At 38.7% G+C, this 144,179-nt stretch overlaps 3 protein-coding genes and 1 long non-coding RNA gene across 7 annotated transcripts in view; 3 read left to right on the forward strand and 1 right to left on the reverse strand.

Annotated features, from left to right (window-relative positions):
* Positions 1-3,401: 3,401 nt before the first annotated feature.
* LOC131737125 (uncharacterized) lies at positions 3,402-5,088 on the reverse strand. Its single transcript, XR_009328701.1, has 3 exons — positions 4,907-5,088; positions 4,583-4,733; positions 3,402-3,529 (listed from the first exon to the last, which is right to left on the reverse strand). It is a non-coding gene; the product is annotated as an uncharacterized LOC131737125 (long non-coding RNA).
* Positions 5,089-39,433: 34,345 nt separating this feature from the next.
* LOC117402993 (heterogeneous nuclear ribonucleoprotein L-like) lies at positions 39,434-92,180 on the forward strand. 2 transcript variants are annotated; one of them, XM_034004784.2, is made up of 13 exons: positions 39,434-39,887; positions 63,068-63,186; positions 64,790-65,027; positions 65,757-65,842; positions 67,996-68,092; positions 70,902-70,974; positions 76,855-76,926; positions 82,916-83,139; positions 86,733-86,854; positions 87,489-87,690; positions 88,536-88,593; positions 88,726-88,824; positions 90,260-92,180. In XM_034004784.2, the coding sequence occupies exons 1-13, from the start codon at positions 39,666-39,668 to the stop codon at positions 90,313-90,315; spliced, it is 1,668 nt and encodes a 555-aa protein (XP_033860675.1). In that variant the 5' UTR covers positions 39,434-39,665; the 3' UTR covers positions 90,316-92,180. The 2 variants fall into 2 exon arrangements, with proteins under 2 accessions (XP_033860675.1, XP_033860676.1); XM_034004785.3 differs by having other exon boundaries at positions 39,434-39,830.
* A 1,082-nt stretch (positions 92,181-93,262) lies between these two features.
* Positions 93,263-110,301, forward strand: LOC117403171 (protein stum homolog). Its single transcript, XM_034005176.3, has 4 exons — positions 93,263-93,266; positions 94,145-94,321; positions 105,345-105,545; positions 109,669-110,301. Exons 1-4 carry the CDS (start codon positions 93,263-93,265, stop codon positions 109,776-109,778), a joined length of 492 nt encoding a protein of 163 aa, XP_033861067.2. The 3' UTR covers positions 109,779-110,301.
* Positions 110,302-122,731: 12,430 nt separating this feature from the next.
* The window catches only part of LOC117403107 (atlastin-2-like), a 28,418-nt gene continuing 6,970 nt past the window's right edge, over positions 122,732-144,179 (forward strand). For all 3 annotated transcript variants that reach the window (XM_034005073.3, XM_034005072.3, XM_034005074.3), the window contains exons 1-11: positions 122,732-122,837; positions 125,810-126,057; positions 133,055-133,189; positions 133,466-133,570; positions 134,270-134,320; positions 137,872-137,928; positions 138,396-138,488; positions 140,516-140,654; positions 141,241-141,368; positions 141,463-141,519; positions 141,933-142,004. In XM_034005073.3, the coding sequence (XP_033860964.1) occupies positions 122,765-122,837; positions 125,810-126,057; positions 133,055-133,189; positions 133,466-133,570; positions 134,270-134,320; positions 137,872-137,928; positions 138,396-138,488; positions 140,516-140,654; positions 141,241-141,368; positions 141,463-141,519; positions 141,933-142,004 (1,158 nt within the window). In that variant the 5' untranslated portion in view covers positions 122,732-122,764. The remainder of the gene's footprint in view (positions 122,838-125,809; positions 126,058-133,054; positions 133,190-133,465; positions 133,571-134,269; positions 134,321-137,871; positions 137,929-138,395; positions 138,489-140,515; positions 140,655-141,240; positions 141,369-141,462; positions 141,520-141,932; positions 142,005-144,179) is intronic.

The raw sequence follows: 144,179 nt of genomic DNA on the forward strand, positions 1-144,179 counted from the left end.
TTATTAGTATAACAAATACAAGGCCCTATTCAACCTTGTTTAAATATATTCTCAGATTCTTACTAAAAACAACACAACTGGTAATACTGTATTGTATTACATTTTAAACATTTAGGGTAGCCACCAGCTACTAATGGAATAGTACATAAATAAAAGTCCATACAAAAAACTTCAGCATGTTTATTTTGTACCAGCCTTTATTTGCTTGTACAGAATCAACTAACATGATTTTTGGTTTGTTGCTCAGATCCCCCATGGATCTCTTCCTGAATGATGCCTTCAGCCTACATAAAATCGGAACCATGTAGTGTGGTTATGTTCTTCTCCTAGTCGCAGCAAGGCATCTGGTAAATGGGGCTGGTTGAAAGAACAAGAAATAAAAGGGTTCCAGGTTTGTTGAGATATACTGTAGATTGCCAAATACGCAACACTTTTTGTTTTGTTTTCCAAAAATTCTGATTCTGGCTTTAGCTTGTTGGCATCAACAACCGAATCGTATCTGCATCCTCTAGATAACTTCCTGTTCATTATGAAAGAGTTTATTATTATTATTTTTTTTAAACCAAACCTGGATTTTATTTCTACATTTATTTTTTAGTACAACTGTTTTTTAAAAAGTAAACTTGGTTCCTGAGCTTCCAAATTAAATTGTTATAAAGCAGTTGACGTCCTTAAACTGCATTAATTCAGAAGCAAACAATTTACCCCTGATTTGTGACAACAATGTGCAACCGGGTCCTGCTCACGCTGCAAGCTAAGCTCCTGTTTGGTGGGAATTCGCCCGTCTCTGACATCCCTGCTGTGGCTGAACCTTAGACTCTGGGTCACAGAACCTTTCAAAATATGGTTAATGCAGATCAAGGGTCCAGGGCTGGATTTACCTATACGCAAATTACGCTACAGCATAGGGCCCCCAGCAGAACTGGGGCCCTCCTCATGAGGTCGACGTTTGTTTGGGCATTTTATAAAAACTGCATGTGGGCGGGCGGGCGGACAGGCGAGCCCACACACAGGAAGAGAGATGCACAGAAGCTTGCTTTCGGTTATTTTTTTTTCTTTTTTGACGGCTATGCATTTCTTTCTCGATTACATCATACCTCTAGATAAGGGTGTCTGCTAATAAATAAATAATAATAACTATAAATCAAAGCAATATGTAAGCAAGACTGATATAATAAAACACAGCTGTGATTTAAACCAAATTTTACAGTAATCCATGAAGGTTCTTAACATTTCACTCAACACAGGCAAGAGACCCTAAAAACTTCTTCCATGGTACAAGACTTCTTGAATAGGAAGACACAAGCTGGAAGGTTGCTTGCTTTGGTATTTCCAGAATTACATCCAGTACTGTGTATATCTACAAAATGTGATGGAGCGAAGCCAACATGCCAGATTTCAATTACAATAAAAAATGTTTTTTAAAGACATTTTTTTTAGCATTAAATAATTACAGTATATTGCCATAACTAAGTATTGTACTGTACTAGTTTCTGAAACAGTTCAGTTTATTATGATGTGCAAGTTACAATTCAAATCTACTTCAGAGGATATTGCAACACTCATTCACATATTAATCAGTACCAGAAAGGAAAAGGGTTGACCATGCCTCACCTGCACTTGTGGGCAGCACATGCTAGCTGGAAGATAATTGGGCCAGCAGGATAATGTACTGCTTGCAACATGAAGAGGTTCACCTCTATATTGACCTCTAATGCCAATCAATAATATCTGTTTTTACCATATCACACTGGATCATTTTCTTTTTCTATGAGATATATCAATAATTTTCACAATGTACAATCCAGGCAAGGCTGAGCAGCAATAGGTTAAATCCCTTGCATAATGCACACCAGATCACTATAATCTTAGTAGATTGATCACCTTGTACATAATACATAGGGCTAGATTCTCAAAGCTGTTTATCGTCATTGGTGCAATTTCTCCTGAAAGGACGACACACCAACTACAATTCTAAAATAAATTATTTATTTGGTGTTCTTTTTTGTTTTTTTCTTTCATAACAATCTGGAATAAAGAGCTTTGTAAAAATAGCCCATATCCTGTACACAGTATATATCACGCAGGAATGTGTCCATGTTAAGAAATCAAGGTTAACACCACACCGCAGGGGACAGTATCGTAAACAATTCAAACTGCTGATCTTCCCATTTTGATTTCTTAGACTGTGTCGCACATACCTTGTGACTGCGTCTGGCCAGTTCTATATCTCCAAGCAGAATGCTGAATGTTTAGGGTACACTGGTCCCCCTTTCCTTTCAGGGAGCTGCCCAAAAAGTTAGCTGTGTAAAACTCTGGGCTGTGAGGTCCCCACTTTCAGAGCCTTATTATCAGTAGGAAAATGGTAAACTCTACAACAAACACAAAGAAATTGTCAAGCACTGTCGGGAAAACCATGTAGATATGCAGCTAATATTAGATAGAGCTTGTGCAGCAAACGGTTACTTGTGCTACTTATTACTGTGCCTCGAAGGTAAATTCAATCTTTTGTTCATTATTTTCAAATGCTTTATTTACTTGTACATTTATTGTCCGATCATCATACTGCCATCTGTGTAAATGAAAGTTCTTCTCAATATTAACACTATTTCGACAACCTGTTAACTATTATTTGTGGTTTGCATATGTTTTTTTGATAAATTAATTTCATTTGAAGTTAACGCTTACAGAGAGGCTAACGCATGGCAGTAAATGCTCAATGCAGTATGATCTGCAAAAAGTCGAATGGGTGAAGCTGCTAGTTTCAGATGTCTTATTAAATCTATATGACCTTATTTAAATGTTTTCTCTAAGCCACCCCAATAATTACACATTTACTGGCTTGAAGTCAATGTTTTTAACCTTTCATTACACAACAATTCCTGTTTCATCATAAACACCATTAAAAAACTGTAACAATATAAAATTAAACAGGAAATGTCACTGCAAGTCACTGAACTAATCCCTGTTGATTACAGATCATGGCACTGGCATTATGACTGTGCAAAACGCTGAGCACTCCTACACTAATCTGCAAAGGGTTATTGAAATACAAGTTGCTCAGGGCACGCCAAATCTGATTGGGTAAAAAAAAAAGGGGGGGGGGGGGTTATAAACGTTGTCTAGTAACCTTGTCTAATTTGAATCTTAAATTCGTGACAACCATTCCATTATTATATAGACAATCACTGACAGGGTTTGGGGCATAATTGCATTGTTTTCTATTTACAGTAGGTTTCCAAGGCTGCAGAGGACAATGTCAACTTGCCCACATTTAAGTACTTGTATTGTGAACAGAGAAAAACACAAACATTAATTCGCTGGGGTAATATAAAATATTTGCTATATAGTTAACAATCCCTAAAAACTAGCATTAAAGTAAAACAGTATATATAGCCCACCTGATTTCATCTTGCACATTAAAATGATCTGCACAACCCTGCATGAAACCAAGTCAGTTCTCATTTTAAAAATGGCAAGCAGCCAAGACATGCAGAAGGTTGAAGTCCTGGCACTGGCAAGGGCAAACCTGAAAATGAAAGAAATGTTGAGCTTAGCTAGTATCTTCTTTGCTACACTGGCAGGAAGTTTAAAAACCACAACACACTGTCGTACACAGCATCTGAGGGCACCGGGTCTCTCTGTGCCAGTGGGGCCCTGTTAATCTCACAGCAGTCATTATGCCCTGACATGGAATTTATGTTCAGAGTTTTACATATTTCTAACCGTTGTCCAATTGTAAGCACAAGCTATTGAGAGTATATCACTGACATACTTGTTTACTAGTATATAAGTGTATCATCATCTTCAGTAATAAAACATACTTCAGGGTAATTTTTGGCTATACTAAAGTATATGTTTATACCAACAACAAAGAAAAAAAAAAGCGATTTTTTTTTTCACACATTTGTGATGAATTCTGTGCTTGCAGCAAAGCCATAAGAAGCAGGTGCACTATGTGTTGTCTTTCTTTGATTTCCTTTGAACATGTTCAATGTTTTTGTATTTGTGAAATCTTAAAATAAAAATATGTGGGTGCAAATATATATCACTATTGGTGTCACATAAGTATCTGGATAATAACATGTTGTTGCTTTGTAAGTATGAACTGAAGTGGGACCATTCAAACTCATTTCACAACAGCCTTATGCATGGAAATTACTACAGTCTTCAGGCTTGAATCAAATTGGGATCAAAATAACAATGTAGTGCAATGTGCAGACTGGGAAAAAACAGAAAATGGAGGCATTTAATAGTCCCAGTTATCAGTGTTATTCAAAGGGGAGATAGCCCAGGTTTTAAAATCTATTTTATTACCTTATATTTGCATCAGTAACATTATCGCTTGCTCCTTATTCTTGTTTTGAAGATAATTTGCTTTTATTAGATTTGTGTTCTGCTGGTATTATAAATATGTTATAGGTAAAAAAAAAAAAAAAAAGATGGCTGCTGCATTATCTTGGTGCCTAATTCCTATAATGTCAGACCATGCAACCTTTTTATATCTATAAAGCTGTACTTCTGTATCTGCCCTTCTGTAACTTTCTAAAGTAAAAAGAAAAGTAATTATTTTTTTAAGGACCTTGTGCAAAGTTGCTGCTTCTGTTGTTCCTTAGGTGTTGATAAGCAGAAGTCGTGGTCAACCTCAAGCCCTGGCAGTTCCTTCATGTGCTGTCCAATCTGTACTGGCTTCCTAAGGTCAAAGGGTGAAACCTGCACTGGCTTCACCTCTCCTGGAGAAACAAAAAAACAAATGGAACCATGTGCATGGACAGCTGCACAGCTGAACTGCAAACATGAGCGTTCCTGTTTTATCATGTCTCATCTGAAAAGGGGTAATAACAAATGTTTTAAGACACACATAATGAGGCAATGTCATGCAGATATGATGTGTTACATCACCCACTTTTTAGCTCTGGGGCCCTAGTCACAGCATCTGTATCCCAGACTAGGGTGACCAGACATCCAGGTTTTCCATCAAAGGTCCCGGTGTCCCGACATTTTGCTTAAAATCTTTAAAAAGTCTTGGTTTTCAGCCACTTCATGTAGCGCTACACCTTTACTGTTATCGAAATAACATAAACAACCGCTTTTAGTTTATGGCACCTGCAGTGAAAAATGGTACTCAAGAACATTATTTTTATAAAGTGATTAACACAGGCGTACGTACTTATTCCTCAATGCGGCATGTGTTTTCATTTAGTTTATATTCAATATGAATCTACAATTGTGTGTAATACGGTAATTTTGTAGCTGTTCAGTTCTGGCAGGATTTAGCCCAAACAGAGCAGAGAGAGGTTGCAAGAATCCAAATTCAGGTTAAACCACAACGTCAATAAATAGAATCTGATGCAGTGAGTAGAAAGAAAGAAAGAAAGAAAGTGTGTCTCATTGTTCCCGTAATTCGATAGGTGCAAAGATGTTAGGCGACTACGGTTACGTTTTGCATGCTTTCATTTGCAAGCTCTCTGTTTTAGTTTTATCAGTTGCATCTTCTCGTTGTGTAACTGTTACTTCCGGATTTTGTAGGTTTTTTATTTTTATTTTTTAAATGTGCCTTTTTCAGATAATTCCGGCATTTGCCTCTCGAACGCAGGAAGAGCTCGCTGTTGTACAGCACCGGCCCATGCGTCTTGGATCATCCACCCCACCTCGCCTCTGGACTACATCTACACCCCTCCCTCTCCACTCCCCTGCCCACCTCGTCTACCCCGTCCTCCTCAGCTTCAAAGCCTAATGGTCCCTCTTCTGGATCTGAAAATTGGATTGCATGCTCAACAGAAGCATCGCTATCAACATGTGATACATTTGTAATGTGGGCACTGTTTGTGTATGGACCTGTATATTTGTTTCATTTTCAGTAAATGCTTCATTGGTATTACGCCTCTTAATAGCTTTCTGAAAAGTATATTTCTTGGTTCTGAAGATGTGTGAGCCCGTTCCCCTTCTGTTACAGATGATAACGCTGTCTCGTGTGAGCGGCAGACGGAGGGAAGGTTTCCACCAGGGACTGAGGACACGAGGGAATTGCGCTCCACAGTCTCCTCGCTCCTGAATCGCCTACAGTAATACTGGACTGTTTTGTATAGAATAAATTTACAATTATAATACATGTAAATATGAAAATGATGATTATGAAAAATATTTGGAATGATTGAATTGGAGCTGTCACAGGGTATTTCCTCTTCACGTCGCGTGTCTGTCTCAGCACCTGTGATGAATGGCCTGTTAATGTAACATTACTATTTACATTTAGCCAATATGCTGACTGAACTGCAGTGAATCTTATCTGACGTTCCTGGGACACATTCGTGTTTGTCAATCCCAATGCTATCACTATCAATAGCTCCTTCTGTTGGGACAAGCAAATTGGGCATAAACGATGTCATTAATATCATGGGGCAAAGGATGGCCAGATGCTCCGCTCAATTGTTGTTGGCATTGCTTGACAAACTAAAGTATTTGCTCTGTCGAGTAATTCGGTGCACGACCTCCAGCCATTACATCTTTGGTATGAATACCATGAATAATACCGCTTTATATACTTGGGTGACTCAATTTCATATCTGATTACATTTACAGCTTTGATAAATTATTGCTCTGATTAATGGTCTTTGTTTATTAAAGTATGCGGATAAATACGTTTTGTATGTACCATGCAAAACTATTAGGATAATTCAATTGTATTACCTTCATGTTTTACATGATTAAACACATAAATTCTTTGCAATTGACCCAATATAAAAGTATGCAATACGTCTCACACAATATGTCTACTTAAACTAATTAGCCACAAATTATACACACGCTAGTGCAGTAATTCCCCAACTTTTTTTTTACCCGAGGACCACCTTTTCAGCTGCATTAGGCACTGTGGCCCACTATTAGCACTCCTTGGGAAAATGTCAAATTAAAAACATTTTATATGTTTAAACCTGTAACATTATAAATAAACCTAATCTAATCTGTCCTTTATTCATTTGAATAAATATCGTGAATGATGTAAATCACACAGAAAATAACATTTTTGGAAACACTTTAATTTTAGTAAATAAAATAAATTGCAAAAGCTAAACAGACGTTTTTTTTTTTATCAAACCTTTAAATTAGGTACCTTTGTATACTTGAAAATGTTATAAATGCAGTTATTTTTCTTGGTCATCAAAAAAGAAAGTGCATGTCTCTTTTTATTCCCATTCATAAATACCTGTAGAGGAATTACTTTTGAGTAAAACCAGTACAACGTGCACAAAAACATAACTCTTAAATCCTATTTTTTGAATACTGTGTAACTAAAACGTCCAGCCATTACCTCTCACGCTGAACTGTCATGCACGAAAAAGACGAAAAGACGAACGCGCACAATACAGAAGGAACTGCAAGCCTTGCATACGTTACTTTTTTTCACCACTACTCTGTACAACCAAATACAACTTGCACATTTGTTCACGTGGTTGCACATTTTTCATTTAAAGCAAAGGGAATCTTTCAAAGTCGTCTGGCAAATATGTAGCCATTTTATGGGTTAAGTTGAAGCGAAAAATCAGCATACAAAATAAACAGGCTAATGGGAAAACATTCAAAATGTTGCCCAAAAGTGTTGTACACAATTGTGTACACTGGCTTGCCTGGCTACACCCCTGCCAAGACTGAACTGCAACTAGAAAAATTATGCCATTACTTTGAGACGAGTGACATAGTCATCTGATATAACTATGTGGAGTAATGTTGCAAGACAGAAATCAAGAAATCATATTTTAATGTCAAATAGAATATGAATGTGAGGCACCCTATATTATTTTATTCAACTCAGGGCCATAGTTACTGGTACAGCGAGAGGGGTATTGCTGCAGAACAAAGGCTCCCACAGCATAGCTCCCACAGGGTAGTGCTGCATCCGCAACTCATAATAGATGTCATCATTATATGCTACATCCCAATCAGCTATTTCATAACAATAACCTAACCCTAAACCTAAGGTTCGTGGGGTATTATGGTCACATGGTAGAGGTGTTGAGGGTGAATGAAGCACAATGTAAATTACGAGTTGCACACACAGCACTACCCTGTGTGAGATACCTTGTGTGTGTGGGAGCCTTGGGTACGGCTGGTACGGCGATGGCTGTACCACTATTTTGTCCATTTCAAAACCATATACAGTGTACTCCATTTATAAGAATTACTGATATAAGAATCAACCGCATACAGTGATCAAAACCACTGGGACACAATCATTCCTATACTAACCATGCTAAAATACTCTGCTTGTAAGAATCGAGCAATCTGCTTGTAAGAATCATTTCGGGGCAAACTGACTGCATGTAATACGATACTGTATGAAGTGCAATGACGTGTACAGCCAATAAAGTTGTACAACCACAAAATTCTGGAGCTTTGCATCTCAGCTTAGTGAAAAACTGTGAGCTTTGCATCACAACTGAAAGAAAGCAAGCCACAGATGCTTAAATGCAGTGGTAGTCCTGACAGTAAAATACTGTACTGTAATGTCATTTACTTCAAAGGTCATTACATGTAAATCCACATGGCAATTAAACTAGGCACCCTCATGAGACGATCGCTTCTCAAGTGTACTGTAGTAAAATAGGATTCTGCAGCCTTGAGTACACATAATCGTGATCATATAAGCACATAAGAACATAAGAAAGTTTTCAAATGAGAGGAGGCCATTCGGCCCATCTTGCTTGTTTGGTTGTTAGTAGCTTATTGATCCCAGAATCTCATCAAGCAGCTTGAAGGATCCCAGGGTGTCAGCTTCAACAACATTACTGGGGAGTTGGTTCCAGACCCTCACAATTCTCTGTGTAAAAAAGTCCCTTTTATTTTCTGTTCTGAATGCCCCTTTATCTAATCTCTGTGACACCTGGTCCTTGTTTCTTTTTTCAGGTCGAAAAAGTCCCTTGGGTCGACATTGTCAATACCTTTCAGAATTCTGAATGCTTGAATCAGATAACTGCATAGTCTTCTTTGTTCAAGACTGAATATATTCAATTCTTTAAGCCTGTCTGCATAGGACATGACTTTTAAACCCAGAATAATTCTGGTCGCTCGTTTTTGCACTCTTTCTAGAGCAGCAATATCCTTTTTGTAGTGAGGTATCCAGAACTAAATACAATATTCTAGATGAGTTCTTACTAATGCATTGTAAAGTTTTAACATTGCTTCCCTTGATTTAAATTCAACACTTTTCACTATATATCCGAGCATCTTGTTGGCCTTTTTTATAGCTTCACCACATTGTCTAGATGAAGACATTTCTGAGTCAACATAAACTCCAAAGTCTTTTTCATAGATTCCTTTTTCAATTTCAGTATCTCCCATATGATATTTATAATGCACATTTGTATTATCTGTGTGTAGTACCTTACACTTTTCTCTATTAAATGTCATTTGCCATGTGTCTGCCCAGTTCTGAATGCGGTCTAGATCATTTTGAATGACTTTGCTGCTGCAACCGTGTTTGCCACTCCTCCTATTTTTGTGTCTTCTGCAAATTTAACAAGTTTGCTTACTATACCAGAATCTATAGCAGAGGACATGCTGCTTACCCATGAGGACTTGTTTTGATTGTCTGATGTATTGTCCTTTGTGATTGCGCACCATTGACATTTGTAGACTGTATTTAAACTGTTGATGCGTGGAGGCACGCTTTTGCTAATTGTAATCATATTGGTCCACTTTTGAGAGTCAACCGCTTATAAGAATCAAATCATCTGAGACAGATGTGATTCTTATAAATGGAGTGCACTGTATTATTATTATTATTTAATCTGTGTCCCCAATTATTTATTTTTCTCCCAGTTTGGACCCCCATCTCCTCACCTCCACTAATCATTCATGCTTACGGGTGCTGAGGTTGCCTTCATCACTTCCTATTCTGTTCTTATCCAATAGTGCCAGACCTTCAGCGTTGCTAGGCTACTGAACGTCAAATGCAGAGCCGGTAATCTTTTGAGGCAGATAACTTAAAAATACTGTAACTGAATGAAATATGTTTTTTAGCAAATGTTCCATAAGACTGGAAACCCCAGTAATTTCAGACATCCCTAATCAGCCACTGGTTTACGGTTTTCCAAAACGACACTTTGGAAAAACACAGGCAGTAAATAGGTCATACAATGCTTCTTGGTTTAACAAATGGAAGTGGCTTCATTACGATGAAAGCCGTGACTGTGCATTTTGCTTTATATGTGTAAAGGCATATCGAAACAAACTAATTACTTCTAACGCCTGCCTTGATCTGTCTTTGATATCTAAGGGATATGGCAACTGGAAAGATGCTTGTGTTAACTTTAGAAAACACAAACTGTCAAAGTGTCACGCAAATTCTGTTTTCAAGGTTGTGACTGCTCCCAAGTCATTCCGTGATGTTGGTGAATGTCTCAGTCCATTAACAAGATGTTGTTGAAGCTGACACCCTAGGATCTTTCAAGTAGCTGCTTGATGAGATTCTGGGATCAATAAGCTACTAACAACCAAATGAGCAAGATGGGCCAAATGGCCTCCTCTCGTTTGTAAAGTTTCTTATGTTCTTAAGCGTGATCGGTGTCATTGCTTTTTAAAAATACTTCAGAATGTTAAATACTTGGCTCGGCAGGGTTTGGCTTTAGCAGAGACGGGGGTGAATCAGTTTCAAACTTTATGCAGACAATCAAATTAAGAGCTAATGATGACCCTAGGCTTATTATCTGGAATTAACAAAATACATACACATCAGCAGACACATACACATCGGCAGAAATTCAAAATGAGATGCTGCAAGTTTTAGGTTTAAGAGTCCTGCGTGAAATTAGTGAAAAATTACACTCAGCTGAATTTTTCTCCATAATGATTGATGAAACCAGGGATTCTGCCAACAAGGAACAGATTGTATTTTGTGTTAGATGGGTAGATGACCATTATGAAGGTAACGAAGAATTTTGGGGATTATATGAAGTTGGGGGAACCAATTCAAAAACGCTGGTGCGCGTAATCAAAGATGTTCTGATGCATGCTAACCTTAGCATCACAAAAGTTAGGGTGCAGTGTTATGGTGGTGCAGCTGCTATGGCTGGAAAAAAGTCAGGTGTAGCACAGCAGATATCTGATGCAGAGCCACAGTCATTGTTTGTCCTCTTTTATGGACATTCCTTAAACTTAGCATGCTGTGATATTGTTAACAAGTGGAAAGAAATCAAAACTGCTCATGAGGTAACTCGTGAAATAACGAAATTGATTAAAAAACTCTCCCAACAGAGGAACTTGCTTTTAACAACTTAAAAATAAATCTTGCACCTATTGTCCCAGGACTTCTTGTTCTGTGTCCAACAAAGTGGACTGTAAAAGGGAAGTCACTCAAGAGTGTTCTGGATAACTATGACGTACTTCAGAACACATGGATTGCCTAAGAAGACCGAGCTCCAAACCCAGAAACTAAAAGCAGAATATTGGGTGTTTCTTCCCTGATGAAGTCCTTTGATTTCCTATTTGGTGCTGCCCTTGGTGAGCTTTTATTTTGTCACTGTGATAACCTCAGCATAGCTCTGAAATCTTCTGAAATATGTGCATCAGAAGGACATAATTTAGCAAGAATGACTGTAGTAACTTTAAAATCTCTGAGAAGCGAGGTTGAGTTTCAAAAGTTTTGGGAACATGTAATGGGAATAACCAGTAACCTGGATGTGGGCGAACCGCAACTCCCCCAAAAGAGGAAAGCACGATGAAGATTTGAAGAAGGTACTTCTTCAGCAGCATTTCCCAGTTCAGTTGAAGACCACTTTCGTCAAGCCTACATGATTGCATTCGATGTTGTAACATCTTGCATCGAAGACCTTTTTGAGAGCCTGGATATCAAACATGTGCTAAACTGGAACAACTGATCTTATAGACCGTCAGTGGTGAAGAATTCGACGAGGAGTTTCATCACATCACAAAATTGTATGTAGATGATATTGATGCTTCTTCACTGCATGCACAACTGCAAACTTAACCATGAAAAAAGCAGCTTACTCAGAGATGTAATTAACTTCATTAAGAATCTGTCTTGTGCTGAACAGCAGTTTTTCTCAAACATTGCAGTTTTGATTAAATTAGTACTTGTGATACCTGCTACAAATGCAGTCAGTGAACGGTCTTTCAGTGCGTTGAGAATAATTAAACATTATTTCTGTAAAACCATGATCCAGGCCTGTCTGAATCACCTTAGGATTCTTCACATCCACAAGACCATAACAGACAACTTGAACTTAGTGGAAGTTGCCAACGAGTTTGTAGAAGGCTCAGAGCACCACAGATACTGTATGTCTTTGGCAAATTTACTACTGAAGATCTCAAGTAGGCTATGAAAGAATTTGACCATGTACCGTGGACTAGACAAACTAATTGGGCAAGTACCTGATTTGTATTAAAGTTTCAGTTTCTATTTAAATAGTTTTAGAGTGATATTTTATTTGATAAATTTGAGCAGTGCAGTGCTTTGTGATGCTTCCTCTTGAAAGGCGCTATATAAAATAAAGGTTTTTATTTTGACTTGTGATTTCTACTTATTTATATCACTTTCCTTATTGACATTTACAGCGCTTGGGTAATATTCTAAAAAATATTATTGCATATGTACTTTTCAGCATTTTGGCTTTATAATAGAATATAAATGGCACTCTCACTATATAACTACAGAAGTGGGAACAAAATTAAAGTAAAAGAAAATATACAAAAACTTAACGTAAAAATTAATGTAACATAACATTTCCAAAAATCTCAAAAGGGACACAAAACACTGTATTGGGAGACAATCACGTTCCGTTAATAAAGGAGAATAAAGGAGGTTAATAAAGGAGTTAAAATGAAGTACTAGAGGCGCAAAACAATTACATCCCAAAAGTAGACAAATCTAAATCTAAAACAAAATGGCCAAAGTGGTTTAATAGATCAATTAAAAAAATATTCAGCAAAAAAGGCACTTTACAGAGCGTTTAAAAGGGACCAAAAACAAAGTACACAGAAAGAGTACTTGTAACTGCAAACGCAAGTCAAAAAGGAAGTTAGAAAGGCCAAGAGAGAGATAGAAATGAACATTGCTAAGGGGGCTAAAACCAATTCCAAAATGTTTTTCCAATACTATAACAGCAAGAGAGCATTCAAAGAGGAGGTTAAATGTCTAAGAGACACAAATGGCAAAATCATAAACGAAGAAAAAAAAAGCAAATATATTAAATGATTATTTTTCACAAGTTTTTACAAAAGAGGATACGGACAACATGCCCCACATGTCGACCTGTTCCTATCCAGTTTTAAATAACTTTAGCATAACAGAGGCAGAAGTGTTAAGGGACCAGGAGCTCTTAAAATAAACAAATCCCCTGGGCCGGATGAGATCCTCCCAATAGTACTCAAAGAAATGAAAGAAGTTATTTACAAGCCGCTAACCAAGCTCATGCAACAGACTCTTGACACAGGGGTTGTACCGACAGACTGGAAAATTGCAAACGTAATACCGATCCACAAAAAGGGAGACAAAACCGAACCAGGTAACTACAGACCAATAAGCCTGACTTCTATTATATGTAAACTTATGGAAACTATAATAAGATCCAAAATGGAAAATTACCTATATGGTAACAATATCCTGGGAGACAGTCAGCATGGTTTTCGGAAAGGGAGATTTTATCTGGTTCACAGCCACTAAATGCAATTTGAGAAGATATTTTGTTCGGCTAGATGAAATGAAAAAGGGGTCAATCTTCATTCATGTACCTCTGTGCAGGGTTTTAATGTAATTGAGATAAGAGAGTACAGAAAATATAATATTAAATAAACATAAGCTTGCATAGCCTCATATCAGACCTGGACCTTGTAAGGTGCTTCACTGTAAAATTCAATTTAATGAGTATAATATTAATATTGATAAAGTAAGATTGAGAATCCAGTTCTGTAAACCTCCACCTTCCACAAAATCAGTAACACATACTACTCTAATCTAAGTAAAATAAATAAATAAAAAGCTCTTAGATGGCCTACGAGATTGAAGTAGGAATGGTTGGTGAGATTTAAGGGAGTTTATTTGGTGGTCTGTGCCCAGTAATGAACTGACAACACTTCTCTTTCCAGTATGTAGGTCACCCATACTTTCAGCTCCCCAGGGAACCCCTCTTCGCCATCTGCACTTGTCAGAGAAAGTCACGCCACTTGGAAGTGCTTCGGGGCTCCAGATGGCCTGGAAGACAACATGGAGTCATTCCACTGGGAGCCATGTGGAGGCATGTGGAAGAGAGGACTAAACCTACAAAGGTGGAGATGCCTGTGCATGCAAGTGTATGGCATATTATAACTGTGATGAATAGAACCTCAGGGACCTAAGACATTCTTTTCATAACAACATTAAGCACCTAATTATCTTTAGTCTATACTTCATTCTGGTTAAGCCCATTTTTCCCAGCCACAATTGCTATAAGTTCACTTCCTTTGTTAGCAGTCCAAGAGGATCTCTTCAGTTCTCGTTGCCTGTCACAGACAGATCAGCCAAAGTATCTTTACAGAAGGAAGTGCCAGCACCATCTTGTGATAAACTACTTTGGATTAAGTTCTCGTTTGTATTGCTGTTAATTAATAGCTTTGGGCTCAATGGAGCTGGCACTTGATAATACAAAGACACTTTGGCAGATCTAGGCTACATTACATACAGTATGTCTATGGCAAGCAACTAGAACTGAACGGCTTCTAAACTAGATGAAAGCACCTTAACACAGATTATATAAAAAAAGCCAAACAAAACACAGAATTCGAGTAGTAAGAACCAAACAAGGAAAATGTAATTTGAAGTTACTAGCTGTCCTTTTCATTAAAGCACAAGAGAACACTTGGTTAGTACTTACTGTTACTGTCTCCTGTTGAAAAAGTTTCAAAGTAATCTTACAAACCCACCAGTTTCTCATCTGATCACCATGTTGGTCATTTTTCCTCTCATCCACCTTATGTTGAGACAGGCATTTTTTGTCAAAAAATGTTGTACAGCTGGCAAACTAGAGATGTTTTTCAAAGACATTTGTAATGGTGGGGTAGTAAAATTCATTGCTGAAAAATTAAACACAGGACAAAAATTAAAAATCAACATCGAAACTATTTGCAGAAATACAGTATATCAGGAGCCAATAAGTAATTACAATGTTGTAGAGCCACTGGATTGTCTTCATCAAAAAGACCTGTAAACCCCAAACAAGCCACTGAACTAGAAATGGGCACTGACAAGAAGTAGCTGTAGGTGAATTGGCAGCTTACATAACCTCTGTATAGAAGTATATCAGCCTAATTGTGTTTGAAAGGTATCTAATAAAAAGTTACCAATTGTTTATTATTTTAATACTGATAGTAGAAAACCGGCCCGTAGTAAGTAGTAGCATTTTTTTTTGTTCTGCATAAATTGGATGTCTTACGGTATTTCATAAGGTACCATGATTTATGCACAGCTGTGACTAGCAGGAACACAGATGCCTCATACTGTCTGTCTCAAACTAAGTGAATCTGAAAGACAGAAAAGGATTGGAACACTTTGCTTCACCCTTGTGCCATTGTCAATTCATCATCTACCTGCACAGCTCATTTGTTGCAAACAAATCCAATTTCTCTAATGTCACTTCTTCAAACAGCATGCCCAAATTCAGTATAAGTCCAGTAAATGCGCCAAAAATAAAGGACATCTTGCAGGATTATACTGACAAACATCACTAAGCACAAACATGATTTAAAAATAAATACTTAAAAAAACAATGATAGAAAAATGAACTATGGCATGGACAACTCACCAGGAAAATAAGTACCTGTATGAGTTGGCTGGGTCTGCTTTTTTTTTTCATTGCTGTGTTAATCCTGCTTAGATCTGACAAACCATATGGTACCAGTGCACTGCTGTATCTTCTCCAGTCAAATATAGACTTCTTTAAAACTATCAAAAATTACATTTTTAGCCTAATTATGAAAGCACTCGACAATTATGTAGTTGGCTGAAAGTGTCAAATTAGCTTCATGGCTACTCCATTTAAAAAGAAAAAACACACACACACATTCCACAAATGTGAATTCCTATGCATGCTATTTCACTAGCATGCATTAACTCCTACTGTTGCAATCCCCAGAGTCACATCGGCTGCCTTCAGAGGGATTGAGGACTTACTGGAGCTCACATCAGCTTGAATAGGTGGGACTGACCACCTGTAACTGGTGGATCTGTTTTTTTTCTTTTATTGCAAAGTCCTCACATCGTGTTTTTCAAGCCCTCACCCCTTAAAATCATGCCAGAACAAAAACAGAGTAAAAAAAGATACTATTACCTAGCAGAGCTTCCAATCATAACCACCTGAATTCAAATTTCTTCACTGATCTCCAAGAACAACAGGAGCAGTAGGAAGTAAGGGTTTTAGATCCAGTTACATTTCTTAAATGTTTATTCTTTGGGATGAAACATGTTAAACTGTTTAAACTTGAACATATTGGGAATGAACATTTCATAATGAGAAGCCCTTTGTTAGAGTGCTTGTACCTTTTAAAATGTTATACTGTACTACAAAAATAATGTGGATGACACTGGGTACAACGTTTATGTGTATATGGAAAATACTTTAAATAACAGCGAATAAATAACCTTATACTGTAACTGAAGGGATATTTCATATCATCTACATTTTCTATTTCATTTATTACCTCATGTCATTATGTGTGTTCTGTAGGATTCTAGGTTTTTGCATTGTTTGTTATTTGCTGTGCTTATGTACTATTAAACAATTCAAGAAAAAAATATTCTGAAAAAAAAAAACTACTGAAGGCTGACTGTGGGGAAGCATTTATAATCAACTACTGCTGCAAGCAGTAGCAGGATCATGCTTTATGTAGTTTAGTTTTGATAAATCCCAACATTCACAGAACAAAGAAAAAATAGAGACTACCAATTTATAAAAATAAAAAGAGACAAAATGAGTTTCCAAAATATCAATAATTGCACTTCAGAAATCTAGCTGCCTCTCGCAGTCCTTCAGCTAAATTCCTTATTGAAGAGTCGTTGTCTTCGATTTCCTCATTTCAGAGAGCTATGTGAGGCTTTCCATTTTGTTATTTAGTAGCACACCTGAAAAAAAGAGAAAAATTATTATGATATTTTGGCCAATTCAAGCCCCAGTTCCAAATATGGTTGGCTAACCTCTGACCACATGGTCTTGGCAAGATTAAAATACATATTTTTTCTTATCTGCTGTGCAAGCTGTGTTTATTTAAAGTCTGTACACCAAAAATAAATAAATAAATAAATAAATAACCAATAAGATACATAAATAACTTTTGTGACCCCCATCCACCCCCAAATAAATACAAAAGGAATATTTTGACAAGTTTTTCTTGTTTAGAGTCAGCTTTAACAGTGTACAAAGTATTGGTGTACTTATTGTGTAAATAAACTGTCCTAAACTTCAGGTAATCTCTCCCCAACATATGAATCACAGCAAACTTTGAGTACCACTAGAAAGATACCCACCACACTGACTTATTTCTTCATGTTAACCCAGTTCTGCACCACAAGATGCACAATATTGCTTAACAAAAACCACATCAGATGTTTCCCTATTTTACAATACATTCCAATACTTGACAACTTGGGAAAAAAGCACAGAATTATTATTATTAAATCCAACAGCAATAAATAATATCAGTTAAACTTCCTTTTGTACACCATTAATCTTGCATGGCATTTGTTGGTTTTAAAGTGAGCAAAACAAAAATGCAACTACTCGCATTTGTGTCAGAAGAATTTATCTTTATCTCCACATTCAGGATGTGGTTTCTGTGATGCACCTTGACATTTTAATTTCAACACAACAGTTGTCATATATTTCCCATCCTGTATACAAAGGCAATAAAATGAGTAAAGCAGTCAATGTGAAAAGTATCAGTTCAACAATTAGGCTTTCAGAAGGGCCTCTCTTTACATATAGGCTGCCAGTGTTATTCTCAGGTGTGTATCTCATATTAAAAACAGAGTTTCAAATGCGAAGCAGAAACAAATCCTTTCTATCAAACACAGTTACACTTAGATTCAGCCTTCGATATTTACCTTAAGTCTTAGCTGGCTTTAATCCATAACTGAGGATAGTAGAGTGCTATTTACTCAGCCATTAGCACCCTTTTATTGCATTTTATTGACTTGGATGTAATTGTATAATACAGCCACAAGGCCCATTTTTATAATGGGTTTCTGCTCCAGACTAAACAGCATATAATGCTTCCATAAACAATGTATGCATTGTTAAAATACCTCTGCTCATGTGGAGTGCAGGATGCGCTCAATAGTCTGGACGTCTCGAGTTCGAGTCCAGGCTTCCTTTGCTGACGGAGGACGGGAACTTCCAGGGGGCGGCACTCAATTGGCCGCGCGCTGCCCGGAGGGAGGGAGGGTTAGGTTGGCCAGGGTGTCCTCGGCTCGCCTGCGGGCTTACCTGTAAGCTGCCCGAGAGCTGTGTTGTCTTGCGACGCTGTAGCTCTTGGGTGGCTGCATGGTGAGTCCGCAGTGTGAAAAAAAGCGGTCGGCTGACGGCACACGTTTTGGAGGACAGCGCGTGTTCGTCTTCGCCCTCTCGAGTCAGCGCAGGGGTGGTAGCGGTGAGCTGAGCATAATAAAATAATTGACGATTCCAAATTGAGAGAAAATAATAAAAATAATTGGCAACGACTAAATTTTTATATATATAAAAAAATACCTCTGCTGTACTGACTGCAAATTCAATCAACAATTTCAAAGACATGGAGTTACAGTCATATGTTCCATCTATAACACTGGCCTCTCCTTAATAACACTAGTGCAGTGTAAATTATTATTATTTATTTATTAGCAGATGCCCTTATCCAGGGCGACTTACAATTGTTACAAGATATCACATTATTTTTACATACAATTACCCATTTATACAGTTGGGGTTTTACTGGAGCAATCTAGGTAAAGTACCTTGCTCAAGGGTACAGCAGCAGTGTCCCCCACCTGGGATTGAACCCACAACCATCCGGTCAAGAGCCCTAACTGCTACTCCACACTGCTGCCCTTCGTATTAAAGAAACATTATCCTGTTTCAAACCCTAGAAGGTTATTTTTAACCACTCAATGCCGTGTCAAATATCAACACAATAGCTTCTGTTTCCTGTAAAATGTTATGAGTATACAATAAGAACCCTGCTATTTAACTTCAGTTTCCCTTTTTAATTTCTGTTTTATTTTTTAGAGGTATAAAGAGCTGACTATGTCATTTACAACCTTTTACTGCTGCATGTCGATGCAGGAGCAGTATGCTCGCAGTCTAATGTAGTGGTATCCTGGGTTTCAAGGAGGGAGGAAGCTTAAATCTACATCAGGGAACTGTAACCAAATAAGGCTATCAACTGTGTCTGCTTTCTGCTTAAGTAGAGTGCACACAATGCCAAACTATGCTAGGTTGTGCAGTAGTTCAAACAGTTGGATACCAATGAATTATACTTTAGTGGGCCACTTTCAGATGACTGTAGTCTCCAATCATGCCAAGCTGGGAATTATATTGCCATTACGTATAGCCATTCTTTTTTCAGATTTAAATGGTTAAATGTTTGACAATGGTTTTCATTAACTTGGACCATGCAAAGATACATTTCTCTCTGATAAAAGATTTCCTTTTTATTGACAGTGCCTGCAGGCATCAGCTACTAGGACATCAGATAACTGCAACTAAAACAGTATAATGTCCAAGAGATTGATATGAATCTCCACCAATATGCCACTGCCAAAAGAACATTCATTATCAGTCAGTTTTTCAAATATGGAAGTCCACACTAGAATATTGGTAATACTTGGTACAATGCTATTACAAGTTTATTCAAATGCTTCCATGTCCAAGAAGCTTTCAAGAAACTTGAGATATAACAGCTTGCAAGAGATATAATGTCAATAGAGCCTGTACCCCAATTTAAAATCAATGCATTTAATGTGAAGCCAGTATGGAGATTGTGTTGCGAAACACATTTAGGAGCAACGTATTCAACCAGAGTAAATAAAGGACTTGGCCACTTTAAGATCATCATGAGGACATGTAACGTTATTGAGCAAGAATAACGTTATTCCTATCGTGATTCCTTTTTAGTGAGTGGGCTGTTAATGGGTCAAATCAAGGATTTGCATATTGGGTCAAATCAATTGTTTGCATATTGGGTCAAATCAAGGATTTGCATATTTTGCTTGGGAATCTATGTGGTTTAGAATGTACTTTGTCATAGCTTGGATAGCATTAGGCCCATTATTGATGGCAAGCTGATACTCCTTCCCCTCGACACAACAGTGAATTTACTTTTGGAAATCATATTGGCTACATTGCCAATGACAGCTCAAAAGAAGCGGGGATTGGCCAAATATCCTACAACACAATAATAATAATAATAAACAATTTAGTATTTCATGCATGCCCTGTTTAACGGAAGCACTGGCAGTTCACACAGAATTTTAACCCTTGTGTTCTGCATGTGGTTGTTGTAGTCTAGTAGGTTTTAGAGCGATATGTTTTTTTTCAAGAAAGTAGCACCTGTCATTCTCAATATTTCTAGTTCAGGTAATATATTCTGACACATATTATTTTATATATTTTATGTTTCTTACCTTCTTAATCTGTTTTTGTTTGGCTGAGGGTTTAGTTTTGTTTGTGTAATGAATGATATAGAAAAATTTGAAGAACTGTGGTGTGTTAATGACGTATTGTGTAAAACAGATGGAATAAATTAAGCATTAATTAAAAAAAACATCTGAATTGTAGTTGGTAAAAAAGGGTTTTGAATTTTGAAGTAGGAAGCGAGCTGTTAAGACCAATAAAAAACATTTTTGGGGGCATGGGGGGGGTTGTGTTGTAAAAAGAAAAAGTGTGTACTCTGTTTAATCAAATGAAAATAAAGGAAATTGAAAAGTTAAAGTCTCTCTCTCTCTCTCTCTCTCTCTCTCTCTCTCTCTCTCTCTCTCTCTCTCTCTCTCTCTCTCTCTTCAATAGTCTCCTTCAACCACACATATCCCTCACTCTGCTTTTAAAGGTCAAACAATCATGGAATTAACCCAAACAATAAAACAATTAATTATACAATTAGAAGGCCTTCCCCAACATGGCCTCCCGACACAGCCATCTTTACCAAGATGGAGGGCATCTCTCCTAACCCCTCCAGATTCCGGTTAGGAATGTACACTCCATCACAATATATATATATATATATATATATACACTGTAGTAATTATTTGAACCACCATACATTACACCTGAGACTACTATTTAAATGGTTACTCTTCAACTATTTAATTGTAAACAGGTGGTTTTTTATTTGTTTGTTTGTTTGTTTTTTTTACTCCTTTATGCTTTGGAATATTCGTTTATGACAATAGTCCCCATGAAATTATAATAGTTTAAGTGCTAATTATTATTAAAAAATAGAATTAGTTTGAGCATCATAACTGGCTGAACAGTTTCACTTAAAATATAATAACATTTCCCTTACTTAACAAGCAAATTGCAGTGTTCGGACCTGTTGGAATTCTCGTGGAAGTTGTTCTATGCACTAACACTAAAACAGTAATGTCAAAAAATAAAAATATGTGAGTTGCAGAAGTTTAAAAAGCGCCGCCATGAACCCACCTTCTGAGTCATCAAACCCCTTTAGAATATCATTGGTTTCCCCAGTCTTGTCTTTGGTATTTAAATCAGTTTTTATTATACATCCATGGGATTTAATTTCAACTGTCACATTTTCAGATTGTAATTGTCATTTCTCTACAGTTCGTCCTCCGGTCAAACTTCCACACACTTAAGTAAGAAGCAATGTGCAAAAATTGTTAGTACATTACTCGTTATATAGCTCTTAGCAAATACATGCACTGTTAATGATTACAGACAGCTATACTACAGAAACAAAACAAAACCTGCACCAAATGCTTTTTATATGCCAATATATATATATTTTTTTCCTTTTTCTTTTTCTTTTTAGAAAGACACAAGCTTTACTTGTTTTTTATATTTTTAAATCCTGGAAGTTGCTATGTGTTTAAAATTGTAGTATATTTATTCCAGAGTCTGACATCATCACGTGGGTAAGGCTGTGTGATTTGGCGCAGATACCATATTTACCATATTATTAATAAATGATAGAAAATATAGAACCTTAAACAGTTTATTAATTGTGCAGAAACAATTACTCTGTCATAAAAACTAAAAGGTATAACATAAAAAAGGTTTACAAATGTTTTAAAACATTATAGTTGGGACTCTGTCCTGGAATACAGTACACAATATTTTCATTTCAAATTCGGCTTTTTAAAATACAAAATAGTTTATAATAATAATAATAATAATAATAATAATAATAATAATAATAATAATAATAATGAACTTGACCAGTTATTAGATTAATGTGGTGGCAAAAAAGCACTATATTAAATTCGGACTAATATAAATGGCAAGTTGATTCACTGTTGCCTGCTACAAAAACAAAACCTGATTATTAATGTAGGCCACAAAGAAATTCATATTCATCCTTTGAAGTCTTTGAAATGGATGGAATCCCTGGAGGGGTATAGTACAGTACACCATATTAACATTAGTGATGTGCTGGATCATTTTCATGATTAAGCCCAGAGTGAAAATATTGTGGCCCTGTCTTATATTTAAATCTGAAATGCATGCTGCACACAAATTGAGAATCTATCAGTTTTTTACAGTATAGATTTTTTCTGTTCTGAGATACCCGCACACAATTCTAAAATTGTGAGACAGCAGTCTTTTCTGAAGATAAACAAAATGATATATCTATTTTGTTAATGACAAAATTATATTTAAAAAAATATTATAAACTATTTTATCGGGGAACAAACATGTTTTGTTCTTTATAAAAAAAAACATAAGAGAAAGATGACAGGAACCAGTAGACAATTTTTCGCCACTTTTATGACTGCTGAAAAAATTACCGCAGCACAGTCTGATTTAATGAAAAGTTTTGGATGTTAATCAGCTCATTGCTGCATATACCACACTACAAATTGCCCATCTGGGAACTATCTCAGACAATTTAACAGCAAATAGAGAATCACAGTGTGACAACCACAGGAATTCAAAGAGACACCACTGGCTGAGGGGGTGGAGAATGGAATGGAAGACATGATGGTAATTGGAAATGTGCCTGATGATACTCCATAGAAGGAGGTAGAGCTTGTTGAAAACTAGATTGACTTTGCAGAATATGCAGCCATATCAAAAGTACTTGTGGAATCAATTTCAGATGTGGTCCAGGTGAATGTGATTATGGATGTTGAAATGCCCAGAATCCAGAATCAATAGAGAGTGCTTTATGACTGGAATGATATATTTTTGAACATATCCTGATTGTTTTTATATTTTTATTCAAATATCATGGAAATACATTCAGGTGGAAATACAGGATTGTTAATTTGATCATTTCATTAATAAACATCATAGTGATCCCTCCTGCTTTCTGTCCCCACTATATGCACCCATTTCGGTCAAAATGTTGCTGGAGGGAGCATGATCTGGGTACTCACTATAATGCTCATAAGAGAAATGATCTTGCCTGTGGCAAAAGCTCAAGAGTAAAAGTTTCTAACAGAAATACGACCCATGATGTGTCAATAAAACAAGAAGACCTGATCTTAGTTTAAAAGGAAAATGTATTGATCAGGGTCACTGGTCAACCCAGGTCAACCTCTGAGGTTTAATATATATGGATATACTTCAAAGCATTACTCTTATTTATGGTTATGATGTACAGACATACTGGGAAGATGAACATTTTGGGCTCCTGCTGTGGAGACCACCCCAGTTGTAGGTCACTATTACAATTCTACATTCTGTTATTAATATTTCCTCAGCAATGAAACACATTATCCATAGGAATGGTGGCCATTGTTAGTCAGTTCATTAAAAAAATATGAAGTAACTTCAAATTACATATTTTTTATCACTGTTTCCTTACCTCTTCATTCTGAGTTGTTAATCTTTTTGCAGTCAGCTAATGTCAGCACAATAAAAAGAAACTATGAAAGCACAAAATGTGAGTAATTTTAATAAGAACCACCCACAATCATTGCAAACATCATAAAATGACAAGGGGAGTACTTCCCTGAAGTGTTTCAAACAGATTTCTGTAAATATCAGCCTATATTGGGCCCATGTAGACATATTTTTTTAGTTATAGACGTAATGATAGCAAGACTTTTAAGGTATCAAATACTGATACACCCAAGAAATGCATCAGCAAGTGGCAATCAGGAATCAGACTTTTCATCCCGTTCACATCATGGTATTCTTTACAGCAGGCTTTCAGACAACCAATTCATTAGGCCAATTACATTGAATTACACAGTAGTTGATTTAGTTAGCGAGTAGTTCTGACCCATACCGCAGTCCCGTATGTTATCTTTCATTGATTGCATGTGTTTTCATGCATGTGGACACCAATGGTAATTGGTCCCTGGTCTGCTGCTTTTTTCAATCCATATTTGTCTTCAAGGTGAATTGGTTGATCTTCATCCACTTCACTTTTCTTATGATTACACTCGACTGGAATGATACAGAAACAAGAGATGATATACTGACTTCATATTTGCAGGGTTATATAAACACTCTTTGTAATATGTTAGTAGCATTGATTATTATGACTGCCATATTGCATGATAGGGACAGCACTTACACTTTGCCAGCTGGAATATTTTGTTTTTAATCATATTATTTTCGATAAATACCAATTGTAATGATGTGTGTAAAAAGGGCTCAGGTGGAATCTAATACATACATTCATCGGTTACAATATGAAAGAATGGAACTTATTCAAGAAATAAGGGTCCTGTTTTGATGTTCTAAAACCCTGGAAAAAAGGGGGTTGCTTCCTTCAGGTAGGACCCAACCAGAGGCTTACACTTGCATTATACATTGTATGTACTGTAGGGAATGTATGCAGGATCAGGGAGGTTTAGTTCAAACAGGAAGTGGATGGCAAATGCCAACTGCTTTGAATATAGTTACTGTATTGCATGCTGTCTTGCATCACTACAATAGCTCACATATTGAGAACCAATTGAAAACATCAGAATTACTCAATAAAGCCAGCTGAGGTTTTACATTGTGTTCATTTTGCAGCATCAAGCTAATCGACTGCAGTAATACCTGCCGCTGTGTGCCGAAACACTTAATGACAAGAAGCATCAACTTTGTCTTGCACAACTCCTTTATAAAGGATAAGCTAATCATCAAAAGTTGCAAAAACATTAGATGTTTTTCAATGACTGTGACGGGGAGAGAAGAAATCTGAGCTGCAAATCCATCTCTCGACCAGGAAGGGTGCTGAGTAAGGTTGGTGGTACAGCTTCACCAAGATGCGCCGACTCGATGGTAGGACGGAACCAGAAGTTGGCCATCTTGGGGAAAGGGCGTAACTGTATGAGTGCAGAACAACTGTGTTGTGATCAGCTGTGGTGTGTGCAGCAATTGGATAGAGTGTGGCGCCGCACTGATCCCAGGGAGGAGTTTGACAGTACAAAGGAGACGCAGCTATGTGAGTATGGCACCTTACGCTGAAAATGTGAATGCAGCCAGAACGCTGCTGTGTTGTTTTTGTTTTTGTCTGTGTGGCATCCGAGGACTAATCTTGGAGCTGACGCTCATGGAACTAGCATGCACCCCTGGAGCACTTACCCTGCACACAACCACCACTCGTCCCTGCACTAGAGCACCTGCACTGAGGGAGCACTTGTGTTTTGCCTGCACCACGGGACGTGGTTGGATTACTCTGATTTTTTGTTTGTGCTCTTTTGGGACTGCAGCACACTGGTGGACTGTCCCCCAATACGTTTGGATATTCTATTTCTTCCCCACCACACTCACATCCTGACAACAACATAATAACAATGACAATCGGAAAGGCAGATGTTGGGCAGTCAAAAAAAGCCATCAGCTTGGGACTTATTTAATTGCCATTGTCTGCTTTAATCAAGATACATGCTGTGTTTTATATGAATTCCTTGTTGTTACTTTATTATAATTTATTAACATGCACTTGCCTATTGCTTTTCTTTTACTTAGTCAGTTAATTTCATATATTGATGCATGAGCATCATGACAAGTAATACATAGTTATTTATTGATTCATATTGTGTCTTTGGTTATAAGAACACTTCGCTTGCTATACCGAGGGGTGTTCTCTTAGCCAGAGACTACTGTACTATGCATTTACCATAGATGTAACAGGGTTAAGTTTCTTTGCACTTTATTTTGTACTTAAAATGATATTTAGTTTTTTTCATTCCACTTTGATTATTTTATATTGGTATTGTAACGACCCTGGGTCTGCTGTAACCACATTCGGCAATGCTCTGTGACCCAGGGTCAACAGTTTAATGGCAGCAGGTGTTCAGGGACATCAGAGATGGGAAAATCGGCACCAACCAGAAGCTCACTTTGCCGTGTGAGCGGTTGCAACAGTGTTATCACAAAGCAAGAGATGAGATGTTGCAACCATCTGGGGTTCGAGAGCGGTAAGTCGTGTCTGCTTGGGATTGGTGGCTAGAGCACGGGGGGTGTGGCCTGGACAAGGGGATACCAGAGACAGCACTTAGTGGCTGTAGCACATGGCCGAAACAGTGTGCTATGGACTGTCTTTTATTTTATTTTATTTTGTCACAGACTGAGTAGCACTACGCTGCCCAGCTGTATTTGTACCAATGGCTGTAAAGCAGCACGCTTTACCTGTTAAGCGTAGAGTCCTGGCTTAATAAACTGTGCATTCGAGAAATTTCAAAACCTGAGTGTGCCTGCTTCATTTTCCTGCAACGATACAGTATGTTTTGAAAGCATGTGTGAATTTGTGTAAGGAAATTGCAGTGTAATTAATCAATTAGTCCAAATGTATATAGGACGATACTTTAAAAAGCTTGGTTAAGAAGAACAAGGGAGAGCTGGGAGGACGTTCAGGAGAACGAGCAGCTTGTGTGAGCAGGTATGCTGGGCTGGGAAGTAGGAGCGGCGGTAAGGGTTTTGACAAACTGCTGTAACCGTATGGATCTCTTAAGTCTTGTACAGTATGTTAATGTTCTTAATAGTCTTTATTAAAATAAACAAAAGACTTATTTTCCAATGCGGTTCTCTTATATTAACAGGGTTGTTTAAGTACAGTAGCAAGCAGTCAGGTCTAGATAACTTTTACCTGTATCTATACTTAAAGTGGTCCTCCCTAACGTAGTGAGGGTACGAGTTGTGGAACTGATTAGCTGTGAATCCAGTCTCAGACAGGCATAGATTGTGCCTCTGTTCCAGTTTGTTGTGATCAGATATAGTGGAAAGGAAACGCAAAGGATCGGGCTCCACCAATCAGTAATAGCTAAATATCTTGTTATGCTCCACCCAGTCATTCAGCATTAGTAGTAAATGGATCATATTTAGCAAGAGCTCTGCCTATAAATATTCTGGTGTTTTGTTTGTGTTTTGTGATAATGTGGCTTCTCCCAAATAGAATGATTGGTGTTAATTGGGAGCAGCCACGTCACATAAAAGGAGAGCCCAGGGCTCCATTTGGAAGAGGGAGTTTGGTGAGATTTTGTTCTGTGTGTTGCTGTTTGTTTTAAAAGCTCTTAGACTAGTCAGAAATCTGAAAAATAAAGCTCTATAAGAAGGTTCAGGCATTTTTTCTAAATTGGGGGCGCTGAATCCATTTCTGCGGTCTGCCAAGCTGTAACTGTCAAGCTTAACATTTGAAAAGCAGAAAAAGAAAAATGGCTGCCAGAAAAACAGAACTTATAGTATTACCACACGATTTTATCATTATGAAGCCTAATACTTAACAATAAACACTTAATTCTGCATAATTTGAGGTTGCAGAACCTAATTCATTGTCAATATTCAGGGATAGTTATTGGTTTGTGCATCTGAAGTACCATTCTGAAGTACCATTCTTTACATGTGTTTCTTTCTTGTGGTTTGTGAATTAGGAAAGTAAATATTTAAAAAAATGTTTGTAACTACTCAAATAGTCTTCGGCCTAGAACAGCAGAACAGGCGATGGCTGACAAGTCCTATGCCAGAGGAATGAGAGCACACAAGCTGACCCTACAGGCCATGTGGAGAATTGTTATTCCACAGCTGCTCAACTACATTGAGAATGAGAACCACAACCTGAAGAAAGAGATAGAGGACAAATCAGACATCAATGATCTTGAAGACCTGCTCTCCCTGCTTGCCACCAAAGAGTTCAGAGATGTCATGGAAGCCTTTGTAGCATTGTGGTAAAGTGGTTTGCAGTGCACAGGTGTAGAGGTGATGCAGTGCTCAGGAATAACAACCCACCAACAGTTCACAGTAAGACAAAGCTTTAATGATACTTAAATAATAAGACTGGCTATACACAGTAATGTGTAAAGCCCAGTCAAAACCCACAGGGTTCAGTCCCGAAATAATAACACTAAATAACACCCACTTTATACACATACACGATCACCAGTCCAACAGTGAGTGCTCCCAGTGCAAGTGGTGAATTTACACAAGAACAGTGACAACAGTAGTGCAGTGTAGTCCGGGGTTTGGTGCTGGCTTTGTAGAGACAGCTCCCGGTTATATTAGATATCTATAAATGACAAACGTGACAATTTAATAGACAGACAAAACAACACAAAACACTCACGGTTATTTTACAGTTGGTTCTCCTTTACAGATCCTTTCGTAACCATAACAGAGGAACAGATTGCTTCGCCACATCCCCTGATATACCCTCAGTCACGTCCCCTTCGGTAGCGAGTGCAATCGGTCTTCCTCCAATCCGCGATTGCCACATCGCCGACCGCATTAAGGTGATGACTTCTGGTGTTGTGACTCCGCTCCCTTTCTGGATGGCTGACTTCCAACTTTCCCTGGAATGAACTGCCAACCCATCCAGTCCGGGGCACACTGTTCCTGTTATATAGTGCTCTCACAGATCCAGAAGGAGATTTATGACTTGGATTCACTCGCTCTCTGTCACATATCCCACCGCGTGGAACACTCGGCTGAATCTACCTTCCCCATTACACCCCCCTCCCGGGAAAAGTAATCTGCATTTTGGTGATCTTTCCCTGCACGGTGTGTCATGAAATACATGAAGGGTTGCAGCGCCAGATACCACCGAGTTATCTGGGCGTTGCTATCCTTCATCATGCTTAACCATCTGAGCGGGGCGTGGTCTGTGACGGAATGAATGTCCCAGTAGGTAATAGCGTAAGGTCTGAGTGGCCCATTTAATGGCCAGACATTCCTTTTCGATGATGGAGTAGTTACGCTCCTGGGGGAGCATTTTTTTTACTTATGTACAGGATGGTGTTCTATTCCGTCAACCTGATGGGACAAGACTGCCCCAGACCAACATCCGAAGCATCGGTGTGGATGATGAATTCCTTATCAAAATCTGTAACTTGCAACTGTACCACAAGGTGCATGAGTGCACGCTGCAAGTGTAAGAAGTCTCATCTGCAGTGCACAGCAGCTTGCAAATGCAGAGCCACCAGTGACACTTGCAACAATGATTAAGGAACTGTGTACTTGATGTTGCTTGAAAACTGAAGTAAAGACTCAACACAAGTTAAATGTCTTAAATGATTTCATTGTCTTGTTACCTCCAATTGACATGTGTACCAAGACTTTATTTTTTTCCATATAGGATTAGGAATATTTAGTGACAATGCAGTATTGAAGAGAACAGCTGGATTTATTTTTTTTATGAGAAAGGCTTTTTATTACATGTATTCTTCATGTAGGTCAAAGAGTTATGATACTGTAGCTAGAGATATCTTCAAAGGTTTTGTCATTTTTGTTAATGCTTTCTAGCTAACTTTTAACTTTCCATAACTTTTGATTCAGCTTGAAAAAAAAAGTTCTAGATAAAGTACAATAAAGTAGTTCTCAACAAATTACATGGCATTATCGTCTTGGAATAATGGTGTTGACAGCTGCAGCTTGGCAGACAGAAAAAATGAATTCAGCACCCCCAAATCCTTTAGGAAAAACTATCTGACAACTTTTACTCAAAAAATTGTGTTCGATTTTCTGAAAATCGGACTAGTCTATCTGTTCAGTGAAGGTGAATGCCTAGCCTGACAGCAGTTTCTGTTGTGTATATTTGTGTATTTTGTTTAAACCTTTTGTTTTGGCCCTTGTGCTTTTTGATTTCTGTTATTTTTGTTTATTAAAGAGTAGCTCTTGCTCTAATCAGCATTTGGGCCGACGGTTCAATCCAAAGAAGCTTGGATGGAAGCGTCCATAACAAGCTGCTTCCGGGGCATTGATACGCGTATTGTGCACTTGCGTCTGTCACCCAGGTCAACCCTGCTTTATCAAAAGCAGTGTGAAATCACGTAGCCGACCCGCATGACACCGGGTCCTGACCCGGGTAGGTTCCGACCTGGGTAGAGCATGCCAGTGTGAAACATGCTTATGTATCTTTATAATGCATATATGTTTTTTTCAAAGTTATGGCAGGACAACTTATCGACCTCCATAGACTTCACACAAACTGTTTTAAAATGTCTAAAAATGGAATAAAAAATGTGTGACCAAAGGGGATATACTTTACACTTCTATCAGGTTCACTGATAATAAAAAACAATTCCAAATAGACAAAACAACTGCAAAACCGAACAAACATGTAAAACAAGATCTGCAATGAGACCTGAAAAAGAGAATTATTATTATTATTATTATTATTATTATTATTATTATTATTATTATTATTATTATTATTATTGCTTTTATCCAAAGCGACTTACAGAAATTAAACAAAATATAAAAATGATACAAATAATATATTTTAAAAAATGTTTCTTATAAGAAGGAAAAATAAAATAGAAAAGAAATGGCACATGAAACGACATAGCAGACATATAAAGCAAATAAATAATTCTAAACATTTTAAATACACAACTAACTAACTAATAAAACAACACAACACAAAACAACACAGAAACACCCCAGAACAGCCTCAAAACAGCCAGGGTCCTTTCCCGATGTCCTTACATGATTGCTGCACACGGTGCCGCTCACACCAGCATGGAAGATGAACTCGTAGCAATCCTTAACCGGAGGAAGCAGAAACAGGTGTGTGATGGACACAGTTGAAAACAACAAAGTCCACTGATGCGCTATGATGCGCAGAGAACACTTGCAATGATGTTGTTATTGTTTGAATGAGACTAAAAGAAATAAAACAAAACAAAACAAAACTAACAAAACAAACCAATACAAAAACCCTATTTTTGTCACCTGTTATTACAGCCCCCAAACAGCCAGTGTCCTTTGCCAATGTTCTTACACGATTGCCACACACGCTGAATTATACAAAAGTACTACCAGTTTAACTAGTCCAAAACAGTTACAATAATACTGTATGCCACACACATAAATATGTGTGTGTATTTGTAAATTTCTTGCTCTTACATGGTAACTATTATATGGAAAATATATTTGTCATGGTGTTACCATGTAATTACATTGTGTAATAACCATATAATAACAGTACCTTATATTGCTTTACATTCCTATGAATGCCCTGATTGTCATCTTTATAACTATAGTGAAATTATCAATGGGAAAGAGTCACTTGCATACTTGAATTGCTATAATGGTTGTAAAATCTAATATGACAATACTTATCTGAATACTTCTTTGCATGCTATGTCAGGTTTTCACAGTTATTATGATGAATTATGCACATATTTATACAATGTTATGTATCCTTTATGAAGCGTATATAGTGTAAGAAAATACTGTAAAGTGTAACCTACATTAAAGACTTCATATCAATAAAGGTCTTGTTTACCTGTTTCGAATTGCAACACATCTCTAATTATAGGGTATTACTTCTGCATTACACTTTTAGACATATACTGGCCCTTTACATAACTTGAGTGAACAGTTTAAACGCATCTGTTCACATGCACAGCTATGACTTGCACACTGTACTTCTGGTTTCCTGCACCTCAATAACACTTTGTGAGCAGCCTCTCATCGCAGTCTCAAGCAGGCAATATCAATGTTTAAATCAGTTGTTTTGCTTCCTGTAAGGTTTGACAAGCAACCTTAAAAATCTCCCAACACACTCAATTGAGCAGTATTGTCCAAAAGGCTGCATGGGCATGCAGCATGCAGAGGACTCAAGTGAATTTACCAGAACTTTATGCTTTTTAATACAGTCTCAAAAAACAGTTCAACTATGGTGAAGCACAGGCAAACATAGCATATAAACCTTAAGCTGTGTTTTCTAGGATGAATTTCAGCAGGCCTCAGCGTACAACCAGGTGAGGGGCGATTGGACAGGGTTGTTTCTAGAAATGTTTCCATGGTCTGTGACACTGAGTATTGCATATATCTAGAGAACCTTGTCCAGTTGTGATTAAACTTGTCAAGGACCATCTTCAGGACAAATAATTGAGTGTATCATAACTTGGGTTATGTCATACTTGCAGTTTAGCATACTGTTTATTAAAAACACGATTTTCCAGTTGTACTGAAACTAGCTAAGAACCTTCTTTGGTCAAGGTATTGAGTGTATCATGTTTTGTTTTTTTTTGTTTTTTTTGTAAGGGGCTTTGAAATTCTGTAACAGATAACTGCTTCTATAGGTTTATAAATGCTTTTATCTGATAAAAAACAACCTTCAGAAAAAAAAATGTCCTTTTCAAGTTTCAGCATGACTTAGGCGGTTACTTAAGAACAGCAACTTCAAGTCAGAATAACCACTTCTTCTTTTAATGGTCAGGGGCCAGGGATGGTGAAAATTACACATCAGATTTGGTAAAGATTCTTTTTTGTATGCAACGTTTATGTTAATCATCTTTAAGGATAAGATAACTTTATTTCACTATCACATTATAAATTCACTCACTTTATTCTATTACAGTACGTTTCTTTTTAGTACCACTGCAAATTATAATAATAGGATACTGCTACTACTATTGATGCAACTGAAACCATGCATATAGAGAAAGGATCTGGGTCTTCTCATAAAACAAGAAAAGGAAATGAAAGCATTACCAATAAACTAAATGGTGAAACAGTCATTTTATTATGACAGTCACAAGCTAAGACTACATATTAAAAAAAGAGTACTGTATATCACAGGTTCCCAAACACAGTCCCGTGTGGGCGCAATTACATTCTATATATTTTTTTCTATTAATCGCGAAAAGCAGGCGACGGCAGCAGCTGTAACTGTAGAACATAAGAAGAACATAAGAAAGTTTACAAACGAGAGGAGGCCATTCGGCCCATCTTGTTCGTTTGGTTGTTAGTAGCTTATTGATCCCAGAATCTCATCAAGCAGCTTCTTGTCAGCTTCAACAACATTACTGGGGAGTTGGTTCCAGGCTCCAACAATTCTCTGTGTAAAAAAGTGGCTTCTATTTTCTGTTCTGAATGATCCTTTATCTAATCTCCATTTGTGACCCCTGGTCCTTATTTCTTTTTTCAGGTCGAAAAAGTCCCTTGGGTCGACATTGTCAAAAATAAACTGTAGCAAGTCAGTATTTGTCAATCAAAGAAAAAATTCACAAATCAGAGCTAACAGATTGCCTAATTGTCGGCGGGATGTATAGTGAGAGCTCTGATAATAGGGTAGTGTTAAGGTCATGTATATATATATATATATATATAAATAATGTAATAACTGTACACTGCAATAAAAGCGTTTCAAATCATTTAATACCTTTGTGTACATCAACTTACACAATATATAATGATTAGTTTTATTATTATTCAACACAAATAATTATTTAAAATGTATATCATATTTTATATTTACAAAATTAACAAGTAATAAAAAATATTCATAATTAATAAAATACCATTAGTTCTATGATTAATAAAATATTATTAAATAATATGTTTATATTATTCAAAAGATAAAAATAGTCATCTGCTTACAAATTACTTTTAGCATTAAAATTATTCAGAATAAAATAAAGTCCCTGTTTTCCATCTAAATTATAAAGTTATTCGAGGGTCTTCTGTTGAATCAACTTTATTGACAAAATGGCTCTCAGTCCACATCAGAGATATGTGCTCTTTATCAGCCAGGCACCCGGCAAACTATGAGCAGTTTTGCTTAGGGGGGTTTGTGGCACACAAGACAAAGCATCCATTCTCTGCAATTGCACTGGATCAGACACATGAACAAGTCAATGCCCTAGTGAAAGCAGATGGAGGCGCAGTAGGACTGACTTTGGATGATTGCAGGATCAGAGATATCCCGGCTTATCCAAGAATTTGAGGGCACCGACAGCAGCAAAGAATCCACAAAACACCATGAACAAGTACCGAGTGTACAGGTATCCTGTGCAAAGGAGGTTATAGCTCTGGTCAGTGTCTTCAAAGAAATGGGGAACCCTTTCAAAGAGGATAGTGGTGATCTTCTCACATTGGGCACCAAAGACATCATGGACACTGATATAGTGCAAACAGTCAAAGATGTGATCAAAGTGGGCCAGGCACAATATGACCTCTTTGTCAAGGAGAGATTTGTGGAGAAATCCAAACAAATTACAGAACCAATGCACAAAAACAAGTTCCCACTGTTTTCCCAAAAAATAACTCCTCCAACAGAAAACGCAGGTAGCAGCTCTGAAGGATGCCTGTGCTTTATTCTCACGGCTGTACATTGCATGCCAGTCCCGGGATGGAAAATCAACCTTCACCCCCATCACTGTCTAAGCTAGGTGAAATGCGATCCAGCACAAAAGCAGATCTTCTTGTGTCACTAAAGGCTCTTCCCCATGCTCCAGAAGGCACCCCACAAGTGAATGCAGCTGTATTGGATGGTGTTGTAGTAGTTCAAATGCTGTCACCAGGCACATCAAAGACATTCCAGGATTACATAGATACTGTATTCATGCCATACATCATAAGACAGCTGCAGTCAGTGGACAGGTTGGACATTGTTTGGGATGTGTATAAACCGGACAGTCTGAAGGCAACTATGCGAGAGAAAAAGAGGTACAGGCATGAGAAGAAGGGTGGTTCCCTCTTCACATGTGCCAGGAAATTGGCAAAGCTTTCTGCGTGTGAATGAAAACAAAACAGAACTGTTCAATCTTCTAGCAGAACAAGTTGGCTTGATTCATGTGGATGGCAAAGAAGTGTACAGTACTCTTGGTGAAGTAGTACTGAGTTCACCCGTTAGGGAGGACAAAAGTACCATAGAGCCATGTATGCACGAAGAAGCAGACACATGCATAATGTTGCATGTGTCAGATGCAGAACACCATGGACATCAACGGATCATGGTCAGGACAGCAGACACAGATGCGATTGCAATCATAATGGCTCACATACAACACATTCCACACATATACATTATGGATATTCTTCAGTGTAAGCAAACACTTCAGATACACTGCTGCATTAGGTTCATGGAAAGCAAAGGCACTGCCAATGTTTCATGCATTTAACTGGGTGTGACACCGTCTTGTTCTTTGCTGGAAAAGTCAAGAAGACAGAATGGGACACATGGAATGCCTTTCCCAATGTGACAGATGCATTTCTGACATTAGCTGTAGCCCCACCACACATTCCAGACAATGTTATTGTTCTCATAGAGAAAATTGTTGTATTTATGTATGATAGAACCAGTTGACTGAGTAAGGTCAATGAGGCTAAGCAGCAGCTATTTTCAAGAAGGTCACGGGCCTTGGACAACATCCCCTCAACACAGGCAGCTCTGAAACAGCACACCATGCGTGCAGCCTACCAGGCAGGACATGCATGGGGACAGGCACTACAAAGGGATCCCAAAATACCCAGTCCTGCAGGCTGGGGTTGGCAGAAGAGTGACGGTTCTGGATGGAAACCAATGTGGACAACCCTTCGTCAGGCTCATGACGCATGCTATCTGATACACTGTAGCTGTAAGAAGGCATGCAGAGGCCAGTGCAAATGCTACAGGACCTGCCTCAAATGTGCTGCTTTCTGTAACTGTTCAGGAAACTGCTTCCATGATTAGTTAAATGGAGATGTCTTGCTTGACAGTACGATTGTGTTCATTTTGTTCTTCCAGGTTACTGTTGAATATGATAATAGAAAATATGGTAATAAGTGAATATTTTGTTGCGTACTGTAAACATGTCTTTTGTAACAGATATGGGTTTTAAATGTATTATATTTTTGTTATAACCTGTTTGAACAACAATGTATGATCAATTGGGTAAATAGTTTTTGTGCAGTTGCAGTTTTCAGCTATGTACTACACACAAAAATGAAAGTTTCAAATGATTCCAATTAGAAAGATCTGAGGGAGTGGTTCCATATGTTTAGAGCATATTAATGATTATTCATACCAAGTTTCATGCTTCTAACCCAAAGTGCAAGGTTTTGGCAATATCTCTGGTTAACCGCACCACTAAATGGCGAAAAAAGTAACTTATGCAAGGCTCTCGTTTCCTTCTGTATTGTGCACATTAGTCTTTTCGTCTTTTTTGTGCATAACAGTTCAGCGTGAGAGGTAACGGCTGGACGTTTTCGTTACAGTGTTCAGAAATTTGGATTTAAGAGTTATGATTTGTGCACGTTGTACTGGTTTTACTCCAAAGTGATTCCTGTTCAGGTATTTATGAATGGGAATAATAAGAGACATGCACTTCTTTCTTGTTTGATGACCAAGAAAAATAACTGCATTTCTAAAATGTTCAGTTATACAAAAGGTACCTAATTTAAAGGTTTGATAAAAACTTCTGTTTTGTTTTTGCAATTTATTTTATTTACTAAAATTATAGTGTTTCAAAAATTATTTTCACTCAGTACATATTCTGTGTGATTTCCATCTTTCACAACATGTATTCAAATGAATAAAGGACAGTTTAGATTAAGTTTATTTATAATGTTAACAATATACAATGTTATTAATTTGACATTTTCCCAAGGAGTGCTAATGTGGGCCACAGTGCATAATGCAGCTGAACAGGTGGGCCTCAGGTAAAAAAGTTTGGGAACCCATGCTGTATATGACACTGGTTAATTTAAAGCAAACTCTAAAGTTACTAAATAAAGTGAAGATGTATGTACCACTTAAAAATGCAATTAACCTAGTAAGCTGGGATATACTAATAACACCTGCCAAAGAATAATCACATGAGTAATTACAATTGCATTCTTAAACATTTCATAAATTGCAAATCATCATGTATATTTACTGTGTTCATACAACCCCCAATTATTGTGAAGTTGCAGCACTGAAGAGAGAACATGTAAAAATAAGTAACGTTACCTTTTTTTGGAATGCTGTCAGTGTTTGGGGTGTGTTGCTTGATTAGAATCTGTAATGCACAATAAATTCGAAGTACCTTACTGGGTTAATAACACTGTGTAACAATTATTATTTTTTTTTGTTCCTGGGTAGCAAGTGTTATTTCCTAATTGCTTATGCCTCAAAAGTATAGAAAATGGCTATTATTCCCCACAAACTTTGCTTTTGTGACCAGGACAGCGATATTTTGAAATTTACCTATTTTCCAGAACACTCCAGATAGATTCAGTGCTGAGTAAACTTGGAGTAACTTCTAGAACTTTCCAGTAATATAAATAGTAGTATAAATACAGGGGCCTTAAGCCCACCAGTTCAGTTTAGTTCCAGCTGCCTAAGTGGATACATATCTGCATTTTTCTGAGATGGCATCAAGGTCATAGGAGACTTCAAAATGGTGGCATTCCTGATGGGTCTCCAAGCCGGTTTTACCAAGTTTCCCTGCTATCTTTGCCTTTGGGACAGCAGGGACACCAAGGCGCACTACCACAGGCGGGACTGGCCACAGCGGACTGAGTTCTCTGTGGGGAGGAACAACGTCAAGTGGGAGCCACTGGTGGACCCCCGGAAGGTGCTGATGCCACCACTGCACATCAAATTGGGCCTTATGAAACAATTTGTCAGAGCTCTAGATAAGGAGTCGGCAGCCTTCAAGTACCTTCAAGACTTCTTCCCTAAGCTGTCTGAGGCAAAGGTCAAAGCCGGGGCTTCCTGGGCAATCACAAGGCCGAAAACTATGTGGAGCTGGTTGGGTGAAGAACTACGGCACAATGGGCTGTAGGATGTCCCTCAAAGTCCATATCCTTGATGCTCATCTTGATAAATTCAAGGAGAACATGGGAGCGTACTCGGAGGAGCAAGGCGAGCGCTTCCACCAGGATATACTGGACTTTTAACGCCGCTACCAAGGACAGTATAACGAGAACATGATGGGAGACTACATTTGGGGGCTGATTCGTGAAAGTGATTTACAGTATAATTGTAAATCTCGATAAACTACTCACTTCTAAATCTTCTGTAGTCATTTTTGTATTACTTTAGTATAAATACATGTTAATTTTGATTCATATGTTGTTTTTTCTGACGAAAAGACACAAATTCGCCTGTTTTCTCATTGGAAATAGGTAAATTTCAAAATATCACTGTCCTGGTCACAAAAGCAAAGTTTGTGGGGAATAATAGCCATTTTCTATACTTTTGAGGCATAAGCAATTAGGAAATAACACTTACTACCCAGGAACAAAAATTGTGTTACATAGTGTAATTAATCTCTCTGACACTGTTTAAAATGAGAAAGGAAAACAAAACGAGCAAAATAATGATAACTATGAGAAAAATATTCTGAAATTGACCACTTTTGTTTTATTTACTTGTATATTTAGAAATAAAAAAATAAATAAAAACCTGCAAAAGTTTTTATATATATATATTTCACAGCAAGCAAAGGAATAACGATTCGTCTGTGTTATTGAATAATGTCCTCAAGGTCTGTCTTAGGGCTGGATAAATAACTTGTTTTTATAAAACAGAATAACAGTGCTACCTGCATAACATTTTACTTAGGTAAAGGGTACACACCCTAGGACCTACTGTAAACGTATACGTGCCATCGACAAGAGCTTAGAAAAGACAAGTAATCACTTTATTAAAATGGCTACATTCTAGCACTGGGTGAAAACAACCCGTGGCGATGCCAAGCAAGAATCATTTTTGGGTAGATGGGCAGCAGTATACGTAACGGTAAACGCCTCACTTCAGCACGAAGCAGATATCAGTTTCTACTTCAAGTGAATCGGGGGTGCTCTTTATACAGTTATATATTATGTAAATAATTGTTTATCGTAGCAGTTCTACACTTCTGTGTTTTTTTTTTATTGAGCATTGCTTCCTTAAAACACCCACAAACTACCCCACAACCCGCCCACTCAACGTTGACTACTACGTGACAATACAATTAGCTTATTTCACACAGTAAGCATCCGATTACCCACCCTTTATTTTACCTGCTACGAACGGCGATTGCCAATTAGAATTCAGAGTGTAACCGCAGACAAGACAGAACCTCCAATGAGCATGGCAGAGGCGGGGCTTACCTGTCCTTACAGTAATGTGAACGAAATAGTCCAGAGTCGATGACAGATACTTGGGAAGGTTTCGGCGGCGCTTGAGAGACAGTTGCTGTGCAGACTGTATGAACGAAGCAAAAACAGGCTGATTGAAGTAAGCTGTGTAGCCCACACCTAGTAACTTTAAATGCAACGCATATTGATTTAACACGCAGTGGATACCGCTCTGTTTGCTTTGCTGTTCGCTGTTAAATTGGCAGAAGAATGTCTCTGGTAGAGGAATACGACGAAGGGGAGTATGAGCGAGCTGCCAAGCGACTCAAGACTGTAGAGGCAGAGGTGGAGGAGGGAGAGGAATTGGAAGAGGGAGAGGACTCGGATTCAGCATCTCCTGGCTTGCTGCTTGGTGACGATGATGATACACCCGTGGTAGGTGGAGCAGAAAAAAGGGCCCAGTGGTCTTCATCACAATATGGATCAAGAAGGGTAAGAAAAGACAAAATAAAACCTACCACCTATTGTTGTTGACGACATTGTAAGAATATAATTTCAAAAATTGCATAGGATAGATAAGTGGATAATACATTGTATACAACTTTTGTAATACAGCTGCGATACCGATGCAGTTAATGTTGACAGCATTCACAGCAACCTTGGTGTCACCATCATCGCCTTGGTTGTTAGTCTTGTTTCTGATTATATTATTTATACTGTAATAACTGTGCATGACCTCTTTTAGTTTCAGTAATCTCATTTTAAAATTCCGTTGAATTTATCCCTGATTAAGGCTGTTATAATATAATGTTCTCCTGCGGATCTGCATGTGTTCAGCTTGAGTAACGTATTGCTTTAGCTGGTGGTGTTAGGCATACCCTGTGCACATAATCGTGGTGTTTATATATCAGTATTTTAACATAAAGAAGCTGAGGAAATGTAATATAATTGTTCCAGGTATCTGAGCACTCGTGCACTTGCGGTGTGCTTCGTCCAACCCTTCTCTGCTTTGTTCTTGTTGTCACAACACAGCAATTATTTATAGAATTAACCCTTTAAATACTTGGATTCGCCGCAGAGGCACAAAGAGGCAAGTCTAATTCGATTCAAAGTGGTGTGCGGTACGGTATTTGTTTATTTTTTTCTTTCTTTCCTTTGGTAAATAGAAGTGGGTTCGTATTCACATTGGCAGTCACCATCGCAGATCAGACTTTCAACCTTTTCTGCTTCCCTAAGATTCCCCTTCATCTGCTGCATTTAACGCGTCTGCATTATATATTTTGGGGAAAACAAAGAACATTACAAACTGTATAACAATCAGGTTTCAATTGACACACACACACACACACAGTAGAAGCTCATTTATCGCACCCCGTTCATCCGCGGCTCCTGACTAGTTTTATCTCTGAAATACAGTACATTTTTGCCAATGCAGACTAAATGCCCGCGATGCGCGCGCGCGACACACACACACACACACACACACACACACACACACACACACACACACACACACACACACACACACACACACACAAAGAAAGACTCATGTGTCAATCTAACCTGTGGAGATTAGTTCTCTAGAGGCAGTTACTTAGTGAAGCCCAGCAAACATATTTATTTTGTCTCACTGGAACAAAAGACGATGATGGACTTTGTCAATGTTAAAAAAGAACGACTTGCAGCAGTGAATTGTTTAAAAACGTCATTACAGGAAAAAAAAAAAACAACAACATTTCTTTTGTTAGGTATTTTTTTCAAATATAACAGTCCAAAGCACCTTTGACCATTGTTCCATAGTCTAATTTCTGTGTTCTTGTGCATATTTTAGCCTTTTAGTCTTGTTCCCCTTTCTTAACAGAGGTATTCTTACTGCAACACATCCTTTAAGTCCTAATTTCAAGAGTGACCTTCATACTGTTGATTTGATGGACAATGACACCTGTGCCTTCTGCCAGCTCTGTTGTCAATTCAACTCTTGTCTTCTTTCTATTCTTAAGAATAGTATCTTCAAGTATTGCTCATCCTTGTTAGACAGCTTTTTGGGTCTTCCAGTCCTGGGTGTGTCAATTACAGATGATGTTTCTCTGTACTTGTTGATTATGCTTCGGATACCACACCTTGAAAATCAAGTGATACAAGCTATTTTACTCAATGTTTTTCCTTCTTTATGTAAGTCAAGGTTGTTATAATAGTAGAAAACACTAGTGGAGGCTTTGAGTAAATTGTTGATGCTCATAATGCAAAAGGCAACATATCTAAGACTTTTGCACAGCAGTATATATATATATATATATATATATATATATATATATATATATATATATATATATATATATATATATATATATACACACATACATCTACAGTATTAGACAGTTGCAAATGCAGAGATTAGCAATGTGAAAGTTATTTGCTCATACTTTAGTTAGATCTTTTTACAGCAAATACCAAGTAGCTTTGATAATCCAGATTACAGGGCTCCTTTGAGTACAAAGCAACTATCTCAGCCCATAAAAGCTTAAGTACTGAAATGTTCACACTGTGTGGGTTATTTCCAATGTTTTTTAAAGTTAAGTTAAAATTCTGAAACTAAAATGGCAAATCACATTTCTGCTTATTTAATTAATAATTACCAAGTTTTGAAAATAACTGTTATAAATTACTCACATCCTAACATTTAAAATGCCTTTCTCCTGGCTGCAAAAAAAGGAGTCCATTTTAGTGTTGTATCATAAACCTTGGATTATTTAATGTATTGTATAAGAATCTAGTGCAAGGTGCTTGGGTGTTCACACTTCTGTAAACCTCAAACACGCAAGAGATGAAGACAACCCCTCAAAACGCTGTAGTCTCGGGTTAGTTTGATTTGACTGGTGTGAAGCTTTAAAATGTACATGTTATAAAAAGCAGCTTGCTAGCATAAGGATATACTGTACAGTAGGTTAAGGTATAGAACATTCTTGGTAGGGTACTGGTTGTCCTTGTGTCAGTGGTAGGCTGAGATTAGCTTTTCTGTTCTCTGTGAACCCCTGCGTTCTGTGCTTTTCTGTTCTCTATGAACCCCTGCGTTCTGTGCTTTTCTGTTCTCTATGAACCCCTGCGTTCTGTGCTTTTCTGTTCTCTATGAACCCCTGCGTTCTGTGCTTTTCTGTTCTCTATGAATCCCTGCGTTCTGTGCTTTTCTGTTCTCTATGAACCCCTGCGTTCTGTGCTTTTCTGTTCTCTATGAACCCCTGCGTTCTGTGCTTTTCTGTTCTCTATGAACCCCTGCGTTCTGTGCTTTTCTGTTCTCTATGAACCCCTGCGTTCTGTGCTTTTCTGTTCTCTATGAACCCCTGCGTTCTGTGCTTTTCTGTTCTCTATGAACCCCTGCGTTCTGTGCTTTTCTGTTCTCTATGAATCCCTGCGTTCTGTGCTTTTCTGTTCTCTATGAACCCCTGCGTTCTGTGCTTTTCTGTTCTCTATGAACCCCTGCGTTCTGTGCTTTTCTGTTCTCTATGAACCCCTGCGTTCTGCGCTTTTCTGTTCTCTATGAACCCCTGCGTTCTGTGCTTTTCTGTTCTCTATGAATCCCTGCGTTCTGTGCTTTTCTGTTCTCTATGAACCCCTGCGTTCTGTGCTTTTCTGTTCTCTATGAACCCCTGCGTTCTGTGCTTTTCTGTTCTCTATGAATCCCTGCGTTCTGTGCTTTTCTGTTCTCTATGAACCCCTGCATTCTGTGCTTTTCTGTTCTCTATGAATCCCTGCGTTCTGTGCTTTTCTGTTCTCTATGAACCCCTGCGTTCTGTGCTTTTTGCAGTAAAACCCTGTTTTAAGTGCAGCTCTCTTTTATGTCAAATTTACATTTGGCTCCAGTTACGAGGAAGCATTGAAAGTATTACCTGGATTAGCATCCCAAAGTCCTACATTATTTTCAGGGTTGCATACATTTTCTATGGGAGATCAGCTTTCTCTAATCACAGAGAAAACACTTTGATTCCTCAGCCGGAAGCACTGGCTGCCTGCTCACAGATAAACACTGTACCTTTATCTCAGTGCCATTCCATCCAGCTTTACATAAATGAAAGCACAATCATTATTATAATAGGCAACTGATTGCTTATCATTTAAAAACCCATTTAGCATATGTTTAATTACTCCAGGAAAGGTAATACCGCTGTGAGAGAACACATTTCATTATTTTCTGTGGCGTCATTAACAAACTGTGTGGATCTGTTAATGCTAGAGATGATTTCCTTTATTGGTGGGCGTTACTGTGTATAATAAAATCAGACCCTCAGAACAGCTTCCGTTCTTATCACCCCACTTTGACATCAGCAGGTGACAAAGCCACACTGACAATGACCTTTGAAAACCTAAAGTGTTCTGCAGTACTAACCTGTGAGTGCTCTCCAGAAAACAGCTTGCTAAACCACCTTAACAGCTCTTTGTTTTTTTTAAAAAGTACGTTTTTCTGCAGCGCTCCTTATACAGTAGTCTTACTAATCCGAATCGGTTGGTAGCGGACAGTAGTGATTTGTTCGTAACCAGTACTATACTAAAAATGCAATTTCTAGGATTTTAATCTAATATCAGGAATAACCATTTGAAAAAAAAAACTGTATAGACTGCTGTAAATACTTTACACTCATCAAAGAATGACAATATTGCATTTTTTTTTTCGAGCATGCATTTCATTATTTGGAATTATTGGTCAGTTTGCACCGCCAGTGTTCGGATTTGTGACGGTCTGCTGTACTATGTAGTTATTTTTTGGCAGCTCACCGTACTGTAGCTGAAATCAGTAAAGGTTTTATATTAGTTCAAGCTGTACAGTATGACAGCCTTCAAAGCGACACCTCCTGCACTGTGCATAATTGGTTTTGTTTTTTTGCATTACAATTAGTAATGATAAATTAACCATAAGCCTCCAATCAAAATCTATCAGACAGATGGGGTCCCCTGTAGTTCACCTAATAAAGGCACTGTGACATGCAGGGTTTCACTTCTTTGTCTTCTAGTGCACGTACATGACCTGTTTTATGACCGCTTTTACAACTGTCAGAGAAGAGACACATAATATAATCACATGGAAGATCAAAGTTTTCATCACACGAATGAAATACGTTTTTCAAACAATTATTTTCTAATCTAACCAGGGCGTGCGCAAGAATACAAATTTGACCGCTATGGGGGTGGGGGGTACATTAAACAATCTATCTATCTGTCTATAATATATATATATATATATATATATATATATATATATATATATATATATATATAATGTATGTGTGTGTGTTTGTCTGTGTGTTGATAGGGTTATATAAATAAATAGCATTACACTCACTCTCCATTTCAATGAAAGTCCATACGCTGTGGAGGTTTTTAACACTGAAACATCTTTCTGCAGTTGCAATTGTAACAGGTAGCGTGGCCAAAAGCACCAATAGGTTGAATACATCAGGATACAGACGTCCCAGGTCGTGTTCTTTACAGACCTTCATGAGTTATGGCAAAGACGTCGCATTGTCCGATTCCTGAGCGTTAAAAAATAGGCTCAATGTGGTGTACAAATAAATCGTACTGCATTTCAGGAACTGCATTGAAATTCTTGATGCAGCTTCACAAGTGCTTTCCCTTTAGTATATTAACAGTTTTCAGGTTTTCAGTTTTCAAGGACACGGCTTGGAGTATTTCTGTACTTTTCTCATTAAATTGTATATCGATCTCACTTACTGCAGCATCAAGCCAGGGAAAAAAAAAAAACTATCGACTTTATATTTCTCTTGCAAAGGTTCAAAAACGTAGGATTCTGGCTGCGCGAGTCCCATAAAAATGTTCGAGGGTTTTTGTCGGGCGCCTTTTCCAGAATGTTGTCATTTGCAGATTCAGTTCATTAGCACGATTTTCAGCTTTTAAAAAGTACTCATAGAACTAACTTTTCGGCCGTTCTAAGGCTGCGCAAAATTTACTGCACTGGCTAAATCAATGTTCTCCCTCTGCAAAAAAAGAGTGCTAGCATAAAACAGCATAAATTACACTACAGTGGTTAGATACATTCGGGTTGGAATGTACTGTTATAATTACTGTTTTAAAATGTCACATTGCTTAAATATATATTTATATGGAAATAAATGATTAGGCAATGTTATACATGAAAATCAATGGATTACTTTTTCTAACATATTTTCACCGTATGCAAATGTTGCTAGTTCGGCAAAAACATTAGATTTAGAGGCTGGTTTTGACAAATCTGCCTTAGATGAAAGCGAGACGCTACTACCTTTATTTCATTTTATTCGTGATTATCTGTGTAAGCATGTTATTGTAAACGTTGTTACATATTTCTTCTTTCGACAGTCACAGAATTGTGGTGCTAATTTAGCAGTGTATGTTCATGGTTTATATTTGATACAAATTATGTTCAATACAATTATTTTGTACCGCTATCTGTTTAGCAATAGTCAGAGTATGTAGCTGTGAAATGTTTACTGGGATATCGGAAGCTGGCAGCAGAGCAATTTGGTTAGCGTTAAAGCCTTTATCCTTTTAACACACACACACACACACACACACACACACACACACACACACACACACACACACACACACACACACACACACACAAGTTTCAGTGAAAACGACGAAAGTAACGTTACACACTTTTTACTATAAAATAAGACTTAGGATGTTGCCACATTAATATGGCTGGATAGTCAACTAGCTTTACACTAATGAGAGGGAAGCAATCTTAAGTGTAAATTAGCTCAAGCAAACAGCAGAAAATACTTACTTATATATATATAGCTCTGGAAAAAATTAAGAGACCACTGCAAAATTATCAGTTTCTCTAGTTTTACTATTTATAGGTATGTGTTTGGGTAAAATTAACATTTTTGTTTTATTCTATAAACTACTGAAAACATTTCTTCCAAATTCCAAATAAAAATATTGTCATTTAGAGCATTTATTTGCAGAAAATGACAACTGGTCAAAATAACAAAAAAGATGCAGTGTTGTCAGACCTCGAATAATGCAAAGAAAATAAGTTCATATTCATTTTTAAACAACACAATACTAATGTTTTAACTTAGGAAGAGTTCAGAAATCAATATTTGGGGGAATAACCCTGATTTTCAAGCACAGCTTTCATGCGTCTTGGCATGCTCTCCACCAGTCTTTCACATTGATGTTGGGTGACTTTATGCCACTCCTGGCGCAAAAATTCAAGCAGCTTGGCTTTGTTTGATGGCTTGTGACCATCCATCTTCCTCTTGATCACATTCCAGAGGTTTTCAATGGGGTTCAGGTCTGGAGATTGGGCTGGCCATGACAGGGTCTTGATCTGGTGGTCCTCCATCCACACCTTGATTGACCTGGCTGTGTGGCATGGAGCATTGTCCTGCTGGAAAAACCAATCCTCAGAGTTGGGGAACATTGTCAGAGCAGAAGGAAGCAAGTTTTCTTCCAGGACAACCTTGTACTTTAGTCTAATAAATTATATTATTAGAAGAACGCCTGCAGTCTTTGATTGTCTTTAACTGCAAGCGTGGCGTACCCTGTCGAAGCTGATTTGAATACCTTTGTACTGTTATTGGTGCTTTGATTGTGGGTTTTGAGAAAAGAGGGAAATATATTTCAAGCATGCCATCTATATTGTAAGCATGCAGTAGGGGAGCTTGATATACAAAAAGCTAATTGTGCTTTCATCTTGCCTTCCGTAATTAATACAATCAGTCAATCTTTTTCTGAGCTGCACTTAATGGTTGAGTAACAAAGTCATTTTTATTGATTTATAGTATGTACATTGTTTGAGGAGTGAAACTCTTGCCATTTTATCCAGTTGTAGTTGATTTTTTGATCATATCCCACAAATAACACCAAACTGGAACAACTGGGTATCAGAAACCATAGAAATAAAAAGTAAGGTAAAAAAATACCATTGCTAAAACTGCTGTGGTAACCGGGAACAAAGGGTTAAACATTCAGCCAACTCATTGTCTTAATATATAGCAAGGTGCTCCAAATGCAGACAGTGCTACTCTGTAGAACATAGCAGCATTTTAAATATAAAATGTTCACACAGTTACGTTTTTACTGCAGAAACTGTATTGACCTTGACTTCCATTTATGTAGTGCTCGAAAGTGTGCATAGTTTCTGAAGCACGCTACCATATTAGAGTTAGTAACTTGATTTCATCACTGTGCCCGGAGTGCTGTCATTTTGTGTTTTTTTTCCCTTGCCTTTGGTTTTCACTGCAGCACTTGTCTGTCAATGTGGTATTCCACAGCAGACATGTCATCCTCTGTCAGGCAGTCTGAAGCAGCCCAGTCACAAAATCCATTATTGGAAAAACTTTAATATTCTTTCTGTACAACAATATTGCCTGTTATTGAAAGTTCAGAGTGAAGTCAGCCCTAACTAATGCAGGAGTAAAACCTGTTATTCAGCACCCTAACTCAACAAGCACTTGACCTGTATATTGTGTATAGTCAGTACAGTATATTGTTAGATCCTGAATTTGTTGGCAGGAACGTGCATTTTTATTTTTCATATAATACTTTTAAAAAAACAGGTTCATACTTATTAGTACTGTAGCTGAAAATAATGCACTGAATACAATTACAGCAGCAATTTCAAGGTAACTATAACCCTGCATCCTATTGGTGTCAGGAATCACCTTTACATGCAGTATAAGGTGTTGCATCCTTTAATGTTTAGCATGTTGTAAATTTGCATTGGCCAACAAATCAAGTGAGCACTATGAACAGTAAGATAGACTGCAATTAGTGGTACAGTATTACAGATATTACTGATAACTTAATTAGCATTATAACTGAAAATAGTAATACAGTGTAGTTATGCAACACAGCCTGTTTTGGTTATAGCTAATTAATCAATAACACAAGGTTAGTTCCACAATTTCATTGTTACTGGCACGACTGAAGAAATATATTCAATTCTGACACACAAAGGACATTGTCTACACTGCAATATAGTCTGTTCCGACTACAATGTTCTATGACATGATCCCAGTTTAAATACTGAAACAGTCTGTTAATTCTACAGTATTAACCTCTATATAAGGTCAGTGTCTATGTCACAGTCAGTCTGTTTTTCTTGTTCTGATGTAATACTGTAGTGTACCATTTTTAAAATAGCTTTCACACAATTAAGAAAGCTGTTTCCGTTTAGAACATATATAGTATCCTCTTGAGCTGTAACAAAACTATAACCTAATGCTGCTTGAGCGTGGGTTCTTAGATCAACTAGTCAACAAAGTCAGTTTACTGCAAAAACAGATTCCACGCAAATTAAGACTGAACACGGTCAATAGATGCCAATAACTAAACATATACTTGTATAGAACTGAATGTGTGACATTGCAGCTTTAGTTTAATACACCTCCAGTTCTGCAGTGCAAAAGGAGCTTTTTGAAAAGAACAGCACTCCCCAGTAAGGGAGTTGACAGTCACTTCGCAGTGCTTGGCATGCAGTCAGTAGCATGCCAAAGAGAGAAGCTGAGCGTCCTGGACAAACAAGCTGTATTATTATATTTTATTATGCGCTGTATGCGTTTTTGTTTGCTTTTCTTCTCCCCCTGAGGAAAGGTGCTCACCTTCAGTGTTCATACCTGTGGAACCTGATTTACTAAATATATCAAAATAGATTTGTAGCACATATTGAATTTGTTCATAAGCGTGGTTTCTATTTGTATCCTGTACAAGAGCATGTCCCGGCTGGCTCCCTTCAGGCTGATCTGGCTAGAGATGTCATCTGTCCTTATAAATCTCTTTCTGTAAAAAAAGAAAAGACCAGAAACAAAGTTTCCCTCATATTCTCATATATAGTACTGCCTATTAACTGCTCACAGGCGCCTCCCAAACAGCCAGTTGATATTATAAAAGGCAGATTTATTTTTTGCACAAAACAAATTAAGAAACTATTACAGGGAATAGAATGTAAATCCTGCAAATATTTGATGATCTCAGAAAGAAGATCTTTGCTGTCCCTGCTCATTTTCTGTAAAAAAATTTCTACAATATTCTGATATGTATATATTCTAGATTTCTATAGACTGTTTTTGTGTTTGAGCGTGAGAACAGATAGTGGTTTTAAGATTTTTTTTAACTACTTAGCATTCAGGAAATGAAGGCTGACACAACACAAAAATATCTTGCCAGTTCAATTTATGATCGCTGCATTTTATTGATCTGATTTTGGTGTCGTTTTTTTAGGTATGCAGTACATTTTGAGATATTAGCCTTGTGTAAGGCTGTATTTTTTTCATGCTAAAAATGGCTTCGTAATGGCATTTCACAGTCTAAAAATAGGTTTTTCATTATATTTCTTTTTTATTTTTATTTATTCTTATTTCAATCGAACTATACGAGTTGTACCAAGTTTGTACACTACTGTACACCGTAATTGATTCATTCACTGCAGTTCTTTCAACCATTTTCATAAGGACATTTAACTAAAAATAAACTTGTAAATACTCTAATACTGTAAAGGTGTGAGTTCTGGTACTTATATGCATGTTAATGCCATGGCTTATGTGCACCTGTGCTTAACTCGACACCTAGGATAAGTCAACACTAAATGGCATCCCTGTGGGGTTTCGAGTTCACCGAGGGTGACTGTATTTTGTTTATATCCACCTTTTAAAGACATTTTATTTTCACCATCAGTGAATTATCAAACAAAATAAAAACATAAATAAACACAAAAACAACAACAGACACATGAAATGTCCCCTTCTTGTACTGGACAGAGCGATCTTTAGGAGAAATATTTCTGATCTTTGATGCAGCCTGATGGCTTTTTCATTTAAGGCATTTAGTTTAAGACAGGCAAACTAAACCGGCTGCCAGGTACCTAAATGGAGTGTAACAGGTAGTGCTTCAATAAGGTTGTATTTGTTTTTAAGTGATCATTTTTATTTTATTTTAGTAAATGTAACAAATGTTACTTTTCCATCCTATTACCCTAATAAAACAGATTTAGGGACCTGACAACACAGTCACACAAGCCCCAAGGGCCAGAGCAGCACAGTTATACGCGTACTGTTTAACCACTCTGGGGTAACCCCTAACAGCAAACTTATTAGCAATGCACAAATACGGAAACAAAAAACAGCAGCAGTTTATTATGTTGGTCAGGATAAATGCGCCACGCTGGATTTTACCACAGCGTTCACAGCTCTGGGGGCCATTTCCTAAAAGCCACTGGAACTAAACCAACATCGTAAGACCATTGTAAGATGAACATTTTGAAACTGCAGTGTTTCCCCAAACATCATCGTAACTCCAGTAGCTCTTGAACGTCTACTTGAGTTCAAAAAGTGGTCTAAGGTAATCGTGAAATACTCGTGGCGGTATTTATGCTTTAAAAATATAATATTATATGACTTTTTTTCTTAATATATATAATCATTGTGGATCTAACTTTGTGCAATCGATGTGCATTTAAATTGAACGAATGAAAAATAATGATTAATGTTGCAAGTATGATTAGTGAAGTTTGGTTTACTGTTTACTGTGGGTGTGTAAATAAAATAGATTTTTGTAGACTGCACGTGTATGATTTCAGACTATCAGCAACGGTGAGTCCTGGGGCTGCTTTGCTGGTTATAGGACCACTGGGGTTTGACTGGAACTCTGCAAAAGAAAGAGGGTGTGTGGGGTGCATCGGCACTTATGTACATGTTTTATTACACACACACTCACACATACACTACACTCTTGGAGGGCCAGTATTTGAGGCGTTAATTTTCAGAGTAATATCTGCCCACTTGTTGATTTTTGTTTGATTTATAAGACACTGTTTTTCAGTTTGCCAAATAAAATCGCCTTAATTGCTTGTATTTGTATTACATTTTTTGTAAATATATCTTTAAGATTATTTTGCCCCCTCTTCAAATGCTTTTTTTCTTTTAGCGTTTTGTTTTCAAAAGCAAACAATTGTTTAGACCATTTATATGTGTTTCAAACGTGACTATGCCCTTAAGTGCGAATCAGGCACCACCATACGATGCACTTTAAGACAGCTAGTTAAGTTGTAGTTTCACATGGGGGTTTGGGAAACACACGTGAAGACTGATCGAAAGCAGCTGCGGTGAATCGTAAGAATCATCTTCAAGCACCAAGTACTGTACTACCGTTATCAGGATACGGTTCCCTGGTTACAATGCACACGAGTAACTTTGCAGACACATGTTTGGCAGTCATTTAAATCAACGGACAAACATTCCAGTTACAAATACGTATATACATCCATAGCACACTATCAGTAGCCTTGTACGAAACAAGACAACAATTATGATTTTTACACAAATTTAACCCTTTTTTTATACAAGCTTAAAACCAATGTCCTACCACTTCCGGAGAGAGAAAGCGCATGCTTCAAATCAGCACTTCCCTAAATAACAGCACACATTTCTCTCTCTACCCAGAATGCACTTTTAATGCACGATGACAAAAAATACAGCAGTAGCCATGGCCCACTAATCTCTACCACTTATGAAAGTGAAAAGGCCAAGGCTGACTAAAAAAATAAGTTCAGTTTTTTCAGTTGGGCCATAGCATAATGGTGTCTCTCTCTCTCTCTCTCTCTCTCTCTCTCTCTCTCTCTCTCTCTCTCCTGAAAATCTCTAGGCAACACAAAAACTCTTTGGAAACATAAAACAATCTCCTATTAATTATACAAGTATGCCACTAGATGAATCTTATTTTACACCCCATCCCATAACAAAATTCAAATTTGTATTTTTATTTCTGTACCTTACATATAATATAGGTTAGTTTGATTTCTCATGTGATTAAACTAAGTGCTGTATGTGAAAATGCATTACTGTAACTATAACAAACACAAACATAAAGATAAACTTGTCTCAACTCATCGTGTTTGAGTACTGTGTGCCATGCAGCTCCCTCTTCATGATAGCTCCCTCCTCTTCATGATATTTTATGTTTAGAAACTAAAAACAACTATCATATTCTTCTTTTGCTTGCGTTTGTTTGTGTTTGTTTATTGTTCCTTGCCCATGCAACTACCCTGTGGCTTGCTTTTATTTTCATGGACAAACCTGCATTAGTCGGACTAAATTAAGATCATTGGTAGTTGCATTAAAAACAAATAAACAAACAAAAAAAACAACAACTGTATATGTATAGTGGTAGTGTGTCACAGTAGATAATCTGAGCTTGTGTTTTAATTGTGTTTGAACGTTAAAAAATAACTTCGAGAAAAGGCCTACCTCATCTTTTTGCGGCTCTTCTATTTATAACTGTACTCTCTTTTCTTTGCATCTGTGAATGCTGCACTTATAGTTGCATGTCTATGAATGCTACCCTTACGGTTGTAAGACAGTTGCTTCGAAACTCTTTGAAGTGCATGTGAAATAACGTTTCTAAAAGTGTTGTGCTTACAAACCACACACAATTATATGTTAGAATCCCAAGCGGAAATACAACCTCATCGCGATCAGTGGGGTTAATTGACACTTTTAGAAACCTGAAATATTTTCGTGTTCGGCTTGGGGTTGTTTTGCAAATGATCCAGTCACGGACGCAGACAATTCACTTTACCCTAAGCCGTTCTGAAGAAGATCTGATCATTCATGTCACAGTGAGACTAGTTTGAATTAATGTGTCAATATGCTACTTTGCAAATAATAATAAAATAAAAAATAAAATAAAATAAAAACTAATCTGGTAATAAATACATTGCAGACTTATGCTTCTAAATAAAATTATAAAACCATCTGATGCATTTATTTATTTATTTATTTATTTATTTGTTTGTTTGTTTATTTTTATTTCAGAAGTACAAAATTAATTGTTAATCAATATTGCAACAAGCATACAAATATCAAAACATTCCAAATTCATAAACATGTATTAAAAAAAAGTGCTAAAACAAAATGGTACAGCAAATAGCCTCTACCATATGTATCGAGATACAAAATTAAGATTGTAACGGAAAATAAACATGGTCTATGGGTAGAATTGTACATAATTAAATTAGTGGTAAAGACAATAATTACTAGAAAGAAAGAAAAAACTCCAATAAAGAATTTGACATTTTTTAATGCACACTATTAATTAATTAATTAATTAATTAATTAATTAATTAATTAGTTTATTCACTGAGCACATTGCCACTAGCACCCATCCTAAATGACTAAATAATTTACAATATAGCACACGTTAATGTATATTCAGTGATGGACATTTTTTTTATGTACAATGAGATTGTAACTTCTATTAGCACGGTTGCTGCTACCCATGGTAACAATTTAACAGCAAACAACTGCATTCTATCTTAAAATTACATAACTTAACTGAATATATTATTATCAGTGGCGTACATACCACCGTAGCAGCCATACAGGCCATACTTAGCTACGAGTGCCCAGGCGCCAAGTGGGCCAGGTGTTAAGCTAAATAGTGTCGCTGCCAGATAGTGTCACCTGGCAGTATTTGGCACTGTTACTGTGAAATACGGTCTCCCTGCCAAATAGTGTTACCAGCACAATTGTGTCTCATTGAAGATTACAACTAAAGTAACAATGCGCAACAGATTGTATAACCATCATATTGATTTGATATTTTAATTGTGTTGCGTTCTTTGTTTTTGGATATCAGAACATTGTACTGCTAATGAGTGTATTTACTTCTTTATCAGAAGACTGTCTACATTTACCTTTCAGTGTGTGTAATCATGTGCTGAGGATGCAAACATTGTTCTCACTGACACTTTAAAAATATAGTTTTATTTAAAAATAAATGTAAACCTTGTTTTTTAGGATTTTTATTTTTGTACACTGGGGTCACTTTTAGTAATTTAATAGCCCAGTAGACAGTGAAACACTCATTACTGGTACGTTTATGAGCAGATCATATATGGAATATGACTGTTCTAATAAGTATTACCAATTCTCTATTTATAAGCATAAAGGGCTAAACACACTACAGCATTTTTTATGCCAGCCGATTCACAGTGATTTTTGTATTCACACATGAGCATTTCTCTCTTCTTCAGATGTCCATTGGAATGTCTGATTCTACCAGTGCTTTATAAGCAGCACAATAAATATCTCGATGTGCAATACAAACAGAAAATAAGAGAAAAGCTGAAGCAAAACACCTACTATCATATATTGTGTTTTCTATCAGCAGAATTACCAATGGGTTGAACAGAAATTCCCTCCATTCACTTTCATGGTACAAATACTGTACTGTAACAGCCATTTGTGAGTTGTTCCGTTCTTGTTTGAATTGAAGTAAATGCATCCTCTTTCAGTAAACACTGCAGCTCAGAAACAACATAAGCTGCAGTTTGAAGTATTGTGGTTTAATGAAATTAGATCAAATTGGCTACCACTGCTTTTATTTTATTTTAAATAATGGTAGGCTGTTTTTTTTTTTTTTGTCTGCTGTGTGTATCAAGTATACGCAAATCAGTGTAGGAGAGGATCCCTCATGTCCTTTGTGTTCATCACCTGCAACATTAAGGCACATTTTGACAGGATGTAAGGTGGCTCTTAGCCAAGGACGGTTTACTTGGCACCATGACCAGGTGCTGCGATGTTTGGCCTTAGCATTGGAAGACAAGCGTAACATGACCAATAAGTTGCCACCTGTTCCATCAAAACATTACACACAAAAGACAACATTCCTCCGCCCAGGAGAGCAACCACCAAGAAAAGGTGTTAAAACCAATCCTCGCCCAGGACAACTGGAAGCTGCTAGAGACTGGAATATGCTGGCAGATGTTGGTCAACGGCTTATTTTTCCACCTGAGATTGCCACCACTAACCTTCGACCAGATATTGTCTTGTGGTCTGGATCAGCACGCCTTGTTCACCTGGTAGAGTTAACAGTGCCATGGGAGGATGCTGTAGATGAGGCGTATGAGAGGAAGAAACTGCGGTATGCTCAACTAGCCACTGAAGCGGAACAGCGAGGATGGAGAGTTCGGGTTTACCCAGTGGAAGTGGGTTGTCGAGGATTTGTGGCACACTCTACAACCCGGTTTCTCAGAGACGTCGGATTCAGTGGCCAAGAGTTGCGTCGCACAGTGAAGAACTTATCTGAAGCAGCAGAGAGGAGCAGCAACTGGCTGTGGTTGAGACGGAAAGATTCTGGCTGGGGACAGGTAAGTAAGCTGGGCTGAGTTGAGTGGGGGACGGAGGGGGGTGATGCTGGGACGCCAGAATCACCGTCGAGCCCTCTTGAGGTGTCGTGGGCTAGTCGACGAAACACTGAGGATGGAAGGTGCCCACTTGAAAACCCCAGAGATGTACCCTACTTAGCTCAATCCAGACGGTTGTCATGCTGATGCGCTGGGGAGGCCGCACTTTGGTTGATCCCCGGAGCCAGCATCGCAGCCGTTGTGTGTGCTGATGCGCCAGGGAGGCAAAATAAGCTGATCCCTGGAGCCAGCATTACACTTCAGCCATTAACACCAGACAGAAGGATATCTACATCATCATATGGAAGGAAACGTAAATGGATGGAGACACATATGGATCACATTAGTTTACTGTAAAGCTACGTCTTAGTTGGTGCTTATCTTGGCGAGAGCCAAGTTCAAATCAGCATGAAGTTTTAATATCTACTCTCGTGTAATGGAAATCATTAGATGTGAACCCACATTCTACTTTGTTCTCTTCTTCTTCGAAGCTATAGCAATGCAGCAGCCTGCACCTGATCCACATTGCCTCCAAATGTTGAAGGACTGGAAATCGCAGCGTTTTTCGTCCAGAAATCGAACATGTTTCAATTTATTTTTCGCAGCGATTATGCTCAAGTGTGAAAGGTAGTATTCAATTCCATAGGTTCCAAAAACGCTGCGAATAAACGCTGTAGTGTGACTCGCCCTTAACTTTTCATTAAGGTGTCAAACTGTTAAAAGAAAAACTGAAGACTAATCTGCAGACTAAAGGGTGAGTCACGCTACAGCATTTATTCACAGAGTTTTTCGTTTTGAAAAATCGAACCTATGGAGTTGAATGCTACCTTTCACACTTGAGCGCAATCGCTGCGAAAAAAATGGGTTTGATGTCTGGATGAAAATCACTGCGATTTCCACAGAGTCCTTCTACATTTGAAGGCAATATGAATCGGGTGCAGGCTGCCGCATTGTTCCGATGGGGGTGAATGTGGGGTTCACTTTATAATAAAATACCACTGACCTGCGTATAATATAAAAATACGATGTGTAAAACAAATAACTAATAAAATAAAAGCAGAGGTAGCCAATTTCATTTAATTTCATTAAGTAGTAAGACCCAACATAAGCCACACATATATATATATATATATATATATATATATATATATATATATATATATATATATATATATATATATATATATATATATATATATATATATAGATATATATATAGATATATAATAGGTGGTAATAGGTGGGCTTCAGTGAGTTACAGGAAAATAATTCCATCCAGGGTTTCTGTGACGTCATAAATTACGAGACTGGAGGTCGAGTAATTTATAAGCTGTCACAGAAACCCGAGAACTCATTCGATATACTGTGAACCCTGCTGGCCATTTGGCAGCTGTAGCAAATTAGTTTGAACCTGCTGGGGCTAAAGGAATCCGTAATTGGAAAGGTTTATCAACAAAAATACAGTCGCACGAAATATCTCAAACGTATAAAGATGCATGCGTTGTATAAGATCACTGAAGACTTAATCGCACAGTGGATGCACACAATAAAGTAAAAATCCAGAACTTTGAGACAAGTTCTGAAGAGTGTTGTTAATGTGACTTTAACTTTAACTATGTGTGGCCTGCCTTTCAGAGGACACAGAGTGAGCCTTGGCGATGGAAATTCAGGTCATGTCTTGTCTGTAATTCAGGTCATGTCCTGTCTGTAATTGAGCTCTTAGCTGAGTATGATCCAGTGCAGAAACAGCTCATACAATTACCGAGCAGCACAATTAAATAGCTAAGCCGTAGAGTTCAAAATGAAGTGTGACAGGGTGCTCGTGTCACATGTGACAGTAACCGCTGATATGCAATACAGAGAGACATGGGAGGTGGAGTTGAAACGTCCCACAGGCGCGCAGGATTTATCAATACAAAAGTAAATAAACAAAGGGGTCCATGTGACATTACCAGCGATGGTAACTGTCACGTTTTCACTTTTCACGTTCTCTTTTATTATATTATTTGCTCTGCACACACTCTTAACTCAGGGGAGACGTTAAGGAGGACAGAGATGTTTAAAACTCCTAGTGGTTTATGTTCGAGCACTGGACGAGCGGTGTGTCCTTAAAACCTTTTTATTTAATCAAGAAAATCACTCAGACTCATTTATTCAAAGTTTCACGAATCAGAGCAACATCAGCGCTCCTTCGTTTTATTAAAATGCCTTTAATATTGGTTTAGTAGTTTGCGCATACTACCAAAACCCGAAAACATGTAACAATAATTAGCAATCCTAAGTTTATTACAAGCTTCAGCATTTAATACTTCAATAACATAATACAATTATATGTATTCAGTGCAGCCCTCAGGCTGGTTAAGCACAAAGCCTACAAGCACCCACTGCTATGTTTTAGCACATTCAATATAACACTCTTAATACCAAAACATAGTTTCAAAACCTCATAGCAATATAACCAATAAATGCGAGATACAATAATACCATTAATATGCTTACCTCCTATTATAAGGAAGAGTAGCGTGAACAAAAGAGAAGGACTGTTCTGTAGAGATCTGCAAAGGATGGACCACACATAGCTCTGCCAAGCTTGATTGTGGTGGTCTCAGTGTGATCGGCCCAGGGTTTTTATACAATTTTCGTCCCATTGAAAGCAATGGGAAGCCCCAATTAGATCCAGTCATCAATCTATATTGACAGTCCTTATCTCTTGGCAAACAGTAATCTCTAAAGAATTCAACCAACTCCTCAGACTCAATTAAAGTCATATGCCAACAAATCAACACTAGCCCATGTTCTCATCCACTCATTCTTGGCCCCCCTCCTTCATCTGAAAAGTTAGGTGAAGCAGAGTTCACAAAATCCCTGCAACCTTGATTCACTACTTAATATGGGTGCATTATAAAAAGGAGTGGTGTTTTAAATATATGCAACACCAATATAAGAAAAGTGGTGTTTTTTTGAATATATGCAACACCAATAGTTATATCATAATATAGCAGTTATAGTTATAATGATTATAATTGATTACATGAACTTGGCTTTCAAAAATATATTCCCTCATGTCATCTCACTCTCAAATTAATTTCATTCTTTCCTTACAGGTGTGTGTTTAGCAGGTATTATAGGGAACTTCCATCTTATATCTTTTTAATGTAGAGTTTTCTCCTTATGGAAAACCTAACTATTTTACTGAGCTGTAAAGCTGTAATGCCTTTCTCTCCTATGGGCCCCAATTGCCTGAACTTAATTGACATCCAGATGACCCTGTATTTTTCAGCTATACACATACTGGCTAAAACCAGCTTGCTGAAGACACCTCTTTTCTTGCCAAGTTTAATAGTGATTAATGTTCCCTAGAACTTTCCTTACACCTGTATCTTACATGCTTGTTCCGCCCGGCAACTAACTATCTTAGGTGCTAAGACCATCCGTCCTAACTCCCTATTTTTGCAGTCCGGCCCGATACTATAAGCCTTCTGATAAAAAAATTCCGGCTTCTTCCCACCAAAGAGGCCTTCCAGCAGCTAATATTAATTTCTCCAAGGGCAGGCTGATAAGAGAGTTCAAGAAGACAGGTCACATAGAGTTTACTCTCCTAAAACCGATCTCCTGCTTTTATTCTTCATTATTTATTCAATCCTTTTATTTTGTATTTTAAACACAACATCTTTTTATGCTGCGTCTTTTAACTTCAGAGTCAAACTAGTACATTACTTCTTATAGCGTATGGCTGCTAACCTTATTACTTTCTGCTAGCAGCAGTATATCCGCAATATTACAATAGGATTTTATTCAATTTTTCTGCTCTCTAGTTGTGGTGTATCTTCTGACAATGCTTATTTTCTTAAGTTAGAGTCTGCTTTTACTCTAGGTTGTTCTTACCCACCTACTTATTTTAAAACTGAATTACAAGCAGAAACCTACTCAAAGCGAGGTCTTTTAATCCTTTTCTGTTTTTCTCTTTCCCTTAAGAATACTCCTAACTCCTTTTCCCTTTATATTCAGAAGTTATAATTCTTGAATGTAAGCACACAGTAATTCTTTTCATTGAATTAGGACTCAGTTTTTAACTATGCTCATCTTGATAGAAAACAGCTTCAGGTATGCTATCATATTAAGCAAAGTGAATCATATGATCTTATACATAAAAATTGTTCATAGTATTTCATACTAACAATAATTATCACTACCTATGATTATATGTTACCACAGCAATCTATACCATTTAAAGCAAACATATTAACATACATCTATTAGTACAGCATTATTCTGTATTCAAGCTGAAAAGTCTTAACAGAGATTTCAGCACTAAATTCTGGGAATCGTGCCAATTTTAATAAGAGACTGCTCAAGGCCGGCCAGTGTATCAAGTTGTACCAGATTCTGTTTTTCGGTCTTACAGAGAGAGCACTTTACAGTATTTGTTACAGACTAAAGATTATTCAAACATTACAAATGGTTACAGCACATATCATCTCATTAATACATTTCATTTTTAAATCATCCAGTCCGTGTCCAATGTTTCAGCTCGTTCCCAGCAGGACTCCACTTCTGTCTTGGGTTCAGCTCGGGTCGGCTCTGCAAACACCACAATACCTATTTTGCTCTACATTATTAGTGGGCAGACTTAATACAACTGAATCTGAATCAATCGAGGAGCCCTGAACTCTAGCCACTGAAATTCTCCATGCAAAGGAATCCAATTTCTTACTACACATAATAACTGGTTCGGGGTCAGCCGTGACATAACGCACAGAGGACACATACAGGTAGCTGTAAAAAAGGTAAAATAAAACACAGTACAAAAACTACAAATAAAACGTGCCACACAGGGTGAGCGCTAGCCTTATAAACGAGGCGTCCCGCTCCAGGAACCTGCTACACTACGTAACCCTCCCTGTACATTACTTGGGATCACTATCCCCTAAACCAACCTACTTATCCTACTTACCTACTGACAACTCCTGCTGCTTCGTACAGCCTTGGCTGGACATTGCCTTGACAAGCACCACTTGCAGTTTCAGGGTTGCGTAGCTGTCGTTCCTGCAGAGCAGACTCTCTCCTCTCGAGTATACGCAGCTCCCCTCTGTAGCATGGCGTTGCAGTCGCCCCGAGCGATCTCCACCAGATGTTTTTAAACTGACGGACACTTGGTCGAGACCCACCCACCTGCTGATTGAGGACCGACACAGCCAATCATCCACTGCCCCTCTCAACCAAACCCAGCAGGCAGCAAAGTCTCAGTCGAGCGCCTATCTGTAAATAATCAATTAATCAAACAAATCAACTCCAAAAAGACTCACAATAAACCCATTTCCACATATAAAATTACAATCGCCCTGCCACATGACGTCATCGAGGTTCTGTCTAAAAATAGTGAAAGCGATATTGTGAATGAAAAAAAATAAGCACCATTCCTTTCTTTCATAATGGATACCAAACATTTCGTTATGTCAGTGCTGAATATGAAAATGCTTGAATGTTTTCAGAGTAAAAGTTGTGAATGGTGTTACAGTGAGAGACATCTGATTTCATGAAAGCTGCAGAACTGATTCAAAGTGCTGCTGAAACACTGTCAGCCTACCGTAACGAATTTGAGAATGCAAGAGAGACTGCAGTTTCCCTTGTATTAAAGTGGGGCACTGACTGCAAATTCGAAGAAAAGAGGGTCGAAAAAGTGAGACGACAATTTCATGATTTAAGCGAGGATCAGAGACTAAGAGATATAGACTAAAAATTTTAAATGCCAGTGTTTTACTCTTGTTTGGACATGGTAACGCAGCAGCTGGTAAACCGCTTCCATGGCATGACGTGATTGTTCAGAGATTTGGAACTCTACAACCACAGACTCTGTTGCCTATAACAGATGGTGAGCTTTTTGCCAAAGCAGAAGAGTTCCAGAAAACGTACAGCAGTGACATATCACCATCATTTCCATGTCAAGTGCTAAGTTTCCAAGCATCTCTAAAGAATGACATTCAGAAACTCAGTTCAGTTAAAGAGATTACCCATCTTCTCATTATTGAAGACCTTGCCTTATTGTCTTTTTTTTGCATAGCGTGTTTTTCTTATTTTTAACCATTCCTGTCACTGTTGCTACTGCTGAGAGATCATTTTCTAAACTTAAGTTGATCAAAACACACACCAGAAGTACCATGTGTCAAGAAAGACTGTCTGGACTAGCCTTGTTGAGTATAAAACAAGCACGAGCAATAAAATTGAACACAGACAAGATTGTGGATGATTTTGCTGCCATGAAATCCCGAAAACTGGTGTTTTAACAAATTGTTTGGTAAGTACTGTATACGTACTAACTCCGTATTCTGCAGTTACATGTCACCAAAGAGTGGTAAATAGGGCCCAAATAGTTTTTTGCTGTGGGGCCTGTGACATGCAGTGTACACCACTGAGTATTATGTAGAAGTCATAATGTACTCTGTAATATGCACTTTTACAACTCCCTCTCATTTGCAACTCAACCGCATTTTTTAGTTTGATACGTGTTTGTTGAATCAGATTGTGATAAATAAATGTGGAGGGAAGATAATGGATTTTTATTTTGTTATTTAGTGTGCTTGGGCAGAGGTATAGATATATCAGAAATAGCCGCACCACATTTAGGTTTGTTGTAAATTGCATTGCTCTTGAGATGAGGTGTGTGATGAGTTTCGATCGCTACAGTTGTGCACTATGTATCGTTGCATTGGCTTTCGTTCATTTTTGTTGAACTGCTACAGTAAAACACAATCGGACCATTTTATCTCCCTTTACTGCAGTAAAGAAGGGTGTCTCACCCCCTTTTAAGATAGTCCTTATGCTGTTGGGAGTGTTTACCTTCTGGTTCTCATTGCACTGACTTTGAGGACCCTTTATCCCTATATGGTTTTCCCTGGTCACCTACACAATAACAACAGGTAGAGACGTGTAGTACAGTAATCCGTTGCGTATCTGCCCGTCACATATCCGCCCTAACCGTTTATCTGCCATGATCAACCTCTTCAGCAACGTTTATTATTAAATAGAGAATATTAGTTCAGATATTGTAGATCCTACAAAAGTTTTCGTACACTGTGTTGTATGTGCATCATGTGCTGCCATTGCTGGTAGTGTCACATGAGCTGTTCAGTGTGTTGATATGTAAATAAATCCTGTTCACCTGTGGGGTGTATCAACTTCAACCTCAGTCTCGATCTCCTGCCTGTCACTCAGCAGCAAATGCACGCACCCACGCGGCAGACAGCTAACCTGTCACAAGCATTAATACCCTGTATCTTTCTAAACAAGGGATTTAGGGGAGCTCCCTAATAAAAGCTGAATCTCAAAACAATAAATGTGTGAATATAGTAATTGTTGCAGCTGTGCATAATGGTATTTTAAACATGATTAATTTATTTGACTTTTTACATATCCGCCCTTACTGTGGTCCCACCGCAGGCGGATATGCGACGGACTACTGTACATATGGTTTCTTGTCTTTTGGTTCCAGGACAATGGGGACGATGCCCACCGGATTCCCCCCTCCCCGGTGGTCCATGTGCGGGGGCTGTGTGAGTCTGTGGTGGAGGCAGACCTGGTTGAAGCCCTGGAGAAGTTCGGGACGATATGGTGCGGCTTAGCTGGTGGCTATCATCTTAGCTGACCAACATTTCCAATCATTTTTTTATGTGCTGTCAGGCCTGCTTATATCAGCTGCACAAGAGATCAACAAAAAATGAGACTGTAACAAATCCCTTTCTTGCCAAAGTGCTGACCCAAACCATGCTATCAGAATGAAATATGAGCTGCTAGCAGCTGTAGAAACCAAACATCAGTGTTTAAATCTATGGTAGTTGTGTAAAACATTTACAGCTGTACTATTGCTGATCTTTGATTAAATTGAAGCTTAACAAACATAAAACAGACTAGACAGGGGATTTTTAGTACAGTACAGGTTACAATCTGTAGTCCGAGCAAATTACAAATCTGAACATGTTCCAGTGTGCGTTACTGCCTCTTTACCCAGAGGTCTTGTTACAGGTTTTCACAGAGTATATAGAATGCATTCAGAGCTCTAATACAATTTACCAGTGTAAATGTCAACTTTCATTCATGGCAAATTCATAGTTTATTTTTAGTGTTCTTCAAAGCAATTCACATTACACTGTTTGCCCTGCAGGTTGATTCCAAGTCTATGTTGTCCATATTTCAAAAATGACACTGATGTATGTTTTTTGTTGTATCTTGCTGTCTGTCTCCTTGCTTTTTTATTATAACAATGGTCTGCTGTTATTACCACCAACTGCCTGATCAAGAATAGTAAGTCGAGTTTTGTGGAATTGAAAAGCCACGTTTTACTATTAATTTGGCATATGGCTAAATTGTGAAACCAGCATTTAGACCTTCTGCCTGCCATGTAAATTCTGGTCTAATATGAATGACTAGTTTCCATACCTACAAGAGGAAAGGCAGTTTTGTTGTTTCCTGCATTATTTCTGATAGCGTAAGTGGAAACTTAGGTACTTTTTTGTAAAATTAAAATGTTAATGTAAAAACCAGTATATTTCTGCATGACTTTTTAAAAACATTTTGGAATTATTATTATTATTTATTTTTTTTACACATCATATTGTAACACATATTTTTTGTTCCATCTGCTGTAATGCAGGTTTTATTGCCATAGGGCACCATGCTGTGTTCATAACCAAGCACAGCTGTTTTGTGCCCTCCAGTTGCAACACTGTTTACATAGAGATGCAAATCCTGAGTAATGTTACATGTCGAATCTCAGCTCATCAAGAGAAAAAAAAGTCCCAAAGCATGACTGATGACAGGTAGTATGTCAGATGGGTTGAACAGAGTTTTCCTTTACTGGTCTATTACCAATTTGGGCACACTGTATCATCTGCTCTTTATATTTAGCCTTTCTAGCTGGCATTATCTGTGCCTTACAGTGTGTGGAGATTTTGCATGTTTGGATTATCATCCCATCAGCAATCGCAATGTTGCTTGAGTGACATGTTGGCTTGGCATTTAATGCAGCACAGCTGGAATCATGTGATATTTACAAACCAACTTGATAACTAGCCTTTATAAAAAAAATATAATAAAAGGTCAAAGCACAAAGAAAGGACTGTTCTATTACATAACTGGTGTGTTCAGCAGCTCAGGATGTTGTCTCTTACTTGACCTGATTAGAATGCTAACTTGTCATTCCCTTTTACTTTTCCAGTTATGTGATGATGATGCCTTTTAAGAGACAGGCTCTGGTGGAGTTTGAGGGTGTTGAAAGTGCTGACAAGTGTGTGGCGTGTGGTGCCAGTGAGGCTGTCTACATAGCTGGGCAGCAAGCCTTCTTTAATTATTCTACCAGTAAAAGGATCACCCGGCCGACACACTCAGACAACCCCAACAGCGGCAATAATGTCTTGCTGTTGTCCGTTCAGAATCCTCTTTACCCCATAACAACGGTAAGAACACTGTCTTTTATTTGCAATCTAGTGAAGTCATGACTGGCTTGAAGTTGTGCTGAGGAATGAGAAACCCTTTGAAGTGAGTGCATATTGAATGCAGAGAACAGAATAAATTTTTATACAATTGAAATACAATACTCGTGAATGGAAACCGTCAGACGTAACTCGCTTCATTTTTGTGTAGCATACTGCTTTCAAGGTGTGTACCTTATTGTACAGGGTAAAAAAGCTTGGAATAAAAACATGACCTTTAAATGTTAGAATAAAGGTAAGTGCTTCAAATTCTTATCTTTATTGCTCTGTAGATACACAAAAATAATAATCCGTAGCTTATAAGCAAAATATCATACTGCAACTATAGGAAATCTGTTGCTTTTCAGTTCCTCTAAACATTTATGCAAGCCTATTATATTTTGGTTCAGATTTGTACAGTTTTATTTTCAAATACACAGAAAGTACAGTTTACTTGCAGTTTACAGTATTTGATAGTTTCCAGTAATCTAACCAGACATTTCAGTTACAGTATTTTCTATTTATTTAAAACTAATGCGTGAGTTGTTGGTTTTTATTCTTTTTTTTGCATGGGCTGGTTTATTTAGTGCCCTAGCTGCTGTGTCAATAATTGACATATCGTTTACATGGTAAACCCAATGAACCATTTATAAGTAACTGATGTTCATTATGTTTTTTGAATTTTATTTCTGTGTTTTTGTCTTCTTTTTACAGGATGTTTTATACACTGTCTGCAACCCGACTGGAAACGTCCTCCGTATTGTAATATTCAAGAGGAATGGCATACAAGCCATGGTGGAATATCCTTTTAGAGCCATTCGAGTCTTAACTGGGAATGTGTAGTTTTCCATTGCAGCTGCAGAGCTGAATGAAGACGTGTCAATGAGTTGCCACTGATTGCTCATTTGGAGCAGAAAAGACTAATCTGCCTCTTCTTTCACTCTTCCAGTCCAGTGCAACTCACTCAAGGCTGATGTTGAAAAAAATCCAACATTTGTCGCATGGTCGCAAGCCAGTGAAGCGCAATAGAGACAGTTTTTGAGGAACCCAATAAACAACAGAACAGGATTTTAAACTTGCCTCTAAACTGAATGAAATTAAAGCGTAAATGAACCTTTGCTAAAATGAATATTGGTGCTTACATAGGTTACCATGCACAGCAACCACTTGTATAATAATAACAATAATAATGAATACAATGTATTTTTATTTGTATTATTGTTATTCTTTGTATATATTTGAGTCACTAATAAGTTAACGTTGTTATTTATTTTCTGAATGCAATTACTTTCCCCATTAAATCGGTAACGTTGCTCAGCTGTTCAATACGTCTGATCGGAGGCAGTATGGAGAACAGCTGATCAGTTTTACTTGTTTGCTGCTCATAAAAATATATATGAGCCAATTTACACATTCACTTCATTCATGAGACAGGCAATTTTAAAATCCTGTCTCAAAGTGTTGCAGGATTGTGGAGACTGTTGGCAACCCTATTCACAAGTCGACACCGGCAGTAACGCAGACTGGCTGAAAGTATGACCGACAGCTATGACCACTTTGCTGCGTCAAAAAGTCTGTGAACTCGGGGGTATTTCAGTCCTTCTGGCGCACCCGTAGAAGTGTCTGCAGCTGACGTACGGCTTTTGTCTGCGAGAGAAGTATAAACCAACCAGCTTTGGGAGTGCCTTAGATGTTCAGTAAAAACCATAACATGGGGGGGTATCTCTTGAAATATGCACATCACTGCATTTATCTCTTGGCTGAACAACTGAACATGTAGCTTTTTAAATTAAATATATGCAAGAAAGGGCTTATATCAACATATTTTTTACTTTTTGGTATAAATAAATATCAATAAGCCTTCTTACCAGCTTTGTCATGTAAATAATGCGCTGTTTACTTTACAAGTAGATTATTCTGATCGTGACCAGAAGAACTTTTTAGTTTTTGTTAGAAATGAACCCTCTTGGTTAAACGAAAACGTGGTAAACTATCCTGCTCTGGAAGTGTGCCAAAGAGCTGGGTGCAATGTACAGTGTCTACCAAACGAGAGTGAGTGGAATAGCCTGGGAGTCAGATGATAACCTCAACCACTATCTGACGCTATGACCTATAAAACGAGAGCAAGTGAAACCTCATTGTACTATTGTAAGATCTGGTCATAGAATTGCCCCAGTCGTTGCAAAGGAAACTCAACGTGCTTCATAGCTTTTAAAAAATGTATCTCCTGATGTTTTACTGACCTTGATTCATGCTTAAAAAACAGATTTGCAAAAAAGTTTTTTTTTTTGTTATTTGTTTTTTGCTGTCCTCTCAACTAAGTCATCTCTGTCAGGGACAGAGTAAATCTCTATGGGAGAGATAGATTTATTTTAGAAAAGACTACAGCTCATTTATGAATTGCACTTGAAATTACAGCAGGCTAGGTTACCTGGCTTTGAAATGCCAGGTTGCCAAGCCTAGTTTCATGTACAAGCATCAAATTATTATCTTCTATGAAGGGCAAATTACCACTTTAAAAGATGTATTAATTGAGCATAATTTTCAGAAGTGTAGTTTTTTTTTTAACTGTAGGCCCCGTTAAATAAGAATCAATGGCCAAATGTTTTGCATCATCCTATAGAATTAACTAATTTTGCTTCATAAAGTTGAATGAAACCTGCTGAATAATGTTACGTTAACATATTGAATTACAACCGCTTTGTAGTTTTCCATATAATTTACAAAAACACTGACAAATTAAAAACATATTTTTGATTTACATTTGACATATTCTAGCTTCCAGTAGACTTTTGCAATATAATTATGTAATTTCGTGATGTTAAGTAACATATATTTTTAAAATGATGTCTCAATCCTAAAATTCTAGGTGATGCAACACTTTTGGCTATAGTTGTACAGTTAGGAAGAAAAAGCAATACAGGTTATGTAATGAGCCTTAACTTGTACTTACATTCGAATCTGTTCAAAGTGCTCAAAAAGCCAAAGCTGCTCTCAACGGAGCTGATATCTACGTTGGGTGCTGCACCCTGAAAATTGAATACGCAAGGGTAAGTACTTTATGCATGTCCAGTTTTGTACAGTTTTTCATTGAACAAACATACAGTGTTGTTTCCCTTTCAAGTACGAAATGTAACCATTACCGAATGGGTATTTACCGTCTAAAGACCCAAAACTATAAAATATATTGAAGTTGCTTGCAGAGCCTGCGACGCAGTCATGGCCCACCCCCAAAGGCACAAATTGACCGCCACTCACAGACCTTGGCACCGTTTTTCCTCTCAAGAGTGACCTGACAGGAGGAGCTACTCCGATAACTACTTGTAGCTTATGACTATATAATTTTCGCTAATTATTGTGTTTTAATGCGATAATTTATTTACACTCTAATCATTTTTCAAAATTAATTACGGGTACATTGTGCACTACAGCCTGTTGTTTGTTATGTCCCGCAGTGGCCTTGTGCCCCGCGTGAAGCCAGCAGCTTGAGTCGCTCATTCCCAGGGATCAAGCAGTGTAATTCGGCTGCTCTTCCCCCAGGATGCAATAGCTCTGGTTGGAGTTATTTTGGAGTAATTTTGGCTTTGGCCAAAATTACGAGACAGTTTGTATAATAAAGTAATTGTTATTACTGTTTTTTGTATGAGAGAAATATTTTTCTTTTCTCATTGTGTTTTTCTGTTTTCATAGGGACTACGCGCAGTCCTGTCTGCATTGTGTGCTGCGGCACACGTGTAGTGAGAGCAGCTGCTGGGCTACAGCAGCGCTGCGCAGGACCAAGAGGCTGCTTCGGTTGTGGTTGCTTGCAATCTCTACCACAGCATCTTGATGCCGTTTTGATGACAGCTTTTGCATCACTGTCACAAGAGCTGTTAGTTCATTCTAACAAGCAGGCTTCCCTCAGTCTTGTATGAGTACTGACTGAGTTGTTTTGCCAGTAGCGTGCACAGGTGGGCATCCCTGTACAGTGCTACCCACGGTAACTACAAACGGGTGGACCTGTACCGTACCAAGGTCACCAACCCACTCTGTTCCAGACCCGGTACCATACTGTACTGAACCGGGACCGAGGTTACCGTACAGGTACCATACCGACACTGTGCTGAAATCACCGAACCAGTACCGAACCGACCCGGTAGTTGATGCGACCGGTGACGTACATTACCGACCCAGTTATAAAGTCACCAAAACGAACCGGTACCGTCCCGGTTCTGACCCGCTGCCGACCAAGGCTTACATCCCTGATCCGGTACCAACCTTGAACAGCCCCATTGCTGTCTTTAAGCAGACTGAAGCAGCACTTGTACAGTGTTACTGTACACTGCATTGCTACTTGCATAATGCCTAGGTTTTATCCCTGCAAGACATGCAAGGCCAGTCTGCCTGTTGAGGACAGCAGATGCTCTTCCTGCCTGGGGACAGAGCATGTAAAGGAGGCACTGGTGAACCGCAGTTTCTGTAAGTTTTGTGCACATTTCTTCAAGTGCATGCTGGAGAAATGTCTCTCCCGCAGCTCTACAGAGCACTCTGCGTCCCTCACTCCTGCACAGCGCTCTTCCCCTTCACCCTCTGTTAGAGAGATGGCTGTGTCCTCCCCCCATGGCTCTGTGCCAAGGGAGAGTGGATGACGCACCCGTGAAAGTAGCCTACGCAGGAAGCTGTCCTCACGGACTTCCTCATCCTCCTCTGCCTCTCCTTCTCTTCCTCCGAGGAAGAGGAAGAAGAGAAGAGTCGCTGTTCCAAGCGATCAGTGGACTCCGAGCAAATGGAGAAACTCTGGGCAGCAGTTTCCCACCAAGGAACTGCATGAATGTTCGACAAGACAGTCCATCTTTCATGACTAGCTTACCACATCTCCCGTGCCCCCGCCCCCAATGGATCCAATTGTCCTGGGGACACCTGGCTACAGGTCCTTCTGTTTCCTGGTCTATGGACACACTATATTGGGTGCACAATGCAGAGAAGCTGGACCTGGCACAATTTCCATGGGTATAGGCTTCAATTGCTGCAATGTGAAACAGTTAATCATTAAACAGTTTTAGATATTGTGATGCAACCTGTATCTGAGCCAAAGGAGGTGTTGCAGTCAATCAGGCCAGGCGACTGGTTCACCACGGTGGACCTCAGAGATGCCTATTTCCACATCCCCAATAAACCAGCGCACAGGAAGTAGCTGCGGTTCACCTTTCAGGGAACAGCCTGCGAGTTCTGTCTGGTCATTTGGCCTCTCTCTAGCTCCCTGTGCCTTTTCGAAGTGCTTGGAAGCTATCCTGGCCCCATTGAGACTCAAAGGCACCAGAGAACTCAATTATTGGACGACTGGCTCATTTGTGCCCAGTCTCCAGCACCAGTTATGCCTTTCCACCGCTCGTCTTGCTGCTGCTGTTGAACCAGGCCTCCTACAACACAGGCATAGAGGTGAGGTTCTCCCTAATTTTTTAGCCCTAGCTACTTGCTACTGGGGTTCCGTATGTTAACGCACAAGGCAGCCTAGGCTTAGCCTTGTAGCATACCGGTCGTGCTGCAATCTTGCCCTTGCGACGTTTTAGGTATACTGACCCATTCGCTAACCTTCAAGGTTATTATTATTTATTTCTTAGCAGACGCCCTTATACAGGTTGCTGCGTCCATGATTGCAGCAGGCTTGAAGGAATAATAGCGCTGAGGTCTGTGAGTGCTGTTATTTTGTGTCCTCGGGGGCTGGCCATGACTGTGTCACAGGCTCTGCAAGTAGCTTTGATATATTTTATTCAGGTTTTGGATCTTCAGGAGGTAAATACCCATGAGATAATGGTTACATTTCTATTTCAGGGAACCAGGGTTATGATAATAACCTAATGTTTTCTCTTTTTCCAATAGCCAACCCGTCTTAACGTGATAAGAAACGACAGTGATAGTTGGGACTACACTAAACCATATCTGGTTAGAAGAGGTAAGGTTATTTTAATATATATATATATATATATATATATATATATATATATATATATATATATATATATATATATATATACTCTTCTCTGTCTGTTAAGATCAAATGTACTTTGCAGTTAAAATTAGGTCAGAAAAAGGATATATAGTATCTATATTTTAGTGAAGTCCTTCATATTTGATATGTTAGCAGAGTTACTATTCCCAACAATCAGTCTACAGGGACTAGGGGAGAAAGGGATAGTGGGGGAGAGAAATGAAAAGCTTTTTTGTACTTTTAAAAATACCTGTATATATTTATGATCCAAATGCTTTAAGAGGATTTTCACAAAAATATATATACTTTCCCTTTTAAATGTTTTTATTTTATTTTATAATTGCTGCCCTTACTGACATTCAAGTATTTTTCATATGATACAATAATTTTAATAAAGTAGATGTTGGCAAAGAGATGTTAATGCACATGGGGTTTGATTAAATGCTGAAATGCTAGTAAATTTAGAAATGTTATCAGTAATATGAAGAGGAAAAAAAAGGGTCAAATGTTGCTGGCCGCCCTGTGGTGTAGACTGTGAATGTGAAGCTGTCCTCTGACTCTAGTGCCCCGTACTGGTTTTATTGACAATAATGGACAAAAGTGAAGGTGGAACTCAAACATGCAGACAAGCCAGCAGCACATAAGACTTTCTATTTCTCCAAGCAACACTCAGTTCCTGAGTAAAAGAGAAATTGAATTAGGACTAATTGAATAAACACAACCTAAAACTCCTACCTACCGACCTGCACGCTGCTTCACTGTGGAAAGGAGGGGGTGGGTTCAGAGATGGACACAAAAAGGACGACAGCCAGGCAGACTCTGCACCTCATCATGCATACGTTTGTGAAAGTCCTCAGACTTGCCACTCATCTTGAATACATGCACCACCTCAACACGTCTCACAAGGAAGGACTCTCCCTGTGCCTGGATCAATACCCCATCTAGACTGAGCCTGAATTGTAGTTTTTTGTGTATATTCAGTTATTTGATTGAAAAAATCCATGCCAAAAAAATCAGATTGTCACCAAATCATCTCTGACATTTCTATTAAAAAGTACTGCATTACGAATGACCTTAAAGACTAACATTTCCCCTTTTCCATGTCAGATAGATTTTACTCATTTATACTTATAAACTCACTAACTACGAACTACAGTGCTCCCTTGTTATTTCACAGTAACAAATTATACATGTTTAGTTTACATGTACAATAGATCAGCTAGACCTATTGAATGTGTATTAAATTAAAGTATCACATTTTAAAATAACAAGGGAACTATGTTCTATGTAGTTACTCTACAACAATAAGTCCATTCAAAGGCTTCAAAAATAAGTGGTCTTGCCATTGTCATGGTCACCTCATTGAAATATATTTCCTGATACAAACAAGTGATGGTTTGGTGATCTTTTTTAAAGCTGCAATATCTCTTTGCTTTTTCACAGTACTAATTTAGACAGCTAGCTATCCTTTAAATAATGAGAACTAGAAAGGATGTTACAGCTTTAACCCAGGCATGTCTTTACAGTTACATATCAAATGAGACTTGTCAGGCATGCCAGGGATGAGTGACATGATGGATTTCTATTCTGTATTACTGTTCACTTTCCGGATTGACAGCTTAGTGGACAATAGCCAAAACTTCAGAAAACTGTGCATGTAAAATGTCATATAGAGAGGTCTGTATCCTGTTTGGTTGTTAAGAAACAAAAAACAGTAAATGGTATTTTGGATATAATGATATTTAGCTGAAACCACTGTTAATGGTGTGACATAGAATTGAATGAACAGTTGTTGCTCTGTTTCCCTAGAACAGTCCTTATTGAAGTCATGCAGGACACATGCTACTAAACTGCATTTACCATTTTATTCCCGGAATTTGTATTTTGCATTGGCTTCAATGCTTTACTATATAATTGCTTAATCAAAATAATTATGCCACCACATAATGGAGATGCTATGAAATGCCTAGTGGTACTAGAATGTGCGTGCTTATTTATATTTGGCAAGTAGACAACGCATACTGAGGATGATTTGTAAGTAAAATACAGTATAAACAGAAATGTCATCTGAACCTGAAAGCATTGCTCTTCTTTCAATTCAATCCCTCCTCTTCTGTGGTTGATGCTTAGGCTGTTACAAGTTGTATCCACTGAACTATGTATGTACTGACTGTAACACAGGTTGATGTTATTCGCTTGTGCTGAAACCCCTCTTGCAAGTTTAAAGAAGGCCTCATTGAAACTGTTGCTGTTGACGCTAGTGGTAAAAACGCAGGTACTGTTTTTCCCAATTGTGCACAAGAGCTTTCTAAAGAATGTTATCTGCACTGTGTAAAGTTATTTTTTTCTGAAGGTGTATAACTTTTTTTGGTTTCAAATTATGTTCTGTACTATGTGTATGTATTGTAGCTGCTATATAGTTTTTTTTATCTTTCTTTACTATCCTGTACTAGTGCTTTACTCTGCTACAGCCCTCACTTGTGAGTTTGCTGAATTATGTAAACATGAATTTGATATATATTTAATGCTAATAATAGCCGTTATACTGTATGTGAATTTGGTCATTTAGATGACATCATATGTACCATTACTTGTTTATATTTGTAGTCTGAATTGTTAGCTGGCTTGTCCGTAGGGTCATTTAAGCACAAGCCATATACTTCTGGAACTGTTGACCTTCAAAGATGACCTTCAGGTAGTCACTTGTACAGCTATGGCTAAAGGTTTTGCATCACCTAGAATTTTAGGATTGAAACATCATTTTAAAAAATGTATAAACTATATAAACATAATTTACTGTAGATATTTTACTTAACATTATGTAATCCAAGAAACTACAAAATGATACAGTCAGTACTCACATATCCGATAAAATTTTAACTCCAGTGACAGTTAAATGAGTGTGATGCATATCTGATTATTTCATTTTGGCCCCATACCATGTTTTTTCAGGGAACACAAAAAAGATACAATGTCAAAAATACATAGCTGAAAGGACTGTGTTTTAAAATAAGTAGGCTTCCATTTTGATGTACTGTAGTTGGTTTTGTTGGTACAGTACTGTATTTTCAACAGAATAAGTATTTTTATTCAGAACGATATGATTCTGAAAATATCACTTGCCAAAAGAGACGACCCATGGACTGTAATACAGTACATACTTTTAAATCTGGTACATATTGTAGCATTATGTAAAATTCCCCATTAACGATCCAAAAATTAAATCAAAATGTTACCCTTGCACAGAACTGCGTAAAATGGAAAAGGCAATGCAATTAAGCAAAAGATTTAAAAAAACACACAGTTTCCAGAATTAAAACAGTATCCAAAGTCAGTATTCAAAATTGCAGAATATAGTGCTCAATAAGGCCCTAATATCATAGTTCACTTGCAAATGAAAATGCACAAAAACAACTGAAGGTCACAGATTTAAAAAAAAATGCATTACAATATCTAAAACTTTTAATGATTAACTGTTACATAACCATAGCTTGTCTCGTTCGTTTTGTTTTTGCTGCATTTTCGTCATGTGAAACTGGAGGAAGCGCTGTGTAACTGCACAATAAAGACAGACTGATTTGGCATGCGAGTAAAAAAAAAAAAAAAAACAACAAAACACAGGCTGTGACGGATAAACAAGTACAGTGCCTTGCGAAAGTATTCGGCCCCCTTGAACTTTGCGACCTTTTGCCACATTTCAGGCTTCAAACATAAAGATATGAAACTGTAATTTTTTGTGAAGAATCAACAACAAGTGGGACACAATCATGAAGTGGAACGAAATTTATTGGATATTTCAAACTTTTTTAACAAATAAAAAACTGAAAAATTGGGCGTGCAAAATTATTCAGCCCCTTTACTTTCAGTGCAGCAAACTCTCTCCAGAAATTCAGTGAGGATCTCTGAATGATCCAATGTTGACCTAAATGACTAATGATGATAAATAGAATCCACCTGTGTGTAATCAAGTCTCCGTATAAATGCACCTGCACTGTGATAGTCTCAGAGGTCCGTTTGAAGCGCAGAGAGCATCATGAAGAACAAGGAACACACCAGGCAGGTCCGAGATACTGTTGTGGAGAAGTTTAAAGCCGGATTTGGATACAAAAAGATTTCCCAAGCTTTAAACATCCCAAGGAGCACTGTGCAAGCGATAATATTGAAATGGAAGGAGTATCAGACCACTGCAAATCTACCAAGACCTGGCCGTCCCTCTAAACTTTCAGCTCATACAAGGAGAAGACTGATCAGAGATGCAGCCAAGAGGCCCATGATCACTCTGGATGAAGTGCAGAGATCTACAGCTGAGGTGGGAGACTCTGTCCATAGGACAACAATCAGTCGTATACTGCACAAATCTGGCCTTTATGGAAGAGTGGCAAGAAGAAAGCCATTTCTTAAAGATATCCATAAAAAGTGTCGTTTACAGTTTGCCACAAGCCACCTGGGAGACACACCAAACATGTGGAAGAAGGTGCTCTGGTCAGATGAAACCAAAATCGAACTTTTTGGCAACAATGCAAAACGTTATGTTTGGCGTAAAAGCAACACAGCTCATCACCCTGAACACACCATCCCCACTGTCAAACATGGTGGTGGCAGCATCATGGTTTGGGCCTGCTTTTCTTCAGCAGGGACAGGGAAGATGGTTAAAATTGATGGGAAGATGGATGGAGCCAAATACAGGACCATTCTGGAAGAAAACCTGATGGAGTCTGCAAAAGACCTGAGACTGGGACGGAGATTTGTCTTCCAACAAGACAATGATCCAAAACATAAAGCAAAATCTACAATGGAATGGTTCACAAATAAACATATCCAGGTGTTAGAATGGCCAAGTCAAAGTCCAGACCTGAATCCAATCGAGAATCTGTGGAAAGAACTGAAAACTGCTGTTCACAAATGCTCTCCATCCAACCTCACTGAGCTCGAGCTGTTTTGCAAGGAGGAATGGGCAAAAATTTCAGTCTCTTGATGTGCAAAACTGATAGAGACATACCCCAAGCGACTTACAGCTGTAATCGCAGCAAAAGGTGGTGCTACAAAGTATTAACTTAAGGGGGCTGAATAATTTTGCACGCCCAATTTTTCAGTTTTTTATTTGTTAAAAAAGTTTGAAATATCCAATAAATTTCGTTCCACTTCATGATTGTGTCCCACTTGTTGTTGATTCTTCACAAAAAATTACAGTTTCATATCTTTATGTTTGAAGCCTGAAATGTGGCAAAAGGTCGCAAAGTTCAAGGGGGCCGAATACTTTCGCAAGGCACTGTACATTGTAACATTGAAGAGATGGGCTTTGTATCAGAAAACTGGTGACGGAGTCGGAAATCGCGTGTGATGGGTAAGTGCATTAATTTGTTACATATAAATAATGGGGATTGATTTTATTCTTAATACAAGGGCGGTAAAACGCGACTGACGTGTATCTGGGTAACAGATATGCGAGTTCTGACTATATCAAAAGTCTACCAGAAGCCATAATAGTAGTACAGTATTTCATGTTAGATTTCAAAATGTTACAATTTTAAATTTTTGCTAGTTTTTCATTATGTATATGGAAAACTACAAAGTGGTATGTAATTCAATATGTTAACGTAACATTATTCCGCAGGTTTCATTCGACTTTATGAAGCAAAATGAGTTGCTTCTATTGGGTGGTGCAAAACTGTTGGTCATAGCTGTAGAAATGGAGACCCTGGTCTGATATGTGACCTGGCTGAGATTTTGGTCAAGCGGTCTGTTTTTCTGTTGTTTACAGTCTGTGGGTCTATATATTTACACTTTTTTAGCATTTAGCTGTAACACTTTTACATGTAATGTAACGATTGTAAATTTTTTCAGATAGGGGGAAGGGAAGGCAGCGGCAAGCCATCCTAGGAGAGCACCCATCTTCCTATGGTGACAATGGGTATGGTGAGTTTCACACAGGCTCACACCTCTACTCCTGCTGTTTCCAACAAGAAATACGACTGTTAAATCAAGTATACCAGCAATATACACCTTCCTCCATTAATAATATACACCTTCCTCCGTTAATAATATACACCTTCCTCCATTAATAATATACACCTTCCTCCGTTAATAATATACACCTTCCTCCATTAATAATATCAGGGTTCGTATGGGTGCTTAAAAACCTGGAACGTCCTACAAATCTGCTTTTACAAAATCCAGTCCTGGAATACCCTGGAAAATTTTATTACAGGGTCATGGAAAAGTCATGGATTTTTTTTTTTTTTTTTATTGGGTAATTTTTTTTTTATTTACTTGTTGCATTCCACATTTAAGCCCCACAAATATATTTCAAACAACTATTCGGATGTGACCTAACTCGGTTTGGCACACTGTTCTGTGCTTTTGGACTGGCTCACCGCCTTGTCAGCCAAGTGTAATCTTGTGTGAGTTCTGTGCTCGCCAGAGTTGGGGGAAATTGTGGTTACTGCTTAATAACGGTTAGTTAGCTGTGTGTTCCGTTCTTGAGTGCCGTCATCAAAACGCTTTAAATTCACTCAGAAATGCCAAGCAAGTGCCATTTCAATAAAGGATGACTTGAAAACAAGGCCTACAGTGACTGGCTGCAGGAAGACAAATCAAATCGATATAAAGCACGGTGCTGGTATTGTATGAAAAGCTTCGACATCAGCAACATGGGCGAGTCGGCGCTAAAAAGTCACATGGCAAAAACATTGTGATTTAAGTCAGCAAAGAGGGTAGTGCAATGAACACTAAAGATGACTTTGGCTTATCAGTTAAATCGCTGTGTGTAGCTGCATCTTCAAGCAGTCGTAGTCAGGGTGAGGTGGAAATGCCACCTGCGCTGAAGATGCAGAAGGGGAGGAGCAGCCGTCCCCGGAAGAAGACGAATACGGTGCCGAGGTGGGGGGAGCCCGAGGGTCCAGCGCCCACATAGGGGGAGCCCGAGGGTCCAGTGCCCACGAGGTGGGGGGAGCCCGAGGGTCCAGCGCCCACGAGGTGGGGAGAGCCCGAGGGTCCAGCGCCCACAAGGTGGGGGGAGCCCGAGGGTCCAGCGCCCACGAGGTGGGGGGAGCCCGAGGGTCCAGAGCCCACATGGGGGGAGCCCGAGGGTCCAGCGCCCACAAGGTGGGGGGAGCCCGAGGGTCCAGCGCCCACAAGGTGGGGGGAGCCCGACGGTCCAGCGCCCACGAGGTGGGGGGAGCCCGAGGGTCCAGAGCCCACATGGGGGGAGCCCGAGGGTCCAGCGCCCACAAGGTGGGGGGAGCCCGAGGGTCCAGCGCCCACAAGGTGGGGGGGAGCCCGAGGGTCCAGAGCCCACATGGGGGGAGCCCGAGGGTCCAGCGTCACTGGGAGAAGCCCTGCTGTCTCCAGTGCCACCGTTGCTGCTGGCGAAATACCTTGCACCCCTGCCAACTACACCAGGAGAGCCACTGGGAAGTCTACCTCTGGGTGCCCTGTCTGCGGGGAGTGTGGGCACTTCCTGGTCAACTGCCCCCTCCAGGAGGAGGGAGAGGAGGAACAGCGGCCGGTGTGCCCCGCACTGAGGCCAGTATTGCTGATGTCTCCAGCACCACCAATACAGTGTTTTTAAACATTGGGAGCTGCGAACTGCATATTGTTAATGGAGCTTTTAGGGATGGTTTTCTTGGGTGTAATTGGGAATTACCAAAGTGCTATCCAGTATGTATTGGCTGTTCAAAGATACCCCAGCTAGGAGGGAAGATTATAGCACAGTCACAGGTAGTGAACATTTTCCTTTGAAATGTTGTCAGCATAGGTGACTAGAAAATGTTCCGGTAGCAGAGAGAGCACTTGACGTTTGGCCTAATGTCATTAAGTCTGTTAAACTGGTTAACGAAAAGAAGTGTGCTGATCCAAAAACAAAATCCTTTGAAACAGTGATGTACAGTAACAGCCTAAAATCAGTTTTTTTCTGTCTGTCGCTAAACAAATCACACCATTCCTTACTGCCTACCAGACTGATAAACCTATGCTGCCTTTCCTTTGCGATGATATGCAACATGTTATTAGAGGACTGATGCAAAGATTTGTTAGATGTGATGTTTCTTAAAGAAGCTTATGAAAGTGGATCCCATGAAAAAGGAAAATGACTGTGACCTCAAAAAGGTAGAAGTGGGCCTTGTGGGAAACAGTTTTAAAAGGTTTGTTAACAACCAAAAAAGTTAGTGAACTTAAAGTGCTTGAATTTAAAATGCAATGCAGAACTGCGCTGGCTAAGATTGGCAATTTCTCCATTAATTTATTCACAATCAAATATGCTCTTGTGAGCAGCATGTCTGCCCTAAATCCAAGGCTTATGTCCTCTGCTGAAGAACATTTTGAAGATCTTAGTGGATGCCAAAAGAGTAAGTGTGACAACATACTTCGCCAGTTCAGAGAGTTTATGGAAGTGACAATGACTCTCCTGCAAGATTCAAAGATTATGAAATGAATGACAGAGTTGATGTCCTTCTGTATGAACACATGGCCAATAATCCATCTTTTACAGATTTGTGGAAAGTTATTCAAAATTTGCTGGCCAGGCAAGTGTTGAGTGAGGGTTTTAGGTAAATAAGGAGCATGAAGTTGAAAACCTGCATGAGGAATCATTAGTATCGCAGCGTATTATCCTCGATCACATTGTCAGTTTGTGGCATACTGAATGTGCAAATCACAAAACAGCTTTGGCACTTTGCGTCAGGTGCTAGACAAAAGTAAATGGCACATCTCGAAGAAGAAAAGAAAAAAAGGAGCAGCCATGTCAGAAACGAAAATCGATGAGGGATGCGATAGAGGATCTCAGAAAAAAGAAAAGGAGAATGGAAACCGGTCTAATAAAATCAGCTGATGAATTTGCTGAGAAAGCAGAATCAGCAGGACACTCAACGTGGATTAGTAAACCCAACAGCACGAGGAGAACTGTGAAAGTGTGAGACCTCACTTCCCTTCAAGATAAAATTAATGAACTTCTGCAAACATTAAAAAATGCCAAGAGGTCCCCAAGTGTCTCACCTGGTAGAAGCACAGCATGGTGTACAGGGCGAGTCATGCAGCGCAGGTTCGCGTCCTGGCTGTGCGAAGTAGGCCGGTCTTCGCTGGGGACTCCGAAGGGAGTGCTGCATTGGCCCAGGCACTCCCATGGGTTAGGGAGGTAAAATAGTCAGGGACTGTTTCTCCTCATCACTCGACAGCGAACCCTGCTGGCCAGGCGCCCAGTGATCTCAGGGCTGGCTTGTGTTCTCCAGAGGTCGATAACTCGCCGACATCCGCTCTCGAGTTCCTGGGTGAAAAAGGAAGCTGGCTTGGTCGTGGGATCGGAGGACTCCCACTGAATCTTCAGGTCTCCTGAGCCATGTGAAGAATTTCAACTGGACACACTAAATAAAATAAATAAATAAATAAATAAATAAATAAATAAATACCAAGTAAACAGCCAGGTAAGATTATCAGTTAATATTTTTTTTAATCGAATACACTAAGTCTCACCTTTTAATTATAGTAATGAAGTAATAAAATATGAGCTGTATTCATAAATCGTGTCTACCTTTAGATGCCTGTAAGATATTTTTGTAAATTGTAGAGGGTGCTAACCAAAATAAAATATAATTTTAGGCCTTTGCCCTGCCCCTGTTTAAGAATTTTGTTTTATTTGTTAACTGCATCTACAATTAAACGGATATGCAAGAATAAATATGAGTAATTTAGTACAGTCCTAAATGGTTGTTTTGGCAGTTTTGTGATGACTGTGTGTCTAAGTGGTAATGTCGTTTCTTGGATGATATGAACAACTGATATTTTCTTTTTTGTCACCGCCATTATAGTTTTAGTTATTGAGATACAGCTGGGGTAATTGCAGTTGCAGTTTTGACTAGAAAACACTTACACATCGTAGCGTGACATTCTTTTTTGGTCTTGGAAATTATAATGTGTGTGGCCATGGAAAATTCTGAAAGTCCTTGGTTTCACTTAGAAAAATAGCGTAAAAACCCTGTAACATACACCTTCCTCCGTTAATAACATACACCTTCCCCCACGGCTGTACATTCAAAATTAAAGCCTATCAGTATGACAATCAACAATATGTAAAGAATATTATCAAATAAGAAATGCCAATAAATAGTTTAATAAAAATGGTATGTAAAACTAGATGTCATGAGATAAGCAAATGAGGTGTTCGTATCATGTTAAGGTATATTAAGAATGTAGAACTTTGTGTTCTCAAGATACGTGCAAGTACAATATAAGTGTGACAGACAGAGCGACACCTTTTAGATATATGTAAAAATGTAAAGTGTGACTGTGATAGGGTTTAGTCAAATAAGAACAAAATAAACTGGCACAAGGGCCAAAATAAAATGTTCAAACAAAATAATAAATCACTTGCAGGCTGGGCATTAGCCTTCAATAGAGATACAAAACAATACAAAAATCACAGCACAAATAATCACCCCCAAAAAAGGATTTCTGGCTCCTTTTATACATGTGGCCACTCCCCAATTAGCACCAATTACCTAATTGGGTAATGGCCACACCTGTGATTGATGGCAGGGACAGATTTAACCCCATCCCTGCCAACCTTATATTCACACACACACTATTTACACTAGCAGGGCTTCTGCCTTGCCTCAGTGACATACATATATACACTGAGTGTACAAAACATTAGGAACACCTGCTCTTTCCATGAAATAGACTGACGAGGTGAATCCAGGTGAAAGCTATGATCCGTTATTGATGTAACCTGTTAAATCCACTTCAATCAGGGTAGGTGAAGGGGAGACAGGTTAAAGAAGGATTTTTAAGCCTTGACACAATTGAGACATGAATTGTGTATGTGTGCCATTCAGAGGGTAAATGGGCAAGACAAAAGATTTAAGTGCCTTTGACCAGGGTATGGTAGTAGGTGCCAGGCACGCCTGTTTGAGTGTGTCAAGAACTGCAACGCTGCTGGGTTTTTCACGCTCAGCAGTTTCCCGTGTGTATCAAGGATGGTCTACCACCCAAAGGACATCCAGCCAACAGCAGGCCAGTGGTCGAAAACAGCTCATTGATGAAAGAGGCCAAAGGAGGCTGACACGAATTGTGCAGAGCAACAGACGGGCTACAGTTAGTCAACTGACTGTCCAGTACAACATTGGTGCTGAAAGACCCATAAAAGAATGCACAACTCATCGTACCTTGACATGAATGGGGTATGGCAGCCAACGACCTAACAGAGTTCCACTTCTTTCAGCAAAACACAAGAAACTGCGGTTGCAGTGGGCTAAGGAACGAAAACACTGGACACTGGAGGATTGGAAAACCATGTGCATCCCTTCATGGTAGCAGTGTATCCATCTGCTAATGGATTTTTTCAGCAGGATAATGCCCCATGCCACAAGGCTAGGATTGTCTAGGAATGGTTCCATGAACATGACAGTGAATTCAGCTTACTGCAGTGGCCTGCCCAGTCACCAGATCTCAATCCAATTGAGCATCCGTGGGATGAGATGGAACGAGCTATTCGGAGTAGAGATCCACTGCCAGCCAACTTGACACAACTGTAGGAAGCATTGGAGTCAACATGGGCCAGCATCTCTGTGGAACGCTTTTGACACCTTGTAGAGTCCATGCCCCAACGAATTGAGGCTGTTCTGAGGGCAAAAGGGGGTGCAACTCAATATTAGGAAAGTGTTCCTAATGTTTTGTACACTCAGTGTACATACACACATACATACATACATACATATATACATACATACATACAGACCATTGTATCCCCTGCACAGGACAATAGCAGATATGGCTGCTTACACCAAGATATAAATAAAAAGGGATAGTTTGGTTAGATTTAGTGACCTGATGTGTGCACCTTAATCACGCATATTTAACAGATTGAGAAGCAGAGATTTAACATATTGTTTCTTCCTTTTTTTTTGTTCCTCAGGTTCTCACTGCCCCCTGCTGCCCTTGTCGAGTAACAATCGGTATAAAATGGGATCTCATGATATCCCGGAGGTGGTTACTTACCCACTCCCCCAAACCTCCTCCTACATGGGCCACGGGGCTTCCTCCTCCAGCTCTGTTGCCATGGTGAGCGGGCTGCATGCCAAGAGAATGAACTGCACCAGAATCTTCAACCTCATTTGTTTGTATGGGAACATTGAAAAGGTGAGTGGGCACACTGTTTAGTTCCCCATCAAGTACGAAATGCAACCATTACCTCATGAGTATTTATCCTTTAATACCATCTAACCTGAACGGTATTAAAGGATAAATACCCATAAATACCCGACGGTTTGGGTATACTGACCTATTTGCTAACCTTCAAGGTCGCTGTGTCCATGATTGCAGCAGGCTTGAAGGAAAAATGGCGCTGAGGTCTGTGGGGCAGTTTACAAGCAAAAACTGAAAAGCGTGACAACAGATCTCTCGCGCTTTTTTGGTCATGACAGTTCTGCTTCCACGTTTACATGAGAGTTTATTTTAGAGAGAGAATTTAGTCGTCCAAATGCAAACGACCTCTAATAATAAAATAATGGGAGGGTTTATTTAAAAATCACCAAACGCGCTGAAAAGAGATAAAGGATATCGTTCAAATAATGCACAGGGGTTTACATGAGGCTTTACGCGCTAGGCAGAGATGAAGAGAAGGTTACCCCCCATCTGTCTAGAATGCAAAGGGCTTGCACTTAAAACGGTTCATGCTGCCAAGAAGAAGAAAATAATAATAGTTATTACTATTATTGTTTAGAATTAGTTGTTCTAGAAATGGTAGAAGTATCATGTGTACAAAAACTGACAGCACTCACCAATTCCCATTACTGCTTTTCTTATGCTTCTTAGGCTACTAATGTCCTTTCACACACCCATATATATTAGTCTTAGCCAACTGCGTAACTGTTAATGTGCTAAACAAAAGGATTATGCGTTCAATAATCACAAATATGTGTTAATGTGGAACAAATATATTAAAAACAACTCATGATGTGTTGGTATCAAACACAGGTACTTTGTTGAAATATTAAAATTAATTATGCAGAAAATGTGGAAACTTACACAAACGCTGTTAATATAATAAATACATAATTTGTGTGTATTTGCTAATTAGTTATAAGGGTATATAAAATCATAGGCCTACTTACAACGTAGTTGCGACAAAAATGGATGGATGGAGAAGACGCAGACAAACACTGGCTAGATTAAGTCTTGTATGGGAAGAACTCCTTCAGTCCCATGCAATGGATTTGCAGGAAAGGAATCGTATTGTGCGCAGAAATTCAGCGTGCAACGCAACCACCTCTTGGTGCTGTTGATCAGACGATGCTCCTGGATCAGCAGCTACAGCAGCTACACAGCGTTCAAACCAACTTTAATTTAAAGAAGAACAGTTGTGAATTGCTTCACAGCTTTTGTTTTACATGTGAATCCTAAGAATAATATGTGAAAAACAAAACATATTGCATATGCACACACACTTAGCACGACATGCGTAAAATGGCTTGATATCCCCAACTATTTGTTTTTTCACAAATTATTCTTAGGCTTCACATGTAAAACAGAAACTGTGAAACAATTCACATTTGGCATCCTTTAAATTAAAGTTGGTTTGAGCGCTGTAGCTGCTGTGGTTGAGGAGATAAAGCCATTTTACGCGTGTCAGGTAGGCTGTGTGCGTATATGCAGTATGTTATTGTTTTTCACAATTTATTTGTTTGATTCACATGTAAAGGAGAGCTTGTGAAACAATTCACAATTGGTCTTCTTCACATTAAAGTTGGTTTGGACGCTCTAGCTACTGTGGTTGAGGAGATAAAATCCTTTTACGCGTGGCTGAGGCTAAGTGTGCGTATGTGCGGTATGTTATTATTTTCCATAAATTATTCTTAGAACACGAAGAATCATTTAAAAAATCAGGTTCTTTATTATTTAAAATCCATGATGTCAAATTCGAGACCCATAGAGACCTCGGAAAAATATATCAGCGTTTCGGCGTTTAGCCTTTATCAAGACAATTAAGGTGATTCAAAACACAGTTGCATTTTATACTATATTTTTTAAATGGTAATTGGGACACTCCCCAATTGACCATTAAATATAAGTAAATAGTTTCACATCTTCAGTTTTTCTCTTTTATACATTATTTTTCCTTTTACATGTCCTAAATGCAAAATAGTTCAAGTCAATACAAAAAAATACAAAAAACATTTCATTCACAGAAGCCAAGACATTTAATTTTCTAATTAATCAAAAGATCTGCACAATTAAACAATTATTCATTGAATTATATTGTGTACATTTATTTTTGTACAGAATTTTTATTTTAAGTGAAAATTCAAAACAACAGTATTATAAGACAGGGATAGAAAAAACGTCATCATACTTCAAATAACTATTAAAAAAAAGGCTTAAAATCGAATTCTTCGTTTAAGCCTATTGGTTTCAAAGTCTCCAAAGTGTAAATCCAATATGTCTCTCTTTTTAGTAATTTTTTATCCAGATTACCTCCCTTTGTGGAAAGTTACTTTCTCTATTTTTTTTTTTTTGCAGACGCCTTTATCCAAGGCGACTTACAGAGATTAGGGTGTGTGAACTATGCATCAGCTGCAGAGTCACTTACAACTATGTCTCACCCAAAAGACAGAGCACAAGGAGGTTAAGTGACTTGCTCAGTGGCTGAGGTGGGATTTGAACCGGGGACCTCCTGGTTACAAGCCCTTTTCATTAACCACTGGACCACACTATTCATATAAATTGTATTGAGGAGATGCGATGGGTAGATTTGGCAAAATGTAAAGCTACAGGATAATCTGGATCTTAACATCTGATGTAACACTTGTGTTCTGAAATTCTTGTGCGGAGTTGCCGAGTTGTTTTTCCGACATACATTAAACCGCATGGGCATTTCAGAATGTAGGTGGTACTACATTTGATGGATGGGGTATTTCTTTCCTGTGTATGGGTGATGAAAATAATCTATTTTATATGTATGTATTATTACATTGAGCAGATCTCCCACATCTATAGTTACCAACTGGGTGAGGGGGCAATGTAAAAGACAACACTAATTCCTTTTCTACAGTATGCGCACTATGTACTTTATCCTTAATGTGTTGCCCTCGCCTAAAAGAGACAAAGTTATTTTTTTTTAAATCTTAAAATTCCATAGCTCCCTCTGAAATTTTAGTTGAATAGATTAAGGGAGATTCTGATTTGTTCTTACATTTTTGTTGTAATAAGTCATGCCTGTTTGTAGAATCTGCCCTGTCCCATGCTCTCTGGACTAAGTGTCGTGTATAACCCCTTGCCATAAAACACTCTGCCAAAATGCCAGCATGTTCTTGGAAGTCCGCATTTGAAGTGCAGATCCTCTTAATCTGGAGGAACTGTTCAACAGGAAGATTTGATTTTAGATGTTTCGGATGTTGACTGTTGGAGAGCAAGTACATTATTGAGATCTCTCGATTATAAAGGTTTTGCCGTCCTTAAAAATCGATCCTTACAGAAAACCTACGGATTGAAATACGTTACTATCAGAAGTTAAGATCCAAATTATCCTGTTGCTTTACATTTTGCCGAATCCGCCCATCCCGTCTCCTCATTACAATTTATGGGAATAGAGATGGTGATGCGCTGATTTACTATTGACTGTGATTAGGTGATTAAAAAAAAAAAAAAAAGCTAATGATTTTTTTGAGAATGTAACCCAACATGTTAACTATTTCTTAGCTGGAATGCTTCAACAGTAATTTCTCTGATTCCAGATCAAGTTTATGAAAAGCGTGCCAGGTACAGCACTGGTGGAAATGGGTGATGAATATGCCGTGGACAGAGCCATCACGCACCTCAACAGCATCAAGGTGTTTGGAAAGAGACTCAATGTCTGGTAAGAGTCTGATTGTGCAATACGCACAGAGCATGCTTCAGATTGTTATGCTCGTCTTAAAAGCAACAGAAAGAGCTTTTCAGTTATGGCTAATGGAATATACTCATTTTAAAAGTTCAGATGCATAGACAAAATAACACATAAAACCACCTTTCTGTGTCCTACTGTGTCTATAGTCACCATGCAAACACATATCACTGATCAGAGAGTGGCATGCAAGGAGTAGTTATATTGCCGATATGCCATTGTGGTTTATCTCATTAAATATTTCATAAATAACAGGGTTGGGTTTGGAATCCTATTTATATGGAACACTATGTTTATCGTGATTGTTTATTAATTAATGTGTAGTCCCCTGTGTTTTAGATTTTTGATTAAATCTGGCTTTTTTGCATAGAGATGTTAGTTTTCAAGGTTAATGTTCTTGTTTTTTTATTGGCTATAGCAGGGGATAAAAAAAAAAACAATTCAGCAATTGAAGTGACTTTTTTTTTTTTTTTTTTTTTTTGTATCTGTCCGGCAGATAGGATGTGTTTAAAACACACCCTCATTGTTGTAATAGGAGAGCACATGTTCAAGTTGCTGGTATACTTCATAATCCCTCTGATTCTAGGTTTCTGTTTGTTTTTCAAAGTGTGTCGAAGCAGCATGCAGTTATACCAAGCCAGGTGTTTGAACTGGAGGACGGCACAAGCAGTTACAAGGACTTTGCCATGACCAGGAACAATCGATTTACCAGCGCCGGCCAAGCTTCCAAGAACATCATCCAGCCCCCCTCCTGCGTCCTGCACTTCTACAACGTACCCCCGTGTGTCACAGAGGAGGAGCTGCAGCAGGTGGGGCTTCACGCACAGCTTTTTTGGGTGCACCTCCATGTCACATTAGTGCTAATGACATTTACCTGACATTCAGAGTTATGCAAAAGAGGATAGTGTAGCCTTGAGAGCTGCTAGACTTCTTTGTATTTTTTTATTGCTAAATAGGGTCCCCGGTCTCTTTTTTCTTGACGTTCCAGAAAAAAACCGCTCTCGGGCCAAAGAGATTTCGATTTTTTTTTTCGGAACACAATTTTATTAATTTTTGAATACATAAACAATACATAAATCCCTACAATAAAGTTGAATCCTCTACCTTAAAACTCTTTACAGTACAATTTAAAATGAAAATAATACCAATATAGCCTCTTAGACAAGTCATATAGTACACATTTCATTTCAATAAAAATTGAAATAAATAAATAAGTCTCCAGTGTATGACATATCAGTATCTGTTTTTAATTGCATCTGACCAGAGTATTGTATGTTTTCTTTCAATTCCCTGCAAACTATAGTGTGCCTTTTCTTATAGAATGACATCCAGTGTTATGTGTTTTCACATTGTAAGTGGTGGTAGTTCCTTTTCTTTCTAAAGCATCATCATAGCCTTTTTAGCAGTGAGTAACATGCTTAAGACTAATTAAGATTTAGAATTTTGAAACAATTGCGTTGAAAGAGGCACTTTCTGTAAAAAAAAAAAAAAAAAAAAAAAAAAAAGAAAACTGTGTGTGAGTGAGCACCATCTAGTGGTGATAAGATTTTTCTGGCTCATGCAAGTTTTCCATATACCATAACTGTGGGGAGTCTTTCACCCAGTGTAGATTTCTTCATAAATGTTTAACCAGCTGTTTTTATTTTGTTCCCAGTTATGTGCAACACATGATGTACCTGGGTTTATAAAGTACAAGGTGTTTGACGCAAAACGTAAGTACAGTTTTTATATTATTATTATTATTATTATTATTATTATTATTATTATTATTATTATTATTATTATTAGTTGTAGTAGTAGTAGTAGTAGTACTCTAATGGTAAATCTTGGCTCATTTTCTTTAGCTTCTTCCAAAACGATATCAGGGTTGTTAGAATTTGAAACCAAGACGCATGCTGTGGAGGTCCTCACGGTACTGAATCATTACCAGATCAGGATCCCAAGTAAGTGGTTTACCCTACATGAAGCCATATATTACGCTGTTGCCTGTGTCCCACAATAGTTCTATGAAAGTTTTACCCTACATGTAGTTTGGGGATTTGTTTAGTTAATTAAAATACACCTTGTGCTTTAATCGAACGGCATACTATTTTTTTTTTTTTAACGCAAACAATTTGAGCTTAACACGTTTAAAATTTAAATAGTAAAACCTAACAACTTACAAAATATTGTTAAACTGTAAATTCATGCTACCCCTCTGAAAACAGATGGCAAACCTCTTGCGTAAGAATGTTAATGTCCTGCATTATAGGTCAAGGTAAATGGCTGGAATGCAGCTCATGGGTTTGTTTTTTAGATACTCCACAGCAATGCGTCTGTGTATAAACAAAAACTGTAATGAGTTATAATTTGTAACTGAGTTTATTATCTCTCCTGTGGAAAATGACTGGACAGTCTGACTACCATCTGTTGGATTTTCACCCTACAGCAGCAGTTTAGAGTTGCATAACTGTCAGAAGGCATTTTCACAAGCTTGTTTTTTTAGAGCCAAAACAAATATCTTCCAAGAAGCGCCAACGCCTCAAAAGCAGAGAGGCTTGCAGGTGTAAAATCTTTATGCAGCATTTGGCTTAATCTTTTTGGCTGCACTGTACTTATTTAACTGTAAAATGCTAGGGAGGCTACTTTTTGAATGATTTGAACGGTGTTTCCTAGATCTGATTGGACAGATCACATTTTCATTTTTGTTTTACATTGCTTATGGACACACATTAGCGCTTTTCTGGTTGTATTTGTGCATTTTTGTGTTATTTAAGTATGCAGTAATTTCCTCTTGTCATCTTGCCTCAGGAACCACTGGTCTGCTATGCATAGTTGAAGTGAATACTTCAAAGGATATTGCTCTGAGACCACAAAAGTTTAGAATAACACAAAGCCCCTTATGGCAAGATACGAAATTGAAAAATAAAATGCAAATTGTTGAAAAGAATATATAAGAACAACTACTAGCAATAAATCGTACTGTCACAGAAACGATTATAATTTTAAAATGTGAAATGCTCAGTTAGTTACAACAAAACTAATCAACGACACATAGCAGAACCAGTAAATCTGAATTGATTTGAAAAGTGACAGAAGATTAATTTAGAGCGAAGAGGAACTGCCTTAGGTATGCCCTGTGCCAGCAAAGGGATTTTCTATTTTATTTTGTTTAATTAAGTTACATTTCGGGTCTACTTTGAAGTACTGTCCAGTGCCTTTCTGTCAGTGCATTGCCAATGCACAAGTGTAATAGCCCTAAAATGGAGGGCTATGAACTTGTTGCCTGGGTGAGTACACTGTGTCTTATGTGCAAAATGGTTGTTTTCTTCTGAACATTTCTGTGAATGAAATCTTTGTACACTTTGAGAACATGTGCAATTGCTTTTGACTTTGCAGATGGCTCCAATCCATACACGTTGAAACTCTGTTTCTCAACATCTTCTCATCTATAAGACAAGGCGCCCACAGCAGGAGATTCTTGTGGAACTATTGCTGGAAAGCCACTGGCCACCCTGGCCGTTGAATGGGAAGAGATGAGATAAAGTTTCCTTCATTCACATTGAAAGTATATCTTAACCAGAAAGGAGGATGATAAAGAAAATCCATAAGAAGTTCAAAACACTGAATATCATATTCTCTTTAAAAATAAATAAATAAATAAATAAACTCTTGTTGGTATAAAATGGGACACACATGACATTAGGAATGTGGAGAGAGAACGGCCACCAGTTTTGTTGAAGTGACCATGCAGGTTAAGTCTGGTGAGCCATTTCTGTTGCTGTTGTGTGGTTCAGCTATTATCATTTCCTAGATGACCACATAGAAATGATTCTCGGATGTCAGTTTGAATCAGTGTCACTGAATTATAGTCAGCACTGTACTATAACATTTTAAAATCTTAATTTATCAAAATGGTTGCCTAAATCCCAGACTCAAGCTTTTACTTAAAATAACACCTTTGTAAGTGTTAACAATTAGGCTGCTTTGTAATATACAGATGTGTATAATGTTGGGGGGGTTATCAATCTAATTTAAAGTTTGGTGTCTAAAAAAAGAAGGAGAACTAGTTTTGATCTGACTTAGACACTATATTTGTACAATGTTTTGTTTACACATACAAGTTCACGGTTGATGTAGTTCTCAGCGTTTTGACAGCACTGTGTCAATGTTGCCATGTATGGAGTTTTCACTGTGAGCATGCTGATCATTAAAAACATTTGCCAGGCAATTTAGGTTTCTTTATTTTTTTTATTTATCTGAGTCCCAAATTTGTGGCTTTCTAATGTCACTCATCACACAGAAGTTGTGCTTCAGAAACATCAAGTAGTTTGAGAGATCAAATGAACTGTGCTTTTGCATGATCAAATGATGCAGTGGCCCCGAAAATCAGAGCGTTTCCGAGGGTCGGAGAGGGCTTTTTTGGTGGAATTGTAGCTTTCCGACTGTTTTTAGTGATCCGTCCCAAAATCAGAAATGGCCAGAAAGCATCAGAATAGTTCAGGGAATGTTATGCAAATGAAGCGGGTACCTAATTAGCATACCCCCATGCAAAAATCAAAAGGGTTGATGAGTCTTTTCCGTCTAAAAGAGTTCCGCCCGTTTCAAATTGTCCTAAACAGGTTCAATGCTGTAAGCTTACAATTTCAGGAATGTGGAGAGGTGTCGGCGTCCATTGCATTTATGTCAATTTTGATACAGCCTATGTGAAATTGTCAATAACACCCTATCGACTTGTTAACTGGAGAAAAATAATACAATTCACAATGTATGTTTAATGCTTGATTGTATTTAAAAAAAAAATGTTTTAAAGAACCTAGGAATGTAACATGAAATTTCATAATACAGTAAGTAAGAGAAACATACCGTCACTGTTCTGATAAAGAACAAACAACAAAGAGTAGTTGTATTGTATAGCTTACTGTATTTCATTGTATTAATAAATGTTTATACGCAACACACAGTTAAGAACAGATTGTAAGATATTCAGATAAAGTAGCACATTCAGTACAAAAGACGTTATGTTATGGAGCAAAAGAAATAAATAAATTCATTAATTAATTTGCTATAGCCTAATATCACAATCTAAGGTTAGCATGGTTAATATTAGTATTGTTTTTTATGTCCTCATTGTAATGTGTCTGTTTCATGTTACTGATTATCAGTCCTAGAAAAGTAAAATAAAGCAAGCTTACTTAGTTATAGATGAACTATAACAAAACTAGCATTGATCACAGCTACTGAAGCAATTTGCTGTAGACTTTTAGCTACTGGGAGTATTGTGAAAAAAAATACAATAAAAATAAGTGGTATTTCACATCGTCAAAATATTTTTGACTTAATTATTTTTGTGAGATTATTTTTTATTATTGCAGGTTTACCAAAACATAAACAATAGGCCTACTAGCCAGTTTGAATTATTTTAAGTTATTAATTCCACATCAATTGGAAATGTTCAGATTCACTTTTATTTTAATGAAATGATTGAAAAAGTGTTAAATAGCTAAAGTGTTTCGATTTTAAACTATTTATCATCATCATCATAATTTATTATTATTATTATTATTATTATTATTATTATTATTATTAATAATAATAATAATAATAATAATAATAATAATAATAATAAACATTTTGGAATTACATTTATTCATTTGATCACATCATATTAATTCTTCTGACTGAGTAAATGGTTATTTTTATGACAGGGTGCCTTCCTCTGTCACTTCTTGCTGAAGGATTGCCTTGTTCCTCAGGATCTGCTATTTTTGGAACTGCTGATGATGTAAAAACTGCTGATGACGTCATTTGTGTCATTTACATACAGGTTTCCCATTTAAATACAGAACAGTGTTTCCACCACTTTTTATGTTAATTACAACCATTCCGACTGTCGGAAACCTTCAGAGAAGTGTTTGATTTTGTGGCAGAAAAAAACTGCAGGATAAGTGTCGGTTTCAAACTGTTGAGAGACACTTTTGATTTTCGTGGCCATTAAGAGAAGTGCTGATGGCCCATGATATTAAACTTGGTATCAGTTTAGCCGTTTATTTTGTTGCTGGACTCTACTGCTATGTGCTGTTTCTACTGCTAGCACTAATGCAGTTTCACCCTAAAGCCACAGTGTTATGTGCTTCTACAGAACTGTACATTATATGTGGTCTGGAGTTTACTTGGGGCACACCCTAATTTGAGGTATGACAACTCTGAATCAATCCAGGAATACAAGAAACACACCCTGACCTTGTGAGTACGACTGAGGAAAGAACATCACACCTACCATATATATCTAAATGGGTTGTCCATAACATGATTCATATGTTTTTCAAATGACACCCTTAATCTTTATTCTATTAATATATAACAGCTACATATCCCTGTTTGAAGTCGGTTTCAGTCACAATGGGTAAGACAGGAGATTTGAAAGACTTTTATACCATGTTTTAATGCTTTAAGATTGATAGAAGTATCTGAGTGTATGGAGATACAGAACATATTGGACCATACAAGCTATTAATAGTGTGTCATTTGTAATTTTATATAGATATTTCCTAGTTCATTGTTACACGTCATCAGGTAAGACTAATGACTAACTGCTTTGGTTTTAAAATTTAGTCAACACAAATTAACCCAGAGAGGTCAACCCTATGATCTAACCATATGAAATCTCTTGGTGAACGCTGAGCCTGGTAACCTGGTAACTATTCTGTATACACAGTCCCGACTGGCAATAGTTTAATCAGGAGCACAATTGGTCAAGCGCTGCCCGGGCAGGGTAGGGGTTAGGTCAGCTGGGGAGTCCTTGGCTCACCGCACACCATCGACCCTTGTGGCTGGATGGGCGTCTGCAGGCTGGCTTGTACGCAGTTCAGAACTGTGTGGTCCTCCGACGCTGTAAGTGCTGGATATGGCTGCATGGCGGGCTTGCAGAGCGAAAAAACACGGACGGCTGACGGCACACAAGTGCTTGAATTCGTCTCTCCCAAGATAGTTTGGGGGTTGCAGCGGTGAGCCAGGTTGAATAATAATTGGACATTCCAAAAAAATTGGGAGACAATTGGAAAATTAATAAAAATAATTGTTAAGAAAATAACGATTGGAGTCAGTTGTAAAGTATAAATGGAAAATTGATTTGTTAACAATGAAAAACCAACAGCCTACTTTTGGAGTAATAGCAACTTTAGAGGAAAGCAGTAGGAGTTCTTGAGAGGTTATGGCAATGGAGCTGAAACCTGAGGACAAGTTAGCTCTGGTGCCCTTTCACTGCCAAGGAATCTTCAATAGGAAACCCTAGAAACAATCAGGTGATCCCAAAGGGCTGTGGGCCAGGAACTCTCCCCTGGAAACACAGCAATGACATCATCAACAGGAAGACAGCTGGCATTAAAGGGGTCATCCTCATCATCACTACACCATTGGCTGTCATCTGCTTGGTGCTCAACATCGTCATACCAGAAACAGGTAATGAAAAATGCAGACATATTTTTACAAAGTTTCTTGTATAACTAATAAACACTCAATAGTGCTTAATTTAGAAATAGTAAAATACACTTCAATTCAGTGACAAACGTTTTGTCAAGAAGTCTTCTTGAAAAGTTAAATTCAATTTATCATTGATTTTAAGTTTCTTTTAGTGTTTGTGATTTAAGCTTATAGTTCCATATTGGCTCCATCATCACTATACATGTTCCATTGGCTCCGATTAGCTTCAGTGTCATGGCCACTGCCTCTTCTATTTCAATTTGTGAGCAGCGTTACAGATACTGGAGGAACACATGTTTCTTTTTGTAATTAGGTTTTCTTTGTAATTGATCTGTATTTTTACCTTGGCCTTAGATACGTCTGCGGTTCCCCAGGACCTCCTTTTAGATGAGTTGTGAGACTCAATAGATTTTTTCTAGTAAAATAATTAAAACTTTAAATAGGTCGCTGTCTCACTTCCAGGACCTATAAAAAGACATATTGAGTTGCTAGTAGGGGCCAAAGTTAATCCAGGATTTGGAGATACTCTTTTGGGATACTTTTCCACCCTTCCCTTCCCTCAAAGTATATGCTGCCACAAAAAGGATCCACTAAAATAGCTACTGTTCCCAGTAAGGCTATAGATTTAGGTTTAATAGCTTGAACAGTTAAACCTTTTGTAGAAACAGTTGTTTATCGTTTAAACTACCATACACATTTTTAATAAAAAAGTAGAAGTGATTAGTATTTGTAGTCATCTCAACTTGTTTTTCTTTCAAATTGTACTTTGATTTTCATATACAGTATTAAAGTGGTTTACAGTGCATCAAGACTCAATTAATAATTACTTTTTTTTTTTTAAGTGAAAATCGAGGCAAAATCTTCATAAAAGAGGACATTTCTGATTAAACGTTTAGTAAAATACAAATGTGTTTAAACTGTTGCAGCCTTAATTTCCAGTTGTGAAAAAAGCTAAATAGCCAAGTGGAGCTGCCTTTGCAGGTGTGTAGCAAGGAGCACTTGAAGATTAAATGGTCAATTGTTGTTAGCAGCAACTTAAAAAAATCTACTAGTACAGTTACAAGAAAACATGTGATCCTCATCAATGAACAAACTAAGCAAAATACAGACCAGTGTGACTTTGGGCTGATAAGCCTTGTGTAAAAGATGTTTATGGAGAGGGCATAATGAGTGGGAAAGTGTACTGTAATTATCATATATTCTGGAAGTTTGATTACGGTATGTAACCCTATGGAATAAATCACACCAGCCAGCTGTATAAAGTAGAGGTTTTAATCTAGAAAGTCATGAGTTCAAATAATAAATAAAAACACGTATTCATCAATATCTGTTTACAGTGCTTTCTTAATCTTAAATCTGATCAGATTTATTTTGTACTAAAAGTTTAAACCATGAAAGGTAATGTTTTTTGCAGTTGTATAAAGCAGAAAAACGTGAATAAGGCAACACTTGAAATGTATTTGCTTACGATTGTAAGTCGCCCTGGATAAGGGCGTCTGCTAAGAAATAAATAATAATAATAATAATAATAATAATGACACACACTGGGGTTCTCTATAAAATCTAAATCTTGTTGCTTGTAAATCTGTACGATTCATGTAAACTTATTTACTGTCAATAAGAGTAACTTTGACCAGGACATACAAAGCGACACTTCAGTTTCTCTTTCAGTGCCAGTGAAACAGATCTCTGCAACCTGACACATAACCCCAGCAAGTGATTTAGATTGCGAGCCACACTGCAGTTAAAGCTTGTGACTGAAATGCTGCTGAGTGGTCTGCTATACAGAGCTGGCACAGCACTGCAGTCTTCCCTTTGGAAGTGCCAGCTGTTTGGAATTACTTAACAGCAATAGAGCACTGAAGTCACAGATACAGGCTTCTTACCAGAGCTGTTAGAAGTTGTAATCTGCCCGCATTCTATTGCTGGTTGTAACAGGGGTGTACTGTTACAGTGTGCGTATCCGCCGAGAGAACGTGAGAGACACAGAGGATTTGTATTTGAAACGGCGCTCAGACGTCCAGGTTTTATTAACTACAAGTAATGCAGGCAGTTGCAGTGGTTGGTGGCCAGAAATGGCGGCCCTAGTGTGGGAGGATATTTACAATACAATACAATGCATGAATAACAAAAATGGAAAACAAAACACTGTGCAAAAACAAATAAGAAATAAAAGGTGGCCAAGCACTAGTCCCACTGAAAGGGAGGTCCCGCTTCAGGAACCTTCTCCGTACATAAACTAAAATAAACTTGGGTAGGATTAATAAATCCCCTAAATTAATCCCTACCTCTGGACTTAAGGATCACAGTTAAACTTGCACTCATGAGGGTTCTTCTTCTTCTTCTTCTTCTTCTTCTTCTTCTTCTCCTTCTCCTCCTCCTCCTCCTCCTCCTCCTTTCTTCTCCTTTCTCCTCCTTCAAGCACTGACCCCAACATCAAACAAAAGGACAAAGGAACTTGCTTTTCAGCCTCTTTTTAAAGGCAGGTGACCATGGTTAAATGATTGTCACTTGTTCAATTCACCCCTGGCCACCTGCTGCACATTCATTTTAATTAGGCAAGCAGGGAGGTCTAACCTCCCAGCCCTGTCATCCAATTAAATAAATTAAACACATTATTATTTACAAACCAAACCAAAACCATATTTTATTTAGACACCCAAATCAAAACATACTATTTACAGGGACAGGCCTCAGCCCTGCCACACTGGTGTAGAATTATGACAGCAACATTCTTTTTTTTTTTTTTTTTTTTTTAGTCGCTGACTGGGGGGGGAGATGAACACACGCTGTCCTCCGAAGCGTGTGCTGTTAGCTGCCCTCTTCTTTACACACTGCAGGCTCACCATGAAGCTACCTCAGAGCTACAGCGTTGGAGGACAACGCAGCTCTGGGGAGCTTACAGGCAAGCCCACAGGCGCGTGGCCAGACCATAGGGTCGAGGACACCCTGGCCGACCTAAGCCCTCCCCCCCCCCGGGCGGCGCTCGGCCAATTATGCGCCGCACCCTGGGAGCTCCCGTCCACGGTCGGCAATGGAATAGCCTGGACTCGAACTGGCGACGTCCAAGCTATGGGGCGCATCCTGCACTCCACGTGGAGTGCCTTTACCGGATGTGCCATTTGGGAGCCTCCAACAGCAACATTCTTGATAAAGATTCAGTGGTAACACTTGACATAAAGACCTTGAAATTTAAACGTTTTATTAATTCAGGCTGTGACAGGAATGATGAGTGGTGACGTCAGGCCAGAGTGCAGGAACTAAAAACACACAGGTATTTGCAGTTCAAAACGCGCTTTCAGCGCCATTTTTATTAAACAAAAATAAATAAAATATTTAAACAAAAAAAGACAGACACTTTGCTCACAGAGCACAAAATAAATAATTAAACAAAAAGAAATCACTAACACAAAAACACAGGTCAGGCTGGGCAGATCGCCGTCACTGTTCCTGTTTACTGTTTACTTTTAAATTTCAATTTCTCTCTCCTCTCGCTCTCCCGTTCCTCCTCTCGAACACCCACCCCGAGTGCCGAGAGCTGCAGGCTTTTATTAAGGTGAACCATCTCCCAATTAGCAACAAAATTAATCCCGTAATTAATTCGGGAGATGGTTCACCTTCTGCACGAGTTTTTTTTAAACTGTGGATGGGACTACCCATCCACGCTAAACAAAATATAAAACAAAAACACGGCTATGCCGACAATACATAACAATACCAAAACATACGGCGCTCGCCATCATATAAATAATCAATAAATCATAAAACAAAACAAATACAAAAGCATACTGCACAGGGGCGGAGGGGAGACCCCGATCTAAAAATAAAACGAACAAACACATATCAATAAGCAGGGCTTACTACCGCCCTGCTACATATCCCCCCCCTTGTGCAACGCACACTTGGCCCCAACGGCCACCTTCCCCCTCAGTCTCAAAGTCCCGGAAGAGGGGGAAGCAAGTTGCTTCTGGGGGGTGGCCATGGTGGAATCTCTTGCCCCCCCCAATTCTTTGTGGCCGGCAGCTCCCTCTTCCGGGGCTCCCGCCACACTCTATCCTGCCACGAAAGTGCGGCTGGGGGAGCTGGTCTCCTGACCTCCCCCCCCTTCTTCATGGCCGGCAGCTCCCTCTTCCGGGGCTCCCTCCACACTCTATCCTGCCGCGAAAGTGCGGCTGGGGGAGCTGGTCTCCTGACCTCCCCCCCCCTTCTTCATGGCCGGCAGCTCCCTCTTCCGGGGCTCCCGCCACACTCTATCCTGCCACGAAAGTGCGGCTGGGGGAGCTGGTCTCCTGACCTCCACCCCCTTCTTCATGGCCGGCAGTTCCCCTCCGTGGGGCTCCGACCACATGATCTCCGGCCGCGAAAGTGCGGCTGGGGGAGCTGGTCTCCTGACCTCTCCCCCTTTCTTCATGGCCGTCAGTTCCCTTCCGTGGGGCTCCGGCCATAGTGTAGTGACCCCAGGCGAAGCCGGATCCCTGGCGACCCCAGGCGACGGCAGCAGCAGCGGACCCTCGGGAGGCGACGGCAGCAGCAGCGGACCCTCGGGAGGCGAACTCGGGAGGGGAGCCCCTGGCCATGGAGGCGGCAGCGGGAGCTCCACTTCTCCCTCGTACCCTGAAACTATAAATGCGGAGCCGCAGGCAGCCCCAGGCGATGCAGAACAGCCATCCCCAGGCAATGGCAACGGTGGGAGGGGAGCCCCTGGCCATGAAGGCGACAGCAGGAGCTCCTCCTCTTCTGGCGGCCAAGGCGGCAGGGGCTCCTCCCCTTCTGGCGGCCAAGGCGGCAGGGGCTCCTCCCCTTCTGGCGGCCAAGGCGGCAGGGGCTCCTCCCCTTCTGGCTGCAGCGGGGAAACCAGCAGGCCTGCTCCTTCTGCTGGTGGTGGGAGCGACACCCAGTCCTCCCAGGGCGGTGGAGGTGGAACCAGCAGGAACTCTCCCTCTGCTGACGGAGGCGGGAGCGACACACAGTCCTCCCACGGAGACGGAGGTGGCACCAGCAGGTATTCTCCCTCTGCTGGCGGAGGTGGGAGCGACACCCAGTCCTCCCATGGTGGTGGAGGTGGAACCAGCAGGACCTCACCCTCTGCTGGCCGAGGCGGGAGTGACACACAATCCTGCCCCGGAGACGGAGGTGGCACCAGCAGGTATTCTCCCTCTGCTGGCGGAGGTGGGAGCGACGCCCAGTCCTCCCATGGTGGTGGAGGTGGAACCAGCAGGAACTCACCCTCTGCTGGCGGAGCCGGGAGCGACACACAGTCCTCCCACGGAGACGGAGGTGGCACCAGCAGGTATTCTCCCTCTGCTGGCGGATACCTGGGCTCCCCCCTCTTGGGCTGTGGACGCACCGGCTCCTCCCTCTTGGGCTGTGGACGCTCGGCCTCCTCCCTTTTGGGCTGTGGACGCACCAATTCCTCCCTCTTGGGCTGTGGACGCTCAGTCTCCTCCCTCTTGGGCTGTGGACGCACCGACTCCCTCTCCAGGTCCGTGTTCCCTTTCCGCCTCCTCCTCACCTTCCGCTCTCTCCCCTCTGCTGGTGGAGGTGGGGGAGGAGGCAGAGGCAGCTCTTGCTCCTCTTCTCCTGTGAGGGGGCAGTTCACTGGGAAATGCCCCCACTCCCCACAGATACAGCAACAGTATGGAACGCTCCTGCTGTGGAGGAGGGCTTCCCAGCTAACCTCCTGTGGCTGTGGACGTCCGGCCTTCCCCCTCTTGGGCTGTGGACGCTCCGACTCCCCCCTCTTGGGCTGTGGACGCACCGACTCCCCCCTCTTGGGCCATTCGGGCTCCTCCCACTCAGACGCAGGACATTCGGGCTCCTCCCACTCACGCGCAGGACGTTCAGGCTCCTCCCACTCCAGGTCTGGGTCTTCCTCCTGCCATATGGGGAAGGTGCCAGGGGACAAGTGCCAGGGCTCCCCACAATTAAAGCACTATTCCTTCCCCCACAGGCAGGTGAGGCAGACTTGCTGCGGCCATTGCTGCTTCTCCTTTCCTCTTCTTCCTCCCACCTTTCCTCTTCTTCCTCCCATCCTCCTCTTCCTCACACACAGGAAAAAAAAACAAAAAAACAAAAAACAAACTGAAGTACCCTTTCTGGCCTGAGTCCAGGAGGCGCTGGTGATCCCACGCTGGACACCACGTGTGACAGGAATGATGAGTGGTGACGTCAGGCCAGAGTGCAGGAACTTAAAACACACAGGTATTTGCAGTTCAAAATGCGCTTTTAGCGCCGTTTTTATTAAACAAAAATAAATAAAATATTTAAACAAAAAAGACATTTCGCTCACAGAGCACAAAATAAATAATTAAACAAAAAGAAATCACTAACACAAAAACACAGGTCAGGCTGGGCAGATCGCCGTCACTGTTCCTGTTTACTGTTTACTTTTAAATTTCAATTTCAATTTCTCTCCTCTCGCTCTCCCGTTCCTCCTCTCGAACACCCAGCCGGAGTGCCGAGAGCTGCAGGCTTTTATTAAGGTGAACCATCTCCCAATTAGCAACAAAATTAATCCCGTAATTAATTCGGGAGATGGTTCACCTTCTGCACGAGTTTTTTTTAAACTGTGGATGGGACTACCCATCCACGCTAAACAAAATATAAAACAAAAACACGGCTACGCCGACAATACATAACAATACCAAAACATACGGCGCTCGCCGTCTTATAAATAATCAATAAATCATAAAACAAAACAAGGGGCGGAGGGGAGACCCCGATCTAAAAATAAAACGAACAAACACATATCAATAAGCAGGGCTTACTACCGCCCTGCTACACAGGCTTTTTTTTTTTTTTTAAACGGAAGCAATCCAATTAGCTATTTAAACAAAAGACAGACCCTAGTTTATATATAATAGAAAGGAATTCATTTAAATTAATCTCAATGCATTATACATTTCAACCATTTGGAAATCCTTATTCCAAATCCTTATTCATATAATCTTCTAATTCCTGTAAACTGTTAAGGGCAATTAATACTGAAAAACAAGAACAAAGGTCATTCAAAAAGGATATAGCTGCTCTAGAATGAGTGCAAAGAAGAGCGACCAGAATTATTCCTGGTTTAAAAGGCATGTCATATGCAGACAGGCTAAAAGAACAGCAGTGGAGTAGTGGTTAGGGCTCTGAACTCTGGAGGGTTGTGGGTTCAATCCCAGGTGAGGGACACTGCTGTTGTACCCTTGAGCAAAGTACTTTACCTAGATTGCTCCAGTAAAAACTGTATAAATGGGTAATTGTATGTAAAAATAATGTGACATCTTGTAACCATTGTAAATCACCCTGGATAAGGGTGTCTGCTAAGAAATAAAATAATAAAAGAATTGAATCTATTAAGTCTTGAACAAAGAAGACTACACTGCGATCTGATTCAAGCATCCAAAATTCTAAAAGGTATTGACAGTATCGACCCAGGGGACTTTTTCGACCTGAAAAAAGAAGCAAGGACCAGGGGTCACAAATGGAGATTAGATAAAGGGGCATTCAAAACAGAAAATAGGAGGCACTTTTTTACACAGAGAATTGTGGGAGTCTGGAAACAACTCCCCAGTAATGTTGTTGAAACTGACACCCAGGGATTCTTCAATAAGCTGCTTGATGAGATTCTGGGATCAATAAGCTACTATCAACCAAACGAGCAAATGGGCCGAATGGCCTCCTCTCGTTTGTAACCTTTCTTATGTTCTTAACATAAATTGCTGATTTTTCTTACAAACGAATACAATCTGCAGTCTGCTGTACACATCCCTTCCTGTTCAGGCATTCATGAATCTTCTCATCTATTCAACAGGCCATCCGACTTCAGTGACCTCCCCATTAAATTGAACTTGCCTACGGGTGCTGCCGTCAGTGTGTTCCTCATGTTTCAGTTGTCTTTGTAACTCAGGCCAGCCAGGATTAGTAGTGCTGCTGTACAAATTAACTTGGCTTACTTGGGTCTTTCCGTGATGCTATCTTTTCATGCAACGGAACCCCTTTTAAATCTTTTGCTCACCCCTTTTTTGAAAGTCACAGATATCATTTATATAACACATATACTGTGCTGCTTATACATCACTGCTCAAAACAATCGAGAGATACTCATATTTGCAGTTTTCCACCAAACCTATGTTACTAAATTATGAAAGGGTTTTAAAAATGCAACATTTTTTTCCCCCAGTGTTATTTCCTTCCCTGTGTTATGGACACTCCACAAATATACCAGTGCATTTCAAATGCATTTACTGAGGAACTAGAATGTTATATTGCTGCTTGATTTGATTTGGGTTTTCCTAAAACCCTTTTTTCCTAGCGTTAATTGAATTGGGCCCTCACTGTTATATTTTCCAGTTTGTCTGCCAGAGTGTGACAAACTGGGTGCGTTCACAGAGATCATTCTGCGCAAATTCTGAGCAGAATCTGACCAATTTAGCCAATGGGTGCATTCACAGAGATAATTCTTAGGAGATCATTGGCTGGTCAGATTCTGCACAGAATCTGCGCAGAATGATCTCTGTGAACGCACTCATTATAAGCATTTCATTACCAACAATGATCAGGGTGTATATTTATATGTGTGGTTAGCTAAGACTTTATACAGCTTAAAGAGTAAGGAGCAGGGTTCCAAAAAATATAACGTTACACGCCCCTACATGTTGCTACAACTGTTTAAATAATGTACCTGTAATTTGTATTTTCATTGTTAACATCCTGACAACTTTTTACACTTATAACTTTAAAGTGTGTTTCAAAGCTCTTTTCAAAATGTCCGCGTGTGGCAAAGTGGCTAGTGAAGGGGAACAGGTGTAGCGGTGATGCGATGCAGGAGTGAACAGGCAGACAACGGTATACAGTGGAAAAATGGTGTTTTATTTATAATCCAGGTCTGGTGACCGTTAACTAATAAACCCCCGGCTATACACACCAATGTGTAAAGCACGGGGATAACAAAACAGGGCACAGTCCCGAACAAAAAGAACACACGGTCACCAGTCCTGGGTGAGTGCAGTAGTGCTGGTGCTTAGTGCAAACACAAGTATTTCCGTGACGTTTAGTGCAGTGGTGCTCCGGATTGTGCTGACCCTCGGCGACAGCTCCGGAGATGTGCTCTAACTGTCTGGTGAAGTAAAACACAAACAATTACCACACAGACAAACACAACACCAAAAACACGTATCACGTCTCTTTTATTTTCGTTATTGAGAGCTCCTCTCTCAGTCCTTCTCTCTCTCACGTTTAACCCAAACGAAGGAAAAGAACAGCGTTACCCTGGCCCCTATATGTAATCCCGCATGATATCTAGGTAAACGGTTGCAGCTGCCTTTTTACTTGCAGCTGCCCCTTGTTTACCTGTCAAATCAATACGGTCTTACAACAGAGTCTCGCTTCCTTCCAGGCTGACCCACTTCCCGGTCCCGGAAACGAACTGTCAGGCCAGCCCTTCCAGATACTTCTCCTCCCGTTCTTTAGCGCCCTCACAGGTCGGGAGGAAGATTTATCACCAGAACTCATTGTATTTCTGTCACACCGCTCTAGTGCACTGATAGTGTGAGATCTGTCCTCTAAATCACTGCAATTAAATCACTGCAAGCGATTAAAGCTTTTGCGTTCCATACCACCTCATGGGTTGTTATTGCTGGGTTATCTGTTTGACAATGTGGGCAATAATCCTTACACTATCGGTGCACTAGAGCTTTGAAACAGACTTTAAAGTTATAAGAGTAAAAAGTTGACAGGATTTTAACAATGAAAAGAACAATTACAGATACGTTATTTAAACAGTTGTAGCAACACATGGGGACGTGTAACGATATATATATTTTTGGAACCCCGCTACTCTTTAGCTGGACTGCAGGTCCATTACCAGTATCAGTTTTCTGGTGGAACACACAACTATTGTGGGTGCTTGGAAATAAGAAGTGGCTGGTTGGTGTTTTTCATGTCATCACACTTCACACTTTGCTGAGCTGGATGATGCCACCACCCAAAACCACAAGTTTAGAGGACATTGGAAACTCCCATACAAAAACATTTCCTGTGAAATGTATGCTTGTCTCCTTTTTCAACTACGCTTCTGTTTAGTTGAATATTTTAGTTAATAAATTATGCATTTGGAATACATGTACAGTATTTCATAAAAATACATACATTCTGCCCAACTGTCACTGTATTGGTCGATACAATTTACTCTCAACCGGCATTCATTGTTGGGTTTAATGTGCACTTCAGTTATCACCTTTCAGATGTCATGGGCTGCCATTGTTGTTGCAGTGTCGGACACAGATGTTCCAATTTAGGCAGTCTTCCGCTATCCTTTTGGCCTGGTTCATCATTGTGTCTTCCCATTTTACAACCAGCTAACACCTTATATTTGGCACAGTCGAATACATGGCCTGTCATGTGACTCAGCTCTGTTTAATATCATTGATTTACGGTTTCTAATAAAGTGACCACATCCTGTATATTTATATTCTCTCTTCCACGAGCAATGCCAGGGAGGACACTTCATTATTAAAAACTTGTATGTAGATTTATTATTGAACCTGGCAACCTCAAGTTTGCTGATTGACTCAATACCCATTAAGATCACCCTCATTTCCAAATAACAGTTTCCAAAGCCACAGAAGAGCATTTCTTTGCATACTGAGCAAGAAAAACACACCCTGAGGCCTTTATTAACCTCACAGATGATCTCAAATAGATAAAAGTAAACCTGTTCAAGGATAAGATAAAAGTAAACCTGTTCAAGGATAAAATCACACCCCAGAGTACAGAGCTGTGATAAATAGAACTTAACATGCTTGTGTGACAGCCAAATGTTGGGACCACAGCTCTAAATTTAAAAAGCAATTTCCTGAAACTGTGGACTGTCATTTACAGCTGGCCACTGCGCCACACTTACAACAACAACATCACTGTGTGTCTGTCAGACCTCATCCCTCCCATCAGGGTGTGTTCTTTTATAGAAACCTTAGTCCTCTGTCTCGTTGTGTGAGTCTGCTGCGCTGCTGTTTTCCAGGTACAGTGGTGTCTGGGCTGACCCTGCTCTGCTGCTCGGTGCCCCCAGCACTGACAGGAGGAGTGGTGGGCAACGATGAGAGGCTGGCTCTGGTGTGTTTCAACCTGTGGGTGGGGCTTGCTCAGCTCTTCACTGTCACCTTCCTGCTCATCGGCTGGGTCTGGAGCATCACCTGGGGAGTCATCATGCTGGTTCTCTTCTGTACGTATCCGTCCCATATTCCTTTCATTCGTTATAAAAGTATATATCAACCCACCTTACTTCATAAACCCACAGTCCCCACTGAGATATAGGTATATATATATATATATATATATATATATATATATATATATATATATATATATATATATATATATATATATATATATATGTATATATATATATATATATATATAGTGCCTTGCAAAAGTATTCAGACCCCTGACCAATTCTCTCATATTACTGAATTACAAATGGTACATTGAAATTTCGTTCTGTTTGATATTTTATTTTAAAACACTGAAACTCAGAATCAATTATTGTAAGGTGACATTGGTTTTATGTTGGGAAATATTTTTAAGAAAAATAAAAAACTGAAATATCTTGCTTTCATAAGTATTCAACCCCCACACATTAATATTTGGTAGAGTCACCTTTCGCTGCAATAACAGCTTTAAGTCTTTTGGGGTAAGTATGTACCAGCTTTGCACACAGTGTCGGAGTGATTTTGGCCCATTCTTCTTGGCAGATTTGCTCCAGGTTGTTCAGGTTGGTTGGACGACGCTTGTGGACCGCAATTTTCAAATAGTGCCACAGATTCTCAATGGGATTGAGATCAGGACTTTGACTGGGCCACTGTAGGACATTCACCGTTTGGCCTTGTGCTTGGGATCATTGTCCTGCTGAAAGGTTAATTTCCTCCCAAGCTTCAGTTTTTTAGTGGACTGAAGCAGGTTCTCTTGCAGTATTTCCCTGTATTTTGCTCCATCCATTCTTCCTTCAATTTTAACAAGATGCCCAATCCTTGCTGATGAGAAGCATCCCCACAGCATGATGCTGCCACCACCATACTTCAATGTAGGGATGGTATGTCTTGAGGCATGGGCAGTGTTAGGTTTGCGCCACACATAGCACTTTGAGTTTTGGCCAAAAAGCTCTATCTTGGTCTCATCTGACCACAAAACCTTTTACCACATCGCAGCTGGCTCACTCTCATGCTTTCTGGCAAACTCCAGACGTGCTTTCAGATGGTACTTTTTGAGTAACAGCTTCTTTCTTGCCACCCTCCCATACAGGTCACTGTTATGCAGAGCTGTTGATATGGTTGACTGGTGCACCATTACTCCACTCCCAGCCACTGAACTCTGTAGCTCCTTCAAAGTGATTGTTGGCCTCTCTGTGGCTTCTCTCACAAGTCTCCTTCTTGTTTGAGCGCTGAGTTTTGAGGGACGGCCTTTTCTTGGCAGTGCCTGGGTGGTGTGATGCAGCTTCCACTTCCTGATTATTGATCCAACTGTGCTCACTGGGATATCCAAACACTTGGATATTATTTTGTACCCTTTCCCTAATCTATGCATTTGTATTACTTTATCTCTAACTTCTGCAGAATGCTCTTTGGTCTTCATTTTCCTTCAGATTCACAGCCTGACCAATGATCCTTCAACAGTGAGGTTTTTATCCAGAAAATGTGACAGCAACTTTAATGGTTCACAGGTGGAGGCCAATGGTAAGGTAATTGTGTCCTCGTTAGGGCAATTTCTTTCATCGGTGTAAACTGGGAGCTTCCACAGCACAGGGGTTGAATACTTATGCAAGCAAGATATTTCAGTTTTTTATTTTTCTTAAAAATATTTCCCAACATAAAACCAATGTCACCTTACAATAATTGATTTTGAGTTTCAGTGTTTTAAAATAAAATATCAAACAGAACGAAATTTCAATGTACCATTTGTAATTCAGTAATATGAGAGAATTGGTCAGGGGTCTGAATACTTTTGCAAGGCACTATATATATATATATATATATATATATATATATATATATATATATATATGTATATATACATATATAATATATATCTATATATATATATATATATATATATATATATATATATATATATATATATATATAATATATTTTTTTTTTAAACTTCAAAAGCGCTATCTGATATTTTTTAAGTGATCGTGCTTTTTACTGTAAAAGCTATGTAGCTGTACACCTAACATGTGGTCATTTCAAACCAGGCTACAGTTTAAAAGACATCCTGAAAATTAGACACTCCAAATTCAGACTTTCTGTCTTAACAATATTTAATGTTTTGTTTGAGATTAAATTACATTACTTATCTATGTAACCTGATTTCCTATGTCCTCATCTTTTCTTGTGTAATTCCTACTGTTGTTACACAAACCACCTCGGCACTCAAACTTTTGTGTGTCATTTTCTTCTTGTCTTTATTTTGTTAAGTTTTATTTATATAGTAAAACTGCAATAGTTATTATAACCTCCTGATGACTTTATAAATATACAGTATAGCTTTTATGCGTGGTGTATTGATGTAACCTTTAGGCACGGCATATGTAGGATTCAAGCAGAAAGCTTTTCATCAAGAGTGGGACAATAAATAAATACATTCGGTTCCACTCACATGCTCCTAAGTCCATTTCATTTCAAGCTTTGTAAACGGCAGGTGCAGTGAACCTTGAAACACCTGTTTGCTTTGTGGTGTTCGGCTACTGCTGTTTTGTTAATTACTAACTAAAAAGGAATATTTGATTTTCTAGATGATGTGGTACTGCATCACTATTAACCACACCATGCATTATTATTATGTGTTTGTTTATTTAGCAGACGCCTTTATCCAAGGCAACTTACAGAGACTAGGGTGTGTGAACTATGCATCAGCTGCAGAGTCACTTACAACTACATCTCACCCGAAAGACAGAGCACAAGGAGGTTAAGTGACTTGCTCAAGGTCACACAATGAGTCAGTGGCTGAGGTGGGACTTGAACCAGGGACCTCCTAGTTACAAACCCTTTTCTTTAACCACTGGACCACACAGCCTCCTAGCCAGTTGACCCCAAAAACATTTGATTTGCTCTTACTGAAACAGCTATTCAGGTTTTTTTAACAAACATTAATTTTGATTACAATTCAATGAACTTTAAGATGGGGACCATTTTGAGTTGTTTAAAAGATACTGGACGATCAATACAAATGGATACATTGCGCTCTGTTTGTTTTCCTAAAACCCTTTTCCCCCCAGATACTGTGTATGGGGCCCTTAGTCCATAGGAGTGATCCTGTGGATACTTTTAACTTGTTGAACTAGTTTTTATCATTCTCATTTTAGTGTTATGACAACCAATGTATCCACATTTCCCAATATGGGTGAGTATTCTTGTTGAACTAGTTTTTTTTTTTTTTTTTTTTCAGTTTAGGACTACTCGCTCTGACCTGCAAGTATGTGCATGTTAGCAATTATCTTCCTTCAGGCTTTTGCCTGTAAAAATCATGCAGATGCCAAGACCTAAATTCAAACAGGTGCAGATTATAGGACCACTGCCAAGGCACATTAAGTGTACAGCTAATATGTAGCTACATGTTTTGTTCCAGGATTTTAATAAAAAGTCAGCTATGTGCTTCTGCTTTGAATTTGGCTTCAACTGAATCACACAAAGAAAGTAAATGGTGTAGTAAACTAGTTTTCTACAGAAACATTATTTCGGGGTACTTTTTATACTCATTCTTTTTAGAAGATGTAGGTTAGCTAGCACTTGGTTACAAATAAACAATCTTAAAATTGAAAATAGTTTTCATGAACTGAAAACCTGATTTAACTATACAAAATGGAATTTAATATTTTATCATACATTATAGGAATTTTGTTGTTTGTTTGCAACAAGGCAAATGACACCACCCGATTTGATTGTTATTCTGTGAAAGTCTCCCACTTCTGCATTCTAATTTCTGTGTTCCCAATGCCTGGGGATATGGCAGGCAGGAAATTGAAAAGTTAACTCATATCAGTGTCATAGAAAATTACAATATATATATTATTTCACTGGACTGACTTATCTCTTAACATTGAACCATTTATCTGTCCAGAACCAAGCATTATTTTAATAACAACATACATATTATTTATAACAATATACATATTGCTGCATTTTTGAAGGAGACCGCATGCAACATTAAATACAGATGAAGCATGGAGGTATCAGAAACAGTGGGTAAGGACAGAGTTCAAAACAACATATTTTATACAGAAATGTTTGTGTGCATGTGTCTGTGTGTGAACTAAGTAATTCTACAGCATTTCTATAATTTTTCTGCAGATCTAAAGAGGATCGCTCACTGCACTATGCCAACGCAAGCAGAGGCAGCAGCATTCTCCACTTCAAGCGAGAGTGGTCATTCCATTGCGATCAGTCAGATTTGCATGTAGTATTGGATCCGCCGAGATGCACAAAATAAAATACGCCTCAGCAAGCCTGTAAACTGTTCCAGTTTAATGCTTCCCCAATGACATGCATCCTTACTGCAGGGGGAGGGAGTGGGGAGGGAGAAGAGTTTGTTACAACTGCACCGCTCTAATTAGCCCACATATCTTGGCTGCTTATATGATACCGGCACAATGTAGCCAAAAGTTATTTATACTGTGGCAGTTTTTTTAATTTTATTCACACTTCTTTTTTCATCCTTTTTGGGGCTTAAAATATATCGCCACTTAATGTGTCAACTCATAATACTCGAATCAATGAAGGTGACCTTCAAAATGATTGGCATCACAGGTGACCAAAGTGAAGGACAGCATAAAAATGAATGATGGAAATATATACCTCTCATCAGCACAGCCTGCGGTGGTTGAATTGCAGAAAGCTGACGATTGATTTCTAATGGAGTATGAGATTTCGGTGGAGATCAACTGGACTTACAGTAGTAGGCCGTAGTTCTTGGAAGAAATTATAGAGGAGCTAACATACTTGGTATTATCTACCAAAACATTATAAAATATTAGTGTGAACATTATCAAGCTAAATTGGTCAAATATTTTATTTAAATAAATGACAATTGATCCACATCATTTGTTTGATATGCCTTAAATATTTCAACCGTGAGATTCATACAGTACTTTATATTGTTGTGTTTGAGCGTTTATAATATTAGTTTGTAGTGTGTTTCTCGCACTTCTCTCTGCTAGTCAGGACAAAATAACTAGAAACACCTGCCACCTATAGCAATTGCTTTATTGTGAATGGGCAGTCCCTTACATGAACAATTTGTAATGCAAATGGCATTCCTAACATACGTTTTGTAATATAAAAAATCCTGTTGCAAGTAGGTTTCTGTCACCACAGGAAGTATAAATGCCAGATTTTGATATAGGGCTGTGTGGCAAAGTGGTGAGTGGATACAGCGGCGTGTATCACTCGGTATTTGTAAATCCCCTGGTTTGACCCGTAACCAAAAAGTCCAGTTTTACACACCAACACTAAACACAAACACAGTTCTTAGTGATAGTGAAAAGTGGTGTATTACAGTTCTCCGTGAAATGCAGGTGTGAAAGTGATGTCCGGGTTTATGCTGGCTTCTGCTACAGCTCCGGATCGTGTTATAGGAAGTCTAGTTTAAAACAAACAGACAGTTATAACAAACACTAACAGACAAAACAAATTCACGGTTTACAGTACGGTAACACAGGTTCCTTGTAGGTTGTCTCTAACCATTTACCAAGGAACAGATCACGTCAGCTATGACCCCTATTTATATCCATGCTCATGACCCTTAGTTTAACGAGCGCATCCGCTCCTCCAATCCTCAGATGCCACACCGTTTAACGTCTGGGTCAATGAGTTTGGGTACCGTAGCTGTGCCCCTTTCCTAAATGACCAACTTCCACCTACCCTACAGAATAAATAGTTGTGCCATTTAGTTAAGGGTACTCTGTTCCCGTTACACCGTGCCCTCACAGGTCGAGAGGGAGATCTAACACCAAGCACCATTCGATCTCTGTCACAGGCTGATAGTAGGTACTTCATGCAGATTTCCACCCCTCATACCATGTTTCATCCCAATGATATCAACAAAATGATACAATGACAAGGATCGGTTTTATTGGGAGATATGACGTCATAGCCCTGCTGATTTCTCAGGACATCCTTATGGCTCACTTTAAACCTATTTTTGTTAGTTGTTTTTCATTTCAAATTACCTCACAGTTACAGAGTATGTGTTGTTTAAGGGATAATGGCATTGCTGTGGAGTGTTACAATCCTGAGTTCCATTATTAAGGCCTGAGACTGGAAATCGAGGGCATTATTTAAACAAAGGGGTTTCATTATTACCAAGTAATGTGACACAGCAATGCTTGGTCACTATCACAGCTTTTGAAAGTTATTTATTTACTGTAGCTCTGTTTGTATGAAATAATCATTGAAGTCCGTTGAAACAGTTTTTTTGAGAGGAGGGCACAAGTGTTCCTGTGAAGCATTTTAGTGGAATCTTTTCCATTATTGAATTATAACAGAACAGCTGACCTCCATAGAAAATAATGGGAGAGCAGTGTCTGGTTGTTGTATAATATAGGATATCGCCACTTTGCGTGTCTCACAACGCATCTGAGGCGATTTGTTGTGATACAGGCAAAGTATGATACCGCTACCCCCTTCCCGCCCACCGCCGTCGTGGACATTCATTCCCATCAGGGGATAATCATGTAGATTACAGGAGGACAAGCTTTACAATTCAGACTCTAAATAGCTAAATATGAGTGTTTCCCATGGGCCTGTTTCAGCTCCTGCATGTGACTCCACTAAGCTGTGAACCAGACTGCATTACAACATGAGGCCAAGAGGACCTTTAAACATTTGGCTGTTGTTTGTTTGGCTGTAATTGTGTCTGGCCAGATTCACTAGCATGTACATGTACTCCAGTGCAAACCAGGCACCAGGTTTTTTTTTTTTTTTCAAATCAGGGAAAACAAACCGATTATGAATCCGAACTAGCAAAACACAAATGCAAATGTTTTCCTGGAGCTTTGCAAATTAGCCCGTAACTCTTCAAAAATATATTCTCTACTTCTATTATATTCCTGAGTGTGCATGATAAATGCATGCAAAAATAACTTTTTCACAGGTAATAATATTGCAGGTGGTTTAAAAATGTCTGTGTCTGTATAAACACTGCACTGCCAAATTATGTAACAGAATTGGCCTAATAATAAAGTTTGGGTGCCAGGAAAACTTCCCAATAAAAAGAAAAACACAACTCGTTACTCTGACCTTGTAGCAAAACTAAGTTTCTCCCTACGTGACCCTACAATATAGAAATTACAACTGTCTCTTGATAACTTAACAGAGAATATGGTTTTAAATAAACACCAATTAACATTTATTCCATAACCAGTACTGTCACTTATTTCTTCACACTACACAAAACACACATTTTCAAAAGCATTCTTCCTCAACACCTTTAGTTCTCAATTAGTTTCAAATTACTGATAACAACATATCTATTAAGAACCATACAATTGTATATTTCTTAGCTTACATGATTATCCTTAGCATAGCATAAGCAATTAAACTGAATAGCCAATAAGATTTTTTTATAGTTAAATGGTAATAATTAAATTACTCATATTGAGCCCCCAAAGGATTAACTGTAGTTGTTCCTCAGGTACAGTGCTTTACACACAGCAAACACATTCACAAACTATCTGTATCACATGTTGTGCAAACAGCAACTCAGTTTAAATGATTTATATGCAAATAACCAATTTTATACAATTTTTAAATAGAGAAAGCACATTCATATATCATTCTATATCACAGGTCACATTGTACCAAACCTGAAAACATCAGATGTGTATTGCAATATAAGCCAGAGATCTGGGGAATACATGCCAGTAATGTTTGAATTCAATGTGTGCATATACTATTTGCCTAGAACTTGCAGAGGTTGAGGTGTGTGAACAGTATAAGTCTTTTAAAAAGCACACCAAATTAAACTGAAGGGGATTTGGAAGGAATTTGAAACCAGTGGCACATGTTCGAGTTAGGGGAGGCCGACAAGTAGGAAGCATACAATCCAATTTGACAAAACTTGAAGTGCTCAAACTGTACCAGAATCAGATGGTATTTGTCATAGTCTGAATGATTAAAGCTTGCCACTGTACTTATGTGCAGTGAATGTTATACACTAGATGTGTCTATAATGATTTCCATTACATGAGAGTAGATGTTAAAACTTCATGCTGATTTGAACTGTGATCAATCAGCATCTCCATCCATTTGCGTGGATATTGTTTCATCCCCTTGTGTACCAAAACCATACATAAAACTCAAAATTAATTTGTATATGACAATTTAGAAAGTTTACCAAGAACGGTGGACCTACATAACCAGTCAAGGGACTACAACTGCTTCCCTTTGTGTGACCCATACTAACCACTATAATTTGCTGACTGTACTAACCACAACACACACGCAAGAGCTCCTTTATCTAAAATAAGTATGTGAGAGGGTTTAGGGAATGGAATAGCATAACAGGGGCTTATCTGAGCCACAAATAGCTGAGTGCAGAAACGCAGATAAAGTAAGTCAGGAGATATCATTTATTCCATGACATTGGGCAATAATGTCTATGTAAAGGCTGACTATGAAGAAATGAAAAGATGTCTGGCAGGTAAACCATGAAATATCTGATGTTGATTTATTCTAAAAAAAATTGCAGAAAAAAGTTTTGGAAAACATGTCCCTTGGCTCTGGATAAGACCTAGTGTATTTCATCACTTTTATCTACAGCAGGGGTTCTCAATCGGGGGGCCTTGTGGAGGTTTCAAGCGGTCCTCCAAAAATTAACCAGAGAATGTGTTATTTTCCCTGCATGCTTATGACACGCTGAAACCTATTAGCTTCAGCATGTCATAAGCATGCGCAGAAATGAACGCGTTCTCAGGTAACGTAACACGTTCTCAGATTACATATGGTCTAATAGGGCTATTTCAGTAGGAGCACGACAGATTACAAAGCAGAGGAAAAATCATTGGAAACACACACAATAAATACCAGATATTCATACATTTTTTATTTGACCATCAGCATCAAAACAACAAAACCCACAGAATGATGATACAGAACTTCCTTCAACAAGTTCAACTGTAAGGGCTGAAGAACAGAGAGGAGGTGGTGTTGTGAGTAAAAAAACATAAAGCCATTATTAACCCTGCAAAATGAAGGAAATACGAAAACAACTACTTGAACATTTTTTCTGAGTGAAAGGCTAAGGAACTGCTTGGTACTAAAACCATAATGAAATCCACAACTACTGTGGATAAAAAGCTTGTAGTGTCATTGTACATAGTGACGCAGAAAATAGCTAAAGCAAAAATATTGCAAACGATTGCTGAGGAGTTGATAATGCTGTGTGCCATTGAAATTGTAAAGGAAATGTTTGGAGAGCAGAAGGCCAAGGAACTGGCAAAAATACCAATGTCAAATGACACTGTCAAACAACGGATCGCTTTTATGTCAATAGACATAGTTTTGCAGTGCATTGATTGGCTGTGTTGATTTTGCTATATAACTCGATGAATCCATAGACATTTGTAAAATGTCCAATTTACTCGCCTATGTTCGGTATGTGTGGAATAAGGGAATAAAGGGAGACTTTTTGTTTTGCAAGCAGCTCAAGACAACAACAAAGTCACACGATATTTTCAAACTATTGGACACATTGCTTTTTACACAAGAGGCACTTGCTGTGAAAGATATTGAACCAGGTCTTCACAGTGTTCTGAACACAGCGGTAACACTCGTTAATTTTATTAAATCCAGAGCAACAAACTCCAGGTGTTTTGCTGCACTTTGTGAGGAAGTGGGTGCAGAGCACCATTCCTTGCACATGCATATCGTGGTGAGATGGCTATCTCGAGGCAGAATGCTTACCCGTATATCTCAAGGAAGAGTTACATACTTTCTTAGGTGACAAGAAACCCAAACTTGCCGAAGTGCTGAAAGATGACGTGCGGCTTGCAAAACTGGGTCACCTTGCAGACATATTCAGTGAAATGAATAAGCTGAACAAAACTATGCAAGGTGGGAGCACTCATTTTATTGCCCAGCGTGAAAGCATAGACACATTCAAAAGGAAACTACAACTCTGGAAGTTCGTGTCTGTGGGGGGACTACTGATATGTTTGAGCTCTTACATTCTTTCATTCAGGAACGAAACATTGACTTTGACGTAACCAAACCACAGCTGGCAGCGCATCTGTCTGGTCTACTCAACAAATGTAATACTTACTTTCCTGAACTCACGACGGAACAAGCCGCTACACACCAGTGGGGTACAAACCCCATTAGTGAGAATATTGAAGCTAAACTGCCACCCTCTATCCCATCAAAGCTGTTAGAAGAGCTCATTGACATTTCATCAGACAGCTCCCTCAGAACCAAGTTCAGTGAAATGCCGCTGGAATCATTTTGGTGTGAGTGCTCCGATGAATACAGCACTGCTTCTTCTGCAGCACTGAAAGTGTTGGTCCCATTCAGTACAACCTACTTATGTGAAACCAGATTTTCAGCCATGACATCGATGAAAACAAAGTACCAAGCCAGGATGAACATTGGCCATGACATGTGTGTGTGCTTGGCGAAGATACCTCCATGTCTTGCAAGAACTGTTGCTTGGCACCAGCAACAAGTTTCACATTAAGTAAAACAAAAATAATTCCATTCTTGGTTTTAGTAGTATAAGTTTAATATGACAAACCTGAGCTTGTTCACACTGGGGTTAATCAAGCTCGTTGTAAAACCTGGAACAGGTGAAACTGCTTTCCATCCCTGATGTGTGTGTGTGTGTAGATTATATATATTGTATATGGTGGGCCGTGGAATTTATATAGTGGGGGGTGGGGGGCCTCAGAAGCAGAAAGGCTGAGAACTCCTGGTCTACAGGATGCATATATAACAGCAAATAGATGTTAGTATGAAACCTATTCTAAAGACATTTTAGAAGGGAGAACAGACTCAAGACAGTTGGCCATGGCTTTTGTTAGCATCTTAACATCAGAATTAAAGAGGGAAATGGGACTCTTCTTTTAATTGTAATGTTAAATGATGTCCCATTGTTCACCTGCAGTGGATCAGGAATCTACTATACTATCTTAAATGATGATATACTCCACACAGCCCGGCAGCCTTCTTGACATATTTTGTACAGCTACATTCTTACCTTCATTGACACCTCTTTGTTTTATTTGGTTTTATTCAGCTCTCTGTCTCTGCTTCTCTTGTGTTTAACATATCTGCTCCAGTCTCTTTTTTTGTGTTTTGTTTATTAAAATATGTTGGATTATGAAAATATTTAAAATGAAAAACAGTAACAAAATATTTTTTATTTCTATTTGTGAGCTCCCCTGTTTCTAATTGTGTGCATTCCTAGTGATCGACAAAAAGCAATAAGAAATCAAAAACATAGAAGGATTCAGTTAAGCAGGGGACCGTCCCATGCTTGGACACTTCACAAGCTGATGTACTTCTCCAGCAGACCATGTATAGCCTAAAGGAGATTCAGTAAGAGCCAGAAAACTACTGTTTACATTAACTAGCACAGTCCCCCACTCAGACCTTCCAGCTCTCTTCATAAATATTTCCTATTGGCTGAAACCTCAACATGTACCTCCGCTTTCTCTCTGGCTGTATTTTTATTACTTTAAGTGTATTTTTTTAAAAGGCCTTAAACCTTAAGGGTTAAATTGAAGCGTCAGATACTGGTTGTTAAACAAGACACCAAGATCTCGCGGGTACAATGCAGTATAGCCAAACACCTGCAACTGGCATATCTAATTTACAGCAATAGTTTATAACTGCTGTGCTCAGTAGGAATCACATTATTTATTGACAGGCTAAAGAGAAGAGTGAATCACAGTGAATAGGCTTAGGACACACACAGACTGATTTCACATTACAGCTGCAGCAATACAGCAATACATACAACCAGAATGAAAGAGGTAATTGCCAAGCCTTTAAAAATAATGCTCCTAGCACAATAAGTCCCTTTATCATTTCATTGGGATTCGTTTAGTTTTCCAGACTTAATACTTGTAAAGATGAAGCAAACAACAGTCCGGAACAGTTTGATGAATATCAAGCTTTATTTGATTTTTAAAAAACTGAATAGTGAATAGAGCTCAATGTATCATTCAGAGACAAGCACTTCAGTGAGTAAAGGATTGTCATTGAATTATGAACACATACTATTAGGTATCTAATACTTAGTTTTAGCTTTAAATTTAAAAAAAAAACACAGGTCAAGTTCAGCATTCTCTAGTTATAGCTAATATAAATGAAATCACCAAGCTTAATACAATTGGAATTTATTACTAAATTGCCATGAACATATGTACTGTGAGAGCTATGCCATTTTCAGTTCACTTACTCTAGTGGCAATTATCATCAATCATGTGACTGCTGATGCAGAGGCATTTATAGAGTTTTAGTTTATTTTTCCTCACCATTTTGTTTGCTAATTCTTCCTTCAGCAGGATCAGATTTGCAAAATACTTTCACTCTGGGCTTTCCCATGCAAAGGTAAGAGTTACTGGAAACTACATTAGTCTGTCAGAAGGGGCTGGAGCATGCTATGGCCTTTAAATCCCACCAGTGCATATACTATCCAACTGTACTGTGCTGCCTCACTGTATTTCATTTTTGAATTGTATGTATAGCACATCAGCTCTCCTCAGTGTAAGAGTGTTACCAGAAGGAAGGAAACGTCATTAGATATCATCAGATAAATGGGACCTTTGAAGATGATGGCATTAAATAATTTAACCACAGGTATTCATATTTTAAATCATTAGTATAGGTCCTTCTAAGCCAGTGAAAATGACAGATTTGCCTTATTTAGCCAAACCAGACGTGCATTCACATAAACACATAAAACAATTAACTGACAAAACAAACACTTACCATGAGTGAAAGTAAAAGCATTATTAAAATGTTTTTAACCTGTAATAAAATAATTAACTTTGTGCAGTTATTTTAAATGAGTCTTGTACATTTTATTAACATTGTAACGTTATTAACATATTATTGCTCTGAGAATTTTTTTTAAAATGTTTTTTTATTTTTATTTTTTTTGGTGCTGGGCTCAGATAGTGACCCTGTACATTGTGGTTCAATTTAAAGGTGACCTCTCCCATTAGTAAATTCTGAACCCTAGAACATTAAGCCACTGGGATGTCCTGGGGTGCCATCAAGAACTCCATGCCACATAAAGTGAGTCAAATTCTACAACATCAGAGCAGTGCTTTAGAAATTGCAAAACGTGGCAGGAGAACTGTACAATAATGAGCTGGTGGTACAGAGATGGTTTCCTGTCTGTAAATCCTTTACATGAATTAGTATACAACACATTGCATGCAGGATAGTAGCCACATAACTCACAACAATTGCCAGAACAAATCAGGTCTTTTACAAGGGGAGTGCAGCACATGCAAAATATGGGTTACCTTTGGGTGAGGAAGGTATGGTTGCTAGGAAACCACCCATCCCCTTTGCTTTACTTCTGGCAGTGCTGATATGAAAAAATAAACATAAAACACCTCCCATGAACAATGCAGTGTGGTTAAAATGCACTTTAATGAACAGTTCATAGTGATCTATGTATCACAGGCTACCACCTACAGCTTAACTGGAATGGGGCTAATGAAGCTGCCCCCCATGGCTCCACAGCAGGATGTAGACACGCTGACATGAACTGACTGGAGGGGATGCCTGTGGGAATATGCCCGAAGAGTGACAGCTTCTGAATGACATTGGTCACCTGTGGGAATACTAGTAGCTGATTGGATCTTATGAAGTTCTGTCAATAACAGCAGCTGTTTTCAGTAGACCCACAATATACAGTAGAACCCCAATTATCCTGCTTCAGGGAGGTCACGTAAAAAACATCAGGTTTCAAGGCAAATCAGGTTTCAAGGCAAACCCAATGTCAATATTTGCAAGAGGTTTTCATACTGCCTTTAGATTTGCATTAAGAATCAGGTTTCCTCAGCTATGATTGCACATACATATAGTACCACCTCTGCGTATAAAGAAATCATATTATGAGAAAAAGCTTTGCAAGGTATTCATTTTAATTGAATCAGAGCACTTTAGCCTGGTCCGATCAGTCACAATTATTGTGCGTTACATAAAAAAGCTTGTTGTTTTTCAGATTTTATAATCCTGTGTAAAGAGGCGCATATATCTCCGTTGAGGGTTCAGAAAGAATTGGCAGAGTTTTCTTTTTTTTTATTGCCTGTGGATTTCAAGGTTTTTTAATATGTGATGGAAAAGTATATTTTTAAGGATACCTTAAGGGAATAACTCCTCAGACTGCCTAAGAAGAATCTATGCCAGCAGAGTTAGACAGACGTTCCAAATGTAGTTGTTCAGACAGCAGCATTGTTAGTCAATGCACTCATTGGCAGTGATAATGAAAGCAGCTGACACATACTGCAATTACAATGGGACAAAGGTTTAAATGACCTAGAAATTGATTCATGTGATTTTGGTACAGAACTAGCACTATAATTCATATTTACTGTAGGTGAGGGACTGACTGTTAGCATTAGACACTTGGTTTGTGCGGTCTTGAAAGATATGTGCCAGGTGAATTACTGGGAATGTGAGGGTTTTGCATCAGTTTGTGTGAACGTACGTTAGCTAGTATTGATATTGATTGCTTCAGTAAAAAAAAAAGCTCCCTTAGACCTAAGGTTTCAGGGTGCTACTGAGTACTGATAGGTGATTCCTCAAAAATATATGCTGTATTTGAATTTAAACCCAAATTTAAAATGCTTAATTTCTGATGGGATTTGAACCTTGGGCATAGTGGTCAAATTATGTAATTATGAGTTGTTTGAATGTAATTTTGCAAGTCAAATCCAAGTTTGCTGCTCCCTAATGGTAATGTTATAAAACTAGTTAAGAACAACATAGGTACTGGTAGGAGCATGTAAGTTATAGTTCTGATAGTTTATTGCTAGTGTTGTACCATTAAAATGGTTATATTCCTCTCTGAAAAACTGAACTTGAGCTCGCTTCAAAATAGAGCCATATATCATGTATTTATTTCTAATTCCATCTTGTTCACTCCTGTGCTGTAGAGTTACAGGTGGGGCACTAGGACCCAGGACATTCTGAGTGGACGTGGTTAAAAATGAAAGGTGGGCTAGCCATGGTGCAAAGATACTGGTCATTAATGTTGAGAGATTTAAAAGAGGATGGGGTGGTAGACTGTATTGCAGGTAGACACTGTTCGTAGTGAGAATATTGATTAGGCCTAGTTTTCCACAACACTGCAGTCAATCCCCATTTCAACCAGGATATTTGTAATGACACAAGCCTATCATCTGGTGTCCGGGAGCTCTGTTTCTTTGGCTGACTGGGATGAGGTCTTGGTTTGTGAAGAGAAGGGTTACCGGTTTAGTCCTTGTCTTCTTCATATATCTTGCTGATCTGACAAGCTGTCACAGATATCCTTTATAAGTGAGGCCCAGCTTGCTCTCACCCAGGAAAAAAAAATTAAACTGGTGATCTGAGATGACAAGGCGGATTATACCTAGGGCTTCTGATTTTCGGTTTTAACCAATAAAACCCGATAAAACACCCCCGATATAAATATTCACATTGACTTTACCCTTTTTCCCATTAAAAAAAATAAAACCTACTACAAAAATAATATCTTTTGGCAAGTGACATTTTCAGAATCATATCGTTCTGAATTAAAATACTTCTTCAGTGCTAACTGTATTCGTTCTGTCTCTGTCTTATCAGATTTTTTGATGGTACTGATGGCATTTCATGTGTTTTGGATCGTTGTTGTTTTTATCCCCCAGCCCATCTCTTAAATGTTTTGTTTGTATTCCAATAGCACTGCCACTAGAATATCAGGACCACCATGGGCAGCCAAGACATCATTTCAGGGGGTGAGCTCTGATGAGGATGTCGTCTGTTCTTCGTAGTGACCCACAGTCTTGGACAAGAAGCACCTGCCAACCTGGCACCTACTTTATCAAAGTCTATTTGCTGTCTTGCCATCATGACTAAAACTGACTTTCAACAGGGAGTTGCAGTGTTTATAAAGAATAAGTGTCAGGGATGCCAGTATTATTATTATTATTATTTATTTCTTAGCTGACGCCCTTATCCAGGGCGACTTACAATTGTTACAAGATACCACATTATTTTTACATACAATTACCCATTTATACAGTTGGGTTTTTTTACTGGAGCAATCTAGGTAAAGTACCTTGCTCAAGGGTACAGCAGCAGTGTACCCACCGGGGATTGAACCCACGACCCTCCGGTCAAGAGTCCAGAGCCTTAACCACTACTCCACACTGCTGCCCTCATCAATCATGTGTGGGGCAGCCAGTTGAAACAAATCATTGTGCTACATGTACAGGTTGGCCAATTCCAACTTTTATAACTGTACTTCCTAAAATGTATTGATTTACAAAATTGTGTGAAGACTTTTTTTTTTTTTTTTTTTTAGACAATAATACATAACTTTAAATCTTCGACATACTTCTTCTTCTTCTTATTCTTTGGCACGCTACTCCTCTTACACCGTTTAAGCTAGAAACGCCATTCAAACTTTAAAACGTGTAGACCGGTCTGGAATAGTGTGCTTGTGTACAACATTTTGATATATTTTATACTTTTTAAACTATTATGCTTTTTGTCCTTTTTTGTCCATCTTCATTCAATTTAATGGGGCTTTTTTCAACATTCTAAAGGTCCCCATTTTTTTAAAACTCCCAGACTTCCAACATTCTATTTTACTGTAAACCATGTAACTTTTGACACAAATCAGCTACTTTGACCACTTTCCCAACAAGTAAGACAAAAAGTTAGAGCATATGGAATCTTCCTCTGCTTCTCTGTTATTCAAATCTGAACAGATCAAAACAGAAATAACTTTTATCAATCAAGAGGTACAGCTGTTTTAGTAACCGCATCAACTTCTTTCAGCAGGCTACTTTCCACTGTTGAATTAACTGTCATAGAACTTTGAGAAATTTCAAATTATAGCACATTCTAAGCATGAGACAATTAGTAAGCAATGTGACTTTTGACACAAATCAGCTACTTTGACCACTTTTCCAATAAAGCAAGCCCCACAACTTTACTTGTAAAGTTGCCATCTAGTTTAACTTACAAATGTGTGCCAATATTAGCTAATTTCTTGGTTTACGAAACTTTGCTGTACTTTTGGTAACTGTGCTGGCATGCAACACCTTAAGAAGCCGCTCAGACTTGGAGAAAACTATATTGGAACTCTAGGACCCAGCAAACTCCAAGGTGCAGATTTGGATAAAGGGGGGGGGGGGCGCTCAGGGTTTTACGTCAGCGGGTTTCATATTTTAAACAGAACAAGATGGCGGATGAGAGCGGGCTGAGGTTTAGGAATCATTCCGAACAGAATTGCAAAAACAACGCTTTTGTTGAAGGTAACAGCTTTTTAAAAATATATATATATTTGAAGAGCTGTGAGATTCAAAAAAAAAAAAAAAAAAAAAAAAGTGAACCTGGATGAATTAGAGAGAGAGAGAGCACCGCATTGTTTTGCGCCCCCTGCTCAGCGGTGTATCTATCGGTATTGGCAGGGTGCTGCTTGCCTGTGTTTTCACCTGGCCTGGTCTGTCCCGTTGGCCGAGCTGTCAGTTTTATGCAGACCAATGATGGGCTTTTACAACACGGCAGGGTCATTGCCCCAGAACAGCGTTAATTCCAGCCAATGGACTGTTCGAAATTTTCAACAAGGATTTTTATACTATGACCTCTACGGCAGCACAAGCCAAAGCAACGTTTTTCCAAATATGAATGATAATTTTAAATGGGTGTCATGGGATTCGCCACCTTCAATTCAACGTTTCTCTTCTGCATGATCCCGGGGCTTTCAGTAGCAGCTGATGGGGCTCCCCCACATCGAAAACTACAGTGACATTTGAATGTATTTGAAATTGAAGTTTTTATTCTGTGATATTCTACCAGGCGATCAGTGAATTTGTGGCGGTTTTGTATGACTAAGTGTATGCCGTTGGGTGCTGCTAAAATGGTATACGACATGATGTTTTTACTCGTATTATTGCTCGCCTAATGGATTGTCCTCTATTATATCGGTGTAATTTACTTTTTTTCGCCACAATTAATCCGCAGGTTCTGTTTGAATTAAGCGCCCCTATGTATACAGTCTCCCAGCCCTGTCGTACCGTACGTCTTATAGTTGGTATTAAGAGATGTTTTGCCTTTTATTTTATTGGACTGACTAAACAATAATTCATCACAAGCTTTCAAGACCGCAAGCGCTCTTCAGGTGATATAGTTGGTTTTAAAATTCTCATAACCTGATTTCAGAATCCGAAAATGTGGTCCATTGTGGCACGTCGCAAACTTAACTTGTGACACAAGTCTGTGGCACTTACAGCATTGGTAGGTACTCGGAGGTGTAGGTGATCTGCTTGTGTTTTAAATCCCTCAGTGCTTTCACTTCTGTGTGTATGACGGGTTAGTGTTTTGCGACTGAGATGTAGCAGACGAGAATGTACACTGAAAAGGTTTTCGCAAAAATTCAGACGTTCACACAGGCAACCAGCGATCTAAGAATGCATAAATAGCGTTTTATATTACGACAAACTTTCTGTGTAGGATATTTACTCTATTGTAGATTGCAGCACTACTTACTAAACAGTGCTTTAATTATACACTTAATAAAGATGTAGAACTATACACACTGATAACCACCTGTTTGTTCTTGAACTTTGTATTTTTTATCTGTGTTTGCCACTGTGGCTTCATCTTTGGGTAGATACTCCGTGCGTCCAGGACTATAGATCTTTGAGCTCAGTCTGTGTTGATAAGGAATATAAATGTGGCGTCCTTGTGTTTGTGGAGAGCTTTATGATCTTTGTGAAAAACTTGAGCAAATAATGTGCTACACCCACAGTATTACAATGTTACGTACTGTGAGCACTTAACAAAGGCTTTGGGTAATGTCCATTCGTTTCTCTCTCGTTCGTGTGTGTGTTTGTGTGTGTGTGTGTATATATGCAAGTTCACGGGTATAATGTCGTGTTTGACCCGTTATTAAATATTCAGTTTTTTCCTGGCAGCCTTGTAAACATACAGATTCTGCAAACTGTCAAAGATAATGTTGAGACGTTTCTCATACACGCATGTGCACTGTCATGAGTGTTTACAGATTTGTAACGGCGAGTCTTATGTATATAGGGTATTTAAAAAAAAAGTCTTTTTAGGTTTACATATAAGTTATTTTGTTTAAAAAGGGGGAAATTATATAATCTTGCATTGAAAATTGAATCAGTAGGCTTTAAAAAAAAAAAAAAAAAAAAATCTGTCTTATGAAATGTGTTTTGATTCAAAATGAATGGGGGCAGTGTTCATGATTTGCTTGTATTTTTTCCATTTACAGTACATTGCTGCTACTTTCTAAAGCAATGTATTGTTCATGTTAAATATCAGATGTAAAGTAGCTCTATGTTCTTCCCAGAGAGAATCTCTGGTTTTACTATATAAAATTGCCCAGTATATTTTTAAATGTTTCAGTTTCAAGAACATGTTCAGGTGTGAATTCATAGGAGTGTGTGCAAAAGAGCCACTTCTGTCACATTTAAGATGATGTAAGAGCTACATACCACAACTGACTATATGTATATTATTATTATTATTATTTATTTCTTAGCAGACGCCCTTATCCAGGGCGACTTACAATCACAAGCAAATACAAATACATTCAAGTGTTACAATACAAGTCATACAATAAGAGCATTTGTTTAGACCAGCACATTGAGGAAAAGCACAGATGGGGGCAAATCCACTATTGTGCTCCATGTACTGTAACTTAAGACCCATATCTCAATTGGATGTTGCCGGTGCTGCTTATTAGCCATGTCTAAACCAGGGTGGCTTGAAAAGAATAACCACACCTGGTTATGGGAGGGGTGGGCAGGGCAAGTGGAACACTGACTATTTGACATGGAATCTTCACAAAGCAAAAATAGAGCTCTGTGAATAAGAGAAAAAAACAAACATCTTCACAGAATGTATTTTTTTTGTCGTGAAGGAGGTTCAGATTATGCTTGGAGGTCAGAAGGAATTTGGAGGCAGTTTTAAATAGAGAAGTTTTATTTGTATCATTGGCTATGTGGCAGGTTGCAATACCTGCAAAGTCATCATTCAATGTAATTTGGTAAATTCCCCATGCCTGGATATGTTATATTGATGCAAGGCTGTTTGAGAGATTCAGAGATCTCTGCATCTGATTTCCTTTTCAGAAAAGCCCATGAACCCCAGCCATGCTCAATAAGTACTTCTCGGACCCTCAGTCCTTATTGCAGTTTCAGGTGGTTTCTGCCCACCCCTCTTCTACATCAGTATTCATTCTATTCCCCTTTCTTGCCAGGTATCAGTGGTGTGGAGGATGTTGCCTTGAATTCAGAGGATATCCCCATGAAGGAGGCCCGGCCCATACAGATTGTCCTGGCACACGAAGATGATCACAACTTTGAGTTGGACGAGGAGGCCTTGGAGCGCATCCTCATGCAGGAGCACATCCGGGATCTCAACGTGGTGGTTGTTTCTGTGGCAGGAGCTTTCCGAAAGGGCAAATCTTTCCTGCTGGATTTCATGCTGAGATACATGTACAATAAGGTAAGAGGGCTGCTGTTGGTTAAATTAAGTCTTGTTTCCACATGCATGCGTGTTTCTGGCCTGGCACGGTTTTCTATTCCAGCACATTTTACAAATCGGTCATAAGCTCAACATAGGCTTTTACTCTATAAACAGTGAGTGTCCAAGTAATTTGTTCTAATAAAGCTCTTTTTAACAAGTTTAATTGTGCTTGTCAAACATGGTACTGGCCACTTAGCGCAATGAACGAAGGCAGGATGGGCCATGTGGATAGAGGCAGGTGCAGAACAAAGGGTGCCAGGGCTGCCCATGGTTATGTGAAAGTACAGCCTTTGTACCTTGATAGCTGCATCTATATATCGCATACTATCATGCTTTTATCTAAATTGCTACAATCCAACGAAATGTCTGTTTTCAGGGTAACTACTTTCACATAAACAATGAATTGCTGTTTCCAGAGGTGAGATATACAGCTATGGCCAAAAGTTTTGCATCACCTAGAATTTTAGGATTTAGACAAATTTAATAACAAAAAAGTGTGTACAGTGCTCCCTCGCTATAACACGGGTCTCGGGACACACAATATGAGCATTATAAACGGGGGTGGGGGTGGGGAGGGCGCCGCCGCGGAACACAACACATCTGACTGAAATATGAAATAATATAACTCCCTCTCTAATGCACATATAGTGAAGCAAAACTTTCCGTGAATTAACCATGCATAAAGCACCATAATCAACACTATATTTTTTACAAAAAAAAGGTAACATTCCCACTCGTGGATCATTTTAATTGGCAGTTTTTAAACTATAAATAGCTTGGTTAAATGGCGGTTGGAGTTCAGTTTGAATTTTGAAGTGACAGACAAGCAAACCAAGTGCGAGAAGGCGAGCGGGTCGGGAGAGGGGCTGAAGCGTCTTGTCTCCTGGAGAAAGCCGCAGCTCCTCTCGCAGCAAAAAAGTAAATGCATTACGTAATGGGCCTAATATTTATTTAGTTATAAAAATGAATGCTGAATAAATATGTCTGTTATAAAGTACCAGTGCAGCTTTTCTTCAGTTCAGATACTGTATCAAAAGGGAGAGATCCTCTGGATTTTTTGATCGAGATTACTTTTATCTGGATTGTTTTGCTCAGATTTTTCAGAAAATGTCACTGCTGGATTACATTTATCCCGACTTTTACAAGTTTTGAAAGACCGGCCCTAGGAGTTGTTCAGAGCATGACAGTGCAATATATGAGACCAATATTTCCAATACCAAATTAAGACTGCTTGGATGCCTAAAGCCCGCCGCACACAGCCCGACTCAAGCCGTTCCGACTCCTCTCATCTCAGCTGGCCGTACAGAGTCTGGATGAATCGTAGCAGTGTGAATGCCCTTAAAACCAAGATTATGCAGATTTCAGTTGGGATTTCTTCAGATTTGAAGATTGAACATGTTGAATCTTTTTCAGATGCAGTTTCGTTCAGATGTGATCAGTCTGTCTGTGTGCAGTGGTTGCCGACCAAGACTGACTGAGACCGATTAGTCATGAGGGTGACAACCAATGGTGAAGCAGGTTTAAGTGATGTAGCTTGTCATGTAACTTGTCATACAAGATGGCGGAATATTGACAGCTTTAGTTCCACAGGTAAAAATACATTAGTCTTGAGTTGCTCTCAGTGTCCCGAATTCAAAAATACCAGATAAGTGCACATTTGAATAGTTTTTTAGGCGTTTACTAAAAAAGGTAAATAATTTACCTTTGATATTATCAATCTACTGGCAGCGTATATTTTCTTACTGCGCTGAAACAGAAGTAACCGGTGCGTCGATCTCCAATAGGTCACAAATCACAAGCCCCTAGATCCACACACTGAAGTCCAATAAAAATCAACAGGTTGGATTTTATTTACCACAGGCTAAAGTGTAGTAGACAAACTATACAAAAAGTCAAACACTGCACTGCCTGAAACGTTTGCACGGTGCAAATGGTCAATAGCTATATTAATAGGCTAAGCGCTTATTTTGGTTGCATCGCGGCGCTGTCTAATCAGCATACGATGCCATGCATAATATGAGGGTCGCTATGTTGGGCAAAGTTAATACAAAAATGTGTACAGGGCAGTATTAAATCTGCATACATAGTAATCACCAGTATCTAGTCGTGGTCAGTAATTCAGTCTTAGCAGTGTGCGACACCCAGTCGGGAAAAACTCAATTGTCACGTCAAACCAAAACTGAGCACAACTGATCGCAGAATCTGTGCATACAAAGATGAGAGGAGTCGGGATGGCTTGAGTCGGGCTGTGTGTGGCGGGCCTAAGGGCTACCTAGATCCAAGAACACGCACCAATACAGAAGAGATCTGTGTTTTTATATATTACTAGTTTTATTTTAATTTGTCCCAATTTATCTTTATTTTATGCTAGGGTTCTAACATGTCATGTTCCCTGATTGGCTGAAAGTAATTTACAGGCCATGTAACTGCTACAGTAGTATTTGTAAACGAGCAAGATGCATAGCACAGATCAGGATGTGAATCACTTTACTAGCTATGATGTCTGAATTTATAGGTCAGGTAACTTGGGAGGAGCTATTTATGTATGTGTGTTAATGCTGTGAAGGACAAGCGAAATTACTTTTTGATTGTCACTGACCTCGTTGTTTCTTTGAAATTTTGGGATGCTCAGTGATTTCAGAACAGTTGAATGACAGTACAGGGATTACATTCTTTTTCAACACTCACATAGGGTTACTCAACACTTTAAACACACTTTGTCCTTATAATGAATGCCTTTTTAGACATTTATATACATAAATTGAATTTGGCAAGAATTTACTAAAACATATTTCTGAAGTTTTTTGGGTCTGAAATAAGTGAGAATGTATCCAGCAATATGGATGGTTTTAAAGTTCCTTCCCACAATTGAACTGGATTACATTGTCTGTTCACCTGCTCCTGTCCAGCTAGTGTTTTGCAAAGTAAATTCTATAACAGATATACAAATCTGTAGGGCTGTAACGAAAGGTACATTTTGACCTTCGAAGGTTCGGAACACATTGCCGAAGGAAGGTTCGAACCTTTGATGGTACTAATTTATTGGAAGTCACCATAACTACTAGTTTTTTATATTTGATTGGAAATCCTATTGTCTTGCAGGTAATCCATATAAATGGATAAAACATTCATGCATAGTTTTAAAATACATTATATAGAACAATTATGTTTTTTTTTTTTATCATTTAAATAAATGCACGTTTATGTACACGTAATTGATGCTGCTTATTGTGGCCAATTAAAGAACTGCAGCTGACTTGGGCAAAACAAAGCTTTATTTAAGTCCCTGTACCAAGCAAGCTATCTGTCACGGTCACATTTTACTACTTTTAATACAAATAATAATATGAACCTATGCGCGCGGCTTGTCAAGTGATCGCAGAGATTGGTTGTGCCTCCATGATACGAGTCGCTTGCAGTTTGCATTGCACTTTTTCTGGTCGTATGGACATTTTAACAAAAAAAAAAAATCCCAAACAGCAGAGGGTTTGAGATGTTTCTTTCAATACAGCTTACACTATACAACGCTTTGCTGTCGAGATGGCGAATGAATAAAATGAAGTTGTGCCTCTGGATAACACTGGAGGATGGGGGATGGGGGAGGGTGCTCAGTTTTTTTTTTTTTTATTAAAATTTCGTTTTTCGTGCTTATTCTACCATAGCACTTCTCAATATGTAACTCCGCTTTTTCTGTTTGTTTTTTTTTTTCAGTTTTGAAGTGTAGCGTAGAGCTCTTTTTATAGTTTCATTTAAAAAATGTCAAAGGTAGGTAGGATGAGGAGTGCCATTTTCAGTCGGAATGGACTGATATGTACGCCTTTTTGGCGGTCAGGATTTCCACTTTCTCGTATGCAGTGAATGACTGGCTTCAAACAACAACAACAAAAAAAATTAATTTGCAACGACCTCTCATGAGAAAACCAGCTGATTTGCAGCGAAATATCCAGGTGGTGAGGTGCGGAAAAGGGCACCGTCAATTCCACTCAGTGCTGGAAGAAGTGGATTGTGAGGTTCCAGGACTTCTGATGCACAACCATGTATGTTGACTGTTCCATGGCAAAGTTTGAGCTCACTTTGCTGTCTGCTTAAAAGAAGTGAAGATGTTCCTAGAAATGAAAGGTGTTTACACATCCTGAACTTTCAGACTGACCTGGCTTCTCAAGTTATTATCTTGCAGACATTACAGATCTGAAAACTTAATGTTAAACCTCAAGGGCAATGATACACTGTCCTGGCTCTACAGCAGGCAATTTTTGCATTTGAATCCAAATTGAATCTGTTCATCAGAGACAGAGACTGGCAGACTGACTCGCTTTGAGATGTTACGAATGTTTCGAGATACATGCATGGCAGAGGATCCTAGCAACAATCTAGATCAACAGCAGTTTGTGGTCGTTTACATCTGATCTGCTAAAGTTCATGTTTTGTGGACTTTTGTAGATGGCACTTTGTTTTAAGTTTATGGTTCGTCCCCATAAAACTTGTGTGAAAGCTCAATCGGAGATTTGAAGCTGGAAGTTGCTGACTTCAAGGAGTCAGACATTTCAGTTAAAGTTTAGAACTCTAAATTAAAATCTGGAAGCCTTGCTCGGCAACACGTAAAACTCCACAAATGGACTGATTTGAACAAATTGGAGCGCGAAGATAACCTCCATTCTGCAAACTTAGAATTACGTTGCATACGGCACAATGCAGAATGACAGTTCAGTTTTGCGCTTAATGATGTTTGGCTCCGCCTATATTTGCGAACAGGCATTCTCCCACTTGAATCACATCAAAAACAATTTGACAAGATTAACAGAAGAAAGCCTGAATGCCTGCATGAAGCTAAAGTTGACTGGCTAAGAACCGGCACCAGAAGTCACATTTTAAAAGAAGTGCACTGCAAGTATAATCAATTTAAAATATATATTATTGCACTTTAAAGTACATAAATTGCCTTTTTATGACCACTTGCTCTAAATTTCCATTCGGTTACATAAAAAGGTTGCCGACCCCTGCTTTTAGACACTCTTAGTGGTTGTAATTCTTTTTTTTTTTTTTCCCAGCTCAAAGCCTTGCATTGTTGTGTTTTTGCTTTCTGACAACCTTGATACAGCTGTCCCCTTCTGACCCAGTACTTCGCTGTAAACTGTCAACCCTGACCTAGAAGGAATGCAGCAGGTGATGGATTAAGAGGGGAATCGTCATTCTTTCACTTTTTTGTTGCATGACTGACGATTTGTAATGAGTAGAGCTTTGAATTAAAACTAAACTTTTTACATGTAGTCACAGGCAGGTACTGTAAGAGGTGCAATTTTAAGTTGTATTGGACATCAAGATTTTTAATTGTGAGTTCTATTGTTCGGCACAGGACCCCTGATTTACCTGTGCTATCAAACAAGTTCATGAATTAAGTCAACTTAGCAAATAACATTTGACAAAACATAATAGCTATATGATTTGACAAATCTGTTGTGTGGTGTGTGTTTTTTTTTTTTTAAAACCTGGATGTGTTAGATTTTAGTTTTGGAACACTTGGCAGATCACTGGAAGAAAATGAAGTCGTCTTGAAAACCTGATTGCAGTATTATCTCCATGAGTACGTGTAGGTTTAATGCTTAAACTTGTTTTTTTCCCCCCCGATAAAGATCAGATAATGGTAAATGGCTCTTAAAAGCCCCCATTTTTGGTTTGGGGCATGTTTGACTGCTTTTAATACCAGAGAGTGTCCTTTGCACATGTTTATAACCAATTCTGTTATGTATGTGGTTTTAGTTAATGGCTCACTATATCACAAGTACTATTTATTGGCAGTTCCATTTTTAAAATTAATGCAAGGATTGTCTGCAGACCTGTGGTCAATTTTTATAATTAAAATTACAGCATAATTGTTTGTTGAAATTGCAATTACACTGCTATTTTGTTCAATTCAAATTAGTTACAATTATGCTGCAGTAATTGCAATTATTACGATTACACTAAAAAGCCCCTTTCACACTGGCTACCCGGGTCACAATCCCGCGTAGTGTGAAACCACGTACCTAGGTCGTACCCGGGTTAACCTGGGTCCCAGCAACACACCTCAGGATGTGGGTTGACACGCTTTGACCCTGGTTGAGCGAGACAAAATGCTTAAACAGCCTCGCGTGCGTGAAGGTTTCACTTCTGCAAGGAACATTTCTGTTTAGCCATATTTTTGTTGATTTTAAGACACAGCATGAGCCACATTGCAGCAGGGATGAAGAAACATTTGATCTAATCAACAATTGGGCTGACGGTTCAATCCAGAGAAGCTTGGATGGAAGCGTCAGAACAAGCTGCTTCTGGGGCATTGATACGCGTATTGTGCACTTGCGTCTGTCACCCAGGTCAACCCTGCTTTATCAAAAGCAGTGTGAAATCGCATACCCAACCCGCATGACACCGGTCTTGACCTGGGTAGAGCATGCCAGTGTGAAATGGGCTTAACATGTTTACTCTGTTTATTCTACCAAGCTGTAATCAGAGGTACAAATACAGAAACATACTCATTTTAAAATGTTTTCAAACAAATGGGGTCACTAAAAGTGGTTGAAAATATGAGAATATTCGCTTAAAGTAAAACGCAACATGAAACTTGATAAGCCTGGAAAGGTTGTAATTGCTCAATTATGTGGTAATTGCAATTCCACATGTGTTCCCAGGTTCAATTGCAGTTGACCCCAGGTCAGGTCTGACTGTCTGTGATCTTGTTGGTGCATGTGGTTGTTTACATATATGCTCATGTGATGGTTTTATTTAGTTTGAGGTTGGTGCAGTACACGATAATTGTGCAATAAAGCTCAATAGTACAATCCTGTCTGAATGGTGCCCTCAAGTGGTGAACGTGAGGCAATGTTTTATCACGCTGAATGAATTCATCAGTCAGAGCCACTGATTGCTAGGAAGAAACTTGCATTATCTAGCAAATCTGGTTTAAGAAATGAGATATAGATTATTTATTTATTTTTCATAGAATTCAACAATATGGTTGGGAGGAAAAGATGACCCATTGACTGGGTTTACTTGGAGAGGTGGATGTGAACGAGAAACGACTGGCATTCAGGTCTGGAGCGAAGTGTTTGTAGTTGAAAAGCCTGATGGAAGCAAGGTAGGTGGCTTTTAATTACTGTGTGGTACTGTGCCAATGACCAATTTTAACACATTGTATTGTATCATTTTAATGACCTGTGCATTTAATGATTTTGATTTTTTGTACTTTTAACTTGTGAACTTTTAAATTGAACGGCTGGATTTGATCTGCTTAAATGTATAAATCTTGTATTGGTTGAATCGCTGTTAATGGGCAGTATAAACCCTTTAGCACTGATATTAAATTAGTGTGCACTTTATAAAGAGTAACTGCCTGTTTTGTGCTCATTTGTAGGTGGCGGTGCTCTTAATCGACACGCAGGGGGCCTTTGACAGCCAGTCAACTATCAAAGACTGTGCCACAGTGTTTGCCTTGAGCACTATGACCAGTTCAGTTCAGGTATGATTGTGGGTTGCTCTAGTGTGTTAGAAGATCAAATACAGAGGCACTTGAATATTGATTTTTTTAAGCTTCAAATAGTGGTATTAAAGTCATTTATCCTTGGCAGCACACAATGTCTTTTATTGAAGTGTTTGTAATTTTAGTTGTCTTGAAATTTAAGCTTTAAACCCTTCATTTCAAATAAATAATAAACTCCCAAAGACCTGCAGGTAACCTGCGTTCACTTTCACTTTATAAACTAGAATTAAAATGGCGGTCATTAACATTACAAAATTCCCAGTGCAACCTCAGACTTGCTTAGAAGTTTCTGTAATAAAATAATCATTAAACTGTGCTATTTTATAGTGTCTCAGCATTGCAATATTAAATATTTGAAAGTAATGCCTTCAAGATGCACAACATAAAAGATCACACTGATAAATAAATATTGTTCATCTTTCTGCACTGAATCCGTAGACTTTTTACTAATGAGGACTTAAATGTAAATCTTTTAATTGCATAAATTGACAAATGCAAGAAAATAAATCTAACTGGTAATTGACTTAGTGTGTGTTTTTTTTTTTCCATTCATAACTTGCGTCACAGAAGCAACCCCCACTTTCTATCTTCCCATATTAGCCGAAACACAAATGGCAAATGGATTTTTATGTTGTAACTTATACATGCATCTGTTTCCCTTTCTTCTGTATTTTAAAGGTTTATAATTTATCTCAGAACATCCAAGAAGATGACCTTCAACATCTGCAGGTAAACTGGCATTATTTTGTATTTATTTTAATATATTTTAGTGTGTTAACTTTTCCAGAGCATTAATTTTACAAAACTGCCACCACCATTTTGGAGCTTGTACCTCAGCCACCTTTTTGAGGTTGTGACTATTTGCAGGGCTGTATGTTCTTTTGTTGATGACCTTGACATTGACCTCATAAGACTTGAGACTACCATATGGAGGTTCTGTTACTTTTTTTTTTTTTTTTTGCCTTCACAATAGGGGAATAGCCCAGAACTTGCATCACAGTAAAACCATGTTCTTGCACCCCAATTACTATGCAAGACAGAGCGTTTCTTTGTCTGATTTGCTCATGATACCTATTGGGGAGGGTAAGTTAATTTTAGTGTAAGTTGACCTTGATTTCCCTGGCTGTAAAAGCAAGCAAAGTAGCAAGTGTTCCCTTTCAAGTAGGGAATATTAACCATTACAAATGGGTGTTTCCCCTTTGACACCTGAACCTGAAAACTTTTCTACCAAACACTCTTGTCCGTATTATCTTTTTCTCTACATACTTTTTTTTTTTTTTTTAAGCGCTTTTAGCCTTGCTTTTAAGTGCTGAATTTATTACTGAATCACTGAAGTAAAGTTTTTGAGCTTTTCTAGTATTACAATCTGTGCTGGTTAAGTCCCACCGCTGCCTTGTGCGCCGTGGGAAGCCTGTGGCTCGAGTAGCTATCTATCGGCTGACTTGCTCCGGTTGGAGTTTTAAAATAAATAGTAATAAATCCTAGTTTTATTGTGCATATATCATTTTATTGTGAACCGTGTGGTTTTCGCGTTGCATTTCTACCGGGTGGGTATGTGTGTTTTGTTTATATATATATATATATATATATATATATATAATAAATGCATTGTGGTTTACAGAAGTATTCACCCCTACCAATAATGTCACATTTTGTTGAATTACAAATAATGTGTGCACAGTTTTTCAAACAACTTTTTTTTTTTTTTTTTTTTTTTTTTTATTCAAAGCTGTCGTGCTTAAATTGAACTGTTTATATTAGGAGGAGGTTAAATGTCAGCAAAAATTGCAAAGAAAATGTACAAAATGAAATGTACTGGTTGCATAAGTATTCAGCCCCTTAAGTCGGTACTTGATAGAAGCACCTTTTGCAGCAATTACTGCTATGAGTCTTTTTGGATCGGTCTCTACTAGCTTTGCACAGTAGGATGGTGACATTTTTGCCCATTCTAAAAGGGAAAATTGCTCCAGTTCTGATAAGTTTGTTGGGGATCGTCGATGGACTGCAATTTTCAAGTCTCACCATAAATTCAAGACTTTGACTGGGCCACTCAAGAACATTTAACTCTCTTCTTGTTCAACCACTCCAGCATGGTGTTGGCTTTGTGCTTCGGGTCATTGTCCTTCTGAAATGTGAATTTCCTCCCCAGTTTCAGAGTTTTGGCTGACTCAAACAGGTTTTCCTCAAGGATTCGCCTGTACTTTGCACCATCCATTCTCCCCTCTATCCTGACAAGCTTCCCAGTCCCTGCTGAAGAGAAGCATCCCCATAACATGATGCTGCCACCACCATGCTTGACGGTTGGGATGGTGTTGACTGGGTGATGTGCAGTGTTGGGCTTGTGCCAGACGTAACGCTTGGAATTTAGACCAAAAAGTTCATTTTTTGTCTCATCCGACCACAAAACCTTTTTCCACATGTCTGTAGTATCATCTATATGCTTTTTCTCAAGCTCCATACATGCTTAGATGAGGCTTTTTGAGTAATGGCTTCTTTCTTGCCACCTGTACAGGCCAGCTTTGTGTAGGGACTGGCCTATTGTTGATGTGTGAACACTAACTCCCATCTCAGACACAGAACTTTGCAGATCTCTCAAGGTCATTGTTGGCTTCAGAGTGACATCCCGAACCAGTTTCCTGCTTGCCCGGCTGCTCAGTTTGGGAGGGCGACCTGATCTGGGTAGTGTCTGGGTGGTATGATGCATCTTCCACTTCTTAATGATGGACTTCACTGTAGTGAGAGGGATAATCGGCACCTTTTGAAATTTTCTTGTACCCTTCTCCTGCTCTGTGCCTCTCTACCACTTTATCCCTGACTTGTTTCGAAAGCTCCTTGGTCTTCATGGTTGCTTTGTTGGAACACTATGTGAGTTGCAGCTTGATAGTCTTTATTTCCCTCAGGTAAATAATCTACAAGTTAAACCAGTTTGAGTACACACAGGCTGAAACCATTTCACTAATTTTGTGACCTTTTTTAAACGAATCATTTAAACCCGAGCTGATTTATGGCTGCAGTAGCAAAGGGGTTGAATACTTCTGCAACTGAGATTAATCTGTTTTTCTCTGTAAATGTTACTTATTTATATTCTATATGCATTTAACTATCAATGTGGAGTAGTTTGTGTAGATTCTACATGTAAAGTCTAATTTGAAAGCGCCGTGGAGTACGCTCGGGTGCCAACAATGTGAAAACTTTGCAGGGGGGTGAATACTTCTGCAAACCACTGTGTGTGTGTGGAGTGCAAACACGTCGGCACAGAGTGCATGCATCGGTACTGAGTGACGAGTGCAAATGTGTTTGTACCGGTCATTCCAGTGGCTCAGCTCTGTCAGCAGAGCTTATGCCCCCTGATGCAGCGAGCTACTGCAGCCTTGCTCAATATATGATGAGCAGCCTACAGTCGCTCCTGCTGCACCTCCGGTCCACCCGGATTTTCTGTTAGAGTTGCAGTCCACCTGGGAACACACGGCAACGGTGGTTTCCTATACAGTGGAATCCTTGTACAGGGTATTTGACGCGGACAAGCTGGGTCTTACCCATTTTCCGCCGTTAGAAGCCCCCCATTGTTCAACATGCCAATCTGTCCTTGTTATCCACAGACGCGGCATGCCCGAACAAGCAGTGCAGAGTGACGGAAGTCATTCTTAAAAAGTCATATGTGGCTAGTGCTTTCGCCGCAAGACTGGGAAACTACAATAGCATTCTTCTAGCTTATGAGGCACACCTTATTTGGTCCATCACAGAGACCCATAAGCCCTCGTCTCAACAGCTGGACGAGCTCCTGTCAGCCCAGTTCACACTTTTCACTGGACGAGATGTTGCAGCAGTGTCCGGCGTTCATGGCCGCAGTTCTTTATGGAAAATGACGAGGTTGCCAGGGCACATAGCTGCTTTATGCTGTGGGGGCGGAGAAGCAGCTGTGTCACCCTGCTCTGACGAGAGTCTTTGGTATAAAAGTTTTCAGGTTCAGGTGTCTTAAAGGGGAAACACCCATGTGTAATGGTTAATATTCCTATTTCAGGGAACCAGGGTTATGATAATAACTGAACGTCTTTTACAGTGACCTCTAAACTAGATTAAGACACTGCACTTTGACTAGCTATCGAAACTGCATTTGTAACTTGTTTGGGAAAACTGTTTAGTACCATTTTGTTGCTGGTTTTAACTCTAATTTGAAACCAAAATAAGAGTCTAGGGACTCCTAAAGCTATATGTCTTCATATATGAAATCAATATGGGTACCCTAATGGCTGTTTTTATTTCTCTTTTATTTCATATAGCTGTTCACAGAATATGGACGGCTTGCTATGGAGGAAATATACAAGAAACCATTTCAGGTAATTTTAAAATAGCATCAAGGTAAATTGAATTATCACTATAGAGCTCAGTGTTCTCTGTCAATCAGGATTAAATTGGTTGTGTCAAAAGTAGTAGGAATAGACTCCACCTGGCATTGACTAGCTTAAAAAAAATAAATAATAAATTGCTATCGGTGATACCATTTGTCTTTTCTTATCAGGTATCATTTAAACTGAAATTGCTCATGGGGCTTGCTATTTACAGGTGCAGCCTTTGGAGCCAACAGTTCATAATGCTTTTATTGGTAGTGCAAAGCGATTTTGTACATGTTTTGAAATGGTACTGTGTTTTTTGGTGCAGTTTAGGCAAGTACATGTGTTGACTTTTTAGGTTTCATTTTGGTACAAATGTATCACTACATTTCTTCAGTGGTGTTTTTTTATTTTTATTTATTACCTGCAAATCAACCAGTTTTGATATATTTTTTCATTTGTTTTCCCCACAGACACTTATGTTTCTAATTCGAGACTGGAGTTATCCTTATGAGCATTCCTATGGTCTTGATGGAGGAAAGAGTTTTTTAGAAAAGAGGTTGCAGGTAAGGTAAATAGTGCTATGTGAAGTATACAGATCTTGATCTTTCCAAGGCCTTTGATACGGTTGATCATGCATTACTCAATAAAAGATTATTGTGTGCTGGTATTGGATTGCAAGCAGCTGGATGGTTTCAAAATTGCCCTACTAATAGATCACAGATTGTCAAACATGCAAATATGATGTCAAATCCTGTTTTGTTAAATAAGGGTGTTCCTCAAGGATCTATTCTTGGCCCGTTATTGTTTTATTCTATATAAAGTAATAACATTGATAACTTTAAACACTGTAAGTACCATCTTTATGCAGATAATTCTATTTTATACTCATGTAATCCCTCCCCTTCCTTGGCAATCAATAATTTGCAGGCTGGTTTTGATTCCATTCAACGAGCCTTAATCTAAAGCTTCTTTTAAATTCTAGTAAGACAAAATCTATGGTATTTTCTTCTACAAGGACAAGTGTTACTAAAGCATTATCTTTAGTTACTTTAGATAAAGTTATTGAGATGGTTGAAAAGTAATCTCTTTTTTTTTTTAAAGGTCCATGTTGATAATCTTGCAAAAAAAATGAAATTCATGATAGGTGGAGCTTATAGACTCCGATCTTGGTTTTCTGTAGTTTAGAAAAAAAAAAAAAAAAAAAGGCTAATTGCTTGGATATTCTTCCCACAAATTGATTATGGGGACAGTCTATAGGTTTGCATCGCACTTAACATTAAGCAAACTGGATCCTAAATATCATGCTGCCTTGAGATTACGAATTCAAGTTACAGTACTCGTCATTGTGTGTTATACAGTTTGGTTGGCTGGACCTCCTTGGCTTTGCGAAGGTTGAAGCACTGGTATATTCTGTTTTATATAAGGCTATTCTTTGTAAATTACCTCCATATATAAATGAATACTTTTTATAGTCGTTTTTGTAACTACAGTATTGGATCGCATACATTTAATTTTATGGCTCCTAAAGTGCGTACAGAGGCTGCTACAATTTGCCTATTTTGCTCCTTGGTCTTGGAATGACTTACAATCTAAAGTTGCAATCCTGAATAACTTTAGTACAATTTAAGAGTAAGCTGCACGATTATCTACTTGAGAGTTGTGCATGTTTTAAGTAGTTGAGTAGACTTGTTACTATTTGATTGACTGTTTCACTGATTTATTGACTGTATTATGATTTATTTGTGTCTTAAGTATTTTATTTTTGTATCTGTTTGTACCGTGTTTTATTGTGTTGCTGCTGCCTTTCTTGGCTAGGTCGCACTTGTAAAAGAGATTTGTAATCTCAGTGTGCTTGCCTAGTAAAATAAAGGTTTAAAAAAGATTCCCACACACCAGGCAGAGCTCTTTTTTCCATTTGTCATTTTAGAAACTGTTGCGTATTGCTGGAATTGGGGTGGGTGTTTTTTTTTTTTTGTTTTGTTTTTTTTTTCTATTTTTGCAGAAATATCAAGCAATGTTTGTTTTGGATATTGGTCCCAGCACGGAATATGAAAGCAGTGTTTGCTATAAAAACTGACAGACCAATAGAAAACTACCATTACTTTTTACCATTCACATACCCATGTTTTATGGTGCAGTTTAATTTGTGTAATAGAGGTGCAACATGCAGTGTTTTGTGCAGCTCCTCCAAAAATGCAAGTCTACAAAAACCCCCGAAGGAAGTTCTAAAGAAATGGAATAAAAACAGAAGCCTGATGTATACCTATTCTTAGAAATACGGCGACTTGTCAGAAGTACAGTAAAAGGTGCCAATTATAAATCACTTTAAGCTAAAACCCTGCATTATAGAAAAGCTTCTTACTGACTCTTGCTTTTAAGCTTGAAACGTGCATGAAATTTGATGTATGCTGTGAGTAGCACTATATTGAGACATCTGTCTTAGTCTAACAATGGCTTTTTGACGTGTCTCACTGGTCAGTTTTTTATTTTTTTACATTTTCAAAATAATTTCATTATTTGGTCACGGTTTGGTAACCCCTACCCTAGGTGAAAACTGGTACTAGTTTAGTGTCCGTTCCCTGTTTTTCAGGTGAAACAGAACCAACATGAAGAGCTGCAGAATGTAAGGAAGCATGTCCATTCCTGTTTCTCGAAGATCGCTTGTTTCTTGCTGCCACATCCGGGCCTTAAGGTTGCCACAAATCCTAACTTTGATGGAAGATTAAATGGTACAGTTTATTTATAAGCTTCCTTAATGTAATATTGGCCCTATTTCAGTGTTTAATACTGCAATTAAATATATGGAAATTAGCTATGAGTTCATACTGATCGTTCACTATAGTCTATTTCCATCTAGTTCTCTAAAACAATTCACACACATGATATTTGCCATGTAATGATGATCCGTCAACATAGGTCATCTTAGAGTAAATATTGGGTTTACTCTGAGAATAATCACTTGCTGTCTAAGGCCAACACTTCTAATTCATGATGACGATTATAAAAATGTACTATATAGTGGATTTAAGCTGGAGTATGGTCCAGTTGGTAATTTTAATTAAAAATGTAAGTAAAGGCATCATGCATTCTACAGACTTTCATTTCTAGTCCTCAAAGAATGGAATTCTAGCACATACAATTTGTCCTGCTAAGTTTTGATCTGGGTATATTTAGGTTTGGAAGCCCACAACCTGCTAACCTGTTACGTGTTGGATTTTTAAGTTTAAATTCTGTGCATGAATATAATCTTGATAGCTTTTCTTTTTGTATTTACAGCCGTGGTGGGCAATATTGACATGCATTTATTTTTTCCAGACATAGATGATGAATTTAAGAAGGAGTTGGAGAATTTGGTGCCAATTTTACTAGCTCCTGAGAACTTGGTAGTAAAAGAAATCAGTGGCTCCAAAGTGACCTGCAGAGATCTTGTAGAGTACTTTAAAGTAAGATGAATGTATTCCTTTTGTCTTCTGTATGGTTAGCACTAATCTTGGATGAAGGTATTCTAATGTTTAAGGGTTTATTTCTATTCTAAAGGCTTACATCAAAATATATCAAGGAGAGGAACTGCCTCATCCCAAGTCCATGCTACAGGTAAGTATATCCTCTTTAGATAATTTCTTCAAACGTTGGCCAGCTCAGTAGTGACATTAAAACTAGACTAATTTTGAAATGCGACTGTGGCAGTGTGGTGTATCTGCATTATTTCAGTTAATTGCCACCAAGACCTTTCTCTAACTGCCTTATTTTTCCTTGCCCAACAGAAGTATTTTGCAGAACTGTGCTCTCCTGGTTCTTGCATTGTCATTTACAGGTCTAATTTGTAAGTCATTTCTACCAAAACCTAGCTGGGAAATGCATTATCCTCTAATTTTATCAAATTTAGTCCAATATATCAGGCAAAATAGTTTATAATAATACTTTACAAAAACACAGCAGTCCTTTTTTTTTTTTTTTTTTTGGGCATCCAATTTGTTTTGAGTTTCTTAATTGCATTTATTTCTTAGGCAACTGCTGAAGCCAACAATCTTGCAGCTGTTGCGGGAGCAAAAGACTCTTACAACAAAAGTATGGAGCAGGTATGTATTACTTATCTCGTTTCAATAGACAGCCAACTGAAGTGCGCTCAAATTGGTCTGAATTGTCCTAGAACTCAAAGGTGGCATTTCCATGCTCTTTCCGAGTTCTCACGTCATTTAGGCAGGAAATACTACCGTTTTTTTGTTGTTTTTTTTTTACCCCAGAAATACTTGCAAGTTTAAAGGTCAAGACGTGCATTTGCTGTCAGATGGTATTCTAGTCAACTTGCCAAGGATTTAAAAGATAAATCCATGTAGATATTCTTCTGCATTTGTTTCACGCAGTACATATACAGTGCCTTGCGAAAGTATTCGGCCCCCTTGAACTTTGCGACCTTTTGCCACATTTCAGGCTTCAAACATAAAGATATGAAACTGTAATTTTTTGTGAAGAATCAACAACAAGTGGGACACAATCATGAAGTGGAACGAAATTGATTGGATATTTCAAACTTTTTTAACAAATAAAAAACTGAAAAATTGGGCGTGCAAAATTATTCAGCCCCTTTACTTTCAGTGCAGCAAACTCTCTCCAGAAGTTCAGTGAGGATCTCTGAATGATCCAATGTTGACCTAAATGACTAATGATGATAAATAGAATCCACCTGTGTGTAATCAAGTCTCCGTAGAAATGCACCTGCACTGTGATAGTCTCAGAGGTCCGTTTAAAGCGCAGAGAGCATCATGAAGAACAAGGAACACACCAGGCAGGTCCGAGATACTGTTGTGGAGAAGTTTAAAGCCGGATTTGGATACAAAAAGATTTCCCAAGCTTTAAACATCCCAAGGAGCACTGTGCAAGCGATAATATTGAAATGGAGGGAGTATCAGACCACTGCAAATCTACCAAGACCTGGCCGTCCCTCTAAACTTTCAGCTCATACAAGGAGAAGACTGATCAGAGATGCAGCCAAGAGGCCCATGATCACTCTGGATGAACTGCAGAGATCTACAGCTGAGGTGGGAGACTCTGTCCATAGGACAACAATCAGTCGTATACTGCACAAATCTGGCCTTTATGGAAGAGTGGCAAGAAGAAAGACATTTCTTAAAGATATCCATAAAAAGTGTTGTTTACAGTTTGCCACAAGCCACCTGGGAGACGCACCAAACATGTGGAAGAAGGTGCTCTGGTCAGATGAAACCAAAATCGAACTTTTTGGCAACAATGCAAAACGTTATGTTTGGCGTAAAAGCAACACAGCTCATCACCCTGAACACACCATCCCCACTGTCAAACATGGTGGTGGCAGCATCATGGTTTGGGCCTGCTTTTCTTCAGCAGGGACAGGGAAGATGGTTAAAATTGATGGGAATATGGATGGAGCCAAATACAGGACCATTCTGGAAGAAAACCTGATGGAGTCTGCAAAAATCCTGAGACTGGGACGGAGATTTGTCTTCCAACAAAACAATGATCCAAAACATAAAGCAAAATCTACAATGGAATGGTTCACAAATAAACATATCCAGGTGTTAGAATGGCCAAGTCAAAGTCCAGACCTGAATCCAATCGAGAATCTGTGGAAAGAACTGAAAACTGCTGTTCACAAATGCTCTCCATCCAACCTCACTGAGCTCGAGCTGTTTTGCAAGGAGGAATGTGCAAAACTGATAGAGACATACCCCAAGCGACTTACAGCTGTAATCGCAGCAAAAGGTGGCGCTACAAAGTATTAACTTAAGGGGGCTGAATAATTTTGCACGCCCAATTTTTCAGTTTTTTATTTGTTAAAGTTTGAAATGTCCAATAAATTTCGTTCCACTTCATGATTGAGTCCCACTTGTTGTTGATTCTTCACAAAAAATTACAGTTTCATATCTTTATGTTTGAAGCCTGAAATGTGGCAAAAGGTCGCAAAGTTCAAGGGGGCCGAATACTTTCGCAAGGCACTGTACATACATTGCTCTATATCACTATATATTGCATCTGACAAAGAAAAGCCTTATACTTTTATTCATGTTTTCAAATGTGTTTATTCAGTAAAAATGGATCTCGCCTTACTTTGGTTTTGGTGTTCACGAATCCGGGTGTATACATTACATATATGTATAATTACTGTAATGGGAAATTTTGGCAGAATTTATTTGGGGTTTATTGGCGGTTCTCACGGTTGCATATAGTGCTATCGTAGCGATCCTTCTAGCGGACTGGTATGGAGAACATGTTAAAGA

This window comes from Acipenser ruthenus, chromosome 5 (genome assembly GCF_902713425.1).
Source record: "Acipenser ruthenus chromosome 5, fAciRut3.2 maternal haplotype, whole genome shotgun sequence".
NCBI classification, from domain to species: Eukaryota; Metazoa; Chordata; class Actinopteri; order Acipenseriformes; family Acipenseridae; genus Acipenser; species Acipenser ruthenus.

Excerpts from the sequence above, each read along its gene's own strand:
- LOC117402993 (XM_034004784.2), top strand. The coding sequence starts at position 39,666 with ATGTCTCTGGTAGAGGAATACGACGAAGGGGAGTATGAGCGAGCTGCC. Across the intron at positions 70,975-76,854 it reads ACCATATCTGGTTAGAAGAG|ATAGGGGGAAGGGAAGGCAG; the intron begins GTAAGGTTATTT and ends AAATTTTTTCAG. Across the intron at positions 88,825-90,259 it reads TTACCAGATCAGGATCCCAA|ATGGCTCCAATCCATACACG; the intron begins GTAAGTGGTTTA and ends TTGACTTTGCAG.
- LOC117403171 (XM_034005176.3), top strand. Across the intron at positions 94,322-105,344 it reads CATCGTCATACCAGAAACAG|GTACAGTGGTGTCTGGGCTG; the intron begins GTAATGAAAAAT and ends GCTGTTTTCCAG. Across the intron at positions 105,546-109,668 it reads CATCATGCTGGTTCTCTTCT|ATCTAAAGAGGATCGCTCAC; the intron begins GTACGTATCCGT and ends ATTTTTCTGCAG.